Below are 144,179 nucleotides of genomic sequence, written 5' to 3'. Positions count from 1 at the left end.
AGAGATACAGAAACACTGAGAACACTATGCCTGCAAAAATAGATAAACAAATCCACAGCAATGCTTACTTATCAAAAGTTTTGTTTTTGATACCTCCCAGCTGGCAACATCACTTTGCATAAAAATATGACAAACTTTTTAATGCTAATACATTTTAAAGCAGCTGTTCATTGAGCATATATTGTAGAGATACACTCTGTATGCTTTTAGAGAACAAAAAAGCACACATTCATTATGTCATCCTGTGAAACAGAACAATGGGGAGCAGCCATAGAAAATTAGCTTCGAATACTGTTTTCAGGAAATCTGTTATTAATATCTGACATGTGGTATTATCCAGATACCATAGCAACAGTGCAAAGTTTTCAATCAAATAATTTTGATTCATAGCATATTCCAAAATTAAAGCTAAATTCTATTATTTATAGTATCCTTTCATAGCACACCAATGATCTCTATACTAAAACTAGAATTTTACATTGGATGCTTCACTACCCTTGGACTAGCTGCGGTGCTTAATTTGTGCCAAGGCTGAATTTTGCAACCTGTTGGTCAATGCCAGGATTTGATCCTGGATTATGTGAAATTGAAAGATCACGCAAAGGTCCTCTTAGCACGAACTGAACATCTTTCTTTCATCAAGGAGTAACCAGAGCCAACTCCATCGCATCTGGGATGTGTGCATACGTAAGCTCCACCCCCTCTCTTTTTAGAAATTAAAAATGCTTATGATATGGAAAATAACATTTCATTAAAATCACTGGAGCTGAATAATCTTAAGACGCTCCTTTTCAGTTTATCTGAAATATGGATATGTGCTAATAGAGCTCAAGGCCCTAATCCAGCCTTCCTCAACCTGGTGTCCTACAGATGTTTTGGACTACAACCCCCAGCACTCCTCACTAATGGCCATGCTTGCTGGGGCTGATGGGAGTTGAAGTCCAAAACGTCTGGAGGGCACCAGGTTGGGGAAGGCTACTCACTGGAGAGAAACACAAAAACAGTAAGAGCAGACCCAGCCTCAGGGGCCAGCATGGGCAGGCAGCTCCCGGGGGCCCAGAGGCTCAAAAGGGCCCAGTCCTGACCCTGCTGTAGTTTCTGGCAGGGCTGGACTACTGTGGTGGTGGCTCCTCCTCCTCTTCTAATCCTCCTCCTCATTCAGCTGGCCCCTCTGGCAAAAGGAAGCATAGTGGTGGCTGGCCGGGGATGGCCAACGAGGGCACAGGAATGGCAAAAAGATTATGCCCTCATTGGCTGCCCCCAACACACACACACACACACACACACACACACACACACACACAGGCAGTGTCTGATTGGTTCAGATTTCTGCTATTCAAAATGGAAGGTAAAATACTTTTATTTTGGAATGGAGTGGTGTGGGCCCTGCAGATGTGTCAGCCATGCTGCTGCTACGCTTCCTTTTGCCAGTAAGGCCAGCTGGGCAAGGACAAGGAGACAACGAGCCACTGCCACCACTGCCAGGTGTGGTTTTGTTTTTTGAAGGAGGGACGGAGGGAGGGAGACCTGGCTGGTGGCAAGGGTAGCCGCAGAGGCTTGGGTGGTGTGTAAGTGGAGTGCCCATTCGCAGCATTATGCCAAGGGCCCACTGGAGACGGGCACCAGCCCTGAGAAAGAGGCAGGAGCGGCCTATCCTCTATCTAAGAAAATACCAGCTCTGTAAGTTCTGATCTATCGTTAGATGGTCAGGAGAGGGAAAACTGGGTAGTGAAGTCAGTCTGCCCGGTATGTACTGCCACCCTTACCTCCTCCTGGAACTGATGAGCGGTCAGAATGCAGGTGTGCCTTACCCCGGAGCACTGGGAGGTAAGGGAGCGATGCATGCATTCACCCATTTCTACAATGACTTTCTCTCACTGGTTCAGGACATCTACTGTTTTAATATGTCTAAAACTGCAGAACGGAATTGGAGGAAATGGGGCATTCACCTGAGTTTCAGATACTAAGTGTGATTTTATTTGTGTACGTATGTACATTATTCAGCAGCAGCCCTGTAGCAAAAGTTATCTGGGCAGTTCACAGGATAAAAATAATAAATAAAAAATGCAACAATTAAACCCGATATAATGCAGTATTAAAACACCACCAACTGAAATAAAAAACAGATGAAAGAAAACAGAGAGGGGAGAGTAAAAAACCATCAGAGCTAAAACGATAAAAGCTACATGATTTTAGAAGCCTGGAAAAATAAGGATGTTGCCTGGTGCTGAAAGGATGTGAGCATATGTGTCAGACAGACCTCATCAGGGAGGACAGTCCACCACTAAAAAGGCCCTTTCACTTGTAGCCACCCCCATACCTCCCTTGTTGGGGGCTGGAAAAGAAGGGCCTCAGATTCTCACAGAACTTCATCTGTGCCCATGTGAGAAGAGGTGATCCTTCAAGAACTGTGAGGACCCTTAAAGTTCACATGGTTGTTTTTCAGCTGCCCAGATACTTTATAGAAACGCAGAATACAAATTTGAAATGAACAAATCAGTGACTAAATGCGTAATATTCAGAAGCATATCTAGGAAAAGTGCAAAGCATGGCATGCAACACTGAATTAAATGAAACCAAGTTTGCCCTCTCTGTAGTGCTGATTACAGTAATCAGCAATGAGTCAAGGCTTAACATTCACTCCTTAGGAGTAATAATTGCCATTACCTTTTTTAAAAATCAAAGCAAAGAAAAACAGAACAGATGTCATATCTGAATCTGGCATTTATCAGTGCATGTGTTCTCCCCTGTTTTACTGTTTTACTGTTTTATTGGTTTATGTTTGTATGGTTTATTGTGCTTTATTGGTACTGTACCCTACCCTACTTTGGGATTATTGCATAATGAGAAGTGGGTAATATACTTAATAAATTAATGAAACCAATAAGCCACATGTATTTGGGTTGTCAATTCAAATGATAACAACTGACTCCCTGGTCAGCGACTAGAATTGCCAGAGGGCCACTGGGTCAGAGGAGTGGGCATGGAAGACAACCAAAGCCACTGCACATGAAGAGTCGTAGTTTATATACCACATTTTTCACAAATTGTGCTCAAAGCAGGTCACAGATTTGACCAAGTATAGTAGCCATAACAAATAAAAATATACTATAATACACTATTGACATATCAATCATTACAATTAATTTAAAACATCAATGGTTTAATTGAGCATGAAGTATACCAATAGGTCAGTTAACAATATCCAATATTTATTATTTCTTTATTACATATCTATACTGCCCAATAGCCGAAGCTCTCTATCGAGCAATACTATCAACATTATGCCCACATTGAACAATTCATTCAGCAGTTCATATTAAGAGACCCAGCTCATGGAGGATACAGTTCTCAATATGGCTGCTACTGATCATGATGACTATATATTACCTCTAGTATCAGAGGCAGCAGAACACCAGAGGAGACAAGAAGTAAAAAGCCTGGCAGATGTTCTCATTAAAAGGTATGGTGCTAAAGGCATCACAACAGGTTTCACATGCCAAAAGTAGTCCCAAGGTTCACGGCATTAGTACCCTAATGATGCCCTGACACAAGCTTTTATAACTGGACCCCAAATCCAGAAAGAAGCCCAGAAACCCAGAACTGGAAATCCAGGAACCCAGAACTGGATCCCAGACCCAAAACGTTTCCTCCCAGCAACTTCTGGTGGCAGCTGCTAGGGGTGGGGCAAGGCAGATGAAAACAGCCACAGCCAGATGGCAAACACAAAATTTCCTCTCTTGTTGGCTGCCACCAAGTACTTTTGCCACATTCATTCCTCCCTTAGTCCACCTTTTGAGGGGCCAAGCATTCAAGGGCCTGATTTGTCCTAGAAGCTACTGGATGCTGATCATTCTGAGCACTTTTTTATATTTCAAAATTAAAAGCTTGTGACAGTCTTGATGGTAAACAAACAACACAACGAACAACAGTGATCAAGCAATGCAAATGCAAGAAACCCTAATGCTATGTTGCAAAATGCCATTTTTAAAAAAATACACAACTGGCCAGAGGACTTAGAACTCTACATCTTCAACCTTTCCGAATATTCCCTGTAGCAATAATAAACAAGGGGAAATGATAAGGCAATTGAAACTGCCTTTTTATCAGTTTCTGAGCAAAAGGGTAAGGTTGAAGGTATAGCATTGCGTATGAGCTTGTTGGTTGAATCATAGATCACTTCAGTTACGGGGACTATAATCTAACAGGCTCATCAAATGTTATGATGAGGTCATGGAAATGTATATAGCCTCATTGGTTTGCCTGGACAGGCAGGACCAAGGATATATTGCCTTTTGATAGTGCTTTTCAGCCCAAAGACCAGAGCCATTTAAATGAGTGATATCTTCTCTGGTCTTTTAAGAAGTTCTTCAGTGATAGGATCAGAACTTTTAAGGCTTGGAAATGAAATAATTCAAGAATCATTCAAATGCGAACTTTCCCACCCACCCCCAGCCCCCACCCTGAATATTTCCAAGAGAATGCGCAAGCTCTTATCTATATGTAACACCAAGACTAAAGGCCAGTATTCTTCCACATCTTGCACACTGCAAAAACACAAGACAGGATTCCATTAATAAGAAATGTGTTAAGTACTCTGACATATATTTGAGAAGTCAATAAAATGCAGGCATATTACGTGGTAAAATATTGCTCTTTAAAAGAATAGATATGAATTTGGCCAAGAGTACTATCCAGGTTGAAAGGCTGTTCCCTTAGCACCATAAGCAAGTGCATGAACCAACTAGTTTTCACACTTGCAACCTGAAATCCAGGTGAACCAAGAAAATATTTCACATCATGGTATTCTGAACTTACATAATCATATCTGACAATACTAGTTGTTTTTGTTGCTTTCAATAACAACATTCAAATTTCACTAAAATGGAGGCCCAAGATAACACATGAAAGGATTAGTATGCTTCCTGATATGTTCAGAAAATGTCTAAACTCTCCTGCTAATTTGATCATAGACCAAAATAAAAACCATGGGTGTGATGATTTAGCCAAAGCTAAGCATTTTCAGTAGTATCCAGTGTTAGTCTTATGTAGAGTGGACCTCTTGAAATGAATGCAACAAGTAAGTCTTGACTAACAAAACTCATGCATTTCAATGGGTCTTCTCTATGTAGGACTAATGCTTGATACTACCCTTTGTAGTCACATGGATTTCACTGGAAACATTTTCAGCAGTATTTGATGATGGTGGAAAGCTAGGGGGCCTTAAATAAATCCACAATTCCACCCCCCTGGCTCCCTGAAATTTTAGCTAAATCCTGCCCCCTCTGGCCTTCTAAAGCAGCAGCTACAGGGGCTGAACTCAATCTGCCCTCATACAATATGAGTACTGGATTTAAGCATGAAATCAATGGGACAAAGTGTTTAACTTTGGCTGCATTTGTCTCATCTAACTGCCAGTTCCCAACTTTCCATTACACTGCAGTGCAACCAAGAACCAGAAGCTCAGATGGCAGTGCTGTGCAGAAAGCTGCAGGCTTGATCCTCAGGGCTAAACTACACGCTGCCTTAAATGCCTGGTGTATAGGACTAGGGGTGGGCAACTTGTGTCCCTTCAGATGCTTTGGCCTCCAACTCCCACCATCCCTAAACATTGGTTATGCTGGCTATGGGTGATGGGAGTTGTAGGCCAAAACATCGGGAGGGCTACCAGTTCCCCACCTCTGGTGTAGGTGATTCTAATGTTTTTATGTACTCTAAGTGCACAGGACCCCAATCTGGATAGAGAAGACTGCATGCATGCGGGGGGGGGGGGTGCTAAACTTCCCCACTCGGCTGCTTTTTTGTCTTTAAATCCTTCCACCCACACACCCGCATGGAGTCTAAAGGAAAGAAAAAAGAAACTCCACTGGCAGCAATCTGGAGTCATCAAAGGAAGGGGAATTATTTGCTTCTACCCCAATAGTGTGCCTCAATGCATCGTTTTGCTTTGTGCCATGTGTATGAGAGGCTGCCATTCCTTTTAAAAGCAAAGTGCTGCAATTCGCGACACTGTCTGTGTAAGGGTCAAACCTGTCCTCCTCCTCTTGAGCCTCATCCTCGCTGAATGGAACCAGGGGTGGATAGGGGGGGAGTTCGATGTGTGTGACTCCTCACATAATAATGGGCATTTTGCTAAGATTTTATATTTGTTGTTGTTGTTCAGTCGTTCAGTCGTGTCCGACTCTTCGTGACCCCATGGACCATAGCATGCCAGGCCCTCCTGTCCTGCGCTCTCTCCCGGAGTGTGCTCAAGTTCATATTCATTGCATCGGTGATGCTATCTAGCCATCTCATCCTCTGCCGTCCCCTTCTCCTTTTGCCTTCAGTCTTTCCCAGCATCAGGGTCTTTTCCAGAGAGTTTTCTCGTTGCATTAGGTGGCCAAAATATTTGAGCTTCAGTTTCAGTATCTGTCCTTCCAATGAGCACTCAGGGTTGATTTCCTTTAGGATGGACTGATTTGACCTCCTTGCAGTCCAGGGGACTCGTAAGAGTCTTCTCCAGCACCACAGTTCAAAAGCATCAGTTCTTCGGCGCTCAGCCTTCCTTATAGTCCAGCTCTCACAGCCATACGTTACTACTGGGAAAACCATAGCTTTGATTAGACGGACCTTTGCTGGCAAGGTGATGTCTGCTTCTTACTATGCTGTCTAGGTTGGCCATAGCTTTCCTCCCAAGGAGCAAGCGTCTTTTAATTTCATGGCTACAGTCACCGTCTGCGGTGATCTTGGAGCCCAAGAAAGTAAAATCTGGCACTGCTTCCATTTCTTCCCCTTCTATATGCCAGGAAGTGATAGGGCCAGATGCCATGATCTTCGTTTTTTTAATGTTGAGTTTCAAACCAGCTTTTGCACTCTCCTCTTTCACCCTCAACAAGAGGCTCTTGAGATCCTCTGCGCTTTCTGCCATTAGGGTGGTATCGTCTGCATATCGGAGGTTGTTGATAATTCTCCCAGCAATCTTAATTCCGACCTCTGATTCATCCAACCTGGCATTTCTCATGATGTACTCTGCATATAAGTTAAATAAGCAGGGTGACAATATGCAGCCTTGTCGTACTCCTTTCCCAATTTTGAACCACTCGGTTGTTCCATGTCTGGTTCTTACTGTTGCTTCTTGACCCTCGTACAGGTTTCTCAGGAGACAGGTAAGGTGGTCTGGTACTCCCATCACTTTAAGAATTTGCCACAGTTTGTTGTGATCCACACAATCAAAGGCTTTAGCACAGTCAATGAAGCAGAAATAGACGTTTTTCTGGAATTCTCTTGCTTTCTCCATGATGCAGCGAATGTTGGCGATTTGATCTCTAGTTCCTCTGCCTCTTCGAAACCCAGCTTGTACTTCCGGTAGTTCTCGGTTCGCATACTGCTGAAGCCTAGCTTGTAGGATTTTGAGCATCACCTTGCTGGCATGTGAAATGAGCGCAATTGTGCGGTAGTTTGAACACTCTTTGGCATTGCCCTTCTTTGGAATTGGAATGTAAATTGACCTTTTCCAGTCTTGCGGCCATTGCTGAGTGTTCCAAATTTGTTGGCATATTGAATGCAGCACTTTAACAGCATCATCTTTTAGGATTTTAAATAGCTCAACTGGAATACTGTCATCTCCGCTAGCTTTGAATTTTCTTGAAGAGATCTCTAGTCTTTCCCATTCTGTTGTTTTCCTCGATTTCTTTGCACTGTTCATTTAAGAAGGCCTTCTTGTCTCTCCTTGCTATTCTCTGGAACTCTGCATTCAGTTGGATATATCTTCCCCTTTCTCCCTTGCTTTTCACTTCCCTTCTTTCCTCAGCTACTTGTAAAGCCTCATCAGACAGCCACTTGGCTTTCTTGCATTTCTTTTTCTTTGGGATGGATTGAGTTGCTGCCTCCTGAACAATGTTACGGTCCTCCGTCCATAGTTCCTCAGGCACTCTGTCTATCAGGTCTAATCCCTGAAATCTATTCCTCACCTCCACTGTATATTCATAAGGGATATGATTTAGGTCATACCTGAATGGTTTAGTGGTTTTCCCTATGTTCTTCAATTTAAGCCAAAATTTTGCAACAAGAAGCTCATGATCTGAGCCACAGTCAGCTCCAGGTCTTGTTTTGACTGACTGTATAGAGCTTCTCCATCTTTGGCTGCAAAGGACATAATCAATCTGATTTCGATATTGACCATCTGGTGATGTCCATGTGTAGAGTCGTCTCTTGTGCTGTTGGAAAAGAGTGTTTGCTATGATCAGCGTGTTCTCTTGGCAAAACTCTATTAGCTTTTGTCCTGCTTCATTTTGTACACCAAGGTCATGCCTGCCTGTTATCCCGGTGATTTCTTGACTTCCTACTTTAGCATTCCAATCCCCTATGATGAAGAAGACATCTTTTTTTGGTGTTAGTTCTAGAAGGTGTTGTAGGTCTTCACAGAACCGATCAACCTCAGCTTCTTCGGCATCAGTGGTTGGGGCATAGACCTGAATTACTGTGATGTTGAATGGTTTGCCTTGGATTCGTACTGAGATCATTCTGTTGTTTTTGAGATTGTACCCCAGTACTGCTTTTCCCACCCTTTTGTTGACTATGAGTGCTACTCCATTTCTTCTCAGGGATTCTTGCTTACAGTAGTAGATATGATGGTCACCTGAATTAAATTCGCCCATGCCTGTCCATTTTAGTTCACTGATTCCCAAGATGTCGATGTTCAGTCTTGCCATCTCATGTTTGACCACCTCCAGCTTACCTTGATTCATTGATCTGACATTCCAGGTTCCTAAACAATATTGTTCTTTACAGCATCGGATATTCTTTTCACCACCAGACACATCCACAGCAGAGTGTCCTTTAGGCTTTGGCCCAGCCGCTTCACTCTTTCTGGCGCTACTTGGAAATACCCTCTGCTCTTCCCCAGTAGTATATTGGACACCTTCCGACCTGAGGGTCTCATCTTCCGGCGTCATCTCTTTTAGCCTTGTGATACGTTCCATGGGGTTTTCTTGGCAAGAATACTGGAGTGGGTTGCCATTTCCTTCTCCAGTGGACCACATTTTGTCAGAACTCTCTGCCATGACCTGTCTGTCTTGGGTGGCCCTGCACGGCATAGCTTATGGCTTCACTGAGTTACGCAAGCCCCTTTGCCACAACAAGGCAGTGATCCATGAAGGGGATTTTATATTTACCCCAGGGTTTTCATGCGCGCCTCTGGGTTCCGTTATAGATCAACACTGAAGTTTAATTATGAATCCTGGAAGTACCCTTGTGGCTGTTAATATATTATGAGACATTTGCACATAGCTAAGGAATGTGACTAGCACCCCCACCCCACAATTCACAAAACACTTGCTGCTTTGCCTGCTCCTTCACAAAGGCAGCCATCTCCACCTCACCCAGGGAGGCTGTGATACAAAATAGTTACACACAGGGCTGCCTTTGAAGAGTGTTTGGAAAATGCGGCTGGCTCAGAATACAGTCATGGACAGAAACCTGCAGAACTGGTCACATCTCACCACTACTTAAAGATCTATACTGGTGGCTAGTTTGTTTCTGGCTACGATTCAAAGGGCTGCTTTGACCTACAAAGCCCTAAGTCAGGGGCGTAAACAGTGCGACCCACACTTTAGGGAGAGGCTGTAGGTTAGTGGGTAGAGCACATGCTTTGCATGCAGAAGGTCCCAGGTTCGATACCTGACATCTCCTGGTAGGCCTAGGAAGGAATCCTGCCTGAAACCCTGGGGAGCCACTGCCAGTCAGTGTCAACAACACTGGGCTAGATGGACTGATGGTCTGACCCTGTGGCCCAGTTTGCACGTAACAAGAAGCCACCGTGGATGAATTTCCCCACAGGGATTCTCATTGCACCTGCAACCACCATTGTGAATATTCAGGGTGTGGTGGAGGAATACTGTAGCTTCCCATTTCATGTGAACCCAGTGGGTTGTTGGGGTGGTTTACAAGCCACCTGCAACCCTAAAACAGCCCATGGGTTCTGGGTGGCTTGTCAACCATCCCAACAACCCACCCTCACCGGGTTCATACGTAACAAGAAACTTCAGTGCCATGCCCAAATATTCAAAATTTGGCCGCCACAAGAACAAGAAGCCCCACAGAGAAATTTACCACATTGGCTTCTTGTTACGTGCAAACCAAGTCAGCATAATGCAGCTTTCTGTGTTCTTAAGCAATTTCTGGTGGCCCGCCACAACCCCTTGCATCTGCCAGCACAGCAGCACAGTTCATCCTTTTCTTATCTCCTCTCTGCTGAGAGATCAGAACTAAAGGAAGGGTTTCTCTAGCCTCCTCCCTTTCCTAGCAACCCTGAAGCAGCCAGGATCACTGTTTTACCACCACTAATGGCGGTGATGTAAATCAGCTATCAGGTCAGGGTCACTGAAGTAGTTAGGAGGCTGCAGCTAAGATCTTCAACTGAGGGCTTGCGCTAGGTGCCCCTGCCTCCAAAGGAAGAGGGCCTTTTTAGTGGTGGCACCAGGTTACAGAACACTCCTCAGCATATTTGCCAGGCATTTAGGTCCTCCAGGAGCTGGATGAGAATGTTTCTGTTTGCTCAGGCGTTCGATGGCATTCCATTTTGTCTACTCTGGCAAGGCTATTACAGGATCTAATAATGTCATCCACAACATCAAGGGTTCATACACTGCTCATCTTCTCATGTGATATATGCCATCATTTTCCAGCAATGCCTTAATGCATTCTACATAGGACAAACAGGCCAGTCTCTGTGCAAAAGAATAAACGGTCACAAACCTGTCATCAGAAATGGCAATAATTTAAAAAACAAACAAACACACCAGTGAGGGAACACTTCAACTACCTAGGACATTGTTAATGACCTTAAGTTGACCATTCTTGAACAAAGGAACTTCAAAATCAAAACAAATTCCAGCGTGAAACAGCTGAACTACAATTCATCAAGAGGTTCAACTTTATCCCCTGTGGCTTGAACAGAAATCATACCACATGTGTTAATCAACTCACTGATGCAAGAATATCTGTGTTAACACCCAACAACCGTTTTTGTGAATGGCCACTGTCAATAAGATAATTATCACTTTCTGCTTTTCGATTCTCTCTGACCGCACTGGTTACAATCCCCCCTCCCCCACTTACATGTGTGTGTAGCTCAGGATATTTCATGCATCTGATGAAGTGGTCTATAATCCACAAAAGCTTATTCCATCATACATTTCTTTGTCTTTAAGGTGCCAAAAGACTCTTTGCTGACTTAATTTTGAGAATTTCTTGCTGTAATATGTGTTTGTGTTATGATATTTCAGTGGTTTTTACTGTTTTATGCTATTGCTTTAAATAATGTTGGAAGCCACCTTTGTGGACAATTTTTGGTTGAAAGACAGGATACAAAACCTATAAATAAATAAATAAATAAATAAACAAACAAACAAACAAACAAATCCATACTTTAAACTTATCACCCTGCCTTGCATCACAAAAGTACCTCATTCCACATCTCTGTTAAAATTCCATAAGTTTAATAATGCCTGCTTGCAGTAATAAATTGGGGAATGCCATTAAAGTATGAAAGGTTATAGAAAATAAAATGTAGTTGATAAAAAAACTAGATGCTTAATCACAGCCAGCTTTAGATAAAAAGTCAGGATTCAAAAAACATGGGATTGGTGCCATACACTCTAAGTACCTCTGGATGGTTTGTTTGGTACTTGAACAACAATTCCACACTTTCAAAAGTTTAATTTATATGCTGCTTTTCTATGGTGGTTCTTTCCTGGGAATTTGAAAATAAAGGGATCCCCCCCCCCAACATTGCGATATGGCATGGTGATGATGGTCTGCTTTCAAAGAATAAAAAGTAAACAAATTCCAACTGGGCATACACAAACCCTGATGGCTCACATAGGCCCTGTTCAGACATAACAGTGGCTTTCAGCATCAATTCATGGGTTAATTTATTAACCCACAAATTGCAGGGACGCACAATGCATGACAGCTGCTCCTGGTTTCCAGCAGCAACCTACGAATGCAGTATTTGTACGTTGTTTCCACAACATCCAAACCCAGGCACTTGGGGTTGTTCGACCAAGCCATGGGTTAATTAACCCAGGAATTGCCACCAAAAGTTGCTATTATGTCCAAACAGGGTATTGGACTGGCTGATTAGGCCCATAGTAATGTCAAATAGAATGAACATTTAAAGCAGTCCTGTTCACACTTTGAGGGAAAAGGACATTTTCATCACAACATTTATAATCTTGCACATAATTGCTAAGATGGGTGTGTCGAACCTCTTTCAGCCTGAGAGCCAAATTCAATTTCGGAGTAGCTCTTGGGGGCCACATTCTAGTGGTGGGTGGGACCAAAGGCAAAAGAGCAAGGAGAAACTCCGGCCTTTGTTAGCTTACTGTCCTTACTGCCAGTAAGTAAGCCTTAGGAGAGGCATTTCAAGCTTTTAGAATGGAGGGAAGCCACCAAATGATAGGCACACCCCTTCCCCCCAGCTGCCAATGTGGAGAACCTCGGAGAGCTGGATTGGAACCGTAGGCAGGCTAGATGCAAGTCTGAGGTTTGACACCGCTGTACTAAGGATTACAGTCTACTGCAAGCAAAATCTAATGACTGCATTCTGTTCTTACTGTCTTAGCACTTATTGCTGTACTTTGGCTGTGTTTACTTTTAGAGTTAACGGCAGAACATTTATCATAAGCAGCAGCAGCAGTAACGGTTTATACCAGGGAAAGCTGCAAACCTTTGTTTTGATCAGTGAGTTGTGATTAATATAATGCGTAATTCTATAATCACAGACAAGAAAGCAATACATTTAGTTTTCCAATAAACTGCATCATGTTGTCACACTTAAAAAAACATAAAGAACGAAAGATTGGCAGCCCCAGTAGCATTTCTTCCAGAGAAATCTATTGTAGCTTAGGTATGGACATTCATCATTTTACCAGCAAAATGTAAAGTAACTAACAGCACAATTTACTGCATGGTGATACCAGCATTTTATTTCCTCATTAACAAACTTGCTTTCTTAAATAGCCAGTGTTTTTGAAACTGTTTTTCCCCCCAGCAAGTTTGAAAATCTGCTTTACGAAGTGGATGGAACGTGGAAGCAGGAAATTGCAGTAAATTAGCAATAAATTGTGCATCAGGACTGATGAGGAGCATTATAAATGCATGACATACTCCTCATTAGAGTGTTGTTTGGGAATACTAAGTAAAGCTGGGTCAGTAAATCAAAGAGGCATCCAAAGGAGAAAGGCTTGTATTAATGAGTGACTTCAACTGGCCTCACATAGACTGGATAAATACATGTACCGGTCACGACAAAGAGGTAAAATGTGTAGATGCCCCAAATGACTGTGCACTAGAACAGTTGGTCATGGAACCCTAGGTGACTCTAGACATAATTCTAAGCAGCATCCAGGACTGAATGTTGAACCATTTGGAAACAGTGACCACAGTGCTTTCAAATAAAGTGGGAAATTGCCAAGGAAGTCCAACATAGTTACATTTGAGTTCTAAAGAGGAAACTTCCCCAAAATGAGGGGATTGGTAAAAAGAAAATTGAAATGAGAAGTCAAAAAGGTCAAATCTCTCCAGAACACTTGCAGGTTAGTCAAATCCACAATAATAGAAACTCAGCTAAAAAGTATATGACAGGTAAGGAAAGGTACCGCTAAATCAAAGAGGTCACCAGCATGGTTGATGAGCTCTTCAAGGAAGCTCTTAGAGAGAGAAAAAAAGTTTCCTTTAGAAAATAGAAGTCCGGCCCAAACAAGGATAATAAAGAATACAAACTGGCACCAAAAAAATGCAAACAATTGATAAGGGATCCAAAAAGTCAAGTCATATTATCATTGGCCTGGTTTGCAAGGTGATCACCCATGGTGGGTTGCTGTAATGTCTGAACCTGGCGTGGATTCTGCCGGGTGCTTTATTTTTCATGAATAAGCCACTCTGAGATCCCATGGGTGGGTTTGCCCAATCACAGAGGGAAAATAAGCCATGGAAGCTTATTTTCCCTCCCCACATGTGCTGGTCGCAAGCTGCCTAATTAGCATAATTACTCTCACCGGGCAAAGCTTGTTGTGATGTCCAAACCCAGCGAGGTTAGTTGGCTGGGGTGGTTTACAAACCACCCTGAAACCCTAGAATAAGCCACAGTTTTCAGAGTGGTTTGTAAACCACCCCATCCACCCACCCTCACCAGGTTCAAATGTCACAACAATCTGTGCCTGGCAAGGGTAATTATGCTAATTATTTGGATCACGAGAGGGAAAATAAACCACTGTGGCTTATCCATGATCGTGCAAATCCAGTCCATGGCTTTTTGTTGGGTTGTTCAGGGTAGATTGCTTTCAGGGTGGTTTGTTGTGACATCCAAACTTGGCATAGGGTTTGTTCACATAACACACTAACCCACGCCCAGTGGTAGACTGTGGGTTGTTAAACCATGGGTTAGTGTATTGTCTGAACCCAGGACATTTTCCACTGGGTGGCTTGTTAACCATGTAGTGTGGCTTGTTAACTACCCTGAACAACCCAACAACAAACCATGGATTCTCAAGGTGGCTTGTTCAAGAAAAATAAGCCATACTGCATGGTTAACAAGCCACCCTGAGAAAATGTCCTGAGTTCAGACAACACTCTAACCCACAGATCAACAACAATCCATAGTTCAATAACAACCCACACTCAACTACTGAGTGTGGGTTAGCGTGCTGTGTGAACCTAGCCATAGTAGCTTTGCTGTGGCTTGTTGGAAAGGGCTACTGAGGTGCTTGGCAAGAGTGGCAAAAAACCCTGCCACTCTTCACAATCTCGCTAGTGCCACTGCCATCCTCCCTTATCCCTTGTCAGTGCCCTCCACCCCATGCTCCCAAACATCGAGAAGAAATGACACTGGAGAGTGTGTCCTGAACACATTCGCAACCTTTTTTCTCCTTTTTGGGTCTTGTACTTTTCTTCCCTCAGCTTTACTGATCTGCCATGAAATTTGCATATCTTAGAAAGCTGCCTCACTTCTCTGTCATGAAATTTGCATAATTTCCCCACAGTTTTACTGCTCTGCCATGAAATTGCATATTTTTAGCAATCTGCCTCACTGCTCTGCCATGGAATTTGCGTAATTTTCATCTCAGCTTTACTACTCTGCCATGAAATTTGCATATTTTAGCCATGTGCCTTACTGCTCTGCCATGGAATTTGCAAATTTCCCCCCTCAGCTTTACTGAGCTGTGATGAAATTTGCATGCGTTTAGCTATTTGCCTCACTGCTGTGTAACCCACATGTATATCTGACAGCTAACAATAGAGGGAAGCTACAAGCACGAAGGTGGGGCGAAAGCTGAAAGCAGCTGGCAGCGGCACAAGAAGGAGCCTTTGGGGTGGGTGTAATTACTGCAGGAGTATGTGAAGCACCTTAAAAAAAAAAAGTGTTCACTAGCAAGGGAAGCATGGGAGTGGAGGATGAAATTGACAAGGTCATTGACAAGAAGGGGATATCAGCATGCTGGGTTAAATAGAGGACAAGTGGTCTTGTGCAGTTACGCAAGACCCAGAAAATAATTTATTATTTTTTAAAAGGTTGTGAATGCATTACTGTGTTCATAAATGCTCAGAAAATTAATTCTATTTGGTCACCTCATGTGGGGGCAGGGGAGTTTCCCTCAGGAGCCGGCAACCCCAGCAGACCAATTGCTGAAAGGGTGATGGTGTAGGAACTGAGGAAATAAGGAGTTCTGCCGCAAAGGCACTTGGGATACATGCCAGGAGCCAGCAGGAGGACTGAGGGGGACTGACAGCAGAAACAAGCCATGGCAAGCCACCAACCACCTGATCATCTGTCAGGTTAGCAAGCGAACAACCAACCCATGGTAGCTTATTCTCAGGGTGGCTCAGTATGACTTGCATACTCACCCATTGATATCTTCCGCCTTGAAAAGCCTAAAGACGTGGACAAACTGCTTGGAGGATTGAGGTCCTCCACTTGCTCTTTGGACCCTTACCCACCCTGGCTTGTGAAATCAGCCAGAACTGGGCTGAGTATTTGGACCTCAGAGGTTATTAATTCCTCCTTGAGAAAAGGAGTGGTCCCTGCTAGCTTAAAGGAAGCAGTGGTAAGACTGCATTTCATGGCAGAGCAGTGAGGCAGATTTTACATCCATTGGTTTCTGATAATTACTACCCACTGCCACATTTGCCATTCATGGGCAAGATGATGGAGTATGTGGTAGCTTCTCAATTCCAGGTAGTGTTGGATGATTCTGACTACTTAGATCCATTCCAGTTTGGCTTCAGGCTTGGTTTTGGGACAGAAACAGCCTCAGGGCGCAATCCTATCAATTACACCCTTAATGATCAGAAGCCCCCAAACGTGGAGGCTTCCACTCATCCAATAAAGGGCAAGAGGAGCAGCGGAAGCAATCTTTTTTGCCCATCTAGTGGCAACGCTTCAGAAAAAGACGGAAGGAGGCTGGAAGAGGCTCAGGATAGCTCACATCCTGGTCTCTCCAGTCTCCCCCCCTCCCTGCCCAGGCCTAGGAGGCACTGTGTTACAGTGGTTCCAGTCCTCCCTGGATGAACAGACTCAAAAGGTGGTGCTTGAGGACTTCTGCTATACCCCATGGCTATTGGCCTGCAGAATGCTGCAAGGTTCCATCTTGTCCCCTGTGCTTTTCTATATCTACATTAAAGTGCTGGGTGAAGTCATTCAGAGGTTTGGGTTGAAGCGCCATCAGTATGCGGATGACACTCAGCTCCACCTCTTGGTTCTCTCTAATGATCCTAGGGAGGCTACTGAACTCCTAAACAGTGTCTGGAGGTGGTTTTGATACAGATGTGGGCAAGCAGTCAGAGGGCAGTATCCAATGGTAGGCCTATCCAAACTAGGCCCATTCACTTCAATGGTCTACTCTGTGTAGGAGTCCCACTGGATACTGCCCTGAGACTTACTGCCCAGACAAAGACAGTTGTACTGTGGATAGGGAAACCAACTTCTCCGGACAGAGGATTTTGTCTAGTCCTAGTTAGGGTAGCACTCCCCCTGAGGGGAGCAATCCTATGTCCCCTAGACAACATCTGGGGGACATAGAATTTTTCAGTTTCCTGGCTCCCTTCCCTCTTCCCTGCCCCCTCACAGCCAGAGCAGCGAGAACTGAGCTGGCTGCTGTTATGAGCTTGCAAACACGAGTTCATAGAAGGGGAAAGGGAGTGTTCCTGGGGGTGGGAAAGGGAGGAGACTAGGGATGTGGGAATATGAGGTATTGCCTGAATACCTCCCTGAAGCCTCTGCTAGACAAGTGAAATCACCCATCTAGCTAAAATGCAGAGCAGGAGGCATGATGAGCCTCCCGCTCTGCATAGGATACTCATAAGCTTCCAAGTTTGGAGGCTTATGAGTAGTCAGGGCACATCCCATAGGACTCCACCCTAAGTGTGCAGTTTGGGTGTGCTTCTGGACCTGGCACTAACTGGACAAGCTCAGGTGGCTGTGGCGGCCAAGAGTACTTTTTACCAGTTTAGGCTGGTATGCTAGTTAAGAACATAAGAAGAGTTATGCTGGATCAGACCAGAGATCCATCTAGTCCAGCATTCTGTTCACACAGTGGCCAATCAGCTGTCAACCCACAAGAAGGGCATGAGTGCAACAGCACCCTCCCACCCATGTTCCCCAGCAACTGGTGTACACAGGCCCACCACCTCTGATACTGGAGGTAGCACACAGCCATCAAGACCAGTAGCCATTGATAGCCTTTTCCTCCAGGAATTTGTCCAACCGCCCTTTAAAGCCATCCAAATGGGTGGCCATCACTACATCCTGTGGTAGCAAATTCCATCATTTAACTATGTGCTATGTGAAGAAGTATCTTCTATCTGTCCTGAATCTCCCACCAATCAGCTTCATAGGATGACCCCAGGTTCTAGTATTTTGGGAGAGGGAGATTGCAACCCTATACAGAGAGGGAGAATCTTCCCTCAGTTGTTCACAGTGGTGTAGTGGAGCCAGAGCTCACAGGGACACAGCACTGGCACTTTTTGATTAGCAGAGACACTGATGTCATCTGCCACCCCCTCAGGCTTCCCTGTTCCCTCTGAGTTTTGCTGCAATCCCCAGAGTAGCTGTGGGGAAATGAATTTCCCAGCCACAATATATTGCTCCCTATGGTAATGCAAAGTACTTTGGGGCGGCTTGGTCTTGAATGGGCAATTAAGACCCTGTTCACACGTAACGCAAAGCCCTGATGGTTAGGGAATCTCCACGAACCATGTTGGCTTAGCATAATGTGTGCGGGGAGAAAAACTCGCTAGCCATGGTTCCGAAACCACCCCGACTAACCACGCCCCTGCAGCAGGGTTAACAGGCCCCAGGGTGGCTTACCGTTACGTGCGTTGTGCTCCCTGGTGGTTTAAACAGGCTCCAGGTGGTGTACAGGCCGTGACCATAGAGATGGCAGTCTCGAGGATCCCACATTTCCAGCAATGCTCTAGCCAGTGTGGACTTTCTCTATAGTTGCCAGCGCATCGCAACAGATGAAATGGCTGGCGCATGCATTTTTGCGGTGTGAGGGCCGCTGGGAGGATGGTTACGGTAACTACAGAGGGAGTGGTTATGGGAACCACGCAGCACTGCATGGTTCCGTTGTGTGATTGGCACGCATGTCATGATTTCACTAACACCCCACCCCCGTATCTACCCTAACCACTCTCTCTTCCCCTTCGAGTTTGAACAGGGCCTAAGACTCATAACTCCAGCAAAGGAGATCGTTACCTTGTCATGGTGCTGGAGCTTGAGCACCTCAGTGACGTCATGAGCTAAACCGTGAAGGGACACCCAAGACGTCATGGCAGGGAAGGTCAGACTAAATCCGATCCCTGGGGAAGGAAACGGCAACCCACCCAAGTATTCTTGCCATGAAAACTAAATGGATCAGTACAACCAGAGATATGTTGGTATACCATCGGAAGATGGGACTCCCAGGTCGGAAGATGGTCAAAATGCTACTGGGGAGGAACAGAGGAAAAGTTCAACTAGCCCCAGATGTGATGACACAGCTAGCTCAAAGCCGAAAGGACGGCTAGCAGCCGATGGTGCTGGTGGTGAATGACGAATCCGATGTTCTAAAGATCAACACACCATAGGAACCTGGAATGTAAGATCTAAGAGCCAGGGCAAATTGGATGTGGTTACTGGGGAGAGGTCAAGATTAAATATAGACATTTTGGGTGTCAGTGAACTGAAATGGACTGGAATGGGCCACTTCACATCAAATGACCACCAGATCTACTACTGTGGACAAGAGGACCACAGAAGAAATGGAGTAGCCTTCATAATTAATAATAAAGTGGTTAAAGCAGTGCTTGGATACAATCCAAAAAATGATAGAATGATCTCAATTCGAATTCAAGGTAAGCCATTTAACATGACAGTGATCCAAATATATGCCCCAACCACAGATGCTGAAGAAGCAGAAGTAGATCAGTTCTATGAGGATCTGCAGTACCTACTGGATAGTACGCCAAAAAAAGATGTTATTGTCATTACAGGAGACTGGAATGCTAAGGTGGGTAGTCAAATGACACCTGGAATTACAGGCAAGCATGGTCTGGGAGAACAAAATGAAGCAGGACATAGGCTGATAGAATTTTGCCAAGACAACTCACTGTGCATAACAAACACTCTCTTCCAACAACCTAAGAGACGACTTTATACATGAACTTCACCAGATGGTCGACACCGAAATCAGATTGACTACATCCTTTGTAGCCAAAGGTGGCGGACATCTATGCAGTTGGTAAAAACAAGACCTGGAGCTGATTGTAGTTCAGATCATGAACTTCTTATTGCACAATTTAGAATCAGACTAAAGAGAATAGGGAAGACCCACAGATCAGTTAGATATGAGCTCACTAATATTCCTCATGAATATGCAGTGGAGGTGAATAATAGATTTAAGGGACTAGATTTAGTAGATAGGGTCCCGGAAGAACTATGGACAGAAGTTTGCATCATTGTTCAGGAGGCAGCAACAAAAAACATCCCAAAGAAAAAGAAAACCAAGAAGGCAAGATGGCTGTCTGCTGAGACATTGGAAGCAGCCCAAGAAAGAAGGAAAGCAAAAGGCAGCAGTGATAGGGGGAGTTATGCCCAATTAAATGCAAAATTCCAGGGGTTAGCCAGAAGAGATCAGGAATTATTTTTAAACAAGCAATGCGCGGAAGCGGAAGAAGATAATAGAATAGGAAGGACAAGAGACCTCTTCCAGAAAATTAGAAACATCGGAGGTAAATTCCAGGCAAAAATGGGTATGATCAAAAACAAAGATGGCAAGGACCTAACAGAAGCAGAAGAGATCAAGAAAAGGTGGCAAGAATATACGGAAGATCTGTATAGGAAGGATAATATTATCGGGGATAGATTTGACGGTGTGGTCAGTGACCTAGAGCCAGACATCCTGAAGAGTGAGGTTAAATGGGCCTTAAGAAGCATTGCTAATAACAAGGCAGCAGGAGATGACGGTATCCCAGGTGACCTGTTTAAAATCTTGCAAGATGATGCTGTCAAGGTGATGCATGCCATATGCCAGCAAATTTGGAAAACACAAGAATGGCCAACAGATTGGAAAAAATCAACTTATATCCCCATACCGAAAAAGGGAAGCACCAAAGAATGTTCAAACTATCGAACAGTGGCACTTATTTCACATGCCAGTAAGGTAATGCTCAAAATCTTGCAAGGTAGACTCCAGCAATTCATGGAATGAGAATTGCCAGATGTACAAGCTGGGTTTAGAAAAGGCAGAGGAACTAGAGACCAAATTGCCAATATCCACTGGATAATGGAGAAAGCCAGGGAGTTTCAGAAAAACATCTATTTCTGTTTTATTGACTATTCTAAAGCCTTTGACTGTGTGGATCATAACAAATTGTGGCAAGTTCTTGGTGGTATGGGGATACCAAGACATCTTGACTGCCTCCTGAGGAATCTGTATGACCAAGTAGCAACAGTAAGAACAGACCACGGAACAACGGACTGATTTAAGATTGGGAAAGGAGTATGGCAGGGTTGTATACTCTCACCCTACCTATTCAACCCGTACACAGAACATATCATGCGACGTGCTGGGCTTGATGAAGCCAAGGCTGGAGTTAAAATCGCTGGAAGAAACATTAACAATCTCAGATATGCAGATGATACCACTTTGATGGCTGAAAGCGAGGAGGAGCTGAGGAACCTTATGACGAAGGTGAAAGAAGAAAGTGCAAAAGTTGGGTTGCAGTTAAACCTCAAAAAAACCGAGATTGTGGCAACCAGCTTGACTGATAACTGGCAAATAGAGGGAGAAAACGTGGAGGCAGTGACAGACTTTGTCTTTCTAGGCGCAAAGATTACTGCAGATGCTGACTGCAGCCAGGAAATCAGAAGACGTTTACTTCTTGGGAGGAGAGCAATGACAAAATAGTTAAGAGCAGAGACATCACACTGACAACAAAGGTCCGCATAGTGAAAGCAATGGTATTCCCCGTAGTAACCTATGGCTGCGACCTGGACCATAAGGAAGGCTGAGCGAAGGAAGATAGATGCTTTTGAACTGTGGTGCTGGAGGAAAATTCTGAGAGTGCCTTGGACTGCAAGAAGATCAAACCAGTCCATACTCCAGGAAATAAAGCCAGACTGCTCACTTGAGGGAATGATCATAAAGGCAAAACTGAAGTACTTTGGCCACATCATGAGAAGACAGGATACCCTGGAGAAGATGCTGATGCTAGGGAAAGTGGAAGGCAAAAGGAAGAGGGGCCGACCAAGGGCAAGATGGATGGATGATATTCTGGAGGTGATGGACTCGACCTTGGGGGAGCTGGGGGTGGCGACGGCCGACAAGAAGCTCTGGCGTGGGCTGGTCCATGAAGTCACGAAGAGTTGGAAGCGAGTGACCGAATAAACAACAACAAAGACTCATAATTGTTACAAAAGACCTGGTGGGTATAAAACCGCTAGAACCAGTTTGTTGATATGGATCAACACAGCTGCCTGAATTTTGGGACTCTCCTTGGGGCATGGCTATGGAGATTGTCATGATGAACACCTGCACTTCAAAATTTACCACTACACCACTGGTTATTCATGATCTGATGACATCCAGGCTGGACTACTGTAATGCCCTGTATGTGGGAGCCAGGCAGTCTGCTCACTAATACTGCACCAACTGTCCTGGTTGCTAGTGCGATGTAAACTGCTGGTTTTAACCTTTAAAGCCTTAAATGGGTTGGGCCCAAGCTACCTGAAAGACCGCCTTCTCCTGTACCAGCCTGCCTGCACTCTGAAGTCATCAGCAGAGGCCCTTTTTACTAGCCTGCCACCACGGGCTGTTTGTGGGTGAGTACAAGCAAAGGCTCTTCTCAGTGGACCCTAAAAGATTCCCCACACCTGATGTAGAAGGACAAATCTTGCTGAAGATTAATTGACATGGCTTCTGCAAAGGTAAGTGACTGCATAACTCAGAGGTAAGGTATGCCTGCCTAACTAACCTTTGCAGAAGATCTGCCATTTTATTGTGTAGAATAGAGTCCTGGGCTGCTGAAAATTTTATTATTGCTGAAGAACAGGCTGGGTTTATAAAGGGAAAGTCCACAATAGATCAGTGTTTTGTACTCCATCATTTGATTCAAAAATATTTTCAAGATGATAGAAGAGAGCTATTTGCTTTCTTTGTGGATTTTAGTTCCGCTTTTGATTTTATAGATAGACTGTCTATGGCAAAAATTATCTGCCACAAATATTGACAGACAGCTCCTGTACTTAATACAAATTCTCCACTTGAACACCTCTCTTAGGGTCAGATTAGGGGCAAATAGTTTGCTCTCAGAAAATATTCCATCTGACAGAGGTGTGCATCAGGGATGTCTTCTGGCCCCCCTCCTTTTTAATTTTATATCAATGATATTGTACAGGAACTGAGTGATTTGGAATACTTTCCCGTTTCTATTTTGAATGTCAAGCTCTCAGTTCTTATTTAAGCCAATGATATTGTTATGATTTCCACCACATTAATTGGGATGTGGAGGTTATTGACCAGATTGAGTAAGTTCTGTACAAAAGAGCACCTATTCATAAATTATACAAAAACAAAAGTAGTAGTGTTTGGGAAGAAAAAAAAACATATGGAGAAATTGGATAATAAGCCCTTGGAACAGCAGAGTAATTTTAAGTATTTGGGTCTGGAGTTTAACCCTCAGCTTTAATGGAAACCTAATTTGAAGGAAGTTAAATTTAAATCTTCCCACTCTATACTGTCCCTGATGCATTTTCTAAAATTTCAAGGAGGGAGTTTGGTTGCGCCGGCAGTTGAGGTATTTCTGAAGAAGATACTTCCACAACTGTTATACAGTGCAGAGATATGGGGGTATACCAACGTTTCCCTCTTAGAGGTGATACAGAATTCCTTTATGAGATTCCTGCTAGCTGTCCCTCATGGCATACCCATTCCCTTTCTAAAAGCAGAAACAGGAATACTCTCTATAGAAACATGCTCTCATCTTGTGCTTGCCTTATACTGGTTGAAGCTGTCTTGTATGGATGATTCCCGCCTGCCAAAAAAATGTTTTTTGGAACAACTGCAAATTCCAATGCAAAGTTCTTGGGTAGATTCTGTAAGACATATCCTACATACTTATGGGATTAGCACAGAAGTCTTACCTACCTACTCTTCCTACAGAGTTAAACAGTTGTTCAAAGAAAGAATCCATCTATATTCTCAGCAGTGTGACTTATATACCATCACAATGATATTTGGTCTGGAGCAATACTTTGCAACTCTTACTGTGGCTCCTTTAAGAAAATCATTCACAGCTTTACAATTCCAGTGCATGCCCTCTGCTTATTTGGAGGGGAGATCTGACAATACCCAACTTCATTTACAACTCTGCATCTGTGAGTCTGGCGAAGTTGAGAATACTGAACACTATTTACTTCACTGCCATTTGTATGAGTCTCCAAAATATAAATTTCTCCACCATATCCTTTGTTTTCTGTCAAACAGACCTTCCTTGGATCAGATTTGTACATTGCTTGCAGGCATTGTTGTATGTTATGACCAGGCTGCAAAATTTGCCCCGGCTAACAAAAAATTAAGAGTCAGGCATCATACTGTACCCTCATATAAATCTAGGGGGAAGGACTTTGCAGCTGTTGCTCTGGAGGGGAAGTGAGATTCAAATGTGTCATTTTAATTATTGTTTGTGTACTGTTTTTAATTGATTTTATATTTTAATTGTATTTTATTGTGGTTTTTTTAAAAAAATTGTGACGGCCTATGGCTTTGAATAAAGGTTCATCCATCCATTTTTTGTATGTGGCATGTAAAATACCCGATTATTGATGGGATTATTTAGTGATGATGCCTCTTGTTAGAAAGGCAATTACCAAAGGAAAAACAAAAGGCAAAACAGAATGCGCATTTACCAGTCCCACATGTACTCAAGGCTATCTCAGAATTATAAAAAAGAGACCACACCCTTCTTCAGTGAAGGAAGAAAAACTCTTTTACTCACAAATATTCTTGCATATACAATGCAGGTACTGCGTAGTTTTAAAAGAAGTTCATTCAGTCCATTCTGTGTTCCATTACACAGGCAGGAATGAGAGAGCAAGGCATGTGCTCCCAGCAATGGCGGAAGGCAGGGGGAGTGGGGAGGAGCAAAAGAAAGAAATCACAGGATACCACATTGTAGTGTATAGAGATCCAGAGGCTAGCTGTGGTCAAAATTCCCATGAACTAACTAACTGCAACACTGTCCCCTTCCAGTAACTTCCAGATGAGGTTAAAATATTCCCAACAATTATATGCTTGATTTTTCTCCCCATTGCTTTATCTGCTCAGGAAGTAAAGTAAAGCAATTACTTTAGAAGTAATGGGGAGGCAGAGATTGTCTGTTTCCTGCCTTCCAGTTGAGCAGAGCAGAGGAAGCTGCTCCAGCTGGTCCAGGGACTACAGAAGCAAGCAAGCTCCCAGAGAGTGAGCGACCAGAGAGAGCGAACAGGGGGAGCAAACAGGAGTTGGCCAGGGGAGTTGCAGTGGTAGAAGAGACAAAGGAGACAGAGGCAAAGAGGTAAGTGGGCTGCAGGAAGCCCAGGGGACTGTCTTTTATCCTTCTGAGTGGCTGAGAGCTCACCAGGTGCTCCTGAGAGCTCCAACTGAATTGGGGGGGGGGGTAGCCTGAGTACTCCCAGCAGCTGTGGGCAGGAAGCTTCAGTCTGATTCCCGCCTCTCAGCTGAGCAGAGCAGAGCAGAGGAAGCTGCTCCAGCTGGTCCAGGGACTACAGAAGCAAGCAAGCTCCCAGAGAGCGAGCGACCAGAGTGACTGAACAGGGGGAGCAAACAGGAGTTGGCTAGGGATGTTCAGCAGGGGAGGCCCCTAACATTTAAAAAAAAATATTTTTCTTGTAACACACACTTCCACACCAGTGGGACTCTGCTTTTAACCTCTAGTGAGTAGAGGAGCAGGCACAGGCTAGTCTAGAACAATCAGAACACTAGATACAAAAAGGGAAAAGAGGCTGTGGAAGGACAAGACTCTCCAGTGGTGGTGACCTGCAAGGTGTGTGCAATGTTTGTTTTCTTGCTTTAGAACAACATGGCCTACACCTGCAACAAGTACAAGTTGATCACGCTGCTGGAAGAAAAAGTAAGAGGACTGGAGCGGCGACTGTCGACCCTCCGGGGAATAAGAGAACACGAAGACTTCTTGGACAGAATGGGGGGAACTACAGCAGCAAAGTGAAGACCAGAAGCTTGAAGAGCAACAGCAAGCTGAGGCAGAAGTGGGAAATGCTGAGGTGAGCAAAAAATGCAGTAGAGGATATTCCTTGAAAAAGGGTGACAGTTAGAAGAAGAACTAGACGCCACTCTGCACCAGTGGAAGCAGTGGAGCTGTCGAACCGATTCCAGGTACTTGAGGATGAGACTGGAGGTCAGCCTGCAGAGGAAGAATTACAGGGGAACCTGCATGAGAGTGAGCAAGAGGCTGAAGGTCAGTCAAGCAGAGGCGATGAAATGCAGGCCTACAACAAGAAGAGAAGAGTGGTAATCGAGACCCAAGTATGTCACGAAGACCCATGGACTTGCCAGGTATGTTGTCTCCCGGGAGGACGGATTAGAGATGTGACTGAAAGGTTGCCTGCACTCATAAAGCCCACTGACAGGTATCCCTTTCTTCTCATCCATGTGGGAACAAATGATACCGCCAAGCGGAGCTACGAAGAAATCACGTCAGACTTTGAAGCTTTGGGAAGGAAACTCAAGAACCTTGGGGCCCAGATAGTTTCCTCACCCATCCTTCCAGTAGTTAGGAGAGGGATAGAAAGGGAAAGAAAAATACGAAGTAAATGATTGGCTATGAAGGTAGTGCCGGTGCGAGAGATTTGGATTCTGGGACCACGGGCTATACTTCCTGGAAGATGGGCTGTTGGCAAGGGATGGGTTGCACCTCACAAAGGCTGGGAAGAATGTGTTTGGCCACAGCATGAAGAACTTTATCAGGAGGGCTTTAAACAGAATCCTACGGGGAAGGGAGATGTAAAGTTGGGGGTAACAATGGACGAAGACTCATGCACCGCAACGGAGAGAACAGCTCTAATAGCACCCAATAATAGTCTTCAGACACATGTAGGAAGAAAGCCAGACTATGAAGCACATGGTCTTCGATGTCTATATACTAATGCCCAGAGTATGGGAAACAAACAGAACGAACTTGAACTCTTAATACAAGAGGGAAATTATGACTTGATAGGTGTAACTGAGACTTGGTGGGATGGCCCTCATGACTAGAATACAGCAATTGAAGGATATAACTTGTTCAAAAAGAACAGGAGGAACAGAAAGGGAGGTGGGGTTGCACTATATGTGAAAAATACATATCTCTGCACAGAAATCCAGGAAGATGAGCTTGGTAGCTCCATCAAGAGCATATGGATCAAAATAAATGGAGCAAAGAATAAAAGGAACCCGGTGGTCAGAGTCTACTACCAGCCACGAGGATGAAACTTTTGAAAAGCCAATAGCCAATGTTTCAAGGAAGCATGATGTAATAGTAATGGGGGACTTCAATTTCCCCGATATTTGTTGGGAGACAAATTCTGCAAAACATGGCCCCTCCAGGAAATTCCTGACTTATGTGTCGGATAACTTCCTCCTACAGAAAGTAGAGGAAGGAACTAAAGGATTGGCTATCTTTGACTTGATCCTAACCAACAGAGTTGACTTAGTTGGTACAGTAGCAGTTACAGTGACCATGTTATACTTGAGCTCTTGGTTCTAAGGGAAGCAAAAGCCGAGTGTAGTCAAACGCGTACCCTGGATTTTAGGAAAGCTAATTTTAATAAACCCAGAACAATGATCAGTAAGGTCCTATGGCAAGCGACTCTAATGAGAAAAGGAGTCCAAGATGAGTGGGAGCTTTAAAATAAGGAAATTCTCAAGGCACAATTACAAATAATTCCAACAAGAAGAAAAGGTAGAAGACAACAGAAGAAGCCAATGTGGCTCCACAAAAAGCTTAGAGATGACCTGAAAACAAAAAAGGACACATAGAGGAAGTGGAAAGAAGGCCAAGCAACAAAGGAAGGGGACAGGAGGGTAGCAAAGAATTGCAAGGATGGTGTCAGGAAAGCTAAAGCTGAGAACGAGCTGAGGTTAGTGAGGGATGCTAAAAGCTACAAAAAGGCTTTCTTCAGTTATGTGCATAGTAAAAGACAGAGGAAAGAAATGGTAGTTCAACTATTAAATAAGGATGGCAAAATGATAACAGATGGCAAAGAAAAGGCAGAGGTGCTCAGTTCCTACTTTGGCTCAGTTTAATCCCAAAAGAGGGTCTATGACCCCCCTGACAAAGGCGAAGTACAGGCTGAAGGGGCAGGACTGCAGCTTGAGATTGATAGGCATATGATCAAGGAACACCTAATTACTTTCAATGAGTTCAAATCTCCAGGGCCAGATGAACTGCACCCTAGAGTAATAAAGGAACTGGCAGAAGAGCTCTCAGAACCACTGTCTATTTTCTTTGAGAAATCATGGAGGACGGGTGAAGTGCCAGATGACTGGAGGAGGGCTAATGTTGTCCCTATCTTCAACAAGAGTAAAAAGGAGGAACCTGGGAACTACAGACCAATCTGACATCAATCCCAGGGAAAATTCTGGAGCAGATGATAAAGCAATCCATCTGTAAGCACCTTGAAAACAATGCAGTGATTACTCGAAGCCAACATGGATTTGTCAAGAACAAATCCTGCCAAATGAATCTGATCTAATTTTTTGATCAAGTAACCTCGCTTGTGGACTGTGGGAATGCTGTGGACATGATATACCTTGACTTCAGCAAAGCTTTTGACAAAGTGCCCCATGATATCCTGATGAGCAAATTAGCTCAAAGTGGGCTAGATGAAACAACGATCCAGTGGATCCACAGTTGGCTACAGAATCAGACTCCAAGAGTGCTTATCAATGGGATCTTATCAAACTGGGGAGAGGTAACGAGCGGGGTACCACAGGGCTCAGTCCTGGGCCCAGTGCTCTTCAACATTTTTATGAATGACTTGGAGCAGGAGGTGCAGGGAATGCTGATCAAATCTGCAGATGACACAAAATTGGGTGGAATAGCTAATACTTTGGAAGACAGAAACAAAATTCAAAGGGATCTTGATAGACTGGAGAGCTGGGCAGAAAACAAGAGAATGAAATCTAATAGGGATAAATGCCAAGTTCTGCACCTAGAAAAAAGAAACCAAATGCACAGTTACAAGATGGGGGATACGTGGCTCAACAACACTACAAGCAAGAAGGACCTTGGAATTGTTGTAGATCACAAGCTGAATATGAGCCAACAATGTGATGTGGCTGCAAAAAAGGCAAATGCTCTTTTGGGCTGCATTAATAGAAGCATAGCTTCCAAATCCCTCTACTCAGCACTGGTTAGGCCTCATCTTGAGTGCTATGTCCAGTTCTGGGCACCACACTTTAAAAAGGATGCAGACAAACTGGAGAGGGTTCAGAAGAGGGCAACAAAGATGATCAGGAGAATGGAAACAAAGCCCTATGAAGAGAGACTGAAAGAACCGGGCATGTTTAGCCTTGAGAAGACTGAGGGGAGATATGATAGCACTCTTCAAGTACTTCAAAAGTTGTCACAGAGAGGAAGGCCAGCATCTCTTCTCGATCATCCCAGAGTGCAGGACACAGAATGGGCTCAAGTTACAGGAAGCCAGATTCCGGCTGAACATCAGGAAAACCTTCCTGACTGTTAGAGCAATGTGACAATGGAACCAATGACCTAGGGAGGTAGTGGGCTCTCCCACACTGGAGGCATTCAAGATGAAGCTGGACAGCCACTTGTTAGGGATGCTTTGACTTGGATTCCTGCATTGAGCAGGGGGTTGGACTCGATGGTCTTATAGGCCCCTTCCAACCCTACTATTCTATGGTTCTATTATTCTACCCAGGGCTTTCCCTTCAGGTGATGGAAGAGCTAAGATGTAGCAGACATTAGCAAATTTTCCACCCTCTGGTTTCCTCAGAGATCCCTTCTAAGGGACTGTTTCCTTCTGGGGACTGATGATTCCATCAGTTGTGTGAGCACAGCTTACCTAGGGAGGTGGTGGGCTCTCCCACACTGGAGGCATTCAACATGAAGCTGGACAGCCATCTGTCAGTGATGCTCTGACTTGGATTCCTGCATTGAGCAGGGGGTTGGACTCGATGGCCTTGTAGTCCCCTTCCAACCCTACTATTTTATGATTCTATGATTCTATGCTCTCTTGATGCTTTGCTGAAGCAATTGCCTTTGAGAGGACAACTGCAATGCTATGGACACTTACCTGCTGGGAGTAAGCACCACTGAACACAATGGGACTTACTTCAGTAAAGGAATGCTCTGTGAGTCACGGCAGATTTAGGAGACCTTGACCAAGTCCAAATACAGGAAGTTATAAACCAGCAGAACCCCTAGCCCATGGACCTAATCAGGCCTGCCATGCTCCCCAGTCCAGCTGATGGAGCCTCTTGTCATACCATTTTGTGGAATAAGGACTATTGCCCAGAATTGCTACTGAGACGTGGTTTCTGTGGGCATTTTGTAGCTTATTATATCAATCCATGTAGTTATGTGTGACTGGTGAATTTGGTTGGCTTTGCTTGCTTGGAAGTTGCCATTCTGGGCCACTGTGTTCTGTTCAAGATTTATTTTTTATAATTTATTGATTTATTTACTTTCTTACTGCCTGATAGTCAAAGCTCTCTGGGCACTTCACAAAAATTAAAACCACAAAGTACAGCATAAAACAATATAAAATATGATTGCTAAATCTACAATATAAAAGTACAACCAGAATAAAACCTAGTAGCAATGCAGAGATTTAAAATACAGATTTAAAACAGCAGAGCTAAAAGGCTAAAATGCTGTGAAAATATAAAGGTCTTCACTTGGTGCTGAAAGAAGTACAACATAGGTGCCAGGCGAACCTCTCTAGGAAGCTGATTCCACAGCCAAGGTACCACAGCAGAAAAGGTCCTCTTCCTGGTAGCCACCTGCTACCGGATGGGTTCTGGGTATTATGGAGTTAATAATAATATAATATTGCAAGGGTTTCAGTCCTAAAATTTTGTTCTCATGTGTCTGTAAAACATGACATTGTTTTTGGCACTTTAAAAAAAAACCAAAGGGTTCATTACCGCCCATTTTATTCTGTTCCAGCTTTTATACCGTTCCATCACTTTGAGGACCACACAAAGCTTGCTTTGAGGCAGCAGGCCTTTTGAGGATAAGAAGTTTGCAGTCCTTATTTCGGAACTCTCTCTTTCCTAACCACCAACTCTAGGAAACCTATTGGGGGCTGGACTGGGGAAACCAGAAGGCAGAGAACAGCATATGGGAGAACCAGGACTGGTGGATCTGGGTGAAAGGGGAGGCAGTATAGCATTGCCTGAGAACCACCACATTAGAATACATGCATCACATATATCCAACTTTTATAGTGAAATGTCAGGTAAGAGTAAAAACCAATAAAAGCCCCCTAGCCTTTGGGGAGAACATTCTGCTGGTTTAAATCACAATTACTTCTTTAGAAAACGTATCTATGCAGACTATTGTTTCCTCCTTAGAATTTTCCTTTATTTTTGCTGTTTCATGTACCCCATCACGATGTGGCTCCTTCACATGGAGCTTTTATCCTGCCATTGAGATTCCTCCTTCATGGAGGTTTGCAGGCTCTTTACATGAGGCTGTGCTGTGATCATTCAAGGCATCTCCTGTACTGAATACCCTTTGTTCCATTTTTAAACAGATCGCAGACAATGAGCTATCAAATTACCCTGTTGTGTTCCGCTTGAGTTCCCTCTGTGAAAAGAGGTAAAGCAGCAAGAAGAGGAGAGAGATGAAAGATAATGGAAGACTCAGATAGGGGGAGAAGGAGGGGCAAAGGGGAGGGGGGAAAGGAAGCGGGTGAAAGAGTGAGTCCTCGTGATCCTGCATTTAAAACGGAAGCAGACATCCCTGTTTTAAATGCAGGATTTTATGCTGTGTAGAGATGCCCATAGTATTTCTATTAATTACCTTCTTATTCCAATAACACTCCACTGTGTGGCAAAGCAATCCAGCGCCACATGAAGCTCTGGATTGCTTCGGGGTGTTGGCCGGGGCAGAGGTGGGCAAGGTGCTGTAAATCGCTGATGGAAACACCCTCTGGTCCTATATTGCTTTTTGAAGCATCTAATGTTACTGCTAGAAGAGTTCTCCCTCTCATTGCGTAACCCATCCTGACAGCTACTGATGTAACTAACAAACAGGCCTGGTTCAACTTACAGGATTTCTCTAGTGACAGAGCAAGACTCAGATGCTTTATAAGGCTATACAGGACCAGGACAACATGGGACATCTTTGCTGGTCCCAGACACTCCATTCTCCTCTGTGGATTTGAGCCTGAAAGACCTAGGAGAAATGTGGATGCATGAAGGTTAAGTTGTAAGCAAGCATTGTACAACATCATCAGTGATCACGCCCATTAAGGCACCAGATTTAGCTTCCAATTTCCTGGATTTGTGGATCTTGAGCAAACATGAGATAGCTTTAACTCTGGTCTTAAACCAGCAGGCTTTTTTTAATCATTGAAAATGGATTATGCTGGTTTAACAGACAAATTTAATTCAATGATGCCAAATGTAACTTGGTGGGGCTAAAAGTTAGACACACGCTGGTAATTTTTGAGGTGGGTTTGATTCTATTATAGTATTGTAATATAAATTAAAGATGGCTTTTAATTCTAATATTGAGTGGTAGTGTTTGTTTATAGCGTATTGTGTCACTCCCATCTAGTCACGTGTGACTGGTGAGTTTGGCTGATTTGTCTCACTTGCAAGTTTCTGTCCCAGGCCATTTTACAAAGTACAGACTTGTTGCCTGAAACAGGTGCTGGAACCTGGTTTTATGGCAATTCTGTAGTTTATTTTATCACTCCCATGCAGTTCTGCTGGCTGATAAATTAGGTTGATTTGGCTCACTTGGAAACTGCTGTTCCAGGCCATTTTCCAGAATACAGACTGTTGCCCAGAAAGGGCATCTGAGCATGGTTTCTGTGGAGGTGTTGTGGCTTATTGCATGCCTCCTCTGTACTTACGTGTAACTGGTGAATTTGGTTGATTTGGCTCACTTGGAAGTGGCCGTTCTGGGCCTTTTCCCAAGAATGCAGACTATTGCCCTTAACAGGTACCTACCTGAACGTGGTTGCTGTCGAAGTTTTGTGACTTATTGCCTCAGTCCCATGTAGCTGTGTGACTGGTGAATTTGGTTGATCGGCTCTTTTGGAAGTGGCTGTTCCGGGCCATTCCGTTCTGGATGTGTTCTGGGCATTAAAGAGTTGATAACATAATGTTTCGAGGGTTTCTGCCCTAAAATATTATCCTGTCATGCCGTAGTGTCTGGCACGTTCGTTTTTTAAATAAGGGGGCCATTCCGCCCGGGCCGTTCCGGCTTTTACAATGTCCCATCGGAGAGTGGAGAAATGCTGCTTCGCGGCGGGCGCATAAGACCGTGACGTCCGGGATCTAAAATCCCCCCGCCGCACTCCTGACTGTCCCTCCTGAGCCCGAGGTGTGAAGGCGGGCCGTCGCTCGCCCGTGCCCCCTCCGTCGCGCTGCTCCTCAGCCGAGGAGCGCGACGACGCTTCCCTTCTCGCCGCCCCGCCTGGCCTGGCCAGGCCAACGCATGAGGAAGAACTTGGGCTCCCTCTGCGCATGCCTAGTCACCCGGCCTGGCTGGGCCGTGGAGGATGCTGAGGCGGTCGCAGCCGCGGCCCAGACGGCACCGAAGGGGGCGCCGCGCGGAGTGCTAGGCCGGGCCGGGCGCCGCGGAGCTCCCCGCCGCTGTGGAGCACGGGAGGCCGAAGGAGGGAGCAGCGCTCGCTCCGCCGCCGCCGCCGCCATGCCCGGCGCCCCAGCAGCGCCCCCCGGGCCGGACCCGGAGGAGCGCTACGACTTCCTCTTCAAGCTGGTGCTGATCGGCGACGCCAACGTGGGCAAGACGTGCCTGGTGCAGCGGTTCAAGACCGGGGCCTTCGCCGAGCGCCAGGGCAACACCATCGGCGTGGACTTCACCATGAAGAGCCTGGAGATCCAGGGCAAGCGGGTCAAGGTGGGAGCCGGGGGGGGCGAAACCGGGGGAGGGGGCTGGCCAGCCGCTCCCCCCCATTGCAGGGAGAGCGAGAGAAGCCTCGTAGTCCCTCTTCACTAGTAGCCGGGGCGGTAACAGGTGTGTGGAAAGAACAACAAGCTGTCGGGGGGTGGGGGAGGCACGGCAGGTGGCCTCCCTCCCCCCCTCCCTCCTTCCTTCCTCCCTCCCTCCCCGGAGACGGGATGGCATCAGACATCCACGGACGGCTCCGCTAGGTCCTCCTCCGGGCCCCGCCAAGGAGCGATGAGTTCATTGCCAGCACAGAGTCCGTGGAAGGGGCGGTGCTTGCAAAACGAGAACTCTTTTACCTGCATAGCATTTCTGCGCTTGAGCCTTTATCCTGGAATGGTCTACCGGACATTTAAAGCACACAAACAACAAACGAGGAGTTGTTGCTCTAGCCCCCGCCCCCAGCCAGGAAGGGAAGGGCAGGGCATCAGGTGTGGCACAGCCTGTGTAGAAGTGCTGGAAGGAATGAAGGAATATTGTATGCCTTTCTGCAAAGTGCCTATGAATTATGGGATTAGGGTCGATCATGAGGGAGTGCCAGGGATGGTAACCTCAGTTGGAGTATTTCAGGCCGACTTAAACGAGATTCCAAAAGGGAGGTTGCATATATTCTTAAGAAATGCCAACCTCCATATTATCACCATAATGTCAGGATGACCGTAAGATTTACAGGCTATCATACAGACTTCTCTAGTAATTAGGGAGTGTTCTGCTGTCATCTGGTTAGCTTGATTTTAAGCCCCTGTGGGTATGTAATATATAAATATTTATGCACTTTCTCTCTCTCTCTCTCTCTCTCTCTCTCTCTTAGTCCACTTTGTGAATCTGGTGGGTGCTGTTAACTACAAAAGCTTGTGCTACAATAAACACATTCCTCTCAAGGGTTCCAAACCATTTTATCTCTTTGCTTCTACACATTGATGCTCCCTACTGAATTTCACACAGGTGGCATAGTCTGTAAATTAGGTTGTGACCAGTATGTGTGCAACATTACCATGCTAGGGAGCCATGGGACATGCGTGTGCCATGCCTGTGTGCTAATGCTGCATGCATAGGGACTAGAAACGCTAGTTTACACAATATTCCTCTAAAGATTTCTGTCCATTCTTCTCTATAAATACTTATGCATAGGTGTTGTAGACATATAGATCTACAGACTACTTATCCCCCTTACATTGTAATGTTAAGTTTCACAGCAAATGCCATCATTTCTCCATTTCAGACTGGGAAACTGTGTTTGCACATGTCACTTAAAACCATTTTTTGCATCTCCCTTGTCTGTAATGTGAATGTAAATGCACATTTGGTTTTAAAATGGCTGCTATGCTTTCTGTCCTGCATTATCATCATTTTCACATGCACATAAATAATGGGAGAGAGGCTAAAACATGTTTGGTGTTCTTGAAACGGCCATAGCTTTTTCTTCAGTATCGTAACAGGATTTTAAAAACTGGTTTGGAAAAGTGCTTTGCGCAATGCTAAACAAGTTTAAGAATGGGTTTACAATGGACTTCAACAAACTTGTGTAACCCCTTTATCAGCTGACAGTTTTCCAAAGTGGCTTAGAAAACTGTTCCTAGTACTGGGAAAGTAAATAGAATGATTTTCCAGATCCCACCTTGGAATGGAAACAAGTAGCGGAACAATGCTGTTCACCCAAAAATAAATGCTGTGCTCAATGCCTTACAGTTATTGCTATGACTGTACTACACAGGGGATATCCATAACAGGATTTGAACTCAAGTTACTCCTGGGCAGAATCACCTTAATTCTCTATAATCCCAGATACGATACATTAGTGAGCTGCGCAGCTTTCTAGCCACATATTCAAAGAAAAAGATAATGTATTCAAATTGTAATAGTGATAACTCAAAATATACCCAATTATATGTATTTAAATATAATTTATATTTATAAATATAAATTTTACCTGAAGTATATTGTAGCTGGTCCAGATGTTGATGGTTCTGAACTAGCCAGAAAGAATGGTTACAGCTGAAATTGCTTTGTATGTGGGCTGGATTGTAGAATGGAATGGATAGGAGGTATCTCTATTTTGGGGGGTAACATCTGCTATGGGTCTCAGTTATTATTTAATATGGTTTGGGGTGGATTTTGATTTGTGTGTGTATGTTGTTCTTTTTTTTAATTTGAAAAAAATATATTTGTGTATTTTTGGCTTGTTACTTGTCTTGGGCCTTTTGTGATGAAGGAAAACAGCTGTTTGTAGAAAATCATGTAATGTACAGCCCAAATCTTTTGGAGGGGTAGTTTCCTGCTTGGATGATGCCCCCACAGAATCCCGATTGAATCCCCCCCCCCCCCCGTTCAAAACCTAGTTTATAGATTTAACATGAGAGCAGTTCAAGGGAAAACAGCTGCCATCAGGAATGCAGGACGTTTTCTCTAGGTTTCCATTTAAATGAATTGTTATTTCTGCAGATTCCAAAACCATTTTTTTCAACCTGTTTTTTTTTAATCTGGGGAAGTTTCAAAAAGCCATTTGTGGGTTCTGTAAAAGAAGCTTCTGAGAAGGCAACAACCCCAAAGCAGGGTGCCTGTGTGGAATATGCATGCATGCCCCTTTGGATCATGGTGTTTTGTAATGCCATTTCTCGAACATTGTTTTCAAAGCAAAATGACTCAATCACTTTCAGCCACAACCCCTATATATTAGCATTGCAACACAAAGCTGATACATTCCCATTTGCTAATACTGTCACATAAATGAGAGAATTCCATTCTATAGGCTTATTCTGCTGGTTCTTTGTTGTTGTTTTTCTTAAGTCAAGAGAATAGGGGCAATGATGACACTAGGATAGTTAACCAAGAGACTGGACCAATTCACATTTTTTATTTTTCTGTGCTGCTGCATAACCATTGCAGGAATATAGTTCAGCATGGTGTAGTGGCTAGAGTGCTGGACTGGGAGCCGGGAGATCCAGGTTCTGGTCCCCACTCGGCCATGGAAGCTTACTGGGTGACTTTGGGCCAGTCACAGACTCTCAGCCCAACCTACCTCACAGGGTTGTTGTGAGGATAAAATGGAGAGGAGGAGGAGGAGAATGTAAGCCACCTTGGGTTCCTTGCAAGAGGAAAAAAGGCGGGATATAAATGCAATAAATAAATAAATTCGTAGAATCATAGAATCATACAGCTGGAACAGGCCTGAAAATCATATTTGTCTGCCTTCAAAGATTCTTTTTCTACAGCAGCATTCACTCATACCACATATTAATACACATAAACATACCAGCTAGCATAATCTTCTACGCTACAGTGCAGGGGCAGTGAAACCTTTTCAGCCCATTTTGGAGAATCTGGGGAGGGCACATTCCAGGGACAAGTGGACCCAAAGGCAAAAGTCAGCAGGGCCACAGATAAAAGTGGACGGGGCTGAAAGAGCTAAAGAAATCCATTGTTGCCAGTTCATGGTAGGAAGCATGTCTACTCAGAAGTATGAGCAGCATGTCTGCTCACAAATATGCAATACAAGACTCTTCATATATACTCAGAAGTAAGCAGGAAAGAATCATGTTAAGAGTACAGAAAGCAGAGAATTGGTTTTTGTTTTGCTTTTTCCTTAGAAGAAGGTTCCATTTAATGTGACATTTAAAGACAGCCGTTCTAATTTTTTTTTTTTGCTAAATATGCTTTTGTATATTTAATTTCTCTTTCCTTTTTCTCCTTTGAGAAGGTTATTGGGGTGTTTTACCTCGGAAAATGGAGTTTGGCTGAATTTAATGTTGGACAGACACACACAAATTATAAATACTTTCCTTCCTGGGGACTCCACCTAGTACCAGGTGTTTCTGCTATGCAGCTCCAGCTCAAAAGCTAAAGAAGACGTGGCAGAAAATAAAAATACATTTCCTGTGATTGGCAGTTAGACATATTACTGTAGAAGAAATTATAAGTACATTGTCTGCTTTTAGATCCCACTAGTAGATGGTACTCAGCATTTCAGTTTTTCAGATTAGTTCTGGATAGTCTAGAATTTGAGTGGATTGGGAAATTCAAATGCAGTTGCAGACTTTCTTGGTAGCATTCAGTAACTTGGACTTAGCTGAAACATTTCCCAAAGTTTTGACCATGTTACAGGCGGATAAAATGTGGCAAAGGTGTTATCTGTGTGGTTCCTTGCCTCCTATCACAAAGCCATTGCCAAACAGGCAATAGCTTTGTCATTTCGAAAGCATTCCAGGCTTTGCTCCTGGGCAGGGTATAATGATTTTATGAGTCTTTTGACTTCTGAATACATAAGCTTGAATTTGTGCTCTGAGATAAACATTGCATTCTTCTAGATTACATGGACACTGTAGTTTCATTTTGCTTAGTAAAACCTTAAGGAATTCATTTTAAGAGGTAAATAAGGAGAGTGTTCTTAATTGCAGAAGGCCATGTCTTGTTGGTGTGTTAGTTGAGGCTTTGAAGGCTCTCTGAACACACACAGATGCGCACACACGGCGACACCTGTACGGCTTCAGGTTCATAACTAGTCTGAATGTTGATTCCTGATGTTAATCCACCAAAGAAACCAATAGGATAAAGGTAATCTTTAGTACGTAGGGCAAGTGTGAAAAGTATTCACAACTTACTAAATAACTGTTGCAGAACGCAGTAACTATTTAAACATTATTTTTCATAAGTCCCCAAGTTCTCTAAAAGTTTAACTTCAGATCATGGAATGATGTTACTTGAATGACCCATTCACAAGTTATGGTGAATATGTATGTGATGTAGAACTGGATCCAAGATCTTCAAAGCACACTGCTGTGAGGTATTTTTGTAGGACAGAGTTGGCCTGGGAAAAGAGGAACTTTTGAGGTTCTCATTTTCACGTTTTTTGAAATACTAATTCAGACATGTTCCAGCATTTTAGGGAACTGTATTAAATGTACCCAGATATGTAGAATGTTTTAAGAGACCAAATGAGCAAAGGGCTGTGCCATAGGAATGGATGGCTAGAAACAGTTAAATGATTTGAATTTTGAAAATATTCAGCAATCTATAGCTCCAGTATTTAGGAAGTCTTTGGCTGATTCATACACTGATTCATACACTATCAATAGCTGATTCATACACTTCAACACACACACAAAAGTTCAGGTCAGGTTCAATCTTTGGTTTTGTTTTAACAAGAATTAGTAAGGGAAAAGTCTTTGGATTCATTTTTATTTAAAAATAGATATCTAACATTACATTAAAATAATGCCATCTTTTTATGTTTGCTTTGCTTTGCTTATCGCTTTAAGAGAAGTGAGTTTAAAATTTCGTGACAGCCTTCCTAGTAATTCAACTATTCGCTTAAAATCCTTGGAATAAGAGCCCTCTCAGTGATGACAGTGAAAGAGAAGAAAAGAACGAGGAGGTGAAGAAATTGGTCTCAAAGGGATCACATTTCCTCCCTCCCATCCCCATTTAACAAAGGAAAAATAATTATCTAGACAGCACAGTGAAAAGGGATAAAAGCCATCATCCACACTGTACTACTTAGGTTAGGGGATGGCTGAGCAGCTTGCGCTCTCCTCCCATGCTGTATCAGGGAAGGGAATTTAACTCTTCCCCCATGCTTTACCACTCAGGATCAGGCCATTCCCACTGAATCCCCCTCCCTCAGTGAGCTATTTTGCACTCTCAACTTGTCAAGCTCGGTTAGCTCTGTTGAGCCATCCAGCAAATGTCTCCACGCTAGGTTTGTGCATGAAATAACTGATAAGGGATTCATTCATTTTATTTGTTTGTTAAATTTATACCCTGCCTTTTGTTCCAAGGAACCCAAGGCAGTGTACATCAGTGGTCCCCAACCTTTTTGGCGCCAGGGACCGGTCTCATGGAAGACAATTTTTCCATGGACCGGAGGGGCAGGTTTCGCTGATGAACTTCCAGCCGCAAATGGCGTCCACTATGCGGACGCCATTTGCATCCCTATTCTTTGTAGTAATTGGCTACGTAAAGATTTACGTAGCCTATTACTTGAAGAACAGGGATGCAAATGGCGTCCCAGCAACCGGAAGTCCGCCAGCAACCGGAGCCAGCTGGCAGCTCCACGGACTTGCCACGGAATGGAGCCAGCCGGGGCCAGCGAGGATCGCCTCCCCCGCCCCGCAGACCCAAGGTGAGGGGGTTTCGCACACCCCTGCAGCCCAGCTGCTAACAGGCTACGGACCAGGACCGGTCTGTGGACCGGGGGTTGGGGACCCCTGGTGTATATGATCCTCCTCCTCCTCTCCATTTTATCCTCACAGCAGCCCTGTGAGATAGGTTTGGTTGTTTCTCCACTCTTCTTCTGGAGTCTGATCAGTTTTGGTTCCTGTGCTAGTCTCTGCAGGCTGAGTGCTGGATTAGGATAGGTTTGGGCATGGGGGAGAGGGTTTTGTGTTGCTTGCTCATTGGTGATGTCACAAGCAGTAACCAGAGACTTGCCACCACCATGTTCTAGACAACACACCAGATCACAATAGCTTTTGCATAGCCATTGATGTAGCTAAAAGGAATAAAATTGTTTAACAAAACCATTGTGCTGGTTAGTAATGGAAGTAAATTCCAGTTTGTGCTGGAAGTAAATTCTGTTTAAATCAGTGAAACTTGCTTCCTATTACTGAAGTGCAAATGCACGCATGTTGGCAATAGCTGTTAGTATTCGTGGAAGAAGTCTAGAAGACAAACTGAAGAATTTTTTCTTCAGTTTTGCCTGACTGCTTTATAAGGGGTGATGAACACACAAGGTGGAATCCAGAAAGGCTTTTCAGCATGTGAAGGCACTACCAGTCATGTGTTAAGGCTTCCTTGTTGTTTTTTCCAGGTTACATCTTTGTGTGGTATTGGAGGACACTCCCAAAATTTGCCAGATGGTTGGAGCTGCCGGAAGGAAGGGCCTCAGATAGACCCAGTGCACACATGGAGACTCCTCATATGGTTCTTTGAATCGCTGTTATAGTCGGTGATCAAAAGCTCCAGAGGATTCCAGTCTATGCACACAGTTGTCTGAAGATGAGCCTGCCCATTCTTGTTAGTGTCTAAAAGTGTTCTGTGGAAGCAGTGGACATATGTGTGCAACAGGCATGTGCGTGCACCCCCCCAAGCCCTATCTGGTGGCCCCCCAGACCTCCAGGGGAAAAAAGGAAAAAACACTCTACGAACAGGGTCTATGGTTCCTGCCATAGAAGCCTCATTTCTAGACTGCAGATTTTCTAGACATGCATCATAATTCCCTGTGTGAGCGCTGGAGCTGTTAGAGTAGAATGACAGTCTAGGTATCCTGGAGTTTGAAAACATTGTTAACCTTGAAATGAGATTTCAGATCTGCAGAGATGGGTGCTCATGTACCATGGGTACCCAATCTTCCTCATATGTTGTAACATTTTTAAAGGGAATATTAAATTCGACAATGGTGTACATGTGTGTTCAAACGTTTTAGTTCCGTTTAACTAATTTCTGCGCTGCTAGATTCACTTTGAATTCATACTTCTATGTTACGTCTTCCATCAGCAAGAACAAAATACTACCTGAGAAGTATGATCAATACTTTGTGATTGAAGAGGTGATAACCTGGCTTCTTTTTTATTCTCTTTAGTTGCAGATCTGGGATACAGCTGGCCAGGAAAGGTTTCGGACCATCACTCAGAGTTATTATCGAAGCGCCAATGGAGCTATCCTAGCCTATGACATCAGCAAGAGAGGCTCTTTCCAGTCTATTCCTCGCTGGATCGAGGATGTGAGGAAGTATGCGGGCTCCAACATAGTACAATTGCTAATTGGTGAGTGTGGAAAATTACTGCTATATTTTCGGACAAGTTAGAAATACAAAGCAGTATGCCTATGCATAACAAGCCAATAGCAGCCAGGATATCTCGGGGTTGGAGAGATGTTTTACCCTCATTTCATAGTGGATTCAGTTACTGTTTGGTCACTGGGAGAAATTGGGAAACTTTGGCTTTCAGTCTCTGCTACAATTCACATTGCTGCCTTGTGCATTTTTATTTATTTTCAAAAGAAGCTGACTTGGGATTCTGTGGCCTTCCATATTTTTATTCAAAATTATTTATTAAAAAAACACTTTCAACTATCTTGGGGTTGTATGAGTCAAGTCATATTGTGCCTTCATTTCTCTCAAAGTTTATACTGTACTGTAAAGCTCCAACAGATGCTCTTAAGCCTTTGAATGGCATAGACACCTTCTGAAATCAGATGTATTCATAATGGTGTGGTACTGGCCTTTGGCCTAGTATATAGCCCAATGTAAAATAGGCTAAATAAATTTGAACTGTTTACTTTGGGTTGGATCCAGATTTAAGCTGGATCAACTGTGCTGGCAGAAATGGATTTCACTGCCCCCTCCTTCCCAGGGCACCCCCTCCAGTCCCCTGAAAATGCTACACAGACTCAGGAGACCCTGCTGAATGGGGTGAGTTGTGTTGTTTGGGGAAGGAGAGAATCCCCCAAAATCAGGCAGTGGGACCTTGCATGAGCAGAAGGTCCCTTCCTCTTGCAGAAGGCAGACCCTGGATCCAGCCGTTGTTAGGATGCATGTCTGTCTTCTGTTCAGTTTATTAATACACAGGTTGTCAGCAAGTGAAGGATTGTGCTATAGACATTCATTCTGATGTTAGTTTCAGAGATGAAGGGATAAAAATAATAACTGTTATTTTTTTTTTGCGTTATGTCAACATCAGGGTCAGATTAAGGTTAGACATCCCGAATCCAGAGTGCAAATGTTATAATTTTTAGTGGCTCAGATTTCTTCACCCTTCCTCCACAGACGTTCTGTCAGCTTCCACTTTCACCTGCTCTGTCTCATCTCCAAGATAGCAGTGGCATCTCACCTCCAACCTGGTTATTTGCTTCAACTTTAGGGTCTTGCTGCTCTCCAAGCACAATTCCTCTGCTGTTGTCTCTCTTTTTTTCCTATATTCCCCTGACTGAACACTTTCCCTGACTTCAGGAGTTCCATTAAAAAAATTAATCTGTAAACAATTCCACTTTCTCCTGCCAGGAAACAAGTCTGACCTAAGTGACCTTCGGGAGGTTCAGCTGGAGGAGGCTCAGAGTTTGGCTGAACACTATGATATCATCTGTGCCATAGAGACTTCTGCGAAAGACTCCAGCAACGTGGAGGAGGCTTTTGTAAAGATGGCAACGGAGCTCATGATGAGGCATGGAGGCCCCATGTTCAGTGAGCAAAACACAGACAGCATCAAACTTGACAGCAAGGATGTAGTAGAAGGATGGGGATGTGGCTGCTGATACATTTTATGAAATATCTCTAATTGTTACTGGAATTTAGAGGGTACTCTCCTTTCTCTCTCTCTTTCTCTCTCTCTCCCTCTTCCCCCACCCCCATGTACACACAGGCACACACACACAAACAGACCAGTATCCACTTCCTGCAAGCCCATTGTTGTCATAGGTTAGACATTAACATTTGCAGAATGTTTTTAAATGAAGGGACTTTGTTATGTGGATCTAAAAATGCATGGCAGTTATTCTTTCCAACTGATTCTTTTAAGAGAAACTAGTGTCACTTGAAAGTAAGTTGCACAGAGGGAAGCCACTGGGAACTCCTCACATGAACTTGAACAAGCAATTGCTGCATTCTAATGCCCTCTAAATGGGCACTTGTCAGTGAAGGTAATGCTTCTGCTTTTAGGTCAGCGGGTCTTAACACTGCCTCTTTAAATTTCCAACATTCCACCAAGAAGCAGAAACCACAGAGGGTCACACAGTTTCTCTGCACAAGTGTTTCAAGTATGAAATAATTGAATGTTTTTTTCATAGAGGACAAAGCAGCTGACACTTGTCCAAAATGAGGAACCTCCATAGAATTTAAGTTTTCCTAGACATTAAAATGCCACATATGGGGAGGGAGGTTGCTTAATACTGCTGGTGCAAGCCTAGCTGGACAGAAGTTTTTCTCTCAAGTTTTCCAGTCAGATAGAGAAGCCAGCATGAGTGGTACTGAATGCCTGTATTAACACATGGGTCAGTAATTTATTTTCTTGGTATCCACCTCAGAATACTTGATCGTAAACACATTTCATTGGATGTAAGTCCCACTGATTTCAATGGAACATTTTTGGAAGTAAATGCCTTTGAAAATTCGTCAGGCTTACTTTCAAATAAATAGGCTTAAGACTGTATTGTTAAGATAGGTTTATTAATCATTCATTTTGTACAGTTTTAATAGTATCTTCCTCAAAGTTAATATTGTGGACTTTAATCCTCAGCTTTCTTAATTTCATTTCAAAATTCACATTCAGCACCCTTGGAAAGAAAGAGGTCTTTTGAGTATCTTTTTTCCCCTTCACCATCTGCTTTTCTAATCACCAGTTTCACTGAAAGTTAGTTCCAGCTGATCATTAATTTTGCTGTTGGAGTATTTTTTGCATGGGATGTTATCCCAGCTAGAGCTTCTTCCTATTTAACTTTTAGATTAGAGGAGGAAATTATAAATTGACAGAGGACTCTGTGAAACCTGGATCTGCAGGTATTTCAGACATCACAGAAACAGCTCCTCATGAGATTTTTCTAGGCCAATGTTGTTAAGATGTTGCTTGTTGACAAGGGTGTGGAAACTACAGTTGGGTGTAAGCTATTACTGTGAATTTTCCTGGAATTACCACTCATGACATGGATTCCCTAATAAATCATGTAGCAGTTGCTTTCCTATGCCAGAAGGAAAGTTGCTTTCCTATGCTCAAGAGTTCTCAATATGGGGCACATTTTCTGATTTTGTAAGATAAGTCTTTTTATACCATTGAGCATGTTCCTCCTGCTTCTCTCTCCCCCCACTCCCCCGAATTATATGCCACATCATATTCTTTAAATTGTAGCTCCTCCTTCTGCAGGAAAATCTTTACTTTTGACAGAAAGTCATGCAATGTATTAATCAGAAACTGCTTGACAATTTCTGATCAATAGATTTAACTTATCCTGCTTATACATTTATGTCAGGCTAAATTTTATGTCTGCAGCTTAGATGTGCAGATGTTGGCAACAATCCGTTTCCTTTTTTGAGCACCTTAAAACTGGGATATGAATAGTGAATAGAGTGCAAGTTTCTGAAAACAAACTTTTCAGTGTTTAACTGGTACTACTATAAAAGGGCACCGTTTCAGAACAGAGGGCCAAGTCTCTTAAAAACAGGTCCCTGCAACTGGTCATGTTAGGAAAATGCCGGTTTAAAAGGTATATAATTTAGTGTGTTGTTATTGGAAACATCAATTTATGATGATATCTCTTGGCATGGAAGAAGATCAGGATAAGGCTGATGTCAGCAACCTTTTATTTATATAAATAAATAAATAAAAAATAGTATTAATCAGAGAATCACCTTTCTGTAGAAAATATAGGACATTTTTATCTGTTCTGATTTTTGCAATATCAAGCAGCTGACTGTATAATTAATTTAGTTTAATAACTTATCCTGCTTTCTCCCCTCAAAGATAAACACAGGCTGGGTCCTGCTTGTTGAGTTTTTGCTTGTAATATCACAATAGTGGCTTTAATTTCAAGCATTTATAGATGTAAAAAGTAAGCCTTAACTTCAGTTAGGGGTAGTTTTCACAATTTTATACAGAAATTGTGTGAGGTGTGACAGCGAGGGTTTGCTCCCGAATAGTGCTTTTACCAAGATTCTTTAGGTCTGCTGCTTCTAGACTTTAAAAGCACTTATTGCCCAGCAGTAACTAATCACTGCATTTGGAGTTATAGAAAACTCCAGTGGTTACTTTAATTGAACATAGGTATTAAACAGAAATGTTTTGCGCTGTGAGTGCAATCCTCTAGGTGCTGCTGTTGCATAATTTCCTTTTATTTCCGCAAGCTCCCCGTTAAAATGAATGGAAGCTACATAGCAACCGTACTTGGTCGATTAAACCCATCAGCTCTAGACCATGTCCTGGATGGATGTACCTGTGCAGGAGTTTTTACATCAGAGCTAGGTTCCGTTCATTTCAGTGGGACAGCGGGTCCTAAGGCTAATTGTTTGAGGAACCAGTGTCATTATGTATTTAGGGTTACTTTGGGCTGATCTGACATGATGGTGTTCCTGGGATCTTTTACTAGAAAATGCGCACATGTGGAGGGCTTACATTAGATGGCATTATCTATATAAGATTTCCAGGTTTCATATGAGCAGGATCCTTTTGGTTTTGCTCACAAAACTGTAGTCACAAACTCCATTCAAAAAGCTATTTTGGTGGCACCAAATGTTATATCAGAATTAACCTGTTAGCAGTCTTTAGCATTTTATATTGGGATGTAGCCTGGGAATGGAGCTTTATCCACATTATGGTTCCGATGAGCCCTTATGGTTCTTGCCGAATAGCACTGATTTTGGTACAAGTTTAAAACTTTCTCCAGGCCATTCCTATAGATAAGATTGTACGGCAGCCCACCAAACATTTTAAAGAGACTGGCTTTTGTTACAATCGTTACTTGCTAATGTAGGTAAATTTGAGGCACGGCTTTGGAGAGTGATGCAAAACTATTTTGTTTTATCTATATTGAGCCTTCTGACATCCTTTGAAATGGTTGCCTTGTTAAAGACGTGAGCTGTTAACAGAATAGTGCAAGAAAATGACTGCTGCCAAAGCCATCCATGGACCTGCCTGTGCTTGCATGTATTTTAGTGGGAAAGAGTGGTAATGAGGTTGCTGTTGAATGTCCCCAGCAGAAGGTGTGCCTAAGCAGGTGTACCACTCACTGGTACAGGTGAGCCCTTGCTTGCAAGACTGCTGCTAAGAGCTGGACTTAAACCTGACGCCTTACTTGGTGATGGTGATGTTAGTGGCAATGTGGAATGATGAAGGTAGCAGGGGCTGCTTGTCCTGTGATTAGGTGGAAGAGAGGGGGTATACATCCAGTGTGCAGAGAAAAATGTGCAGTCGTGTGATGCTCGTGTGGCATGCAGTGCTTATAGCCCTGAGGATCTTGCTGTGGAAGGTGGCTGCAAAATTGAGTTCTGGGCTGGCAGCCCTAGAGGCTTGGTTTGACAATGAACTTCTAAAAGGGGAACTTGGCAAGAAAATGTTTAGGGACCCTCTTGTCACTGGAAAACACTTAAGCACTTTGTTTTTCTTCAGTCTTTTTAGTAGAACGGATAGATATTTCCCACAAGAGTACTGTGTAGAAAATGTTTTCATCAGACAGAGCGTTCATCTCTCAAAGGAAATTGCCAGTAAAATATTAAAAAGTGATTCATCTTAAACATGAGGAAGCATGAATTCATTTGCCGCAAAGAAATCATATTTCTGACCACAATTCCTTTTCTTTCTCTCAAGACTCAGGGCTGATTTGCACAACCCTTGCGTGTTGGAGTGTAGTAGATTACTTGTTGACTGAGTGGTAGTAGAGCAGTCACCTGATTGCTTTACCGCATGGCCAGATCACTAGTCAGCTCACGCGAGTGGGCCCTCAGCCACAACGCAGATGATCTGTGGAGTTCGTCTAGTCTAGTCAGACACTGTAAAGATATATTGTGAATCACTTGGCCTAAATCTAGCTTTTCTTAAGCATTGTTGTAAGACTGAAGTTAATTTGATAAAGTTGTCTTTATTAACATCCCTAGATCAAGATACAACACATTTGCCTGCCAAAGACACACACACACACACACACACACACAGAAATGAGGGGGGCTGGTTTGCCCAACTCAATCTAGTACAAAAGCCAAGCCCATAGGTAGATTTCCGGTGTATCAGCAGAAGCACATAACCAGAGTCTGATGCTGATACTATTTAGATGATCACTTGTCCTGAAAACATGTGATCATCTTATGAACACTTCAAATGTGCCACATGTCTTACACAGAAAGCAAATTATGTGGCATATTTTCTACACAGGAAACACTGTTTATTGCAGGGAAACATAGCTACTTAAGCACAAAAGTACTGTTCATAATTGATGGCACCATGCATGTATTTTACCATTTAAAATTTGGTACATTTTGTAGCAGAGTTTTTAAAAATAAAGCATAAATTTTTCTGTAAGATCAAGTTTTATTTGTGTCCAAAATAATCTTGTAGTACAAGTGTGCAGTGAGCACATTAAATGAGTGATTTCATAACATGTGACCAGAGATTATGGCAGAAATGTTAGAAAATTTTCTGAGTAGTTGAACACTACCTAGACTCTTTGAAGGATTGCTCAGAGTTTTGGAAAGTGTTCTATTTCTAGTGGGTAACATTCATCCTTAAAATAATGTTACTTGTAGTAATGATTTGCATTTGAAAATTTTCACTATAGACTATATATTGTAGAAAATGTAAAATAACTATTTCCTTAATGGTTTATAGGATGAGATCTAGTCTTTGCTGTACAGCAAGGAAAATACAAATAATGAGTACTGTTGAATTCCCCCTTCTGTATGTGGAGAGTAATTGTCCACATGACTATTACTGTTGCAGATAGCGCACACACAGCTTTTGGGGTGTTCATTTTAGATAGTCGCCTTATTAACCTGTTGACAAAGTCTTCTTAATGCATAAACTATGCAAATATTTGTTAATCTAAGATGTGTATTTAGTACAGTGCCTTTCCTTTGTGTTTTGCAAAACATCGGAATTTGGGTAATGTTGGAAGCCTGTAGACATGCGCACCTAGCTATGTTGGTGATACTGGCACAATACTAGATTGGATGTACGTGTAAGCAAAAATCAACTGTCACACACATGCGTGCGCACCCAATTATGCAATCTAAGAAAGAATTTGTACATTACACAGAAGTGCAAAGAAAGACTTCACACATCTCTCTTTGCACTCCTGTGTAATGTTGAGAGTAGTACTTGCACATTTCCCATAGGATGGGGACAGCTGGCCCTGCCTCCTTTCTCACCCACTCACTTTTTCTAATGTGCAAAGCCCTTTAAAAATGTCTAAATGAATTTCATTTTTCCTAAAGATCAATATTGTGAATAATGCCAGATCAGGCACCAGTTTCTTTGAATTCTCTTTCCTTCCTTTTAAAAACTGATCAGCAAGGCAGCAACAGTAGAAGAAAACATCTCCTGCCTCTCTCACATCTGTGTGTGCTTTCCGTTCCTTCTCACTGCTCCACCCAGGTTTCTCTGGCCCTGCTGTGGTGATGGCACTGTGCTGGGCCTTCTTTCCTATCTTTCAAAATAAGCAGGCAGATGATGGCATCAGAAGGAAGAATTTGGTGGGTGAAGTTTTTTTAATTGCTCAGATGGGCAGAGCTGGAAAAACTGGAACTTGAGGCATGAAGTAAAGTAAGGAAATTATGCCAAATATGGGTGTGGTTTAGTGGATGATACCTTTTCCCTCAGTCCCAACCTTGTGCACCAGGAAGTAATTTCCATTGAAATCATGGGACTTCTTTTATATCTGTTTCAGATCAGGTTGTCAGTCTTTGCCTCACTGTGCTACAGTCCTGAATCCCTACGAACCTGTATGGCTAGGAAGGAAATTTACAGGGTATGGTAAATACTGAGACAATCTGGAATTGTTTGATATTATGGTTCCATAAAATGCGTATGTAGTTACATCTTAGCTGCTTTGATTGTATTTTGAGAAAATAAATTGCATGAGTGATTCACATGCATGCTCTTAATATTATTGGTATTAGTCAAAGTCCTCTTAGTGTGATACTAATAATTCTGTAACATTCAATTTTCAGTTAATTGTACTGAGGTAAGCAAACTGTAGGGAAGATTCCCCACAGCCAGCCCCCCCATTGAATTGTAAAGCTTGAGAGATTCTCAAGCTTTTGAGGATTGCCTATTTCTCTTAAGTTCCCGAACTTTTAGATTCCTTGTGCCCAGTTAATAAGCAGTGTGCCCTCATATGAGGACACCCCCACCCCCAAATTCCACAAGACAGATATGCATGGAGGACCAGGCTTCCATACACAGATTTTTTGTATTGCTGAATCAGGAACCATGTAGGCAGATCAGTTCTAAAACTTCACTGCAGTGCAGATGAGACACACTTCTCCATCTGCTGTCTCCTGCCTGGGTGCATACCACTATCCATAGATCAGGAATGTAGAGCACAGGTATTTCTTTAATGCAGTCAGAGTTATGTGACTGAAAATAAACAAGAACCTAAGTGGGGGCATGAATAATGGTTTTCTTAAAAATTTGGAGAAACCTTAGAAGGCTTCACTTTAAAAGTACAGGACAAAAAAATCCCATTGGATGTCTTAAACACACACAAAAAAATATTTTTCATGAGAAGAGGCTGCATCTTGAAAATGAAAGGCAGAAGTGAATAGATGTGGGCTTCCTGTTTAATTTTTTGTCTGTCTTTTGCATGGGGAAAAGATACAGATGCACATTGATGTCAGTTTGTCTAGTAAGTGCAGTGGTTCTTCCCATGACTCACGTGTGTGTCTGTATTATCACCCCATTGCTTTTAATTGACAAAGATTATAGCCTGATGTTAGAACCTGTAAAAGAAGTGGGAAAAGACTATAGATTTGGGCATTCCGGGGGGGGGGGGGGGATGCATGTCTTTGAGTGCGGTGGTGTTGACGCAGGTTGGATCTGATAGAGGGGAAGTTATTTTTAGGGAAATCTTTAGTGGTAAATACCACTAAAGTCTTTGGAGGTTCCTCATGTGCTCTGTGTTGTCAGTGGCATTTCCTGCTCTGTAATAGTGCCTCGCTTGTTGGTATCAGATGATTTTTTTAAAAAATCCTCGTGTCCCAGAGACATGTAGCTTCCTCTAGCTGAAAAGAAGGCCTGGCTCACATATTTAGTGGGGAGAAAGCTCTGATTCATATTGAATTCACTCACTTCATTCCAAAAGAACCTAAAGGCTTGAAGAACTCCGGTGTTACTGAAGTGTTCTGCATTTTCTAGAACAGTTCTATTGCTTGTAATAATCAAGGCTTCTGGGAACAGGCACAGAGCCCATCTTTCTGATCACCGGCAACTATCTTGCTTTTCCCTAGCACAGTGTTTACCAGATGAGGTGGAAAGCAAGATAACAAGGGAACAAAGCTTGTGTACAATAGTCAGTTTTGACATTTTACTGTCATCTATTTATGAATTTATAAGAAAAAAGTTTATTTTTAAAAACTATGAAACTTTTTTTGTAAATTTTAGCAAAGTCTGTAGCAAATACATTGTATTGTGTATAATTAAAATGAGCATTTGGCTATTAAATTGTGTTTGTGTGTTTTAATTAACTATACTACATACCACCACCACCAGTGTGTCACTGTTCGCCAGGCACCCAAAACGAATGAGGTATTGAATTAAAGAAGTAAATGTGTCTACCCACCCACCCAAAAGCAGGACCCCTTCCTGGAGAAGATGGATCTGGCCAGAGAAATATATGTCTTGGTCACCTGATGAGATAACTGCACATGCTCTGTGGGGCTGCCCTTGAAGAGCATTCAGAAACTGCAGCTGGCTTTCTGCTGTAGGCTTTTCCGACCACTGGTCTTCTGTCAATTGCACTGGCTTAGGGCCAGGATATCTGAAAGACTACCTCCCCCCATATGAACATGCCCATAGGTTGCAATAATCTTCTGAGGCGCTGTTATATGTCCGACCACCAAAGGAAATTTGATTGCGGAACAGGGCCGTTTTCTATGGCAGCATCTATGGAATTCCCGCCCCCTGCCCCAGGGAGGTTAGACTCGCTCCATCTTGGATGTTTAGGCTGACATCGAAACCATTTTTATTTCACTTTGCACGTTTCCACAGACACAGGAAACTGCTCCCCTTAATCAATGAGGAGCATATACATGCCATGGTTCCTGTGCCGCTGCAGCAGTTCCAGTGCCTTAACGGCGTTCCTGGCAGCTTTTCAGGCTGTGCCTCCCTGAACCAAAATGGATACCTGAGCCAAGGTGTCGGGGAAACACCAATCCACAGTACTTGAGTCAGGGAGCCAGCCTATCTGAAGCGCCCCTGTAACATCTCGAAGAGGAAGAAGAGGCAGGTGTTAAAATTCAGAGAAGCTGACTTCATGGCTGCTAAGCCTAAAATGATTGTTTCAAGAATAGCAGCTGCACATCTGCAGGTGGATACAGTTTCACACGGCTTGGTACTTGGGTCATGCTCTCTTGAACAGTATCCGTTTTTAGATGTGCAGATGAAATATTACTGGGGACAGCTGGTCCCCAAAGTTCAAATGGGCCCCTCCAGCCCTAGGTTCCTGCAGCTGCAAGGTGTGATGGAAGCAGGCTTCATTGTGGCTCAGCTGCTCACAGGCCACTCCCATGCCTAGATCAATTCCTTCCTGAGAGAGGTGGAGCTGAGCGACATCTATTGCCAGTTGCTCTTGGCAATTATTTTATGAATGCATCATCAACAAAATGAGTGGCATTTGAGTTGCAGTAATTAAGACTTGGATATAAAATTAGCTAGCACACAAAACAAGATTCTACCATAATTCTGTGGTTCAAAAAAGGCAGTGGAAAACTCCAAATACTGTAGGGAATGGAAACAGCATGAACTCTGGAGATGAGCAACTGAGCTCCTCTCCACTGTTCAGTTATCTATGTTCACAAGAAACCCCTTATTGGATCAGAGAGCAAGGATCATAGAAAAGTAGGGTTGGACGGGGCCTACAAGGCCATCGAGTCCAACCCCCTGCTCAATGCAGGAATCCAGGTCAGAGCATCCCTGACAGATGGCTGTCCAGCCTCGTCTTGAACGCCTCCAGTGTGGGAGAGCCCACTACCTCCCTAGGTCATTGGTTCCATTGTCCTATTGCTCTTAACAGTCAGGAAGGATTTCCGGATGTTCAGCTGGAATCTGGCTTCCTGTAACTTGAGCCCATTATTCCGTGTCCTGCACTCTGGCATGATCGAGAAGAGATCCTGACCTTCCTCTCTGTGGCAACCTTTCAAGTACTTGAAGAGCACTATCATATCTCCTCTCAGTCTTCTCAAGGCTAGACATGCCCAGTTCTTTCAGTCTTTCCTCATAGGCCTTTGTTTCCAGTCTCTTGATCATCTTTGTTGCCCTCCTCTGAATCCTCTCCAGCTTGTCCTTCTTAAAGTGCGGTGCCCAGAACTGGACACAGTACTCCAGATGAGGCCTAACCAGTGCTGAGTAGAGGGGAGGTAGTACTTCCTGGGATTTGGAAGCTATGCTTCTGTTAATGCGGTCCAAAATAGCATTGCCTTTTTTGCAGCCATATCACATTGTTGGCTCATATTCAGCTTGTGATCTACAACAGTTCCAAGATCCTTCTCACTTGCAGTGTTGTTGAGCCACATATCCCCCATCTTGTAACTGTGCATTTGCTCTCTTTTTCCTAGGTGCAGAACTTGGCATTTATCCCTATTAGATTTCATTCTCTTGTTTTACGCCAGCGCTCCAGTCTATCAAGATTACTTTGAATTTTGTTTCTGCCTTCCAAAGTATTAGCTATCCCGCCCAATTTTGTGTCATCTGCAGATTTGATCAGCATTCCTTGCACCTCCTCCTCCAAGTCATTAATAAAAATGTTGAAGAGCACTGGGCCCAGGACTGAGCCCTGCGGTACCCCACTCGTTACCTCTCCCCAGTTTGATAAGATCCCATTGATAAGCACTGTTCGAGTCCGATTCTGTAGCCAACTGTGGATCCACCTGAGAATTGTTTCATCTAGCCCACTCTGAGCTAGTTTGCCCCTCAGGATATCATGGGGCACTTTGTCGAAAGCTTTGCTAAAGGTGAGGTATATTATGTCCACAGCATTCCCACAGTCCACAAGGGAAGTTACTTGATCAAAAAATGAGATCAGATTCATCTGGCAGGATTTGTTCTTGACAAATCCATGTTGGCTTCGAGTAATCACTGCATTGTTTTCCAGGTGCTTACAGATGGATTGCTTTATCATCTGCTCCAGAATTTTCCCAGGGATTGATGTCAGACTGACTGGTCTGTAGTTCCCAGGTTCCTCCTTTTTAAAGATAGGGACAACGTTAGCCCTCCTCCAGTCATCTGGCACTTCCCCCGTCCTCCATGATTTCTCAAAGAGAATAGACAGTGGTTCTGAGAGCTCTTCTGCCAGTTCCTTTATTACTCTAGGTTGCAGTTCATCTGGCCCTGAAGATCTGAACTCATTCAAAGTAATTAGGTGTTCCTTGACCATATGCCTATCGATCTCAAGCTGCAATCCTGCCCCTTCAGCCTGTACTTCGCCTTTGCCAGGGGGGGTCATAGACCCACTTTTGGGAGAAGACTGAGCCAAAGTAGGAATTGAGCACTTCTGCCTTTTCTTTGTCATCTGTTATCATTTTGCCATCCTTATTTAATAGCTGAACCACCATTTCTTTCCTCTGCCTTTTACTATGCATGTATCTGAAGAAAGCCTTTTTGTTGCTTTTAGGGCCCCTCGCTAACCTCAGCTTGTTCTCAGCTTTAGCCTTCCTGCCACCATCCCTGCAATTCTGTGCTGCCTGCCTGTACTAATCCATCTAGTCCAGCAGCCTGCTTCCACACTGGCTAGCTGGAGCCCGAAAGCAGGGCTTGAAGGCAAGACCAATCCGTGAGTAACTTCTTCAGTGACATATGCTGCCTCTGAATTGTGAAGTTCCATATAGCCATCATAACTAATAGCCATTGACAAGTGGGAACAGCTACAAAAGGTTATAGTGTAGAGTGCTCCCATTCAGTGACCTGGTTTGTATGTAACAACAAGCCACTGTGGGTTAATTTACCTGCGGGGCTTGTCATGAGCTAGCCACCATTTTAAAAATGGAAGTCACAGGGGGGATGACACGCTGCTGCTTGTCATGTCAGGTGAACCTGGCCAGGGTGGGTTGCTGGCGTGATTAACAAACCACTCACAACCCTAAAAGAACCCCTGGGCCCGCTCACACGACAGAGCGAGGGAAATAGGCATGGTGGCTTATTTCCCCTGCCACTCATGGCAGTCACGTGCCAGACGGGATTAGCTTAATTATCCTCCGCAGCCAGCTTCCCATGTTGTGCAAACCTGGCCAGGGTGGCTTGTTGCCACAGCTAACAAGCCATCTAAAAATGCTACAGCAGCCCATGTGTTCTGGGTGGCTTGTTGCCACCCTGGCCTGGTTGACATGACATAGGAAGCCGCGTTGCTAAGGGCAATTATGCAAGTGACTGGCACATGTAGAGTGGTTAACAAGCCTTGGTGGCTTATAACCACCCTGTGATCATGCTGACTGGGTCCATCGACTGTTTTAGGGTTGTGGGTTGTGAACAATGCCGACAACCAACCCTGGTGAGGTTTGCATGACACAACAAGAAGCAGCAGTGTCATCCATCCCCCCCGCCGCCCCGTGGCTTGCATTTTAAAAATGTCAGTCCGCATGGAACAACAAGCCCCATGGGTAAATCGGGGATATTCTGCCCTGGAGGGCCCCTCCCCATGTATTTTTTTCTGCACACCATGTGGTTCTCTGAAGCATGTTAATTCCTCCCTTGTTTCTCAATGGCCCTGTTTTGGCTACAATCATATTGCCATTCACAGGCTGAATTTTCTGTTGTGGGGAGTGTTAGGCTAATCACCTTTTAAAGCAGGGTGGAGAATGTACAGCCCTCCAGCTGTTGCTGAACTCCAACTTCCATCAGGCCTAGGCAGCATAGCCAGTGGTGAGAGATGATTGGAACTGCAGTCCAACCACATCTTGAGGGCCAGACGCTCCCCCTCCCTGTTTTAAAGCCTGGGCTAAGACCACGACATCTTGTGACAGTCCTCCAAATTAAAGATCCAAGCATCCCTATACTGTTGTTATTCAATTATATATACTCCAAATACCATCAAAACAATTTAGACAAAAAACAACCATTAGTTCCTCATGATCCTGTGAGATTTCAGGTCTTCTATATGGAATATATACAACTGAGTGTTGTGTAAATCAGCCTTCCCCAACCTGGTGCCGCCCATCTGCTTTGCACTTCAACTCCCATCAGTCCCAACCATCATGGCCAATGATCAGGAATCCTGGAAGTCATGATCCAAAACATCTAGACAGCACCAGGTTGGCGAAGGATCTTTCCTTTTGCATAGTTCACCTCTGTTTACAACTGGTGAAAAGTAGAGGGTGATGGATCTGCTGGGTGTTACTCAACCAAGGGCCAAGTGTAATGGAGGGAGATTCATTCCAATAACACTGCTGATTCCTGTGAGGCTTCTTTGTATTTGTAGGACCATCTTGCCCCTTCAATTGCTTTAACATTTCCTCATTGGATGGAATATTTTTATTGTTATTGTTTTGATATTGCTTATTACATTTCTATACTGCCCAATAGCCGGAGCTGTTTGGGCGGTTTACAAAGATTAAAAACATTAAAATTACAATATACAGAGATTAAAAACTATTTACATAAAAAAACAGATGAACAGACAATATACACAAAAGAAACATATAGATAAAACAACTTCAAACAATCTCAAAAACAAACAACCATAATCATAAGACATTCCAGGATTGATTAAACACTTATCATATACTGTCGAATGCCTGGGAGAAGAGAAAGGTCCTAACCTGGCACTGAAAAGATAACAATGTTGGCAGGTGGGCCTCATCGGGGAGATCATGCCATAATTTGGGGGCCACCACCAAAAAGGCCCTCTCTCCTTGTCACCATCTTCCGAGCTTCCCTCGGTGTAGGCAGCCAGCTGGAGGAGGGCCTTAGATGTTGAGCGTAGCATATGGGTAGGTTCGTGTCGGGAGAGGCACTCCGTCAGGTATTGTGGTCCCAAGCTGTGTAAGGCTTTATAGGTTAAAACCAGCACCTTGAATCGGGCTCCGAAACATACAGGCAGCCAGTGCAAGCAGGCCAGGGTTGGTCCTATAAGTTCAGACCTTCTGGTCTCCGTTAATAATCTGGCTGCCACATTTTGCACACGTTGCAGTTTCCGAACTGTCTTCAAAGGCAGCCCCACGTAGAGTGCATTGCAGTAATCTTAACTTGGAGATTACCAGAGCATAGACAACTGAAGCCAGGTTATCCCTGTCCAGATAGAGGCATAGCTGGGCGACCAACCCAAGTTGGTAGAAGGCACTCCGTGCCACTGAGGCCACCTGACCCTCAAGTGACAAAGATGGCTCAAGGAGAACCTCCAAGCTACGAACCTGCTCCTTCAGGGGGAGTGCAACCCCATCCAGAACAGGTTGAGCACCCTCCATCCGGTCAGAAGAACCACCCATCAATAGCATCTCAGTCTTGTCTGGAATGAGTTTGTTTATTAGCCCTCATCCAATCCATTGTCGCAGCCAGGTACCGATTTAGCACATCCACAGCCTCACCTGAAGATGACAAGGAGAAATAGAGCTGCGTGTCATCAGCATACTGATGACAACACGCCCCGAAACTCCGGATGACCACACTCAGTGGTTTCATGTAGATGTTGAATAGCATGGGGGACAGAACTGACCCCTGTAGCATGCCATACTAGAGAATCCACGGGACCGAGCAATATTCCCCAAGCACCACCTTCTGGAGCCGACCATGCAAGTAGGAGCGAAACCACTGCAATGCAGTGTCTCCCACTCCCAGCTCAGACAATCGTCCCAGAAGGATAACATGGTTGATGGTATCGAAAGCCACTGAGAGATAAAGGAGAATCAACAAGGTCACACTCCCCCTGTCTCTCTCCTGACATAGGTCATCATACAGGGCGACCAAGGCTGTTTCTGTGCCAAAACCTGGCTTGAACCCTGACTGAAATGGACCTAGATAATCAGTCTCATCCAAGACTGTCTGGAGCTGGTTGGCAACCACCTGCTAAAGAACCTTGCCCAGGAAAGGAACATTTGCCATTGGCCTAAAATTACTAAGATTTTCCGGGTCCAGGGAGGATTTCTCTAGGAGTGGTCTCACTACTGCCTCTTTGAGGCCCTCACCCCCTCTTGCAAAGAGGCATTAATCACCTCCCTGGCCCAGCCAGCTGTTCCTTCCCTGCCAGTTTTTATCAGCCAAGAGGGGCAAGGATCCAGTACAGAAATGGTTGCACAAATCTGTCCAAACACCTTGTCAATGTCCTCAAGCTGTACCAACTGAAACTCATCCAGGAGACCAGGACAAGGCTGTGCTCTGGATACCTCACCAGATTCACCTGCTATAACACTGGAGTCTAAGTCCTGGAGGATGCAAGAGATCTTATCCTGGAAGTGCCTAGCAAATGCATAACAGTGGGCCTCAGTAATAGCCCCTGGATGACTGTGTAAAGCACCACTGAGCAGCAGACAGAAGATTCAATGGAGGCAGCAAGATGATGGTTTTTTGCCACCCTCACTGCCCCTGAATATACTTTACCATAGGCACATACCAGCATTCGATTGCATCCACTAGGAATTCTTCTCCATCTGTACTCAAGCCGTCTATTTTGTTTCATCGCTCTCAGCTCTGGGATATACCATGGAGCAGTTTGAGCTCTGCTCAGGAGCAATCATGTCAACCACCCAGGTCATTTCTGCAATCCACAGATCAACCAGGGTTTCAAAAGGAGAGCCCACCATATCAGCTGAAAACCTCCCCAGAGTCCTCTGGAAACCATCCGAATCCATTAGCCTCTGGGGGCAGACCACCTTAATAGGTCCCCCACCCTTGCGGAGGGGAAAAGCTGCTGTAAGTCTAAACCTCAGCAGGTAATGATCTGGCCATGACAAGGGGACTGATGCAAAATCCTCCACCTTCAGACCACCATCTCCATGTCCAATTGTGAAAACCAAGTCTAAAGTATGGCCCGCTACATGTGTTGGGCTGATGACATGTTGGGACAGTCCCATGGTCGTCATGGAGGCCATGAAATCCTGAGCCACCCCAGACAAGGTGCTCTCAGCATGAATGTTGACATCTGCCAGGACCAACAGTCTGAGGAATCGCAACAGCGCACCAGAGATCACCTCCATCAGCTTAGATAGGGAGTCTGTTGAGCAGCAGGGTGGGCGGTACACCAACAGAGTCCCCAATCTGTCCCGCTGGCCCAACACAAGGTGCAAACACTCCAAACCAGTAGTCACATGGGCAGGGAGCTGCAGAGGGAGATGGAATTCCTATAGACCACAGCAACCCCCCCGGCCTTCAAGCCTTTCCTGATGCTGGACCAAGTACCCTGGTGGGCATCACTCAGAGAGACTGACTCCTCCCTGCTCACCCATCTCAGTTATACATGCCAGATCGGCCGCCTCATCCACTATTAAGTCATGGATGAGGGAGGTCTTACTTTCAACCAATCTGGCATTTAAAAGCAGCATCCGGAGACGCAAGGACAGGCTGCTAGGGCAACCACCATGCCTGTGGTTGGGGGGAGGGCTGGAACATGGCACAGCCGTTAACTGTCTGGGCCGTCTTCCCCTAACCTGGCTAGCCCTTTTTCCAATGCCATATCTCCTTTGACCCATAACCACAGTAATTGGGCCCCCCTCAAGTACCCCGACTTGGGCATATGTCCTCTCACCCAGGCACATAACAGGATCCTAGCAAAACAGACACAAAAACAACAACAACCAACATCCACACATAGAAGCCGCAAGAACCAGTCAACCCAGGGTTAGGGGGGTGGCCCTTGTCCTCACGTCTCCCCCCAAAGCATCTCCCCCAAAAGGGGCAACCCTGCCTTCAGCGTTGCTGCTGCCAGGGTTGCCCCGCATCAGAGCTGGGCAGATAAGAGTCTTCCCAGGGAGCTCAGGCCCAGCCGGCTGGAATCAGCCGTAATCAGCCCAGGGGAGTTTTTCCTTTCCCTCCTCAGCTCCAGCTGGGGCAGGGGGGTGGCTTCTCACTTGCAGCTACACCGTTCCAGGCAGGGCCAATAAGGTGGTAAGTTGGCCCACCTGCCTCTGCTGGATGTCCCGGCTGCCTTCCTCTGCCTGGTCCAGGCTTCGAATATGAATGACGCTGTCACATCACTCCACTTCTGGCTGCTTTCCCATTGGTACCATTTTGAATTTAATGAAAACTTGATCTTTTGTAATATTTTCGGCAGAGTGTTCTAAAAGATTCAACATCGCAATATAGTACAGCTGAATTCTAGCACAACGGAGGGTGGTTAATCAAATACTGCATATAACTGTTAGCTTGTCAATATGAATAGAAACTGTTGGACAGGCTGTTTTGTTCTGCTGCCCTCTAATGGATAATGAAAAAAGTAAGTGGCAAATTAGTCTCTCCCACCAACAGCTGATGAAAACTATATTTTTCCAGCTGCATCTTCTAAGAAAATGTTCTCGAAGCCCAACTCACTGGAAAAACCAGTTGTGGCTTTTTTGGAAATTGCTCTGGCCCTGACAGTATGGCTAGTTTACATATAGCTTAATATATAGCAAATATATTAAGCTATATGTAACACAAAATGTTGATGTTTGCCACAACTGTGAAAGTCGACTAGGAACCCATACTCTGTAATTTGCTTTTTGTATTCCAAATGCTACAATATTTTCAATAAAGGCTGTATTTTTTTTAAAGTGCACTAAATTCTGCAACAGCCAGCATATTTCCACTTCTTATTTTTTATTTTTAGGTAATAGGATTGGACACTCTGGCTCTAATCCACAGGAAACAAGCATTTGGGGAACTCTGAAAGGTCAGAGTAAAAGACCTTCATAGTCTGGAAATATGTAGGATTCTGTCATAGTGATCTTCTAGGTAGGTTATCTGCTACCATCTTGGTCGATGGTCCAGCTGGGAGCCGTATCTGGAGGATCTCCTTTGACAAAAATATTGATGACAGAAAGGTATGGAGAAGTGAGAACTTTTGATCCAAAATGTCTAAGTTTATGGTAATCATAAGACTCTTTCCACCTGTAAAATGTAACTGCCTTACCTGAACTGTCAAACCGTTCAAAAATCTCATTAACCGCCACAGTAAGAGGCTCCTGAAAAATTCTTAGAGGGTTCCCTCGTTATTGATGTTTGGATTACACTGTTGTCACTTGCAACCTTTCTAGTTGCAAGTAGAACTACTTCTACACTTAGAAACTTGCTTTGTAAGCAGAACCTGCCTTGAGCTATAGAAATTAGATACTATTCTTGGTCCAAGACTGCCTAAAAATTAGGCTGATGCCATAAGTCTATTGCTCTGAATGTAACCAATGTTGCCTATAACCAGGCATTTTATCGGTGCAGGCTAGCAAGTGATGCATGATCCAATGATCAAGTAGAGCTGAGCCACACATCTATTGCCAACTATTCTGGAAAGTCTGGAGCGGTGGGGGGAGGTCTGAAGCATCCTCCAATGTAGAACAAAGAGCAGCAGTAAAAGGGAAGCCTGGACATTCCTACTATGCAAATAAAACTAGCTCAGCAGATACACAAGACTCCGGATCAGTGTTCATATTATTTCAGGGGTTTGCATCTCATTATTATGACATATTTGGAAAGTGAGATGTGGCCTTGCTTTTGCATTTGTCCGGTAAGCACTAAAAATGAAACAACATTCATCCAACTGATAATGCAGATTCTGTAATTTAATGTCAATTAAAACATGGAATGGATACATGGTTTTGGGTTTTGTATAAAAAAAACATTTAAAAATAGAAAATGCATCAAGAATGAAGTATTCCAGAGCAATGAGGACTTGACCAGGAATTCAGACATTATTGGCAAACTGATAATATCCTTTGTTTCCATCACAGATTTACTGGGCTGTGAGATTAAAAGTGTGCCATTTAGAGTACCTTATGGCAGACAGTACAGAGTCTCTTGAGGTTATTGTGGCGGCTGCACCTGGTGCTAATTTTACAAGCCAAGGAAAGAACAGAAACACCTATTAGCAGTTCTCAAATGCTACCGATAGCCGCTTTGGCTCAGATTCCTTCTCTTGAGAATGACTTCAATAGAAGCTAGCTGACCGCAGTAGAACTTTCGAGGAGAAACAGTGGTCTTTGTGAAATGTAAGATACTGTTTTCCCACCTTCTTAGGACCACTATTCACCATTACCACCAGACATGGAATATTCTCAGGGGATTCAGTGACTTAGTACCTGTGGCAGTATCCAGTGGGGTGCTTACACCCTTGCTGATACTTTTCTGCCCCGCTGATTCCATTGCACAAGCAGGACTCACTGCTCACACAAGGAAGATTTAGCGCTTCCTAGGGGAAACCCCCAAATGAGCGGAAACGCTCGTTTCTGGGAAGAGGCAGGTCAGCGGAGCCCCCTTATAGGCGGAGCTCCCACCAATCTGTCTTCTTCCAGAAATGAGCATTTCCGCTTGTTTTGGGCTGCCCCAGAAGCACTAAAGTGCCGTTGTGCAAGCAGCGGGATGGAAGGGAATCGGCGGGCGTGGAAGCACCCCACTGGATTCTGTCTCTTATCATTAAAGTTGCTGCACAGACAGTTCACTGCATGTGATTTGCCCTGATTGAGCCTGAAACATTTGTTCTGTCATTTATTTTGAAACAATGATACCCTGCTTTTCTCAGCTTACAAGGGAGGAGCCATTCACAAGAGGATTCTGTCCCAAAATCACTGGTGAGAGCCACCCCATGTCAGGAATCATAACTGGTAGAGGCATTCCCTCAAGGAAGTAATGAAAAATGTTAAATGAGAATTTAGTGAATGATTACATTAAGATTTCTCCACCTTCATTATCAGTTTCTTGCAAACAGAAAAACCCTGCCTTTCAGCTTTGTGTGACAGCCAAATAGTTTTTTTTCAAGAATTTATACCAGCTGCCAGCGGAACCCTTTCAGTACTAGCCTACGTTCACAGTGGCCAGTCCTAGTTAAGATCTTGGCCACTGTATCTGTGCCAGTTCTAACGTCTGAATGCTCTTCCAGGACAGCCCTACATTTAATACATTGTAGTAATCTATTATTCTATTATACAGGAGAATATTACTGTAGCATAGAGAGCTGTGGCCATGTCATCTCTTTCTAGTAGGGGGCATGGTGCCTTCCACCAGCTTTGGCTGATATGCCAGCTGTGAGCTGCCTTAACATCCTGCAGCAATGCTGGATTTAGGAGCCAGCACGTCCTGAAGATGTGAACCTGATCCTTAAGAGGGAGTCCCCACACGCGCGCACACACACACACACACACACGCACACAAAACTCAGACAATAACACCAACTTTTTTACCATGGGTTTTGTAATAACACATTTGATTACTTTGAGGAAGAAAAGACCCAAATAATGAAGACAGCAAGGAGACTTGTAGTAAGTGACCAAAGAGGTATAACGTGTTTAACAGTAACAATACAGCTTTAACATTTAAACTTTAGTTATGTGCTACATTAGTGTCTAATTGTCTAAAACGGCTGCAAACTACATTTATACTAATTCCATATATATATATATATATATATATATATATATATATATATATATATATGGGCCGCGGTGGCTTAGTGGTTAAGACGCTGAACTGCAGACCGGAAGGTCGGCAGGTCAGCAGTTCGAGACCCGAGTGCCGCGTGATGGAGTGAGCTCCCGTCTTCAGTCCCAGCTCCTGCCAACCTAGCAGTTCGAAAGCAAGAAATTGCAAGTAGATGAATAGGTACCACCTTGGCGGGAAAGGTAACAGCGCTCCGTGCACCTCGGTGTTCAGTCATGCCGGCCACATGACCACGGAAGCGTCTTCGGGCAGCGCTGGCTCTTCGGCTTAGAAACGGGGATGAGCACCGCACCCTAGAGTCGGACACGACTGGTTGGGGACACCTTTACCTTTTATATATATATATATATCTCACAAAAATACAGTATTAAATAATAATTCAAGCTGAATCTACTCCTTTGCAAGTTATCCATTGGCATCCCAGCCTGGTAACAATACATGAATGGACTTTCCCTAAGCGTGCAAGGCCACAAAGTCTGAATACTTTTGGGCTTACTATTCATCTCTCACCTCAGCCATGAACTCACTCCGTAGCCTTAGGCAACCCACTCTCAGATCCATCCACAGCATGGGGCTACCACCAACCTACTTTACATGGCAGGGAGCTGCCTTATACCGACCGAGTCAGGCCATCGCTCCATCTAGCCCAGGACTGTCGACACTGACTGGCAGCAGCTCTCCAGGGTTTCAGGCAGGAATCTTCCTTAGCTTTTCCTGGGGATGCTGGGGATCAAACCTGGGGCGTGCTGCATGCAAAGCAATGCAGTGTTCTGCCAGCAAACTGTGCTCCCCTAGGTAGTTGTAAGGCTGATCCGGAGTCTTGTGTATCTGCTGAGCTAGTTTTATTTGCATAGTAGGAATGTCCAGGCTTCCCTTTTACTGCTGCTCTTTGTTCTACATTGGAGGATGCTTCAGACCTCCCCCCACCGCTCCAGACTTTCCAGAATAGTTGGCAATAGATGTGTGGCTCAGCTCTACTTGATCATTGGATCATGCATCACTTCCCTTGTGGACTGACAAGATAGTGCATATTAAGTGCTTTAAAATTCTAAAGTACTATATAGACAATATTAGTAGGATTACTCACCAATCCTATCTGGTCTCTGAGCAGCCCTTTATATTCCATCTAGATGTGTCATGCACGGCCTGGGTTGGGGTGCCCTCCTTGCCCCTTCTTTTTCATCTCTCGGTGAGCCCTGGTTCCCATCCACGCAGCTGATGAGAAATAACACAGGGGCTCCCCTGCACTTGGCCGAGTCCCTTCCCATGCCGTTGGGATGTGAGCAGCACAGGAAGGAGGCACCCGACTGGGCCAGGGCTTGCAGGAGCCACCTCTTGCCAGTGCGGGCTGAATCGCTTTCTCCATGCAGAGAGGCATGGCGCTCCGTGCCTCTCTCTGCACAGAGGAAAAAAGTTGGCAGGCTCGATGTCACGGAGGGGGCAGGGCTTCCTTCATGTCATCCAACCCACTGACTTGCCAATCCAGCCCCTGGACCAAAATAGGTTGCCTGCTCCTGCTTTAAACAAATTACTGGGTTGTTTCCAACAGTGTCCTTCCAGCAGCAAAATGGACAGTACAGGCAGGTTGAATTCTCCCTCCCCCATACTGCACCCCCATCACAAATGTGTTCCATTGGATTTAGCCCACTTTTTTCTTTGCTCTTTAGAACTGAACAGAGGACTTGTCAATATGTTGGGCTGTGTGTGCCTGTTCTTTTTTAAAAGCAAAATACTGCCTAGGAATTAAAAACATACACAGCAAAGAGTTCAGTGTGTTTAAGTGGAACAAAGCGCACTCACAAATCTGCCAAAGACCTCTATTAAAACTGGGATTCCATGGACCTAAGAGCTTTGTAAACAGTCATCCCAGGAACAGCATTCATTGACGTAGTGGTAAAATAGCATCTCTCTTGTGGCCATCTGAACATGCTAGTGCTTAATAGCTGTACAGTGGGGCTTAATTGCCAAGCAATGGTCCTGAGTGACTGCTCAGAGAACATAAAGCATTTAGCTGGGCTGTCCTGCAGTAGTGGTTTCTGGTGGCCAAACAAAGCACTGCTGAGTTCCTTACATCAGCCCCCTTATTTCTATGACCATTAAAAGTTTCATCAATACAGGCACTGGCAAGGGAAACTGGCACATGCAATCTGTCCATTTTGTAGTAAGTAAATATGAGTTGCCAACTACGGGGCTATTTTTGTGTTAGTTTTTTACTGGCTGACTGGACGGGATGCCTTTGGATGCATCCAAAAGAAAACAAGTTATAGTAATGGATTAGTTCAGTTACCCTCACATAGGTTGGGTAAATGCATGTTTTGGTCACGACGGAGTGCTCTACAATTTCTAGATCTCCTAAATGACTATTCCCTGGAACAGTTGGTCATGAAACTAGAATGTATACCGCTGATCAGGAAAGGTACCACCGAGTCCAAGAGGATGGTTAACAAGCAGAACCAAGGAACCTAGAAGGCAAGGCAGCTCCTTTCAGAAAATGGAAGTCTTGGCCAAATGAGAACAAAAAGTAACAAAAACACTGGCAAAAGAAATGCAAGGGCACAATAAGGTGTGCAAAAAAGAATTTAAAAAGCATATCACTAAAAACATTAAGACCAACACTAAAAATATTTAAATTCATCAGAAACCAGCTAGGAAGGTGGTTGGACCATTAGAAAACAAGGGAATTAAGGCTGTGCTAAAAAGAGCATAATGAGATTGCACAGAATCTGAATTAGTTCTTTGAGTGAAATCCAATTGTGTTTGTCCGCCAATGGGATGGACAGTGTTGGCAGAATGGGTTCCCCCTACATGTCCCAAAAATCTGTTCTGGAAAGTTGGGGGACCTGCAGGAACAGATTTGGAGGGGTGCAAGGCAGAGAAGAGGAAGGGGAAGTCCATTCTCATGACATTGGATGGAACCTTTTTTGTCTTCACTGCAGAAGATGTAGGGCAGATACATGTACCTGAACTGACATTTTCAGGAAAGGAGTCTGAAGAACTGGAGCAAGAGCAGTGACAAGAGGTGAAGTTCTAGGCCTTATTCACAAATTAAGAATTAATAAATTATGGATTGCATCCAGATGGTATCCACTTAATGTGAAATTGCTGATTTTCTAATAATAGTATATAATGTGTCTCCAAGAACAGCATCCATACCTGGAAAGTGGCCAATGTAACTTTGTAACAATGTAATTTTTAAAAAGGGATCTGGGGGTGGGGATACAGGAAATTACAGACCAGTTAACTTAACATCTGTTCTGGGTAAATTGTTGGAAAGCACAAGTCTTGCTGAAGAAAAATCAACATAGGTTTTGCAAAGCTAACCCTCTCTCACTAACCTTTTAGAATTATGTGTGTCATGTGGATAGCGGTGATTCAGAGGACACTGTAGACACTGTGTACTTGGACTTTCAAAAATGTTTGACAAAGTTCCTTACCAAAGGCTCCTGAGTAAATGTAGTAGTCATAAGATCAGAGGGCAGGTCGTCTTATGGATTGTTAACTTGTTAAAGAACAGGAAGCAGAGAGTAAGAACAAACGGACAGTTATTATAAGGGAGGGATGTAAACAGTAGGGTTCGCGAGGATCTGCATTGGGACTAGTGCTTTTTAACTTGTTCATATATGATGTGGAATTAAAGGGTGAGCAGTAAGATGGCCTAGTTTGCTAACAACACCAAATTGTTCAGGGTGTAAACACAGAAGGGGAACTAAGACTGCCAATATTGTAATGCCTTTATAAAAATCTATTGTGCAATGTATTGTGTACAGTTCTGGTAGCTACATCTCAAAAAGGATATTTTAAAGCTAGAAAAGATGCAGAAAAGGAAAATCAAAATGATCAAGGTGCTGGAGGAAAGATTGCGACATTTGGGGGTTTTTAGTTTAGAAAAAGATGAGTAAAGGGGAGACATGACAAGAGGTGTATAAAATTATGCAGGGTGTGGAGAAAGTGGAAAGGGAAACATTTTTCTCCCTCTCTTATAAATACTAAAATCTGGGGTCATTCAGTGAAGCTGAATGGTAGGAGATTCAGGACAGACAGACAGAAATGCTTCTTCACACAGCACTACTGTTTTTATCTTGGTTTGATTCTGTGCTGTTATATTTTTTGTTTTAATAATTATATTGTATGTTTTTAATGTATTGTATGCCATCCAGAGAACTTCTGTTATTGGGTGCTTTAAAACTACAGTAAATAAAATAAACATTGTTAAACTATGGAAGTCACTAACACAAGATGTGGTGATGACAACCAACCTAGATGGCTTTCAGAGAGGATTAGACTAATTCATGGAAGATAAGGCTATCAATGGCTACTAGTCATGGTGGCTACAGGCTACCTCTAGGATCAAAGGCAATAAGACTCTGAATACCAATTGCTGGGGAACATGAATGAGAAAGGGCTTTTGCCCTCCTGTCCTGCTTATGGACTTCCTGTGGCTATCTGGTTGACCACTGTGAGAAACAAGATACTGGACTGAACAGCTCTTTGTTCTGATCCAGCAAGGCTCTTCCAATGTTCTTACAGTGCATACAACAACTCCACATAATTTAACATTGCATATGTGTTACAGATTTCACAGAAGCATCTAGACCAATATGTACAAAATATGTACCAATATGTACAAAAGTGGATTATAAATAGCTATTGCTTAAAGAATGCCCTGAAGTTTTCTGTATTTCTTAGTAATGGTCTATATGAACAGCTGATCAAGATGGCTAGACAGTTGTTTCTAATAGTGCTTGCTACCTGACACTAGGCAGATATCTCATTGTTTTAAAAAAGCTGTCTACTGTTGTTGTTTTTAAACCATGAATTCCAAATTCAGACTTGGGTGCAGGAGAATCAGCAAGATCCATCTTTACTAATATCTACAAGTTTGGCTATTATGAATGAGAAAACAGATAAAAAGCACATGGAACAAATATCTATGGTTGTGTTTTTTTAAAATAGAAAATATTTTACTAGACAGGCTTCTCTGGGTTAAACACGTTTCATAAAACTGATAACACATGAAATAAGTTATTTAAAAGTTTACATCTGTGAGATATATAACCCTTAAAAACCAAATAACTACTTAGAGGAGGTGAAGAGGAACACTTCACTCACATATTTAATCAAGTGTGCATGATTGCAATTGCAGTTTGGAGTTATACTCCAAGACAAGTTGCTCAAACAGCTGTTGGGCGTTCAGTGCAGGAGACATCCCAGAATGATTAACAATAAAACATCAGTGTATTTAAGTCTTAGCGAGGAACTCAGACATAGAAGGGGCAAAGTCTAAAAGAAACTCTTCCAGGAAGCTCTTTCAAGTGAGTGGGATTTGAGCAAAATCTTACCTGCTCTTGCTCAAATCCCCTTCACTTCAGTGCCTACGTTTTTGCACAAACGTATGCCTGGTGGATGGTACTCAAGGCCACCTTTGCGGGACCATTCAGTTAGTTTATAAGTTCTGTCAATTGAGTTCAAATCAAAATCCAAAGAAGGGCATCAAAAACACAGCTTCCATGGTACACCTGGAGTGCACATCCCAATGCTCCATATCTTCCTTCCATAAAGGACACAGAAGGAGGGACACAAAGTCGAGGCGATTATGAATGGGAATGGCAGGAAGAAAAAGCAGGATGCTAAAGAGGAGAACAGTGTGATCCCTTAGGAATGAACCTTTACACTGAAATTGAAACCATGTATGTTTCAACAAGCATGGTTGTTGTGTGTTTTCCGACTGCTGAACACGTTGGATGCTCCTCTTTGCTATTCAGAGCACTAGATTGGAAACCTCTGCGCTAGGTAGTGAAGGCAACATACAGAAAAGAATTTATACAAAAAACACAGCCCAAAACAGAGTATTGGCCACTAAAAGAAGTCAGAGCACAGAAATTAAGATACCAAGGAAAGTGTGGTTAGAACAAATAGGAGTGTATTAGAAGTGTTACATGCAGAAACAAAAACATGTTATCAAGTCGGTGAAACTAAATGCCCCGGTTTGTTTTTCAGAAGGGAAAGAAGTTAAATGTTAAAGAAATAATTAGGAAGTTCTGCAATTTCCATTTGGTGCAAAGTTTTCCAGCTGAAAAATTAGGTCAACAGCAGCATCAGCATCTGACACAACATGGTCTGGTTCTACTAAAGCAGGATCAAACCTGAAATCTCGGTGCCCATGAAACACAGTCTCAGTTATGCTCTCCGTTGTATCAGAGGGCACCTCTGTGTGAGGGCTGAAAACTCCGGTGCAAACAAGGACAGACCTACAGCTTGTGGCAGTAGCAGACGCCAGTTCACTTTCCCAAGTGTTCTCAAGCTCCTCTTCCTGAGAGACTGTGGCAGAGCTTGTGCCACCAGCAGCTTTGGCCTGGATACGTGCCTTGGAACCTCTTCTAGAGCTCTTCTCTTCAAGGTAGCGATTATAAAGATTAGCACCATAAATATCTGTCATTAGGTTATCCCTAGAAAGCCAGGAAAGGGTACATCAGGATTAGCATGTTTCTGGTGTATGGCAATGGTTTCACTAATAGAGGTCATGTTAGAACAGCTTGCCATTTAAGTTATTTTGATAACAGTGGCTATTAGGATTTGGAGAGATGATTTTAGCAAGATGCACAGACTCTCCTTCACCTATTGCAGCCTACAGGCTTAACAAAGATGCATGCATGAGAGCCAGTGTGTTTACAATGGTTAGAGTGCTGGACTGGGACTCGGGAGATCTGGGTTCTAGTGCCCACCTGGTCATGGAAGCTCGCTGGGTGATGCTGGGCCAATCATTGACTCTCCGCCTAACCTACCTCACAGGGTTGTTGTGAGATAAAACAGAGAGGAGGAGGACCATGTAAGCAAAGAACCCAAGGGAGTCTTGGGTTCCTTGAAAGAGGATAAAAGGCAGAATATAAATGTAATAATAAAAAATATGTCTAAGCTCCCTCTCTGAACATCTTATTCCTGATCCAGCAGCACTGAAGACCCAAAGCCCCAGGAACTGCAAACAGGTTTCTTATTACCTTCCAGGAAATAACCTTCAACCTGGTTCATGGAATGTTTGTTTACCGTTCTTCAGAAAGACCAATCAAAAGGAATAAAGTAAAATCTACAAATGCTACAATGTTAAGGAAGTGTACACGCACTACAGGTGTGCAAGTGATAGCACATTACAACCATCCATACTCTTAACGCACATCCTGGCACTAAACCGGACAAGACGCTTGAATCAGTCCGGCCCACCACATGTAAGCTTGACCCTTGCCCATCTTGGCTTATACAATCTAGCAGGGGTGGATTGGCTGGGTGGGTCCAGGGAGTGGTAAATGCTTCCCTCTGTCAGGGGGTTGTTCCTGCTGCCTTGAAAGAGGCGGTAGTGCACCCTCGCCTGAAGAGGCCCTCCCTGGATCCAGGGGCGTGTGAGAACTATCACCCCATTGCCAACACCCCTTTTTGGGCAAGGTGCTTGAGCGTGTGGTGGCTGGGCAGCTTCAGACGTTCTTGGAGGAAACTGATTATCTGGACCCATTTCAGTCTGGTTTCAGGCCAGGGTACAGCACTGAAACGGCCTTGGTTGCTCTGACTGACAACCTACTCCGGATGAAAGACAGGGAGAGTGCTACCCTGTTGATCTTCCTGGATCTATCAGCAGCTTTTGACACCATTGATCATGGTGTCTTACTGGATTGGCTCTGTGGGATGGGAGTTGGGGGCACTGTGCTACAGTGGTTCTGCTCCTCCCTGCAAGGCCGATTCCAGACAGTGGTATTGTGGGATTCCTGTTCAACCCCATGGCTTTTAAGCTGTGGGGTGCCACAGGGTTCTATTCTGTCCCCCATGCTGTTCAACATCTATATGATGCCATTGGGAGAGGTCCTTAGGAGTTTGGGGGTGGGGTGTCACCAGTACACTCTATTTCTCCTTGTCGTCAGAGTCGGCTGAGGCGGTGAAGGTGCTGGACCAGTGCCTAGAGGCTATAATGGGCTGGATGAGGGCCAATAAACTGAAGCTAAATCCTGACAAGACGGAAGCTCTGTGGATTGGTGGTTCCCGAGTCCGGGGACTGGGTAAGCGACCTGTCCTGGGTGGGGTTGCACTCCCCCTGAAGGAGCAGGTGCATAGCTTGGGAGTACTCCTAGATCCATCCCTGTCACTGGAGCCCCAGGTGTACTCTGTGACCCAGATACTTGGGGCCAGCTTCGGCTGGTCCGCCAGCTACGGCCTTTCCTGGACAGGGATAACCTACCACAGTAGTACATGCGCTGGTAACTTCCCGATTAGACTACTGCAATGCACTTTACGTGGGGCTGCCCTTGAAGACGACTTGGAAGTTGCAGCTAGTGCAAAATGCAGCAGCTAGACTGCTGACCGGAACACCCCATAAAAACCATATAACACCAGTTTTAAAGGAATTGCACTGGCTGCTGATACACTTCCGGTTGGAATTCAAGGTTTTGGTGATGACATTTAAAGGCCTAAGATGCTTGTGGCCTCGATATTTGAGGGAGCACCTCTCCCTATATATCCCTGCCCGAGAACTGAGATCTGTTGGAGGGGCCCTCCTCTGTGTCCCACCAGTACGAGACATATACTATGGTGGGATATGGGAGAGGGCCTTCTCTGCTGTGGCACCCCGGTTGTGGAATGCCCTCCCCTTGGAGGCCCAATTGGCGCAGACATTGGGCTCGTTTCGGCGCCAAGTAAAAACGTGGCTTTTTACCAAAGCCTTTGAGGGCTAAATGCATTCCCTAGCACATTGTTTTAACTGTTTTAGACTTTAACTGGTTTTAGCTTGTTTAATAGTTTAATATATTTTAGGTGTTTTAATTTATTGTTTTATACTGTTTACATTGATTTTATCTGTATGCTGCCCTGAGATCTTAATGATATAGAAATGTTTTAAATAAATAAATAAACCAGTATAGCTGAGGCTGCAAATATTTTATAGATGGCAACAGAAGAACATGACATTTCATAATCTCAAGCCTTTTTTAAAGGCTTATTACAGGGGTGAATGAAGTCAGAAATGCACAAGCAATGTAACACAACTACCTGAACTAAAAAGACATGCTTATGCAGTTACATGGGAGCAAGCTGCACTGAGCTCCCTGTCTTACTTTTGAGTAAACATGCCCAGGACTGGGATGCACCTGCTGAAGCAAATATCAGCAGGTGATTTGTTTGTTAACGACTGCTTCTTAAGATGATCTGAAAAAGAAGTTTTCAAATTGACTGGCAGTCATACATTGTATAGAGCAGGGGTGGGCAATTTGTGGACCTCCAGATGTTTTGGTGATGCTGGCTAGGGCTGATGGGAGTTGTAGGCCAAAACATCTGGAGGGCCACAAGCTGCTTATCCCTGGTATAGTGCTTTAGATATATCTCTGGCAGATTCCATCATCAATTGGCTGCCTGACCACACAGTTCAAAGAGCAACAGTGGTTTTGACAGCCTGCAGTAGATTTCAGCATGTTTTCAGGGGTCATCAAAATATTATTTCCAATTCCATATCCTTCTTGACCTTGTAGCAATGACCTACACAAAATGTTCCCATTTCTCCTTAACAGGATGGCAATGGAGAGGGAGGGAAGCTTTGGCGCATTCCTTGGATCAAGTCTCTTTTGCTGCTGTTTGCAATAGGAATATTTATTGATGAGAAACCTCTTACCCAATTGCATACAGAGTTTGAATAGGTTTTTTCCATTGCTTTGCAGCTGCTTGTGTCCTGATCAAGTACTCTGCATAGTGATAGGTCAGTTCACTAGGCTTTCCCATCAAAGCTTCATATTTCAGCTCTTTGCCAGTGATCTTTTTGTAAATATTTTCCAAACAGACCATGAATGTTCCATGCCCAAACCTGAAATATACAGAAATAAAGTTTCTGAGAAGGAACAATCAGCCAGGATAAAAAAGAAAATATCATATCAAAGAGAAAGACCTACACATCCACTTGTCCAAATTCTTAATTTCTAGCCAGATAAACTGTAAGGCTAAACTAATTAAGCTCGGTCTCTCACCTACCTGCCTGCATAATGTCTGGCCAACACTATAATGCTGTGCTTCTCTATCTGGGAAAACATGCCAAGGTGTACCAGTAGCTGCTCCCCACCATATTCTCACCAGTGACCAAAAAGGGGCTAAGTAATTTCCTCCACAATACGTCTGCAAGCCTGGATTCATTCAGTTAACACCGAGGACGCCAAATGAATCTCTCTTGGCTAGACAGAATAAAAATGACTATGGGTCGGATCTAGACTAAGTTATTTGAATTTAAGTCCCATTGAATTCAATGAAAACTAAGTTCAACTAACTTAGTCTGGATTCAACCCTATGGGGCTGATCACACACAAACAGTCCATCGTTATTTAACCCACAGTGAGACTGTGGCATCTATGGCAGCCATTTTGAATATGTAACTCCCACAGCATTAATTATGCACGGCGTAAGCAACCCTTGTATAACCCATGCTTACTGGGTTCACATGACATGACAATCGCCTAAGTGGAGCCAGCTGTGTATGCTTCTTCAACCAACACCTCTCCTGGGGAGTTATGAGAGTAGTCTGCTCCTGTTCAGACTCAAGTTCTCCAGAGACACACAGGAGGGGCCTGGGTGTTCATTGTCAGGCTGGCATCTCCTGAATCTCCTCCTCTGGTTCCTGGTCTGGTAAGCTCTCTTCCTCAGATGAGGAAGAGTCCTCCAGGGAAGGCATGACACATGTCATCCGAACCCAGTCTATGTGTGCATGTTTTTTTTATATATATATTAACCACACAATCCTATGCATGTTTAGACAGAAAAAGTCCCACAACTTGCAGCATTCCCCAGCAAGCATGGCTGACTGGGGAAAGCTGGGAATTATAGGATTTTTCTTCTGTCTAAACATGCATAGGATTGTGCCCTAATTTAGAAGAACAATTTACATATATTTTGTAGCGATGGGCAGCCCCTTCACCACCAGTTCAGTCTCAAACCCCTCACCTGGCAATGGTGGCTGTGCTAGTGGGGAGTCTCCCTCTCCCTCTCCTTCCAGGGTCTGGGACCTTTCTATGGCAGTGACCCAAGCAGTGGGAAATATAATTCAGCCATGGTGCCTGAGGGGCGTCAGCAGGCGTGTGACAGGTCCCAAGTTTGGTCCATAATTTGGCTTGGATTTTCATCCCTGCTGCTGACAGAGCAACAGCCAGGTAAATGTGTACATGAATGAGAGGAAGACATTCTTCTCTGGCTCAGTTTTAATCCCAGCTGAAGAATAAGTACCATGGTATTATAATGCTCACCTCATATGAAAGTTGAGCATTAAAGATTAGCAAGGTTCTATCTTGGACCAAGAAATTATGAACTTTAGCAAACATCATGGATATTTTGTCTTTGGCAACATCATGAATATTATATGATGAGAACTTCTGTGGAAGTTCTGTGGATAAGGCAGTTATCCCTTGCTACTTTTACAGACATGGGGGGGAAATACAGGCAGCACTCACAACTCTTGCATATTTTCCCCCTACCTTGGAGACTGGGCTTCAGCTGCCCACATCAGATCCATATTACAAGCCAACACAGGAATATGTGGGTAAGTTCCCTGAGGATACGGATTCCCAGGATAGCCGCTTGTCAAAAGAACATCTATTATCAACTGCAGGTTTGTTTCCCATCTCACTGGCTCACCAAACAAAACAATTGCTGCAAGACAAGCACACGCTGACATGTTAGGGGTGCATTGTGCTACACTGCCAACACAACAAAACATTTCTGCCTTTGTTACACTCTATTACATAGTTTGAAATAATTCAAGTTGAAATCCATTGGCTAGTAATTACTTTATATTTATACTATTTTCAGTCCATTTTTCTTCAGAAATTCATGAAACATCATGCTGATGCACTGGCATCTTGATTTCACACTTTCACCTATCAAAGGATCATAGGATGCCATAGATTGATTTAAGATTTAAACATTTGCTCTTAACTGAATTATCGTTAACATTAGACATTAACAAATGCCTACAGGAAGGCCTGGCGTGCTATGGTCCATGGGGTCACGAAGAGTCGGACACGACTGAACGACTGAACAACAACAACAAATAAAATTTTTGTTGATTGTGTATATCTGGTATCTTATGCTGTAATTTTTAGTAACCGTCTCTTTTTGGCTATGAACTAAACTCATGTCTATCTAGTAAACCACTGACAGATCCCATACTCCTCTTCACAAGTCTAGCTCCTTGTTTTTTAATTCTCATGTGGGATAGTGATTGTAAAGCCAAGACTTTGAGAGACCTAGAAGCATCACAACTTAGCTCCAATGGGCAACTTTACAAGTGCAGAGAGCACAAGGCAAGAAGAAAACACATAGGTAAGAAGCTGTAAGTTAGTCTTAATAAACAAAGCAATATAGGCTATACATAATGGCAGTCATAGGCATACAAGTCAGGTTCATCAGAGCCAGCCATTGAGGTTATCAAGATGCTTTTAAAGTGGCCACAATACATTGCGCTTCACTTAGGAGTAAGTTACAGCAGAATTCAGCACAGCCCGGGAGATATATACTGACCTTCAATCTTGGGGAAGTCCACTACAGGTGGATGCTGCAAAGAAAAAACAAATTACCTTTACTAAGAAAAGCATCCTCTGACAGAAAATGAAACCGATGATCCACTTTGACTCCTACAAAGGACACAATTCATGTTCTAATAAAATTCTCAACATGTCTGCATACATTTCTAATCTAAAGAATAAAGGCTTGTCAATTGCAACCACAAAGAGCTAGCATAATACCTCATTTCCCATTCACATGGCCTGCAAACACATTTCTTTAGCCGTAATTGCCCAATGGATCTTGGTTGGTTTTGTCTCATATCTTGCTTTTACATTAGTCCATACAAATGCTGAAACTCCATCACTCAGTCAGAGATACCACTGTTTTTAAGAGCCAGCATTTTCTCAAAGACATGTTTCATGCCTTTAGGTCCAGTTCAGTATATGTTGTCTCTGTGTATACTGTCTGTTTTTATGTAAATGGTTTTTAAACTTTCTATACTGTATTTTAATTGTTTTAATCTTTTTAAACTGCCCAGAGAGCTTCGGCTATGGGGCAGCATAGAAATGAATAATAATAATAATAATACTCTTATCCACACTTTCACCCATCTGTGATGAGCTGTTATTATGGATGTTCTTGCAGCTAGTTTTAAGGCATTTCCACATATCTAATTGGGGCACACTTAGATATTTAGACTTCGCATGATACTCAATAGATCAATAACCTCAGAATGAGGATGACTACATGGGGAGGGGAGAGAAAAGAAAATCTTCCTGCAATTTACTTCCTTTGCTCTCTATTTTTAAAAATTTTAATAATACAAATTCATTAGTTATGAACAACAAAAATCCTACATCCTCTTCACAATTCAAATTCACAATTTACATTTTACAATTCAAACCCTTATATACAATTCGTACTCTTACCCTCTACGCAAATACCTTCCATTTGGTTTTATCTTGCACGTCTATCAGACTGTGCTCCACCTGGCCAAACAGTTTGATTTCTTACAGAAACCCTGTTCAATTTGATCGTATTTCTTTCCTTCCTTGCTTTTCTCAGAAGTTGACTAGAAGTGTGCACATCCAGTTTCCTGCACCCAGGAAATAACTAAAAAAGCATCACAAAACAACCACACACGCACACACTGTTGCCTTCCAGAAAACAAAAACATAATTATATTACCCAACCTCCCAGACCGTTCCTACTGACAGGAGAGGTTTAGCTGAACGAGGCTGGTTCAGTCCAATGCTCTTGCCCTCTTTACCCTTCCTTCGCCATGAGGCATGGGCGATTCGGTCACTAGTTCTTGGAAGCACTTCCTCGTGCTTATGCTTTCTCAGTCGCTACCTAATCTATTCCAGGATCAGTCAACATTGAGTAACTCTCAGGACAAACTGTGCAACCTTTTAAATGCTGTCAACAATTTTAAAAAGGGCAATTACATTCGCCATTCAGTAGTTATGATACAAGTATGTTTTGGGCTTTTAAACTAGTAGTACATCTTAAATCAAAGATATAATAAGAATATGTGAGCAGCAATCAGACAGACATTTTGGACCAAACTACATGTTAGGTTAAGTGTATTACTGTATTTAACGTGACTGTTTTAAAATCACAAAATCAACAGGCATGAGGAATAGTCAGGACTGGGACTACAAGAGTCAGGGATGGGGGAGTTTCCCACCACTACTGTGGTCCCAATGAAAATCTCCCCCACCACCCATTGCTACTTATATTGGGAAGCAAGCTCCCATTGACACCAAAATGAACAAAATGGCAACAAAATGGCAAAGACAACTCAATTTGCATATTGGGTCAAAAAATCATAACTTCACATAGGTACTGATTGGATCCGAACTGACAATGACTAACACAGAAAGAGATCACAGGGGCATGGGGGATAACTCAATGAACATGTCACTTGAATGTGTGGTGGCAATGAAAAGCAAATTCCATGATACGGATTATCAGGAAAGAGCCTGAAAAATAGAACAGCTAATATCATAAGGCTTTTATATAAATCTGTAGTGTGGCTACATTCAGAGTGAGGTGCCTGCCTCAGGCAGCAGATGCTGGGAGGTGGGTGGAAGACAGCGTTTGGTTGTGAGATGCCCTGCCCTTCACCCTCTACGCTAGCTTGCTGTCCTGTGCTGCAGGATGTTGTCCTGTCACTATCGTTGAAGTAAGATCCAATTGCCCATCTGGTTGGCTTCTGTAGGTGGGATTGGCGGCTCTATCTGGTCCTTTGCCTCAGGCAGAAAAATGTCTCGGGACAGCCTGGCTACACTTGGAATGCTGCGTAGAGTTCTAGTCACCGCATCTCAAAAAGAGTTTTCATATTGCTGGAAAAGCTGCAGGCAGAAAAGACGAAAATGATCAGGTGGTTGGAACACCTTCCATCCGGTGAGAGGCTAAAGCAGCCTTCCCCAACCTGGTGCCCTCCAAGTGCAATGCTGGCTGGGACTGATGGGAGTTGCACTCTAACACAACTGCAGGGCACCAGATTGGGGAAGGCTGGGATAAAACATTTCAAGCTTTTTCCTTTAGAAAAAAAAAAGATGAGTAAATGGAAGACATGCTAGAGCAGCCTTCCCCAATCTAGTGCCCTCCAGATGTTTTGGACTTCAGCTCCCACCAGCCCCAGCCACCATGGCCAATACTTAGAAATACTGGAAGCTGGGCATTACAGAAACCTGGTGGAGTGGAGAGAACCAGTGGGATATAGTCATCTTTGGATATAAACTCTATAGGAAAGACATGGAAGGGCGTACTGGGGGAGGTGTTGCCCTGTACGTCAAAGAGGGCATAGTGTCAAGTGGACTAGAACACCTAAAAGGGATAGGCTCTTCCACAGAAGCACTGTGGGTGACAATACCAGGCTCCAAAACTAATTCAGTGCTAGGAACATGCTACCATCCCCCAGACCAGAATGCTCAAAGTGACCTTGAGATGGAAAATGAAATCAGGGAGGCCTCCAAACAAGGAAGTGTTGTAATAATGGGCAACTTCAATTAGCCCCCCATTGATTGGATAAATGCATGTTCCAGCCACGACAAAGAGGTTACATTTCTTGATCCCCTACACAATTGTGCCCTAGAACAGTTGGTCATGGAACTGACCAGAGGGGAGGCAACCTTGGATTTAATCCTAAATCGTGTCAGCCAGGACCTAGTATGAGATGTAAATGTTGTTGAACCAGTTGGAAACAGTGATCACAGTGCTATCAGATTTAATATATATTTAAGTGGAAAATTGCCCAGAAAGTCCAACACAGTCACATTTGACTTCAAAAGAGGAAACTTCTCTAAAATGAGGGAACTGGTGAAAAGGAAGTTAAAAGGGGGAGTCAAGAGGATTAAATCCCTTCAAAATGCTTGGAAATTCCTCAAAACCACAATAATAAAGCCAAGCTAAAATGTATACCATAGGTTAGGAAAGGTGGCACCAAGTCCAAGAGGTCATCGGCATAGTTAACAAGCAGTGTTAAAGGAACTATTAGGGAAAAAAGAGCTTCCTTCAGAAAATGGAAGTCTTGCCCAAGTGAGGAAAACAAAAGGCAGCACAAGCTTGCACAAAGGTGACAATGCAAGCAGACAATAAGAAATGCAAAAAAGCATTTTGAAGAGCATATTGCTAACAACATCAAGGCCAACAATAAAGAATTCTTTAAATATATCAGACGCAGAAAACCAGCTAGAGAGGCAGTTGGACCATTGGATGACAATGGAGTTAAAGGAGTACTGAAGGAGGACAAGGAGAGTGAAGAGAAGCTGAATTAATTCTTTTCATCTGTCTTCACTGCAGAAGATATAGGAAAGATACCTGAACTGTACCTGAACTGATGTTTTCAGGGAATCTGAGGAACTGAGGCAAATAGAGGTGACAAATATGAAGTTCTCAACCTTATTGAAAAATTGAAACCAAATAAATCACTGGGCCCAGATGGTATCCATCCCAGAGTTCTCAAAGAACTCAAATACAAAACTGCTGATCTTCTAACCAAAATATGCAACATGTCGCTAAGATCAGCTTCTGTACCAGAGGACTGGAAGATGGCCAATGTAACACCAATTTTCAAAAAGGGATCCGGGGGGATCTGGGAAATTACAGGCCAGTTAGCTTAACATCTGTTCCAGGTAAACTGGATGAAGGCATTATTAAAGATAAAATTAGTAAGCATATAGAAGGACAGGCCCTGCTGAAAAAGAATCAACATGGCTTCTGCAAAGGTAAGTCCTGTCTCACTAACAGGAGTTCTCTGAGAATGTCAGTAATCATGTAGACAGGGGTGATCCGGTAGACATTATTTACTTGGACTTCCAAAAGGCTTTTGACAAAGTCCCTCACCAAAGACTCCTGAGCAAACTTAGCAGTCATGGAATAAGAGGACCGGTCCTCTTATGGATCAGTAACTGGTTAAAGAACAGAAAGCAGAGGGTAGGAATAAATGGTAAATTCTCCCAATGGAGGGAAGTAAATAGAGGGGTTTTACAGGGATCTGTATTAGGACCAAAGCTTTTTAACCTGTTCATAAATGATCTGGAATTAGGAGTGAACAGTGAAGTGGCCAAGTTTGCGGATGACACCAAATTATTTAGAGTGTAGAAAACAAAAAGCAATTGTGAAGAGCTCCAAAAGGATCTCTCCGAACCGGGAGAATGGGCATCAAAATGGCAAATGTGGTTCAATGTAAGCAAATGTAAAGTGATGCACTTTGGGGCAAAAAATCCCAACCAAGTATAGCCTGATGGGATCTGAGCTAGCGGTGACCGACCAGGAAAGAGATTTGGGGTTGTGGTGGACAGCTCAGTGAAGATGTCAACCCAGTGTGCAGCTGCTGTAAAAAAGGCAAACTCCATTTTAGGCATAATTAGAAAAGGAATTGAGAATAAAACTGCCAATATCATACTTCCCCTATAACAAGTCTATGGTGCAACCACTTTTGGAATACTGTGTACAATTCACCTAAAAAAGGATATTGTAGAGCTGGAAAAAGTGCAGAAAAGGGCAACTAAAATGATCAAGGGGCTGGAACATCTCCCCTATGAGAGAAGGTTACAACAGCTGGGCTTGTTGAGCTTGGAAAAAAGGAGGGTAAGGGGGGACATGATAGAGGTCTTCAAAATTATGCATGGTGTGGAGAATGTGGATAGGGAGACATTTTTCTCCCTCTCTCAAAATACTAGAGCCCGGGGTCATCCTGTGAAGCTGACTGGAGGGAGATTCAGGACAGATAAAAAGAAGTACTTCTTTATGCAGCACATAGTTAAGCTATGGAATTTGCTACCACAGGATGTAGTGATGGTCACCAATTTGGATGGCTTTAAAAGGGGGCTGTACAAATTCCTGGAGGAAAAGGCTATCAATGGCTACTAGTCTAGATGGCTGTGTGCTACCTCCGGTACCATAGGCAGTGAGCCTACATACACCAGTTGCTGGGGAACATGGGTGGGAGGATGCTGTTGCGCTCATGCCCTGCTTGTGGGTTCTTGGTCGACAGCTGGTTGGCCACTGTGTGAACAGAATGCTGGACTAGATGGGCCCTTGGTCTGATCCAGCACGGCTCTTCTTATGTTCTTCTTAAAACATCTGGAGGGCAACAGGTGGGGGAAGACTGTTTTAGAGGCTTGTAAAATTAAGCATGGAATGGTCAAAGTAGAGAGAAATCTCCCCACTCCGCCCACCAGTCTTGTAATACAAGAAGTTAGGATCAATGAAATTTATGGGCAGTAGATTTGGGGCAGTAGATTCGGGACAGTTCCCCACCCACCCCACCCCACAAAAAAAACCCCAACAACCCTACTTCTTCACACAACACATCACTAATGTATGGAATTTCCTGCTGGAAGATGTAGTGAATGCCACTAGCTTAGCTTTAAATGGAGATTAGACTTCTCCTCCATAAGCGGGTATTAGCCATGATAGCCAAGCCAAACGTCTGTGTTCAGAGGCTGTAGAGCTCCAAATACCCGTTGCTGGGAGCCAATGGGCTGGAAGAGACTATTTCCTGCATATCCCAACTGGATGGAGGCACCTGGCTGGACAATGTGTGAAGCAGGATGTTGAATTAGATGGACCTTTGCCCTGACCCAGCAAAGCTCTTCATAGGAACATGATTAAGAATAAGAAAACAATAAGGTATTAAGCAGAGAACACTGTGGATCACTCAGAACTAAAGCAATCCCGGAAATTCCGGAATCAAGTGCTCCTTCTCATTTCCGGGATTGCTTTAGGAAGCAGTAGCTTCCTGTTGCTCTAATAGTTGGTCTCGTGAGCACAACAGAATGAACAGAGTTTTGGATACTGCCCATAAAGACTAACAAATGTATTATGGCATAAGCTTTTACGGACTACAGTCCACTTCATCAGATGTATAAAGTGTTATCCTGAGTAACAGATATATATAACATTTTGGGGGTGTGGCTGTAAACAGTGAGGTGAGAGTGAAATGAAATGCAGCAAAGTATAGACAGTGACAATTACGTTATTAAAGCCTGCAGCCTTGTGAACACAAGGAAGTAACTTAACAACCATGTAGTCCTAGCATATGGGGAAGTGAGAAATTCCTTTTTGAAAATGATGCAGCCAAATCTCAAGGAATAAAAAGGAGTTTATTTGGGAAAAGAAAAAGGAAGCAAGAAGGAAGACAATAATCACACACACACAAATAAAAAAAACCCAACCTACTGTTTTGTGAACGGCCACAATTAACCTTGTAATTGTCACTGTCTATGCTTTCTTAATGTCATTTGACCTTATTCTTTACAATCCCCTCCCAAACCACCTGTAACTGAGGATAACACTTCATCTATTTGATGAAGCGAACTGTAGTTCATGAAAGCTCATGCCATAAAATGTTTGTTCATCTTTAAGGTGCTAGAAGACCCTTTGTTGTTCTTGTTGCACAGAAATCTTAGGTAATGGTCTTTATTTCTAGGTAGTTATGAGCAGATACTCTGGAAATCTATACAGAAATCTAAAATTACTGGTATGAAGTCTGAGGCAGACTAGAAATTCAGCCTGCCTCTACTTGCTGTTTACCCTCTATGATCCCTAGCAGGATCAAAGCTCTCCGACACCTTCCTGCTCCTGCCTCATTTGTGAGAAAATATGGTGGGCAAAGGAGAAACAGGATCATGCCAAAGCCTCCAACTTTGGCACACTTTAACAGTTGAAAAATAGGTGGTACTTCCTCAACCTCATGGTATTTCTTAACCCTTTGTCCACCAGCTTATGTGATATCCCAGCTTCTTCTTTATTTGACTTCACTGAGTAAAAGTTCAGTTATTAGGAATGTCAACAGACCAATCTATGCTTAAGAATTGCAAATGTACCCAATTATCTCTGAAGTAAATAGGGAAAGGAACAAGCAGTTAAAATCAAATGAATGCAATTCACAGAGCACCAGTGACGTAATTATCTTATTCTAATCCAACCATTTGATAACAGTAACTTCACAGCTAAACCTGGTACCAACCTGGAACAGCTATAAGCTTTGCCTATCTTTAGAAAGTGTAAGAATGTTCCAGAAACTACCTGTTTACACAGATACCATAACATTGGCAACTATGGTGTTTGGTTTGTCCAAAATATCAGATAGGACACTTTAATTAAAGAGAATACAAAAATGTCAAATAAATTATTAAGTTAAGTGTTCAGCAGAACACAGTATACTTGCCAAAGCTTTAGGTCTTCTGTCATGATCAATCATGTCCAATAAGGGATAGGTTTCTCGCAGTCTGTCAATTGTAATAGGCCGACAAAACCCAAGACTAGTGATGTATTTGTTATGGATAACAATGCACCTGAATTTTATTGAAATGTAGATTTGTCTTGCCGAAATAAAGAAATCTATTTGATTTGACAGTGACAGTCTTATGTTAATTATATAAAAAGTGTTTTGCCACTCCCTGATGGAACCAGTAGAGAGATTGAACAGCTCCTTTTTTTGCTTCAGTGTGATCTTACATTTGGGGTTTTTCCAAATGTAAATTTTTCTTCAGAAGCACAATGGTTTCCAAGAACAAGTTTATTATTAACTCTTTTACATACTTACATTCCAATCTGAAACATTTAATGAGAAGCAAGAACTACTAGTTTCAAACTTATTTCTAGGAACACTGCAGGCTAATAGAACTCATCTTGCTCTATTCACCCACTGGGCCAAAGACAATTGCTCAAAGAGAGGAGAAAAGTTCATGCACATCCCTTCAGCCCCCAAAACCACTGTAGTGTCTGGATAGCTGCCACTGCAGCCTCTCTGTTCAAGCCAGATACACCTTGCTCAAAGAAACGGGCAGCTGAGACAGTGACCATCTCCAGGAACTGGGAAGGTAAAGAGGAAATGTCTCCTTCTCTTTGCCCTGCCCCTCTTTTCCCCTTCTGTGATATTTGTTGCATGATCCCACTAGAGATGTACTCATTTCATCAGAATTCATGGAAGACATTCTCTATAATCTCTAAGAAATGTATTTATTAACCAACAGAAGGTGGGGGAACCCACACTGGGCTTCAGCCCTGACCAAAAGCTCTTCTGCCTAGTCTACAATATGCCATCCTTTGAAAGGATACTGCTTAGCAATATCAAGTAGTGGTCCTTGTCCAGACACAAGAACACATTTGTCATGGTAACGTCTGAACATTCGCAAAGGACTGTGGGACATCATGACTTGGTCTTGGGAAATCTATGAAAGAAGGAACAGAAAATCAGTTTTCATTCATATGTTTTCTTCTAACCAGTCTACTTTCCTCATGGGGATAATGCTGCAAAGTGAATTCTGTTCAGTTTTCCATTTTCAAAGCAGACAACCAGTGCATAAAATGGAGCTTGCCTCAGTCTCCTCTCCCTGCCTTCATCCTTGTAGCAGAACAAAGGAGGTCCACAGGCATACAGAAATTTTGAGCCTGAGGGCAAACACCTTCTAAAATTTCTAAACACAGCCAAACACATATTAAACACTTTATAAATAGTAAATGATATGATGATGAGAAGCAAAGCAATAATGAGAATGTAGCTTAGTCTTCTTTGGGCTAATGTCAGATGTATAGAACTACACATAATTCATCCTGCAAAAACTGAAGCTGATTAACCCTATCCAAGACTCTCAAAAACGACTTGGAAATGTATTGCATCTTTGTTAAAAGAGAACTAAGATTTCTAACTGAAATGTAAGAGGCTGTCTTTATGATGCAAGACAAAAGCTTGAAATAGATTAACTATATAAACACAAGCCTAATCCTTCATTATAGTCAATCCTTGAAGAAAAAACAACTGCCACCACCCACATTCAGAAGACACTAATACTACTCACTGGCACTTCAAGAATATGAGATAGTTGATCTGCTTTCTTCTGATGAAGGCAGTTTCCTGCATTAGTGACAAATACTACAGGCACCAAAAACTCTCCCTGAGAATTAAGTAGTTTTTGAAAGGCTTTTCTTGCAGCAGGAATTGGTGTCTTGCCTCGTACTAATACTCCATCAACGTCGAACAGAAAGCCAAAGGTAGGTTGTACATTGAGCTGAAATAAAGGGGCGGGAGAGAACTCTGGTTCATCATTTCAATTCATGTAAAATGCACATTTATAATGTCATTTATTTGGTACCCTGATGTCCAGATTTACTTCCAAAGAGCTCACAGTGATAAACATGGTTCTCTCCCCGCACTCCCATTTTATCCTCCCAATAACTCTGGGAGATAGGCTGAAGGACTGTGAGGCTGTCAGCACGTAACGGCAGCTGTCAGGGGCAAGCAGGAGAGAAGGGACATGCTGCCTGCAGTCCCCCCACCACTTCTGCTTTTACTCAGGAACCTATGACTGGCTCCTTTGGAGAATAAGTGTGACATACGAACCTGGACTACTGGGTTGTTTAGTGGCTAAACAACCCAGCGGTTAACCCAATAACAAATGATGGATTAACTGCTGGGTTGTTTAGCCCCTAAACAATCCAGCAGACCAGGTTCACGCATCATGCTCAGCAGCTTACAAAGGAACCAATTCTGGGTTGAACCACCATGACCAAGCTATCCCAGTACAGGAACGGCTGTAGCTGCTATACCAGCCTGAGCTGGTAAAAGGCACTACTAGCCACCACCAGAGAATTCTGTCCCCCAAGAGCAATATTGTTGGGGCTTTAATGCCAGAGGCTGAGACTCTGGGTTGCTTTCAAATACTGTACGAGCTATGAATATTTTCAGTTTAATTATGTAACCTTTGCTTCATCTCAGCATGCACTCAAATAATGCCTTATTCCTTCTAAAGCCATTTTGCACTGTTCAAATGGCCACTGTTGGCAAGAAATTAAAAGAACAAGTATTCAGGTCCATCAGATTAACTTCTACTAATGGAATAAAGAAGCACTCATAGCTAAGACTCAACAAAACCCACCTACACAGGTTTAAACATGCACAAACACTGATTTGCTTTAATTTTTAAACACTGCAATAATCTGTTTTGGCGATTCACATTCGTGAGCCAAACCACCCTATGCTCTGTCTACCACAACCCAATCAAAATGATTTGTGGACTCCCCCAAATTTAAACAGCAGCTTCAGAGGAGGTTATATGACTGCTCTTTGGAAATGGACAGTACACATCCTGCTGCGTGCCCAATCACACAGGCATAAATTATTAAGTCAAAAGTATTTTCCTCCTTTGGAGTTTCCTTGCAAATACGTAATTGCTTTGTCCTAGGATAGTGATAATCTTTCCTTCCTTAAGAATGAAAAAAGAACTATTGCAGCTCATCTTTAAAATCAGTCTCTCAATTTCCAGTGATCACAGGGTGAATGCTGTTGCTTATGTGGCCAAAGATTTGCAGAAATACATATACATACATACATTCTTTTGAGAAGAAAAAGGGCCCCCAAAGCCCACAGAACAGGAGAATTCAGACTGTGCATGGCTGCAGGCCAGAAGAGGAGAGGAGAGAAGGAGCAAGTGGAGGCCATAAAGTGCTGCCCAGCCAGCCTGCTCCACCCACTTCTCCTCTCCTCTTCCATCAGTGCACCAGTACTCCCTTCAAAGCTCTTCTTTCTAGGGCAGAAGGCAGCCCAACACTGAGCAGCCTCTCTTGCCTGAGGTGGGACCCCATTAGAAGCAGAGATTGGGTTGGCTGTCAGCTGCCCAGTCAGAGCCTCCAAAAGTCTCCCCTCAGGTGGAAGCTGGCCCAGCATTAGGCATCCTTCCACCTGAAGGGTGATGCCAGAGAGCCTTTGAAAGTGTGGGTCAGGTCAGCTGGCCTGATTCACACCTTCAAAGCTCCCTCTTCTCAGGCCAGGAGGTTTTCCCATGCTGAACAACCTCCCTGCCTCAGAAGGGGGAACTTTGAAGGCTCCCCTCCCATATATAGAAGCAACATTTTGTGGTTGGCCCCCACTTGTAATCGCTGCTGAGGAGGTAGCAAACTCACACTTGCTTCACATTTATTCCCCTTTGCTACCTAAATCTAACTTTAAGTTTTCCAGATCTAGTTATGAGTGATGAAAATTTAAAATTCATTACATACTGCAGTTCAAGTAGGCGAAGAAATGATTAAAGCTCTTAAGTTTACTTCAGCACTTTAAAACACCAGCAGCAAACAAAGGTATGATCCCACTTGCTGTTTCTTGTTCTCTGGGTCCAAGAGCCGCAATGACCTTTAAAACCTGAGCTTAGACCCACTAATAGGTGCAATTCTATAACATGTTGATTCAGGCTGGATCTACACTTACCGCCTTTTTTCATCTCCAATGAGGTTTCGCCGCCCGCCTTTCACACTACGTAGTAGCCGCCTCGAATTGGAACCGGAATTTCCCACTTCCGTGCTCCTGCTTTCAATATCCTAATATCCTGATATTTCCCCTTAATGTGCTCTGATTTTCCGCCTTCAGTACCGTATCTGGTCGTAGTCCCCTCCCCCGCCTGTCCATATACAGCGGTGTTTGTATTTCCCTCCTGTGCAATCACAGCTCTCAAAAGCCCCATGTCTTCTTCCGGCTACCGATCGCATAGCTTCCTCAGCAGCCCCAGTTCCTCAGCAACAAGCAAAGGGCTGGATGTGCGTGTGCTTGTCTGATCTTGGAAGCTAAGCAGGGTCAGTCCCGGTCAGTGCTTGGATGAGAGACCACCTGAGAATCAGGCTTCCTGCACTGAGCAGAGGGTTGTTGTATCCCTTCAAATGAGATTAAGTTTTACCCCCTCCTATCCCCCTCTCTGGATGTGTTTTTTTTAAATTAAGGCATTATCCTCGCAGAATCGGGGCTTCTCCGCAATGTTTTTTTATTCTAATTGAGGCATAATCTTCAAAGCTTTGAAGTTGTGAAGCTTCACAGCTTCGAAGCTTCGAAGATCATGCCTCAATTAGGAAAAAAAACAGTGTGGAAAAGCCCCAATTCTGTGAGCATAATGCCTTAATTTTTAAAAAACCATCCAGAGCGGGAGATAGGAGGGGGTAAAACTTAGTCTCATTTGAAGGGATACAACAAGCCCCTGCTCAATATAGAAAGCCTGATTCCCAGGTGGACGCCCATCCAACTACTGACCGGGGCCAACCCCGCTTAGCATCCAAGGTCAGACAAGCGCACGCAGGAAAACAGCAGTGCTCGAGTGTGAACCGAGCTTGCACATTCGATGAAGCACTGCAACGGGGAAAATGGGTGAATGTGAATAATCATGTTTTAATGCGAGGGTGTTTAACCCGACGGGACACCGAATTCATTGCGATGGCGGGCGCAATGTAGATCGGCCCTCAGTAGTGAGTTCAATGGGTTTAGTGAGTTTGCTTTGGATTGCAGATTTAAAAGTTCCCACCACCTTCCTCAAAAGATCTGGATTCTGGAATACTTATCCTTTTCTGTGACCCAAACACTGTTTTTATCTGATGTTGAAACATATTTTAATGAGATTCTGGGCTGCATTAATTTCCTTTGGGAATACACACAGCTAGCAACAGAATCTGCAGATCTTGTGGATTTAGGTTCTCTTTACTCAGAATGGTATGATCAAAACTGAAAGAAAATTAAGTTTAACCTTTCTAGCAGCAGAAGTTGATTCTCTTCTACCACAAAGAGTGTAAGGAAAGAGAATTACCACAGTTCAACAAAAATAGACAAGTGCAAACAATATTAAGGAATGTACGTATTAATACTTGATTTAAAACAACTGATCAAAGCAGTTCATAATTACCACCTGCATATTTTAAAGGCTATATTTTCCTTGGCAAAAAGGTATGGATATGTTTAAAACATGCCAACAGATATTACCTCATAGATTTGCACAGCCAGCTACCGCTACAATATCTCAGTAGAGTAAGTCTGGTAACACAGGAATTGTAATACCTCATTAACTGCTCAGAGTTTATCCAAATATTTCCAGAACTTCATTTGTGGGGAGGTGGTGGACATTTTCTCACCTGTCTCACATAACAAAACCTTGTCATGAAAGATGCAAGTGTGCAAAATTATAAGCACTATATGGTAGCCCGCTGCTCACAGTGACACAGGAAGCAATACTTGAGTCCATAGGTAGTATCCAATTCTGCCTCAGCACTAGTGCTGACACTAGTGTGAACTAACTGCAGCAAACTGCCACTTTTCATATTGCCCTAGCAAGCGCTAGTTAGGTTATGCAAATGTCGGTTTATGCTAGTGCAACATCATTAGTGCTCGTGCTGGGTCACATTGGATACTACCCTATGTTATGCCTGCACCACCAATTTTCAGGTCCAAGCTGTACATATGGTTGTGCTAGATTATACATAGGAGACAAAGTTTCAGTTCACAAGGGTGGGCCAATCTGAGCACTTGCTCAATTTAAATACATTTTGCAGTTATATAAGTTTTTAAATTGTTACCCAACCAGAACATCAAGGAATAGGTGTGCTAAATAATCAAAAAATAAAACCAATATTTACATAGGTGTAGGCACTGAATATTTGTAAGTTGCTTGAAAGTTTGTATTGGTTTAAATACAAAGAAAGTAGAATCCCAAAAGCTATATGTAAATACTGACTTTTCTTGTTAGAGGAGATGCCACATCAGTGCTTATACTTTGTGATTCATAATACAGGCTTCTATGAAATAAAGAAGATTCCCCTCATACCTGACAGCATTCCATATAAAATGTCTGAAAACATGATCAGCCTGCAGACTTTATATTTCTTACATTTCTTTAAAAAAAATACATTTGTAGTCAGAATCCACAGCACTAAGGATTCTATATACTTACTAGTCAGACTGTTTTTTATTATTAAAATGGAGAAATTGGTAAGATAACAGAGCAGGTATCAGCACTAGCAATAAAAACCTTGGGGCTCCTCCCCTCATATTGTTCCTACATAGAGTTAATATAAAGGGGGGGGGGAAGTGCGCTGACAATTGCCAAATGCACCATGTGTTCCTTTTGCTACTTATATTTGTTGAGAGATTGTTTCATCTGTACATCTGTTTCAAGAACAGCATATTTGAAACAACAACAAAGTTACCAAAAGACAACATACGAAGTCCCTCTACATTATCATGAATTAAAAAGAGGTAGGAGTCATTCAGGCAAAAAAAAACATCAAGAAACAGGGCCAGTTCACTATTGAATTCCTCCATGCAGTCACACAAGTAGGTACATGAACAGATGGAGAAAGATTAGTTTGAATTAGCCTGCGCATGTGGTTAGCTGGCAGCTATTTTTATGTTCTCAGGTGCACTTTCCCAGTTCCTGGGATCATGGAGACAGCTGCCAGCACACGAAGTTTAGTTCACACTAATCTTTTTCTACAATTGTATACCCTGCATACCCAAGCTAGGTAGAGGAATTCATGGTGTGAACCATCCCACTGAACTTGTAGAACATAGTGGCTATTTTGAGGTCACTGAAGAGTTTTTCTGACTTTCTTTCTTTCTTTCTTTCTTTCTTTCTTTCCTTCTTTCTTTATCAGACTCAAGAAGTAGTTATTCTAAAAAAGAGAAGCTTGCCACAAATTTATTTGCTCATACAATATCTCCATTTCTTATAGTCATATGGCCTAGCCCTGGGCAGTTTCAGTGAATAATTTGCCCACAAAGAGTGCCAGTCCTAGTATTTACAGCTCTAAACACCACCATTCCAGAGCTTGTGAACATCCCAGCAATTTGAGCTGTCAAGGCCCTGCCTCCTTTCTTTCCCCAGCTGCTGGTGGTGCTTCTCCTGCTGCTACTCTCATGTGCTCACCAACTTTGGACCAGACTTTCCCATCCAGCTTCTCTCCAATTCCCTGCTGCAGTTCCCCCCTCTTCACCACCATCCTCACCTAGCTTCTCCTTCTCTTAACCATTTGACGCTCTGCCTCAGGCAGCAAAATCTCTTGGGCTGGCCCTGGTTGGTCAGTGCTGGTGTGTGCGTATGCGTGTGCCCCCTCCATGTGTGAGGCCGAGAGCACTTGCCCCATTGCCCTCCCCACAAAGACCTCTGGGGAGCCTAGCAGGGCCACAGGTGGCCTCCAGGCTTGAGGTTCTGCATCCTTGACTTAGAGGAAAATGAGGCCAAAGCATCCCTAGTTCAAACAGATCTCCTGAGCCAACATCACAATAGAGCAGGGGCTGAGGATTGACATGACTTTATGTCTCCCAGGCCAGAAGGACTTCTCTTCAACAGCAAAGAGGAACAAATAGCTGTGCTTAGTTAACTCAGCAGTGATGGAAAAGGCAGCACATGCTTAAAGGCCAGGTGCATAATTGTTTTTTATTTACGTCTTTATTGTTAAAGACCATCTTCAGTATCTTTTTTTTTTTTTTAAGATAACCCTGCTTAAAATGGTATCTGTATGCAATACAAACTTATGTATCACAAACTCATGATATCTTAAAGCCAGTGTGGTGTAGTGGTTAGAGTGTTCGACTAGGGCTGGGGTGACCTGTGTTCTAGTCCCCACTCAGCCATGAAGTTCACCGGGTGACTTTGGGCCAGTCATGGGCTCTCAGCCTAACCTACCTCACAATATTGCAAGGATAAAGTGGAATGGAGGATCATCTATGCTGCCTTGAATTCCTTCAAGGAAAAGGCAGGATATAAATGTAACAATTAAAATAAATAATAAAATAAATCTGAGTTCATGATCCTCTAGCAAACATATGGGAATAAAGCCTGCTCTCCTACATAAAAACCACAGCAAAAATGTGGGTCTCCCAAGGTCAAGGATTATAAATACAGCATATAGGTCAAGCATGCTATTGTTTATGCAAATGATGGATATTTAGGGTCTAGCAAGCAAATAGCATGGGCATTAAGAGAACCATCCTACGTTCCTTGGGTGATCATCCCAGGGACCATAGGCTTCATAGAATTATAGAATAGTAGGGTTGGAAGAGGCCTACAAGACCATCGAGTCCAATCCACTGCTCCATGCAGGAATCCAAGTCAGAGCATCCCGGAAAGATGGCTGTCCAGCCTCGTCTTGAATGCCTCCAGTGTGGGAGAGCCCACCACCTCCCTAGGTAATTGGTTCCATTGCCGTATTGCTCTAACAGTCACAAAGGTTTTCCTGATAATCAGCTGGAATCTGGCTTCCTGTAACTTGAGCCCATTATTCCGTGTCCTGCATTCTGGGATGATCAAGAAGAGATCCTAGCCTTCCTCTCTATGACAACCTTTCAAGGACTTGAAGGGCACTATCCTATCTCCCCTCAGTCTTCTCTTCTCAAGGCTAAACATACCCAGTTCTTTCAGTCTCTCTTCATAGGGCTTTGTTTCCAATCCCCTGATCATCTTTGTTGCCCCCCTCTGAACCTTCTGCAGCTTGTCCGCATCCTTCTTAAAGTGCGGTGTCCAGAACTGGACACAAGGCCTAACCAGTGCTGAGTAGAGGGGAGGTAGTACTTCCTGGGATTTGGAAGCTATGCTTCTATTAATGCAGCCCAAAAGAGCATTTGCCTTTTTTGCAGTCACATCACATTGTCGGCTCATATTCAGCTTGTGATCTACAACAATTCCAAGATCCTTCTCACTTGTAGTGTTGTTGAGCCATATATCCCCCATCTTGTAACTGTGCATTTGGTCTCTTTTTCCTAGGTGCAGAACTTGGCATTTATCCCTATTAAATTTCATTCTGTGGTTTTCTACCTAGTGCTCCAGTCTATCAAGATCATTTTGACTTTTGTTTCTGCCTTCCAAAGTATTAGCTATCCCACCCAATTTTGTGTCATCTGCAAATTTGATCAGCATTCCCTGCACCTCCTCCTCCAAGTCATTAATAAAAATGTTGAAGAGCACTGGGCCCAGGACTGAGCCCTGTGGTACCCCACTCATTACCTCTCCCCAGTTTGAGAAAATCCCATTGATAAGCACTCTTTGAGTCCAGTTCTGTAGCCAACTGTGGATCCACCTGAGAGTTGTTTCATCTAACCCACTTTGAGCTGGTTTGCTCATCAGGATATCATGGGGCACTTTGTCAAAAGCTTTGCTGAAGTTGAGGTATATTATGTCCACAGCATTCCCACAGTCCACAAGGGAGGTGACTTGATCAAAAAATGAGACCAGATTCGTCTGGCAGGATTTGTTCTTGACAAATCCATGTTGGCTTCAAGTAATCACTGCATTGTTTTCAAGGTGCTTACAGATGGATTGCTTTATAATTTGCTCCAGAATTTTCCCAGGGATTGATGTCAGACTGACTGGTCTGTAGTTCCCAGGTTCCTCCTTTTAACCCTTTTTGAAGATAGAGACAACATTAGCCCTCCTCCAGTCATCTGGCACTTCACCCGTCCTCCATAATTGCTCAAAAAGAATAGGCAGTGGTTCTGAGAGTTGTTCTGCCAGTTCCTTTATTACTCTAGGGTGCAGTTCATCTGGCCCTGAAAATCTGAACTCATTCAAAGTAATTAGGTGTTCCTTGACCATATGCCTATTGATCTCAAGCTGCAATCCCGCCCCTTCAGCCTGTACTTCACCTTTGCCAGGGGGGGTCATAGACTCTCTTTTGGGAGAAGACTGAACCAAAGTAGGAATTGAGCACTTCTGTCTTTTCTTTGGCATCTGTTATCATTTTGCCATCCTTATTTAATACGTGAACCACCATTTCTTTCCTCTGCCTTTTACTATGCACGTAGCCGAAGAAAGCTTTTGTGTTGCTTTTAGCATCCCTCGCTAACCTCAGCTTGTTCTCAGCTTTAGCCTTCCTGATGCCATCCCCAAAATTCTGTGCTACCTGCCTGTACTCTTCCTTTGTTGCTTGGTCTTCCTTCCACTTCCTATATGTGTACTTTTTTGTTTACAGGTCATCTCTAAGCTTTTTGTGAAGCCACACTGGCTTCTTCTGTTGTCTTCCACCTTTTTTTCTTGTTGGAGTTGTTTGTAATTTTTTGTAGTTGTGCGGATTCTCCCTTCTCAGGTCACAAACAGAGCTCCAACGTTGGAAGGGGGAGTCAGAGAGCTGATCCTCCTCCCCTGCCTCTTCACAGACAGCATAGAAAGAACCACACCGGCTGCCTTCCAAGGTCAGAAAAGTGAACACAGAGGTGGAAAGGGAGCATTCTGGTTGGCGAGGAGGAGAGGAGACCAGAGAAGCCAGAATATGAGCTACCTTAGCCTCCTCCAGCCTCCTTCCTTCCCCCTCCAAAAGGCCCTCACTAGACAGGCTAAAAAGCCCACCTAGTGAAATCTGCAGGGCAGGAGGATGGGGAGGCAAAGATCACCTCCATTGCTCCTCCCACCCTGCATAGGATGATCGGATGACTCAGGGGCTTCCAGTCACCAAGGGTGCAATCAACAGAATTGCACCCTTAATTTTCCTTGTCATGGAGGACAAGGAAAGGGCCCTTGGTGAAGGGCTGCAGCTCAGTGGTAGAACACACGCTCTGCGACTCCAGGTAGAGCTGGATAAGATTCCTGTCTGAGAGCCTCTGTCAGTCAGTGGATGAACTAGATAGACTTATGGTCTGACTTGGTGAAAGACCATTTCATATGAGAAACACAGTTCTGCCCAGAAACCATCAATTCTTGCCTCTGGAAATTTATGGGTACATGGAGCCTAAAACCATGCATGTTTACTCAGAAGTAAGTACTACTGTGTGGGGTTACTACCAAGCAAGTGTTTATCAGATTATAGCAGCCTTATTCTTCATGTAAGTGGTCTTCCTTAGTGTCCTAAGAGTACAGACAGCAACAAAACAGAAATCCTTAATTTCATAATTGCTCTCCAAAGCAATAGTGCAAACGGCACATGGGCTGCATGTTACCAAACGATCTGGATTACACTCTTGGGCAGTAGAAAGCGTCTATGTAACTGCAAAGAGTTACATATTAGTATGCATACTCCTTCAGGAAATGTATAAACTAAAAGGCTTGGAATTAGAACTGGCCCTTTCCTGCGGTGATCTAAATGAAACATCCCTCTGAAAAATTTGAGAAATATTAAAAAGAGACAGTGAGAGTAAGAACAGGTTCAGGCTGCATCCTGGCTCACATTCCTTCATATCATCAGGCCAAGGCTTTCTCTTTCCACAACAGTCCCAGCCTGGAATTGGAGGACAGTAACAAAAAGGAGGCCACAACAACAAAAGGGAAGGGGGATGCAGGCTAACATCACAGGGAGTGACAGTGGGGGCTGAGCAAGCAACTGTGGATGTCTTCTCCTGAGCAGGAGAGTGAGCAGTGGGGGAAAGGAGCAGCCACTGCCTCCTTTCACTGTCTTCCTCTGGGCAACACAGTGGGACCCAGTCCCAATGGCTACCTGCCCAAAAGTGTCTGGTGATGGCAGCAGCTGCTCTTTGCAACTGCCTACACTGCTTAGGGTTGTATTCAATATATTGTTATTCAGTGTTAGTCTAAATTAAGTCCCATTCATTTCAACGGGCCCACGCGAAGTAGGAATAACATTGGATACAACCGTTAGTCACCAGCTCACGTGGTGGCAAGAGGACCTGCAAGGAGGCAACCACTGCCTCCGCTTGCTCACCAGCTTTCTCTGGGAGCGCACTTTTTTGTATCTGCCCCCACCACAGCTTTCAGCTCCCCACCCCACCCGTACAGCAGTGCGCACGCACACATACCCCAATTCATAAGCACCAGGTCCCTGGAACATTTTTTACCCAAAAATAATCCCTGAAACGATGGAAGCAAAAGATGGAGAACAGGAAAAGGAAACATGAGAGTGAACGAATGAATAAACAGACAGACACAAGAGAGGAAGGAAGGAAAAAGAACAACTCGGCATGGAAAATGGGGGTGGGGGGGAGAGAAAGCACAGAAGAAAAAATGGAGGTGCTTTGAAAAGCGTGGATGAGCAATGTTCCCCTTCCTCCCCAAAGTTATTATTTATTCCTAAAGTTTATATCCCGCCCTTCAGTGGCCAATCGGCATTCCCAGGGAGCGTACAAAAGAGTAAAAATAAAAAATACAACACAGATAGAACAGCACAGGATAAAACTTAATACCATTCGCGTAGGATTATGACGAGTGAAAGGAAAACAGTACTATTGTTCCATTTACCCCGCTCATCTATTTTTGCCTGTTTCTCAAAGAACGCACACACCCGCACTCCCTGTGCCAAGCGCACAAGAACTTAGTTTCCAAGATGGGTCCAGCTGCACATCGCCTCTGCTCGCTCTTCCCCTCGGCGGCACGGTCGGGAGAAGGGGGCGCTCTCTGGGCCACGAGCGGGAGATGGATGGGGCGAGGAAAGCGCACCAGCCCCGTGGGGTGGCAAGAGACCCCAGCGCCACTTACCTGAGTAGCCGCGTCGCTCCTTCCGGGTGTGGCAGCAGCCGAGGCGCCGCTGCGGAGCCCCCCCAGCCCCGGAGGTCCCGCGGCCGGAGCTCTCTGGAGAGGCCGGCAGAGAAGCGGCAGCACCCCCCGCATGGCGGCTCCTTCCGAGGGCGGGCGCGCCTGGGGACCAAAGCGGCGGCGGCCCCTCTGTCCGGTCCTGGCCCAGCCAGCCGTCTCCAGCTAGGCGCCGCCGTCGCGGCAGCCGGCACCGGCTTCTCCTAATTCCTGGCGAGCGCCTCCCCCTGCCGACGCTGCCCCGGGGGTGGAGCCTGCGAGGCATCCACTTGCCCCACGTACCTTCCTCGCCTTTGCCGCCCTGTGGGACCTGCGGGGCAAGCCGCCAGGGCGCCTCTTCGCGCCGCCCGCCCGCCTCGCTCTCCTTCCCGGGCTTTACCCGAAACATTTCAACGCGCGCCTTTTCCCCTTCCCCACTTCAGCACGTTACGCGCTGGCCATAGTTTGTGTGGAGTTCCTTTCGCTCTCTCCTGGATACCAAAAATAAAAGTTAGGAATCCTGGATACAAAAAAAAAAGGGACGTGGGGGCATAAAGAACCACTACCACCTTTATTTGAAGCAAAGAAAACAGCCGCGTTGGTCCATAAGCAGAACTCCACAGTTGGGCAGAGATCCTTTATGAGGGCCAATCCAAATATCACAAAATAGTGAGCAAGTATTCCGGTTCTCGAGAAACTCAGTAGCTTGCTGCTCAGTATTATGTGACATTTGGGCGGGTCCTAATAAAGGTCCCAACTGTGGGGTCTACATTAGATTCATTTGAAGGTATAACTTTGTAGCAAACGGAAGGGACCGGCCACTCAAAAGGGCATATTTAGAATCACCTAAGCCACTTTCAGTAAGATCCTATGCATGTTTACCAAAACATAAGCCTCAGTACAGATTAGCCCAGGCCAGGGCTTAAGGACTGGGCTCCTAATGCCTACTCAACAGTAAATCCCATTGATTTCAATGGGGCTTACTCCTCAATAAGTGGGCATAGGACTAACCTTAGTAACACATTAGTGGACATTGACTGTGAATGTGAAAACATAGCTAGTGTAAGTCAGCATTCTGTTATTGTTGTCTCTCCCTTTCTTTAAGGAACTCGGGACAGGTATAGTTAGATCCACCTCCTATTTTATCTTTACAATAGATCTAAGGAACCATTGGACATAGAATGGAGAAGAGACACAGCAGGTGTTGCTCAGGCCACTGAGTGAACACGGAAGTGTGATATGTACACTATGCCATACATTATATATATAACTGTGCCATTTAACGGTCGTTGTATTAGATACACTTTCACAGAAATCAGAAACAGCTCAGAGTACTGGACTAGATGTACAGTATTAAGCACCTATAAGGGAACTATACTAAGTATTGCCTTAAACAAGCTTGATGATCAATTTCTTGGCCACAAATCTATAGAAGATTGAATAGACATGAATTAGACAAGTGTTCTCAGAATTGCGGTTTTCTTTTGGCTTTTAGTTAGAACCAGAGTTGCTGGTAGTTACCATACCACTAGCATTCAAGGAGAATTGGCCCCAAATTGTACTTGCTTGGCTCATTTTTATATACTGCTTGACTATATAGTGCTTTGCATATTCTCCCTCTAATCTGATCTACACACCTGGTTCTTATTGCTTTTGATTGATATACCACCATTCTACAAGGTACTCAACATGGCTTACAGTGATAAAGTTAAAACAGCAACATAGTACAAATAGTAAAAGTAAAAAAAACATGTCACACACACACTGCAACAACAGCAGAGACACACATATACAAATCACAACAGCTGTGATTAATTTAGGCCAGATAACATGGATCTAAACTCCTCACTGAAAGAGGATCCTCTTCACTGCATACCTAAAAGCAAGCAGCAATGGGATCCAGTGGCTGACCAAATGTAATTTCTTGGGAGGCCGTTCCAGATCTTGGGTGCCACAACTGAGGAACCGCCTCTTCCATAAGCTCAGGTGCCATACATCCAACAGCAGGCAGACCTGAAGGAGAGCCTCCAACACAGAGCAGAGTTCTGGGACAGGTTTGTGGGAAGGGAAGCAATGCTTGAGATATTCTGGTCCTAGGCCATTTAAGGCTTTTAGAAGGTCAAAACAACACCTTGAATTTAGCCTGGAAGCAAATTAGTAACGGATCACTATGATGTGATCTGATCAACTGGCTCCAGTCAGAATCCTGGCAGCCATATTCTGAACCAACTGAAATTTCTGAACTGTCTTCAAGGTTAGCCCGACGCTATTTTGTTACAGTAATCTAGCCTGTTGTGGAGTGGGGACAAAAGCATGAGTGACCAAGAGTCAGATCTGGCTTCTCTAGGATAGGATGCAGTTGGCATTTGAGTGCACCACCACCTCCTGGACTTCCACAAGCAGATGGATTCAGGAACACTCCCAAACTGCAAAACCTAAAGCTTCAAAGGAGTATAACCCCATTCAAAACAGGCTGAACAAATACTGCAAGAACACAAGAGCTTCCAACCAAGCATACCTCCACCTGATCTGGATTAAAGCTTCAGATAGTTTGCCTTCATAGCAGTTTTGGACTAAATGAGAAGTCAATCTTTATTTTTTAAACATTTTTACATGTAAACCATTTGACCAGACTACTGTCTATATTGGAATGCCAATAATTGCCTCTTCGAATTGGCATAGTTGTGACTGTGATCTTTAAAGCAGTCAATAACCCAATTAAAGTGATTTTTCATGGAAGCAAATGTTGATGTTAGGGAAAGGTTTTTTTACATCCTGAACTGATAGGTTTCATTTGTGTGCATTTTTAGTTCTCCCACAAAGGTTGAGAATTTATTTTTGCCATTTAAAAAATGTGCTCCTCTGGCAGCTTACTAGGTAACAATTAGGGTAATTTTGCTTTTGCATTAATTTTCACTGCTGATATCCCACCCAAAATGGATATAGCTTTTGCCAAGGTTGTATTAGAGTGATATTTTATATAGCAATTCTTAATTATTTTTGTATATATCGTGTTTAAGTTACTTGCAAGTCAAATTACTAAATATCTTATTGGTTTAACGTTCCAGCTAAAATAAAAGGGTTCTATCTAATGTTGCATGAGCAACATTCTGCTCATGTAATGGGACTCTCCCTTCCCCCTGTGCCCTCCTTCATCTGTCCGAAGCAGATTTGGTGCTGGTGGGCAACACAGTTGGATACAACCCATATTGTTCTTTTCATTAGAGTTTCTCCCTGCTTATTCAAAGTATATACATTTTACATTTTTTAACTTGTATCCAGCAGGTTGTCTATGTTATGACTTTATCCAATTGCTTCAAAGATTCCATTGGCTTCTAAGTTGTCAGCACTATACAGTTTCTGTAAAGAGTGGTTTTAGTGACATTTTAAAAAAATCTTCCTTTTATGTTTTTGTTCTCTTACAACTGCTAGTTGCTGAGCACTAGCGGCCATACACGCTTACATAAGCTTGTTTGTGTTTGTTTAAGCTACATTAGAAAAGTAGGTCACAGTATATAAATTACATGTCTCACCTATGAACTGGACTAATACAAATACAGGGACTAGATTGCGGTATCCCTCTGTCACCAAAATGGCCCATAACATGTGTGCTAGTTTTGCCTGCAACATGAACTCTTTTAAATGGTTTCTCTACACTTTAGTTTCAGCTAACCATCTTATTGCTTCCAGTTATGAAATCCTAATGATTCTCAGTTCCTTGAGAGACCACCTTCTTCTCATGTGATAAAAGCAGAGTGACACAGCTGAGGGGCTTGAGTCTTGTGACTTGCCCATACAAGAAAAATACATATTTTCAAGCCACAGTGAACACCATGAACAAATGTGCCTAAATAAAAAATAATTTTACTGGAAAAGTTTGATATTGCAAAGGCAAAACAGTTATTTACAATATTATTTGCTGAAATATCCAGCACTTCAGAAATCCAACCAAGTGAGCATCCACACCAAATGCATACTACTTAAAACTGCATTAGCTGTGCAGGGAATTTCAGTTCTCTTGCAAAGTCAAAACAAAAAAAAGCAAAATAAAGCCCAAGTACTGGAAACTGCCTTCCAATTCCATACCAAATTTACAGGCAATAGGCTGAACTAAATAAGACTTCTGTTAAATGCCAATATATTTCACTGGGGCCAAAGAAGTGCATTAGAATGCCACTTTCTCATTTAACAGCAGTTACTACAGCAGAAATTGCTACATAACATAGACATTAGGTAAAGGAGAAATAGCTAGAGAAGGACGGCTTAATGGCAAGCTAGGTAGTCATTTAGAGTTTGACTGCAGAAGCTGAAAATAAAAGAACTTTTATGGAGTAGGACAGAGTGAAATGCTTGGAAATATGCTTAAGAAAAATCACTCTTCATTTTAAGCATTTGCAGAGAGTACATAATTTCTGCTGAACCAAAGTGCTTTAAGCAGCTGCTCCCAGAGTATCTGCTGATTTAGGATGGATGATAAGAACAGAAGTGTCACAAGAAATACTACAGTCCTAGAAGCCTTTTAGCTTCTTCACTTTGAGCCATAAGAGCTTCACTGGCATACTTCTGAAGAAGTTCCATCTTCTTTCTTCGGACAAGGGCTTCCTCAATCTGTAGATTAAGAACATTCAGCTTTGAAATAAAGCACTGAAACTCCACAAATGACTTAGTAAAATTACTTAGTAAAAACAGCTTAAGAAATGTGGTGGCATCATAAAAGGAACTATCTAGAAGAAGCTCGGAAAGATGTCAAAGTCTACTGCTGTGGCCACACAATCTGCTGTCTGACTTAGTGTGCAGTGATTTTTAAAATACAAATGTTCAGGAATCAATACCCAAATGCTGTGAATTGTTCAATTGTAGATCCTTGAAAAGATGCTTAGGAATAGCCCTTAGATCAGACTGTGAACCAACGTGCATGTTTTGCAGTGATGTATGTGTGTGGTACGGAGTTACAGCCAATCCTGGTTCTCTTATATACATCTATAAGATACATATGTTCAGATACAATGAGCTGGTTGACATGTAATGCTAAACTATGGTTGAGTGTTGCAACGAAGAGCTGCCATGAGTCCTTGGCTTGCACACTCCCCCCACCTCTCCAGCAGCACAGAGAAATTTGGAAGCTTTCACTTCTATTTTTTATTAACCACTGTTTATGTCACTTAGACTAGACAAACAGATAATCTTAACTATGGTTTGTTTGAAACAAGTACACTTCAAACCATGGGTTATTAAGCTTAACCACAGTTTAGGCTTCAGACAAAATGTCAAGTTGTGGTTAATTTAAAACAGAAGTTTCTTTTCTCCTCTTTGTGGCCACATCGGACAGGGCAGTATAGAAAACCAAAGCTCTGTGTGGCTTGTCCTCATAACACTAAACCATGGCTTAGCATAATGTATGAATAGCCCCAATGGGAGAGCTCACACGACAGCCCACCATGGGTTATTTAGGCTGTGGTGAGGCTGCAGTGTGCGCGGTCATCAGACTGAATACACAACCCTTGCTTGGCGGTTGTTGTGTCATGCAAACCCAGCGAGCAATGGTAATGAGAGGGTTAAGCAACCCTCACATAAACAAACCCTCGCAAAAACAGCAGTGCTGCTGCCCATGTGTTGATAGGAATAGTGAGATGTGAGCGTATTATATCAGCTTTGAAATCTCTGTACTGGCTACCACAGGGGTGAGTACTAGTGTACAAAGCCCTAAACAGCTCAGGGCCCAGGTACTTAGGATTGCCTTCCCCAGTCCTGACCATCTTGGGATTTAAGATGCTGGGAAGGCTTCGCTTGTAGTGCCCTTGAGGAATATGGTCTGTGGAACTACCACACATGGCAGGCCTTCTTGGAGGTGGCACTGCAGCTATGGAACTCCCTTCTGGTAGAGATTTGGCTGTACCCCCACGCTGTTGTAATTTCGCTACAAGTAAAAACCACATTCTTCTTTATTAACACATATATATGAAGCTGCCTAATATCGAGTCAAACCATTGGTTCATCTAGCTCAGTACTACGTACACCAACTATAAGTAGCTCTCCAGGGTTTCCGACTGGGATCTCTCCCAGCCCTATCTGGATGTTCCAGGGATTGAACCTGGGACCATCTGCTTGCATAACTCAGCTAAGGCCCCTCCCCATTATATCATTACTCTTTACTCCCTCCCCCTTTTTCTATGTGCTTTGTGGAAAATGCAATTATGTAGCATATTTATAAGATGTACCTGACTTTTTATGAACGATTTGTTTCATAAAGAAATCATCCATTAGAAAAAGAACAGCAGCAAAATACCATGTCTCTTACAAATTTACAGAAAGGGTAAGTGCCTCAAATGCTGAGAACACAGAAGCCCCATTTCACTGTCTGTGTCGCTGGCATTACATCTGAACACACCCAAACCATGGTGTGGCATTATGGAAATCAGCCCCAAGGACACTTAGCCTTGTATGCTCCCTCTCTCTCCTCCTCCTCCATTGTGTAAAGAAACCTGGAATGCTGGTTAGTAGCAAACCAGAGTTTGCTATTTTGTCCTAAGAGGAAAACTACAGCTTGCTGGAAACCAGAATCAGAAGTTCTGAACTGCTATGTGTGAGGGGAAGGAAAAAGCATGCTACATTCTTGTAATGCTAAACCATGGTTTGGCATGGTTGTGTCTGAACAACCCCTTTATAGTTCTCAAAATGTGAGATGGTTCTCTGCTGAGATGCAAGTTAGTCTCAGACCTTAGTCTCAGTTCATTCTTTCAGCTAAACTGTAAGCATTTGCTTCAGTTCTTTCTTTTACAACATAAATGAATGAAGTCAGGAATAAAAGAGCGTAAGTACCTCAGCACTTATTTTTTATCCTTAAATCATTTGACAGTGTTCTCTATACTTTGTCTGCTATTAAGTTCTAGCATAAGCTCTTTTGGTCCCACTGTTTACAATTTGTCTACCTCAAGTGTACACACGTCTACTTGTCAACTGAGAGCTCTAGCCTATGAAAGTGCATGCCACAATAAGGGCGCAATCCTATCGGGATAGGTGGCCATCTCCAAACTCGGAGGCAACCACCTATCCAATAGAGGGTAGGAGCAGTATGGAAGGGATTTTCCCCTCCAGGCTTCAGCCTCCCTGAATTCGCAGCTAGACAGCCGATTTCAGCTGTCTAGCCGCAGGAAGTCCGAGTGGGGGCAGCAGACACTGGGCAATGCACAGGAAGCATCAGAAAGGCATTTCCGCCCTCCCCGCCCCCAGAAACACCCCATTTGTGCTGCTCTTACGAGTGTGGGGCAGATCCACGCTACCTACAAGGCAGCATGGGAGGGGTGGAGGTCGGTTCTCAGGGAACTGACCTATCCTATGGCTGTCTAGCCGCTGACTAGCAGCCATAGGATTGTACCCTAAATCTGTCAGCTTGAAAAGATCACGGTCCTGGTTGCAGGATTTAATCTTGGGGCAATTATTTTCCCAGAGATCTCCACAGGCCACATTAAAAAAAATTAACACCCGAAGAACGCCCAGAAGTATATGGTACAGGGCCGAAATGTCTTGGGCTATTCTGAGGAACAAAACGTTGTTTTTTTTACATCCTGGGACTTTGTCTCTCCATTTCATCGTGTGATTTTGGATGTTTCCAATTTTGTCTGACTTTAGCTTTAAAAGGTGCCACAAGATACTTTTTTTGTTGCAACAGACCAATATGGCTACTCCTCTAAAAGTTGAAACTACCTGTACATCTTTGTTTTTCCATTTATTTCTTACCTCCTGTTGTGACGGCACTGGGACATGAGCAATAAATTTCTGCTGACTGTCCTCGCCTTCCTTTTCCTTTCCGCTTTCTTCGTCAGACTGCAATACATTCAGAACATGCTTATTCAGTTTAATGTTTGCCTCGGTACACATTACTGGAACTAAACCTTGCAAAAAGTGATTAAGGCGTGTGCACAAAAACATACAAGTGCATACAATCACCCACACCATGTTAATTTTTAAAACAAGCCTGCTTACTTTCTTTTCCACCTAGGTCTTCCATGCCTGTGACACATGGAAGCACATCCATGGACTTATTACTGACATATGAGCAAACTGCAAGAGCACAGGTGAGCTACCATATACAGTGGGAAGTGCGAACGACTGCAAAGGCTAAAAAACTGCATTACCTCCACATTCTGTTTATCTAGTCTAAGTGTAACTTCACAAAACTACAAAAGAAAGGAACAGCAGGGTAAAGCTTTCAAAAGGCCTTTTCTCTATTTCTTGATTCACATGACAGGCCCAACGGAATAGCATATTAACAGTAAAAACCCGAGCACCCGTGATCAGAAAAGGATGCTAAAATACAAAGAATTCTAAAGAATATTAAAATGGGCCCAGGTCATGTGCCTGAAGCATAACCAAATCAGCAAGACAGCATAATACTGCCATTTACTTGCCAATTACATACAGAATGTACCATAGCTCAGAGAACAGCAAGTCTACAAAATCATGCAACATGACCAAGGGTGCTTTTTACAGTTTGACTGAATGGGGACACAATTCTCTCATACATGAAAACGTAGCCAAATATTTTACTTATTCAATATCCATTATCTCAGTTTTCTCAGCACCTTATACAAATACAAATACAATACAAATCTCAAGAGCCTCTTGTTGAGGGTGAAAGAGGAGAGTGCAAAAGCTGGTTTGAAACTCAACATTAAAAAAACGAAGATCATGGCATGTGGCCCCATCACTTCCTGGCATATAGAAGGGGAAGAAATGGAAGCAGTGACAGATTTTACTTTCTTGGGCTCCAAGATCACCGCAGACGGTGACTGTAGCCCTGAAATTAAAAGACGCTTGCTCCTTGGGAGGAAAGCTATGGCAAACCTAGACAGCATAGTAAGAAGCAGACATCACCTTGCCAGCAAAGGTCTGTCTAATCAAAGCTATGGTTTTCCCAGTGGTAATGTATGGCTGTGAGAGCTGGACTATAAGGAAGGCTGAGCGCCGAAGAATTGATGCTTTCGAACTGTGGTGCTGGAGAAGACTCTTACGAGTCCCCTGGACTGCAAGGAGGTCAAATCAGTCTATCCTAAAGGAAATCAACCCTGAGTGCTCATTGGAAGGACAGATAATGAAGCTGAAGCTCCAATATTTTGGCCACCTAATGCAAAGAGAAAACTCCCTGGAAAAGACCCTGATGCTGGGAAAGACTGAAGGCAAAAGGAGAAGGGGACGGCAGAGGATGAGATGGCTAGATAGCATCACGGATGCAATGAATATGAACTTGAGCACGCTCCGGGAGAGAGCGCAGGACAGGAAGGCCTGGCGTGCTATGGTCCATGGGGTCACGAAGAGTCGGACACGACTGAACGACTGAACAACAACAACAAAATACAAATACATATTCTTGGTCTAGAGTAGAGATGCTGCGAATTCAGAAAATGGCATCTGACTTGAGCCCAGCAAGTTCACAGAACCGAAAGTTGGGTGCATATATGCTGTCAAGTAAAAACATCCCTGAGACTGGGGGCGGGGGGGGGGGGGGAATTCAACAGAAAAGGGAATACGTGGTGCCTAACCCCACCACCACCACTTGATAAATTGGTAATTCCTGTTTAGTCCAAGAGCCAAACCAGACATTATGGCAGCACACCTGTGTATGAAAGTTGGGCTGCCACATCCACAAGAAGCTCTATGTGCCTGCTAAAGCACAGCACAGGTAGGCAGAAGAGGGAATTGGACGCTGTGCCCCCTACATAGGGATGCTAGAGAAATCTGCAATGGAGCCAAATGAGTTCGGGTTTTCATGAGTCTGACCCACAGATTCCGCAGCAGACTGGCTTTCGACAGCAGTGTCGGACGGATTCTGCAGACCGGTTTTCTGACTTGCCTGAATTTTGCACAAATTTTGTCACAGAAAAATACACAAAATAAAAAAAAAACCCAACCACATAAAGACGGAAAATGTGCATTTGGGAGAAATTTGTGCATTTTCACATGTGTGAATTTGCACAAATTCGGAAACAAACAAAATCCAATTCCATTGATGGATGGAACAAAAGGCGCCTCACAATCCATGAAACAGATGGAATGGATTTTACACAGTCCATACATCCCTCCCCCTACCTCCATCTCCCTGAAACTGCTTCGCACCAGCTATTTTTCTTCCACTGGTGCTGAGGGAATTGAGGTAAGCCCCCTGGGGGAAAAATTGGGGCGAACTATTTTCAGGAGGAGGAAGTAGGGGTGAGGGGGTTTTCAGCTCCCCTTGCTGCTTGGACTTTCAATGGCCACCCATTTCATATGAAATTGGAACAGCTCAACCTCAGCTCGGCTGCCTTAAGAGTCTAGTTATATCCTCAAGTAAAAGCAGGAAATTGAGGTGACTGCCACCTCTATTTCCTAACCTGGTCACATGTGGCAAGATATCAAGCATTATTATTATTATTATTATTATTACTACAGAAAGCTGAAGTTAATTTATTGAAACACACACACAGCTGAAGAGGAGTGTTCTCAGTAACCAACCACAGTAAGTACAGCCAGAACAGGAATTAAATACAATGTAATTATTCTGTTTATCATGCATATGAAGACATTAAATGTGCAGACCTATCCAAGTTTGCTAACATGTATACCACTCTTAATGAATTCTTTTAACATTCATGACATACCACTATTAACAGGACTTAAATGCCTCAAACCAGTACAATACCTCATCATCATTTACTGCATAGATGTTTACTTCCTCCTCCTCCTCTTCCTTGTCACCTCTTGCAAGTCGTGCTTCTTTCTCAGCTTTCCATTTTTCCACTGCTTCTGCAATAACTTGGAAAGTAAAATGGTATTTTAAAAGTTGCATTAAAGACACCAAACTCCCAAGATTGGATTGTGCAAGCTCTCAGCACTACATTTTTATTACCTTTGACGTAGAATGACCTGGTTCACACATAATACTAACCCATGGTTTGGTTAATCCACCATTTGTTGCCCTACCCATAGTTTGTCTGGCAGATGATCAGAACAAACTGTGGTTTGCTTTCTCAATCTCTGGAATGTTTGTTTTCCCTCCTTGTATTCCAAATGTCTTTGCAGTGCTGTAGTACTGGCATGTAGAGCAGTTGTTTGGTGGTTAGTTTTTTAGCACTGTTGCCTGTCACCTCTGTAGCCTTGCAAAACAACCCATGAAGAACCCATGGTTCTGTGTTCACATACAACAACAACCCATGGTTTAAACAACCCAGAGTTCACAACCCATCAATAAGCCATGGATTCTCTTTCTGGGTTGTTCATGGTTAATGAACCATGGTTTGTTAGTGTGGTTCAGTTCGCACTTCAACTCAACCCAGAATTCAACAACCCATACCATGGGTTAGCGGTTAGTTAGTTATGTGGGAATCCACCCACTGAGAACTAGGTCTTCTGAAGTGTCCGAATCTAAATCCCTGAGATTTATAAACACTGTGCAAATACAATGCCAAAAGAACCAGTTCTCACATCAGACAATGAAATTGTGAACATTCAGTGAATCTACAATTGGATACATCAGTGTCTATTTGCACCATTAGAACTGCCCCTCCTTGAAAACAGATATGGTATAATTGGAGAAGGCATTTAGAAGGGGGAACTTTATTACAATCATACAAGAAACTCAGAGCAATATCCACAGGGTTATCCTATTTTATCCTCACAAATCCCCAAGAGCTAGATTAGGCTGAAGAGTGAGTGGTCCATAACAGCTGGGTAATTATTTGAACCTGGTTCTCTCCTTAATCAAAGTAAAATGCTCAAAAAGTCTATTACAACGCACTGGCCCTTTTATTTGAAACCAAGCAATGTATCACGGAGTGAGGGTTTTAAATAGCATACACAGTTTGTTTACTTAGCAGATATTCATTTTATTGGCTTATCATTAAGCTTTAAGCAATCAAATTCTACAATTTAGTCCAATTTGGACTTTTGATTAATTTTAAAAACAAATCAGCAGTAATTTGTCATTTTTAGCTTCTTTTCTAGATCACCCAGGACTGCATTACTTAGCATACATTTTGATTTAAGCCTTCTGAAAACCATATTACTTACCTTTCCCAAGTAACCATTTTTTCACCAACCCTTGTTTACCTTTTGCCCAGTGCTATGATTACACTGATAATAAGTGCTATGATAACAGATTCTCAGGAAGTCTACTATTAAAATGGTTTACTTCATGTATATATAAAGAATTCTATCACGTTTATGAGGTGTGACTTCTGTTTACAAAAGCTAGGTTGGCTCTCCTCTAGTGCATAATGTTTGTGTGTACTCAATGACTTCATTTTTATATGAACTTCCCCAACATATCAAGCAATGAAGTGAAATGGACTGAATTATTTCTAGAACCTCTTTTAAAAAGGTACACTTCCTCCCTTCCAGCTCTCTTGATAGAGGTAGCACACATATCAACAATAAAGAGCCCTGTGGCATCTTGAAGACTAAAATAATGCATTGCGGCATGAGCTTTCCGTAGGTTCCAGTTTATTTTAACAGATACATGAAGTGACCTGGAAACTTGTTAAGTTTTTATACAGTGTAGGGGAAACAAGTTTGTTTTTTTACACAGCAAAACTCAATGGAAAACAAATTGCAAGACAACAATATTCAATGAGACCATGGCCATACTGGCTGGGGATGATGGGAACTGTAGCCCAACACATCAAGAAGGCATCACGATGGGAAAGGATGATGTGGAGACTTACCATCTTTTTTTCACAATAAAATCTACGGAGCACAGCAAGCCAGACAGCCTGATTCTCATAACATACATCCTCCAAACCTTACACTCCCATTAAAGCAGCATGTTAGGGAAATGCTTAGAGAAAAAAGCTGTAAATTGATCAGAATGGCATCTAGTCCACTATCTAATTACCAGTGTATTCATTTATGAAAGGCATTCTGAATTCAATAAACAGAACAAGAGAGCATTAAGTTACTTTAAAGTACTGGAATGGTGGAAAGAAGGGAACTCTGTTGGGGGGGGGGGAGAATTCACATCAACTTATAGTGCTTTAACATAACCAACAACAGCAGCTTAGTTATTTCCTTTCCACAGCTCATCTAATTTTCTGCCAGCCCATTTGTTTCCAAAAATACATGAATTAATTTCCTCTGCACCCATGTGATCATCAGCAACATAAATGAAAATCTATGTCCTGGAGTGAACTGCCAAGGAAACAGATTCTGTAAAAGCTCAGAGGTTTTAGCAGTGTTTTCTGAGCTGCACTATAGGACAAAAACTGTATCACTAGGACTCCCATCCAACTGCCTTAGAGAACACTATCTGTACCACTACAAATTCATGGAGGTTAAGGCTATCGATGGCTACTGGTCCTGATGGCTATATGCTACCTTCAGTATTGGAGGCAGTATGCCTATGTACACCAGTTGCTCGGGAACATGGGCGGGAGGGTGCTGTTGCATTCATGTCCTGCTTGTGGGTTTCCCGTGGGTAGCTGCTTGGCCACTGTGTAAACAGAATGCTGGACTAGATCTGATGGATGGCTCTTCTTATGTTCTTACAGCAGAAAAGATCCGATATAGATTAATTTTTCTTTTGCCAGTTTAGTTTAACAGTACCACAGCCTCTGGACCTGACTTCAGGATAATGCAATCCTTACACTAAAATGCGGAGACAAGCTTATTTTATCCAGTATAGGAGTGGACAGCATGAACATCCAAAGCAAGTGATGAGTTAAGGTGGCTTCTAACTGATCAGAAGACATGTTTCAGGGTAATACACCTTGGTGGAATCTTAGTTTTGGAGAGGGGACCTAACTCAGTGGAAGAGCACCTGCTTCACACACAGAAGGTCCCAGGAACACAAAGCAGGGTAGCTGGTGATAGGAAAGACCTCTGCCTAAGCCCCTAACGCAGCCTTCCCCATCCTGCCACCCTCCAGATGTGATGGATAGCAGCTGCCAGCATGGCCAGCACCCCTGCTGGTTGTGGAGATGGGTGCTGTAGTCCAAGGCATCTGCAGGGTACCAGGCTGGGGAGGGCTGCCCTAAACAGCTGCTGCCAGTCAGAGTAGGAGATACCGGGCTAGATGGACCAATGGTTTTATGTCATACAAGGGGAAGGTTCCTACGGTGGAGGAGTCCAAGTGAAGCAAGAGCAAGCAACACTGCTGGAGCATTTCATACATAGCAGAAAGGCAAAACAGAAGACGTGCCACATCTGCTCACACAATACACTGGAAATGCTGCATCTTAAATAAGCAGCAGAAATGCGATCCATCGGAAAAGAGCCAAACTGCTGGCTTCTTTGTATTATAGGTAACTAGATGTGGGGGCTCCTGCAAGTGGCATTAAGCAAGGGAACAACTTGCGTTATACTGAGGTATATACCTTTTCTTTCATGTTCCTGTTCCAGCGGCTCCAGCACACCATCATCCTCATCTCTGTAGCCGTAATACTCTGCATCAATGGCCTTCATGAGTTCAGCTCGTGTCTTCCTTGGAGGAGGAAGGGCTGAAGGAATACATGAAAAGTCATTCTCAAAAGATGAAACGGAAGCATGGAGGTTACCCTCCTAGGATTAGCTGGTCATGAAGATTCAGCCAAATGGCCACTGGCACCTCTGTCAAACTACTGGGTAAGGGAGCCACAGGCAACATGCTAATAATGAGTCTCCATTTTTATTCCAGCCTTGTCTCCCAAAGACACAATTGACCACTCTCCTTCTTTTTGGCAGTTATTAAAGTGTCGGCGCTCCTTTGTGTTATCACTACAATGGCTCCAAAATGTACCCAACATTTATATTTCAAAATCTGAGACGGCGTCAAGAAAGATCTGTAAGGTCCTGCAGCACCACAGCTTCTTCACAGTAAGCTACATCCCAATCTTATTGGTTTTAAAATATACAGCAAATATAATATTCCATTGGAAAAGTCCAGCCTGTCGATCAGTTTGAACTCGTCCAGGCATACCCATTACTAGTTGATGTGGGATTAATCATAGCATACAATTTGCATAACAATAAATGATCATAGCACTGACCCTATACACTAATTGTCCTGTGTTGTGACATACAACCCTTCATTTGATTTTCAAATTTTATTTATTTATTTATTTATTTATTAAATTTATTAATCGCCCATCTGACTGGTCACCCAGCCACTCTGGGCGATGTACAACCCACCATAAAACAATTTAAAACAATAAAATTTTACCATAATTTTTTTTTTTTTTAAATACCCTAACCCACCCCAAATGCCTGCCTGAACAACCACGTTTTTAATGCACGACGGAAACTCATTAAAGAGGGGGCATGACGGAGTTCCCTAGGGAGGGAGTTCCACAGAGTGGGGGCCACCACAGAGAAGGCCCTCTCCCTCGTCCCCACCAGTCTAGCTGTCCTGGCTGATGGGACAGAGAGAAGGCCATCCGAGGCTGATCTTGTTAAGCGGCCTGTCTGGTGCTGCTGGAGGCGCTCCTTAAGATAGGCTGGGCCGGAACCATATAGGTGGACTTTCATATGTTTTTTTCTCCAACAGAGACATACTTGGGGTCTCCGTTGCCTCCAACATCAGAGTGGAAGAATGGTTTATTTTTCACCCACTGAAGGGTTAATTCTGAACAGGAAAGCAGTCATAAGAGCATGGGCTTAAACAAAAGTTTCTATTTGATTAAGCAAAGTTTTAAAATTAAGTAAAATTAAAATTAGAACAATAGTAATTATGTCCTGCTTGCTGAACAAGAGAAACTACGGAAAATAACTCCTATCATGCTATCTGAAAATGCTACAATCTTTGCTTGGTAAAACATTGTAGCAGTAGCATTTATTTATTTATTTATTTATTTATTAAATTTATTAATCGCCCATCTGACTGGTCACCCAGCCACTCTGGGTGATGTACAACCCCCATAAAACAATTTAAAACAATAAAACAATTTACCTACAAAAATCAACATGCACGCACACGCACACACCAAAAATACTTACGTTCTTTTTCAAAAAGCTCCCTAACACCAGGTAGGTCTTTAGCAGCTCCAAAATATTTGTAACCCCTGTTTCCTGGAACTTCTTTTCCTTCGTGATCAAGCATTTTCGGACCAATTCTCTTTAAAAAGCGGGGGAGAAGGGAGCAAAAGCCATGATTATTGGTATGTTCTCCTCTCTGGCTTACTAGATAGAACCTGTAGACAGAGCTTCACATGGTTTGGGCAGATTTTAACCACCAGTGTGATCAAAATCTGTCCAAACTGTGTGGAGAAATATGCACACAAACTGCTTAACACATGGAGATCACCCGTACGTCTGCATTATCGCTACCTATGTCGATGGCCATTTATGTAACAATCAAGCATTACTTTGTTAGCAATTTATGACTAATACATTTGTATTGCTTGCACTTTCTTGCAAAGAGATCTAATTATCATTACATACTTACTGCATAATCCGGTCCTCCCAGCTCCTTTATCCGGACTTCCCAGTGCCCCTTTTCTCTTAGGAGTTTGTTAATTTCATCATTTAAGTCACGAATTCTGAATTCGCCTAAACCAGCTATTTTTAAGGGAGAAAAAAAATTACACTCGTTTCAATCAAAAACCACTTTAAAAAGACACTCTCCCTTTTCTAAATTTCTGCAGGAACTGCAGGATACTACTCATTATTGCTTTATTCCTCTCTATCACATCAAGACTATTTCTCCACTTCTGGACAGCTTTAATTGCAACTCATACTCTTTACAAAAAAAAAAAAGTGCGTGAATGTGTTACACAAAAAAACTAGCAGCACCCAGTCCAATTATGATTTCTGCTTAAAGCACAACAGTATCAAGAAAGCTGCCCAATATCTGACCCACCACCCACTTTTAGGCTGGCTTGCTGGATCCCAGACTGACAGTTCAGATACCCTAGCATCCTTTTCCAACAACCACAAATTCTAGATGCTCTGGAGCAGTAGCACCTTCACCAGTTCAGCATCATGAGGCTAGACCCCAGCTGTGGCAGCCCTTCAGGCTCAGCAGCCACAAGAAGCTGCATTTTTAAGAGCACAGTCCTATGCACGGCACCCTTGGAAGATGGAGGGCTCCAACCTTGGAGCCCTCGGTCTATCCAACACCCTGCCAGCAAGGGCCAGGCAGGGCAGAGGGTGGAAGCTTTTACAGCCTTCCAATCCTCTTATTTTGTTGTTTTCAGCTAGACAGTCCTCTGAGTCCATCGAGGGTCTGTCTCCTTCCCCCCTTTTCCCTCCCCAACCCTCTTCCAAGGTTGCTGTTGCGACTTTGGAAGAGGAGCCACCGTGAAGCTTTCTGCATAGACCCCTGCTCAGATTTTCCCCTCCCGAGGTCACAGCGGTGCCTATGGCACCGCTGTGTCTATGGGGGGAAATCCATAATGTCCTATGGCCCCTGGGATGCTCTCCCAGGGACCATAGGACTGCTGTATAAGTAATGCTAGCAAAGAGCACATTCTCCAAATGCATTAGAATATTGGCAGTGTCCCTTCATTAGGAACTTACCATTTTGAATTTGTGCCACCTTCTTGGAAATTTCACCAATAATCTTTTTAAAAAAGAAACATTATACAATTATTAGTTTCCCCCCCCTCAAATTAACAAGAGCCACTTTTAAAATGTACCTTTAGAAACAAATTAGTTTTTCTTAAAATCTGAAAATTCAACCCACTTTGTTGAAGTCTGTGGTACTTTAGTTGATAGGAGGTAGGAGAATTCTTTGGGTGAGAATTTATGGAACACATGAATGGGGCAGATTAGTTTAATGGAGGAAAGGTGTTCTGCATTTCCCCATTTCTGTATCCCCATGTCTATTGCCTAGTTCGAGTAAAAGCCCTATGGACAAGAATTTGTATCTTTTATACTCATATAATACTACTGCTCAGTTTGATGGGATAGGACATGGCTGGGATAGGATTGGATGCAAAAAATAAATATCTGGAATGCCTTCAATATCACATTAGAAATGTAGTGTTTACAGTCTTATTTTTATTTGGTTATTTATTTATCACCCATTTTTCATTATAAAATAGACCCAAAGCGGGGGTCAAAACCAATAATATACAATAAAATCATATAGCATTGACCGATAAAACAGTAACATGGGGAGAACAGAAACATAGGTAAATAAGCCCCAGCAACATAAATTCAATCAAAACCTGGGTGAATAAATAAGTCTTTAGTTGGTTCCAAAAGCTCATAAGACTGGCACTGTCTGTATACTGGGCGGGGGGGGGGGGGTTCCCACAGTTGAGGTGTCTGTATACAGAATGCTACATATCAAACCCCAAACAAATGTGGCACCATCAAGAGGGCTCCCCCACCAGATCTTAATAGACAGGCAGGTACATAAGGGAGAAGGTGCTACATCAGGTATCCAGGATTTTATATGTCAGCACAAGCACTTTGAACCTGGCCCAGTAGCTTATTGACAACTAGCGCCACACCTTCAGAACTGGTGCACTATGTTCCCAGTAGGCTGTCCCTCTCAGCAGCCTTGCCACTACATTTTGCACTAGTTCCAGCTTCTGGACCAACCTCACAGGCAGCCCCACATAAAGTGCATTGCAATGATCCAATCTTAAGGTTCCCAGTGTATGGATCTTACTTTTAACATCCCTGAACAGCAGCTATGTTCAGGTTGTACATATCTTTAGCAACACGTGGAGAGATTGGCTTGGAACCTACCTTCCTTTCTGTGGATGGAACAGAATTCATGTTGAGAGAACAGGGCTTTCTTCAACTGCCCCCTTGCAAATTTGTTCCTGGGGATTGGAAGACTCTTAGCAATGGTGTGAGATGTGGAGCAGGGGACTGCAGATCAAAGGGGGAATTGGCCAAAAAGCATCCCCTTTGTGTGGACAGAAAAGCAATTCAGGATCCAAGCCATTATCCTTCATTTACTACTTTGGCATCTTTTGGTAAAGAGTATCAGGACCTTGTCCTAACTCATATCCAACAAAAAAAGGCTTTAACCCATAAAAGCTTGTATTAACCCATAATAACGTATGCCATTTGTTAGCCTTCAAGATGCCACAGGAGTTCTTTGTTGTTCTTGCTACAGCTAACTACCACAGTTACGACTCTGTATTTAACTTACCCCAAAAGTCTCTTATTACCACAAAATAAGTCTAGTTCACCAGTAGAACTGCTCAGGCTTTAAGTAAGGAGTTTTCTGTCATCACGTGTCCTTACCCCATGTCTGAAATAGCAACTCCTGAAATGGGGTCGAGGGCAAGGGCTGTACCTCTTATAAATCAGGAACTACAAGACATGAGATGAACAGAGAACACTACTCCTCTTGCCACAGGGAACACAATAAATCCCATTGCCACACTAGTAATGTCCCCACCCCCTCAGTTGCACATTAGCATGTCCTATATGAAACTATTGGTTTCTGCCATTTTGGGTAGGGCCTTATGCTCTGGCAGCAGAAAGAAAAGAGAGGCACACTGGAGCTGTGACAGAAAAACAGTGACACAGCTGTCACTGGAGCTGTGACAGCTGTTCTTATATCCCTTTACAAAATGCACATATTCACCGGGGGAGGCCTTCCTCACATCTTGAGACCCACCACCTGAAATACAACTAGAAACATTTTAGTCTAAACACAGGGGGTGAGAGTTAATGTTCTATAAAATGCCATACTAGTGCAAAGTCTATATCATTTTAAATGGTAAAATGCATCTCTCTGGTCTTTATTAGTTTAGCTCCTTAAAGTGACTAGAAACAATGGGACCCTAATTACATTTTAAATATCCAACTTAATGTGACAAGCATTTATCCTTTGTTGACTTCTTAAGATTACGTTTTTGTGCAGAACCTGGTGTTTTGGTTAAGAGATACCTTCTGAAAGGAAATCTTTTCATGACAACTTTCTTCCCTTTTTATTTGGAACGTATGGGTTCCTTCCCCCTACCAATGCAGACATTTTCCCTACATATAACATAGGGTCAAATGACACATGAGTATTTCAAGAAATCACTAAGGAATAGAAGCTAAAACAATGACATAAAGCAGGAATGTATATACCATTATTCAGAACTTGCTACACCATATCAAACAGCAAATACCTGTCGTCTCCATTTCTCAGCTTTGGGCAGTTCATTACATTCTGATGCAAGAAAAGGCCTTCGCTCCTGTTTGAAACAAATACATGCATTATCATCACTCTTTCTTCAGGTTTGTGTACTTTCCAACAATTTATGTTTGCTCAGTCTCACTATACAGCCAATGCAGGCAATATTATGCCCTTTTCATACCTTCTTCATCTCTGTAATAGTTTCGGTAAGGACACAAGCTTACAAACAAAATGTAATAGCTGCATTACTTTACAAACTAGAGAAAACATTGACCCATTCAACTTGAAATGAGGTATCACATGGCTATTCATTGGTAGAGCGTGGTATCATGTGCAGGACTCGAGTTCATAATTGATCCAAGAACAAAATGCTCAAGAGTTGATTCACTGGTAACACAATTAATTAGCAAGGAGGTAAAAAGTTAGAGAATCTCTTTCTGTTTGCCTTGGATAATCATGGAAGATGACAAGCAAGACCATTCGATTATGTCTAATGGCTGCATAGAAAGGTATCTAACCCAATGCTCAAATGTTTGGAAAAGTTTGCCTACCATAAAGGCATATGGCTTTGGTCTTCTAAAATAAAGACTGCTCTGAGAAACCATGGTCTAACTATACACTGTTGGAAACTACTCCTTCTAATCTTTCTCCTCAGAAGCCAAAATATTGCTGATCAATCTCATCTTCGTTTACTTCAACCCCATACTTAATCAACAACATTCAGTTCTCATCTTGGTCCACAGAAATCACTGGCTCTCTAGGTTTGTCCAAAGATTTGTACAGGAATCACACATGCAAAACAAACATGACTACAACAAAGCCTGCAAGCGAAGGCAAGTACTTATGTTTGAACATGACATCACAATTAATGTTAAAGGCCCAGTTTGGATTATCATGTCTGCTTAATAAGCTAATATATGCATGAACCTTTTCCCCATGCCTGGAGAACCCTCGTATGATCATTGATTAAACCAAGTTCTCTCTACCTAACCATAGTTTCCCACTTTGACTAAACTAGTAAATTATGGTTACAAGCTTCAGAACAAGCTGAGATATTAAACTATAGTTTGAAGTTAGTTTAATATCCTGGCTTATTCCAAAGCTGGTAGCTATAGTTTCCTGGTTTGAATGAAACTGGAAAGTATGGTTAATTGGAGACTTCCTAGTTTGATTGTTGTGCACCATGAAGAGTGGCACTAAGGGGCTCTGTAAACAGGCAAAACCTTGCTCATGTCTCAGCTTAATAAGCAGAGATATGGTCAAACACAGCAAAAGTTAACATTTGCACAAGAGAATTCTAATGTCATTTCTAGCAACAGTTTACCAGTGTCATTTTCATGCACACCAGCCCATCTGTATCTTTTACTTCTAATCTATACTTTGTTTGCTCTGCTTATTTGCAAGATGATTTCGATTTAGGACTATTCTAGATGACTACTACTATATTTAACACACAGTGCCACATGCAGCCCCCTGGTTCAATAACTCATACCTTTTGCTATTATTACATGATTGGGGCATGTGTTGCAAGGACAACAGGTTGAGACAAGAAACACATCAGCTAGTATGTATAAAGCCATTCCGCAACCTGGTGCCCTCCAGATGTGCTGCATTACAACTCCCAGCATCCCCTGTGGCTGAGGGATGCTGGAAGTTTATTATTTATTTATTTGATTCATATCCCACCTTTCTTCCATCGTGGAACTCAAGGAGGTTACATGTGGTTCCCATGTGGTCTCCCCTCCAAGCACTGACCAGACCCAGACCTGCTTAGCTTCAGCAAGGTAGCTGTCTCACGTGCCTTCAGACCATGCCTGGGAAGTTGTATTCTAATACATCTGGAGGGCACCAGGTTAGGGAACACTGGTATAAAGCATTCCAGTTCCAAGGAATGTGTTTAAATATATTGTTACCTTCACTTTTCCTTCTTCTAGCTGAGCTTGGCGAAACCTTGCCAAGGCCGTCCTAAAAGAGAGAAGATTTAGTTCAACATCCATTTCTGCAGTTGACTTTTTAAACAACTCAAGGGAATCAGGTCTCAATTAAATTCAGTATTGTATAAGCTAAAATAGATGCATTCCAGCACAGACAAAAACTCCACAACCAAAATATGCAGATGCATCATACAGTTATGACATTTGACATTTAAAGCAGCAAACATAATCCTTGAGGAGTAGATCAAATTTCAGGAAAAATAGTTTGCATGTCGGTCTCTGAAATACTATGCACAAGATGGGGATAATAAGCACAGGCAAAGAATACCAAGATTAGTGTACTGAACGCTATAAAAGCGCAACATGACACTTCTCTATCATTAAAGACCTCCTGTGTGCAGATTAAAGGTAGCAAGTAGCTTAACTGTTAAAAAAAATGCAAAAAACATTCTCAGTGACAGAGAACCAAGATTGATACTATACTTACATGGCCTTTTCTGCATTTCGAGCCTAAAAAAGAGAGGGGGAAAAAGGAGGATTTTAAAAGAATTTAATACCAGTAAAATGCAGTCTGATGAATATTATGCAAGGATAACTATAGAAGCCTGACAAATCAACATGATAATGGGGTCAGAGCTTCCTCTTAGCACAATATTATTCTATATAAATTGTCCAGTGCCACAACATGTAGGCCATAATGTCACATATGCTCAGTTGGGTTGCAGGCAGCTATAGCTTTCTATTCACTTTATGCAAAACAACCAACAACAATGGTTCAATCCAGACTTAGTCATAAAGTCAATCCATTGATTTCAGGTAGTTATGATTAACTAAATCCAATGGCAAGGCCTGGCGTGCTATGGTCCATGGGGTCACAAAGAGTTGGACACGACTGAACAACAACAACAACAACAAAAGTCCAATGGGTCTACTCTGAGTATGACTACCTCTAGATCCAATGCAAATACCTTCCTTCTATCAGTAACAAGTAGCTGCCACGGTCTCATAAGAAAAAGAAGGGAGCCAGTCAATTGTTTTGAAAAATATGAAGCACAAAAAGTATTGTTTTTACCATAAATGAAGTACAGATCATGCACCCAGGCTGCTGACAAGTTCAATGAGCAGTTGAAGAATGTGGACACATGAATGTATGTTTTACCGTGGGAAAGCACCACAAAGCACTATAAAGCACATACACTAGCGAGTTTGGACACCACGTCCAACTCTTAGCAGTGCCAGTACAACTTCCTGGCAGTGGTTCTGGAGAAATGCATTTGGCCAGCCAAGGTTGACATATTGGTTTGAGTTTGAAGAGTTTTATTATTGCTCTGGCTGTTCACAGTAACATCACTTTAGACTTGAAAGTGGGGACAAAAATCTCTGAAAGGGATCCCTGTGTACCTAATGGCAACTTGGGTTACCGTTGTGGCAGCCAATTCATTGCCTTTAATTCCAGGATGTCTAGGAATCCAACAAAACATAACATGATGGTGTACAGAAGTAGGAGTCTTTCACCGGGAAAAAGAGGACAGAAAGCAATCGGTAGATAATAGAAGGCTAGCAACTGATAGCAGGAGTCAGTATATAAAAACCAGGAGGCCAGAAATGTAATATAATTCAAGGCCAGTGAACTGCAGACATCTCCAATAAAGATAATTGTTTCCGTTATGAGTTCTCTTGCTGCGGTGTAGCGATAAAGATTGAATGTTGCTCCCACGTGGTCTTGGCTCCAGAACAGAAGCAGCAGAACCAATATCTGTGTTCCAGACAAACAGTGAGAGAGAAAATGCCATGCAAAGACCAAAATGCCATGAAAAGTTATAGGCAAGTTACCAAGGGTGCACAATCATAGACCCACATGAAACATGGTGCCAGGGATACTGGCTATTGCTGATGTTTAACAGCACTAGTTATATTTTCATTTAAAGTTTATAGCTGCAATTCTCTACACAAGCTGCTGAAAACCCACTAACTTCAGTGGGATGCAAGCAGGCTAATTGTGTGTAGAACTGCAGTCTTGGGGAATGTGTGTATCAGGATGACCTCAGCCAGGTGATGTAACATTTATGACTTACTGTATGACCTGCTCACCATGTATGCAGCCAAGAAACTCCCAGTGACACTGTCGTGTTTCTAGTCATGCTGTTTCCTTCAGCCTCCCACCCTGAATATTTTTGCACATGGATCTCTTTGTATATTTAGCAGCCCTCCACAAGTTATTTGAGCCAGTCTACACACACCCATCAGATTTCATTCAAAATCTATGGGGAAGAACAAAAAAAAAACTGGCTCTAAAGCAGCCAGTTCGCTGCTTGGTTACTTTATATTCTGAAACTAAAGCAGCAATTGTCTCCTTAAAACATTTCAACAACATATGTTCCATATTTCCAATAGCAGGAACTCTGTAAGCACATTCAGCTGAACATGCTTACAAGCTCTCTTCAGTCCTGTTGTGCTCAACATGCAACCATCTATTTGAGTACCAGCTATGTGGGAACGCTGGAGATGTGGCTTACATGTGTGCCCACATCCCCCTCCACTTTGGCCCAATATGCGAGCAGGGGAATACCTGCATAGCGCTGATGATAGCAATAGAAGTTTATGCTATAAGAAGTGTTAATTTTCAAGTTACTGTAAGAATCTTAGTTGTTTTTGCAGCAACAGCCAAACACAGCTGCACCTCTGGAAATAATTAAATTTGAATGAGACTTCTGTTGTATGCTCTAAGTATATAATATGCTTAGGGCACAATCCTAAGCAAGTTTAGACAGAGAAAAGGCCTACAACGCCCAGCATGCCCCAGCCAGCATGGGGCATGCTGGGCGTTGTAGGCCTTTTCTCTGTCTAAACATGCATAGGATTGCAGCCTTAGGGCGCAATCCTATCCAGATAGTCTGCTGTCTCGGAACTCGGAGGTTGCCGAGTATCCAATGCAGGGTGGGAGGGGAGCAGCGGCTTCAGACTCCATCCACCCTGCATTTCTACTAGACAGAGTCTAGCAGCAGTGCCTCAGAGGGGGAGGGAAGGAGGCTGGGGTGGCCATAGGAAACAGCGTAAGGCAACTGCCCCACTCTCCGCCCCTCACCTGGGAACTCCCCCCTTCCTGTGCTGTTTTTCAAGCATGGAGAGGTAGGTGGCAGTTTTCTCCACACCAACTACAAGTGGGATATGGAGGGGGTGGGGAGAACAGTTTCCTGGCTCCGAGCTTGAAGCCAGGAAGCCAAACTACCCCATGCCCCCCTAGATGCTGTCTGCTCTCCCCACTGCTTATTTAAGCAAAAACTAAGCAAATAAAGACAGCTGTGCTTCTAACACATTTACATGGCAGAAAATCCACACCTATTGAACTTCTGCCTGTCATTTTTATTTAAAATATTAGTTTGCCTTTCCACTGCATTTGTAGCAGTCACTGTGGTTTGCAACAGTTAAAAAAAAAAAACAACTATGAAGAAAATCAATCAGAAATTGAACTTTTGACGTGAAAAGCATGTGAATTCTGCCAGGGTAAAGAAGAGGGGGAACACCTCTCTTATGAAATAACCTGAGCTTTTTATTTATTTCGTATCCAGATCAAACTTTGCTCTGCCAAAATGTAGCCACCACCACAGCTTTGTCATTAGCTTGTTGCTGCAGATCGTCAACAGTATAAGACTCTGACAGTAATCGACAGACCATCAGATGCGCTGGGTCTTGGATTTCTCCACATTCACATAATGTATTGTCGTCAGCCAGCAGCCCCCACTTAAATAAATTCGTCTTACACCTTGGTACCCCTACCCTCATCCTGTTCACTGTCCTCCACACTATGTAAGGGAGAGCTAAAGCTGAGCTAAAGGAAAAGGAAAGAACACCACTCTTCCAAAGCCATTTCGGGAAGCCATGCTGGAAGTTGTAGGGCCTTTTTCTGTCTAAACATGCATAGGATTGTGCCCTTCGTGAGCATCGTGCTGAGGAGGGATTTTAACCCTGAGTCCAGGGAAGCCTTCCCAACCTGGTACTCTCTAGAGCTGCTGAGCTACAACACCTAGCATCCCCAGCCAGCATGGCCAATGGGGGATGCTAGGAGTTGTAATCCAGCACCTCTTTGTTGTTGTTCAGTCGTTCAGTCGTGTCCGACTCTTCGTGACCCCATGGACCATAGCACGCCAGGCCTTCCTGTCCTGCGCTCTCTCCCGGAGTGTGCTCAAGTCCATGTTCATTGCATCGGTGATGCTATCTAGCCATCTCATCCTCTTCCGCCCCCTTCTCCTTTTGCCTTCAGTCTTTCCCAGCATCAGGGTCTTTCCCAGACCATGTTGGGGAAGGCTGGCCGAGGGCTCCCGCAATCAAGGCTAACAAACCGGGATGCCACAGCGTTCCCTCCCCTGGCCTTAGCACGGGCCGATCAGGTGTCCAAGGCAGGCGAGCACCAGCAGGCTTGGCTCGGCCACGAGGGCCCGGGGCCAGCGCGAAGCTCGCCCTCCTGCCCACTCACCATAGCGGCAGCCTCCGCGGAACGCGCCTGCACGCCCAATTCGTCGGTGCAACCGGAAATGTTCCCTCGAAGAAAAATACTCCGGAAGTGACTTGCCTAAAAGCGATGGCAAAGAAGGTGCTGCAGTCTTAACGCTTCTCCAGCACCACTTCCGGGCCCCGCTACGTTTACGCTTCCATGTGCGGGGCAAACGCGCTGGACATATGTAGACATTTACGTAAAAAACCTCAAATAGAGCAGACGGGGTTAGAGGCTTCATTATACTGCAGTTCACTCCAACGTCCACAAACTGACTGGTTTCTCATTTCTGGGAGGGTTCGCATCTGTTTCTGGCACAGCTTTTAAATGCTTTATCACTCCTTCTAAAAGTGAGTGAGCCCTCAGCTGGTTGAAAGCCCACTATTGCAGCCGAAACGAGGCTACTGAGAAGGAAGAGGACGGTCCTGGCATGCTAGGGGTTTGCTGAAGTACTGCACATAATGGGGCGGAGGGGGAATTCGGAAGAAATTCGGGAAAATTCAAGAACAAATTGGGGCAACCCTTCCCCAAATAGCCCGGTAAGAACTCGGGCATGCTCAGTGGACACAGAATGGGGGACGGGGGGGGGGCACAGAAAAGGGAGGAATGAATAGAGGGTCCTCGAGGACTAGTTAAAACACGGACTGGGAGCATCCCACTGCAGTGTTTTGTTCCTGGTCCCACACTTGGAAGAAGCAAAAACTCAAGGGATGGAGATGCAGCTATGGAAAAGGTTTTGCTTGTTGAATTTCAACCAATCGTCTAGGTTTAAGAAAGTGCTTTGAAGAATATCATGACTGTCCTCTACAGATACCAGAAAGTGTGCGACGTAATTAGAGATCGGGGGCGGGGGGCGGGGTGCCTTTAAAGGCTGAGTGATGAGCAGAAATTCAATGTTCATCACACAGCCCTACAGCCCCATCCCTTGCACCCGCTTATAAAATTATCAGGCTGAGATCTTGTACCCACTTATAATTACATTTATATCCCGCCTTGTTTCCTCTTGTGAGCATTCCAAGGCAGCTTACATGATCCTCCTCCTCCTCTCTATTTTATCCTCACAACAACCCTGTGAAGTAGGTCAGGCTGAGAATCAGTGACTGGCCGGAAGTCACCCAGCGAGCTTCACAGGGGAGTGGGGACTAGAACCCAGGTCTCCCGAGTCCCAGTGCAGCACTCTAACTACTACACGACACTGGCTTATCGGGGAATAAGCCCCATTGAACTCAGTGGGACTTCTGCACAGACGTGTATAGGTTTGCACTGTCACTCACTTCCGTTCTTTTGACAGAGTGCAGGTAGGTGTCAAACACATGCCTTACAGAGCTGTCCTGTGCAGGTTTACTCTCAGATAAACATGCATAGAACTGCAGCCTTCATCTCTGAAATGAACAGACTGTTTAGCAGCCTCCTTTTCCGTTTCTGTCAAAGCACATGAACGTCCCCCTCTTGGCAAATCGCATAATCTAAATAAGGAGAAAGGTTTTAATTTTTTTCAGACATGTAACATCCTTGTTGATTTTATTTTATTAATTTCAAGCTTTTGTTCAAGATCAAGGAGTGCATTGTTAATCCCCCCCCCCCATTTTATCCTCATGACAACTGTGTGAGGTGAGTTAGCCTGAGAGATAGTGGCTGGTCAAGGTCACCTTGGGTGCTTCAAGATTGAACTTGTGTCTCTCTGGGCCTCCTAGGCCATTTCTAACCACTACACCAGGGGCAGGCAGAAGACAGTTCAGGATCTACAATCGGTATATGTCCAAGTGATTTCTAGTAGATTAGCAAGGGTTCTAACTTCCAGTCTTTTAACATTAGTAACAACAAAAAGCTGTAATCTCCACACTCCTAAATTAGGCTGCTGAAATCAAGATAGTTGGGCGGGGGGGGGGGGAGAAACAGGAGTAGACTTACATGTGAAAGGATGTGCAAGCTCGTTCTGATACTGAAAACAAATTCCTTAGCTCAGAACATGCTCAGAAGCACTTTGCTCTACAATTGTACATCCACTTACTTGAGCCACTATTTTGCACCTCAAACACCAAAGTCTTGTGACACCTTAAAGACTAACGGATTTATTGTGGCATGAACTTTCGTGGACTATAGCCATGAAATATACAGCTGCTGAAGTGGTCTAGAGTCCACAAAAGCTTATGCCAGAATAAATCCGTTAGTCCTTAAGGTGCCGCTAGACCCTTCGTTAAATTTTATTCTTAATCCAAGCATGACAAAATGGAGGGCTGTGCTGTGCATGCATCTGTGGCCATCTGCCCTCGCTCACCTAAAGCCAGGAAATCCAACTTCGATACCTTCTTCCTTCCAGAGGACCCAATTGGTTTTGTTTTTCAGTTTCAAATCACTCGACGGTTATTTTTAACTGAAACAGCCCATGCTAAAGATTTTTCCTATGCATCAGCTCCACAAACATTTACTTCCTTCTGCCATCTGATGGATGTACATTATAACTACAGGAGTGGGAGAGCCAATCCCAAAAGAGTGATATTCCTTATGCTGGCTTCTAGGAGCATATCTAAACAAGCTGTATATAAACATACATCCTAACCCCCTTTCTGTTTAACGACGCATTTTGAATGAAATGATCATAACCATGTTTACTCACAAGCCCCACCGAGTTCACAATTCTGACAGTTGTGTATCCTGCTAGTATGCAGTTAGGCATATCTATGGCCAATGAAATCAATTAAGGATTGCAAATATAACTCTGTAAACATTCATGATTTTTAGTATTTCTGAAAGTCTAGCATGTAATATGTCAAACTGCAGTTCTGAATAGTTTATGATGGAACTGTTTTCCTACATTACGAAGCCCTTTTTCCACCCCCTTAGGACCCAATCCTATGCATGTTTAGACAGAAAAAAATCCTACATGGCTGGCTGAGTGATTCTGGAACGTATAGGACTTTTCTTCTGTCTAAACGTGCATAGGGTTGTGCCCCTAAGGGCACAATCTTATGGCTGCTAGTCTGCGCAGAACAACTAGCGCACTCATAGGCCACGCAGAATGGCCCCGCACTCCGTGATCGGAAAAGGAGCACGGAGCGGCAAAAATGGGGTGTTCCTGGGGGCGTGCCAGGGCGAGCAACTCAGAAATGCCGGTACAACACATCCAATGTGTTGTCCGGCCGCCGCTCCCCTGCTCTGACTTCCTGCAGCTAGACAGCCGAAATTGGCTGTCTAGCCGCAAATGCAGGGTGGCTGAAATGTGGAGGGGACTATCCCCCCATGCTTCTCCTGCCCTGCACTGGATAGGCGGTTACCTCTGTGTTCAGAGGCAGTCACCTATCCCGGCAGGATTGGTCCCTCCAAGTGTAATGTTTAAACATTGCGTGAAACCTTATGCATCTTTACTCATAAGGATGATTATAAGTGGAGATGTCTCATGCTAAAGGTGCCTGCAAATCAGAAAGCTCCAAATGGCTCAGACAAGTTCAAGTCAGCATAGGAAAATATTGGATTCTCATGTAGCTTAACCAGAAATAGATCTGTTGTGTTTTTTCTGATGGAAATTTCCTCTGATGGGGTCCATTTCCTAAACAACGGTAGGTGTTTTACCAATGCACTATACTTTTCTAGTGAATTGCAAAGGATCATAGGAACAGTATAACAGCAACAAAGGTGTACACACCAATGGCAAGCATACATGGAAATAACCATGAAATCTGTAGATACACACAGAAAATAAATGAGAGGGACACAGTGCTAGCCTTTGTACCAATATGCTTGATTTATGATTACTACTAAAATACCAGTAAATCAGCCCTCCCCAACCTGATACCCTCAAGGGATGCTGGGAGTTGTAGTCCAACATATCTGGAGAGCACCAGCTTGGGGAAGGCTGCAGTAAACCGTCTGTCAACCCAGCCAATGGGCATAGTAATAATGTATGAGTACAACTTATGTATTCTTGAATATACACGCACATTTGTGATGGCTCTGCCCAAGATCTGCCCTAACCCATTGCTCCCAGCCTAGGACACCTATTAGTATCACCTGGGAATCTTTCAGTAGCTTCTTTGTGGCTGTTAGGTTGGCTGTGACACCGTTTGTTGAAAGAGTTTAAGAACCCCGTGTGACAATTTACACAATTGGTTCCACCCAGCTGCAAAAATCACTATGGTCCTTGTTTATTGATCAGCTTCGATTATGGCTGTTGGAACACACCTGTGTAACATACTGGGAACACACTACTGGGAAACCACCCTGGTCTCCTGCACTTTTGGCAGGATTCCAATCTATTTTGGGGAGCATGGCAAACTTTGGAATTCCATAGCCACCCAAGGCCCGGTATCTTGGACAAGCAACGGTAGACCCTGTTGCCCCTTGCAAGCCTAGATAGAGCCGAGGCAGCCCAGAATGCCGTTGTTCTACCACCCCACTCCGTCTTTTTGCCTGGACTCTCCAGTCTAGCTGCCTAGGTTCTCGCCTTGCCAAGGCAAAGGACCCACTGGAACCTTGTTTTCACAACTATATCCTATTTTCAGAAGGGCCTTCATCTATATACTGTAGCCTCCTACTCTGCACCTTTTCTATTGTATTTGTAGTAGCTGTAGGTAACCATCTCACCACCCCCTTTTGCTATTGTAACTGTGCACCAGAACTAGCTTGGTCACACTGTCCAATTAAAGTGTCCATGAAATCTTGCTCTCACCCACTTTCACAAGCTCACCCCAAACCTTTCTTTTCCTCCCCTAGTTTTACAGCTCGTTTCCCTAGCCCTGACCTTCTCACTGCCCCTGTAGTCAAGCTTAGACATTACATGCATATCCACAGCCTATTTCACATAAATGTTTATCCATACGTCTTCGCCAAGGTAAAAAATACAATCTTCCTAACTAGTGTACTTTCTTACCTCAATACCCCCAAATAATCAGGAAAGTCTGTTAGATACATTATTTCTTTAAAGAGCTGTTGGTAGCATATGCCAGTATACATACTTAAGTGAACTTATGCTCTGATTGGAGATTCTTAGAAGTCTTCATGCTCCCATGTTTGTGCCTTTCAAATACAATACCGGTAGTGATTTGGAGCAGATAAAAGTAGCGAGAGCTTAAATATGGCAGAGATCTATCCTTTACAAGATGTATCCTTCTGCTCTGAGCTTAGTAAATGCCACTAGCTCAAACACCCCTTCCCATTTTCTTTTGTTTGACAGGGGTTGACTCCCAACAGTAAAGTGAGAGGGGCCTGCATAAGCAGCAGGTGCTGTGTAAAGCAAACGATATTCTCTAAAAGGTGCACTTGCCTACATCTTCCAGTTCTGACTTCGATACCCAAGAACTCCAAAAGGCTGCACCAGCCTGCACCCACCCACCAGGGGAAAATCTTCCATGTAGGCTCCTGCTTGATGAGCTCAGCAGGTTCCATTTTTGTCCCTCTAGGAAGATCTGAGCACACAAGAAGCAAAGCTTTCCTCCCTGCTGGCACTCCCATTATGAAGCTTCATTCTTCTGATATTAGTGGTCTTTGTTTACAATATGCATTCAAGAGCTAATTGCTGCTGTTGGGGTATTTACAAGTTCTACGTGGTTTTGCTTTTGCGTGACTGTGATATTAATGTAGACCTTTATTGGCTTGATGTAAGTCACTGTTGCTACCAGAGGCTAAAGAGGCAAGCAATGCTCCTCAAATGGCTGCCTAGTTGCCCCTTCATTGCTGGACCTGTGGTTACTTGAAGGAAAAGTACTTTCCACATGACTGTCTCACACACACACGTGCACACATACACTTTGCTCCTTCCATACCCCCAATATTCTTTTCAATGCCACTACTGGGGAGACAAGATTTAGAAGTACGATGTGGCCTACTTGTCCTGGGTTCTGCCGTACAGCTTACTTGCCAACATCTTTAGGAAAAGTCAATAGCCTCCCCTATCATACTGCAGTGCTCAGTCTATGCAGAGAAAAAAGAATGCAAATAGTGCTGCTGAAGTGATGTATTTGACAATTCTACAGTTTAAATGATACAGGAATTAACTTTGTATAATACATTTGTGGTACAACAGTCAAGGTTCAGCTTTTATTCTTCCATATTTGCCTCTGTAATGTTCTTTTGCATTATGTACCTGAAAAATAAACCCCAAACAAAAAACTTCAGCCAAGCTCCCCTTCCTCCTCCAGCTTTATTGATAGTTTAAAATTACATTTCTATATTCTAGGACTTCAATTGCTTTTACCATCTGACTTTAAAAACTGATTACAAGCAAATGAAACTCAACAGTTGTCTAAGTGATATAGTATACAAAAATAACATCTTGATTTCTGTGAAAATGCATTTCTTTGCAAGTCCTGAATAGCTCCAAATTGTGTATGCTCTAAGCACTGATGTTCTGGGTTTGATTTAGTTTGAAATATTTATTGTTTCCCATTACCTTGTTATCTCATATTAGACATTCATTTATTGTTTCACTGTTACTTCAGTTCTCGATTTCTCCCTCACTCTCATAGCCATTAACAGGCATGTGCATTGTTTTGTTCATCCCACTTAGCTATATGCTCTAGGTAAGGCCTGATACAGATACTCGGTGTTATTACTGTTACTGAGGTCAGACAATCCAAGGCCATTATTGTAATAAAATTAGTTACTGTGGAAGTTCTGACACTTCCAGTTTGTTTTCCTCCTGCATACGATCACTTCCATGGAACCCAGGGAGGCTTTGCTGGTCTGACTTAACTCTTTCCACTCATCCATCCCTATTCACCAGTGGCACGGAAAGGGGGTTCTTTAACAAAGCATTATACATAACACCTCTACCAAACTAAACATAAACATTTTTGTAGTTAAATGCAGAAAGTCGATTTTTCCACCCCTTTCCTCCTTTTACACGGCAAGTAAAGCTCACTGGCCTGGGAATAGCCTCTATCTGCCAACCTTTGGCCAGTGAAGAGGATTCAGAGAAAAATAATACAACCATCAATCAGAAAAAGGAGGGGCGACAAAGGAAAACAGTTAAGCTGTAGCCTCAATTGTGCATTCCCGTGCAAGGTGTCCTGACTCGCCACAACGATAGCAGTTGACTTCGCTAGTCTTGCTGCAGTTGATGGCTACATGGCCAGTTTCACCACACCTGAAACAGACAAATAGAACTTTAGCCCACTCACAAAGTACATACATAGAAACACTGAAGTCTAATATTTGGGATCTTGCAGATAAGATTCCAATGTACTGTGGATTTTAGCTTATTGCCAGGCACAGAATAAACCTATCCCATCCTTACAGGCCATACACATACTGAAGCCTAGAGAACAGCATAAGAACTTTGAAATTCACAGAAGTGTGCTCTGAGTTATTAGCAAACTGGCAAGGACACAAGATCACTAAACAAACGTCTAATAAAAGCCCCCCAGAATAATTTCATGGGACACGGATAGAAACAACATATTGCAAGACTATAGAAACTGTTGCAGAATAGACCAGAAAAATCCTATTGTTAACCAAGTGTGCATATTTTTGTTATGACATACAATTCGTAGATCAGGGGCTGGGGAACCTGTAGCCCTCCAGGTGCTGTTAGATTGTAACTCCCTCATCCCTGTAGTCATGCTGGCTGGGGTTGAAGGGTGTTGGAGTCCAACAACTTCTGGAAGGCCACAGGTTCCCCACTCATGTTGCAAATAAAATTGAAAGGCTAGTATAATGGGATTAATGTTTACATGCATTGTTTTAAGACTAGTTTTTACCTATAGCATTTCACTTTGGTGCAGTCCTTTTGGATGTGTCCAAATTCCCCACAAGAATAGCACTTTTGCTCATCTGCGTGGTCACAGTCACGAGCCAAGTGACCCGGTTTCCCACAGTTGTAGCAGCACTGCTCTCGTTCTCTCTTGGGCTCCTTGCAGTCCTTCGCAATATGGCCACCTCTACCGCAGTTATAGCAGGCTTCCACAATAAGAAAAAGGAAACAAACAAGACTATAAAACCTTGATGACACTGCAGGACATGTATGTAACGTAAGGTTTAAGTCACACAATTTGCTAGTAATATATTTGTTCTCATCTTGGCTCTCCAAAGTTTATTAATACTTACCATCCTCCTGAAGATCACAATCCTTGGCAAGATGACCAGACTCACCACAGCGGTAACAGATATCTGGGAGTGATGAAGACATAAACTGGAAGCCTGTTTAGAAAAGCAAAGCCATTTAGCGATCCAGTGGAGATATTACAGGTATGAGTTAAAAACCATATAATGGGACAAAAGATACAGCATAACACTTTATTCTTGCTCATTCTCTACAGCTGTAAATAGAAAAATATGTAGGTAAAGGTAATGCATACATTTTAAACTCATATAGAAGTTTCGGGGGGGGGTTACCTCTGCCACGGCTTCGCATTCCACGGCCACGACCAATTCCAGTAGGGCACTCTCGAGCCCAATGGCCAGTACGCCCACACTTGAAGCACTCGTTACTGCTCATTGCTGCAGTTAGGTAACCTAAGTATGAGGAAAAACAATTAGAATCATGTACTGAAGTATTCACGAAAAAGTATTTACAAGTTTGCATCAAGCGCTTAGACTTTTGTAAACCCCTATGCTTACTGCGCAAATGTAAACAGTGATTTTATTTCGCATTATGAGATTAATTAATCCAAAATTCATGACAATATATAAGATCTACAATGTTTCTGTCTAACATCTAGTTAGAAGATAAAAGGATTACAATAACTGCAGCTGCTCTGCAGTGGTCAGTTAGAAAGAAGAAATCACCAACCATTAAGTGACGACTGGAGTCATTAAATTTTTAGAACCTTCATGTTCCCGCATACAACATGCGATTGTGGGAGTTCTAGAAATGTGAACTGGAGAATCATCCAACTTAAATTACACTGACAGAAAGCTGCTATTAAATCTCAAATATTTTAAGTTATACTAACCTCTGACACCTCTCTCAAGATCATCAGCACAATTACAGTATTTGTGATGCTTTAATGCACTAATCACCCTCCAAGGAAACCAAGCATGTAGAATGACCTGAAAGTACCTCTCAGGCCTACTGACCAACATAGGCAGCCCCAAGACCTATATCCGTGTGGGGAAGTTGTAGCCTTCCAGATGTTGTTGGACTACAACTCCCATATTTCCTGACTATTGGCCATGCTGGCTGGAGTTTAAAGTCCATCATCATCTAGAGGGTCATACAACTCCACCTGACCTATATGAAAGCTCCACTGAAACATAAGCATTAGACAAGCGGTATTTGGCAGCCTGTAGACTCAGCCAAGCCCCATCCAAAGCTCTGATTCACAACTTCCTACTCCCTGTGGTATGTACTTCAGCTGCTTTTTTTTGCATGAACCAAGGCATGGGCAAAAGACTATTTATTTATTTGATTTGTACCCCGCCTTTCTACCAAAAATGGCACTCAAGGTGGCTTACAATCACTAATAAAACTTTAGATCGAACATGGAGATTAACATTAAATCCATCTGTTAGGAGTTCTTGTTATGTACCCCAGATGCTCACTGTCATTTGTCTGCCTTTGCTCAAGCACCAGTATCAAGTGAAGGGGGGCCCCTCTGTCAAAGCCTGTTTACCCTGGGAAAGAGAGTCTACAACATTTTACTTCAGCTCAATTCACTCCAACAGAGAGCTGAGTCACAAACTGACCCTTTGCTCAATTTAAGTTTTCAGGCCTGTTAAGAAATGGTTGCCCCTGAGGTAAAGCGCAAGGATCAAAATTTTAAAAAGCAACACTTGGAAGCATGAACTCAGTTCGCAATGATACACCAGAAAACATCTAGAGAAGGGTCACCTGGACTGTGATCCAATTACATCACTCATTGTATCAATACAGGAGCCACATATCACGGTAAACCAAAAGAATATGTTTTCATGATTATGCATCAGAAATACTGGTATCAACTTCAATGCTTGTTTAATGGCCTTTGTGTTGTTGTTTTTAAGAACTCTATCGACACCCTGAGCAATGAGTTCTAGTTGTTTAATGAGTTCTAGTTGTTTCCAAATTGGACAAATGAACAAATAAGAACTGACAGTTTAACACAGCACCACAGAACTAAGGTTCAAACCAAATGAGACAGCAACAGACATGGATTCAAGCAATCATATATAAAATGGGGGAGGGGGACATGACCTTTTTTTAAAGAATAAAAGGAGTGTAGGATCCTAAACCCTTCCCTTGCATGTGACTTACCTCTCGCAGTCTGCCCCCAAGTGCTTTTCTCCTAAGTAGAGCTTTGATATTGAAGGTGAGCTTAAGTGGGAGAAAAACACAACACTCATGTACCTCTTTTGCTGTAGTAGTCAGACCCCCTTCACCACCACCCCCAACATGTTATATATGATTGTTTAAATCCTCACCTGCTAGTGTCATATGTACTTTTAGCCCAAGGAACTTCAGAAGCATAACTGATACATATCTCAAGGACAGATACCCCCAGTAAGTTCCCTAATCCATTCATGTCTAAACACATCCAGATTCAGCCACTTCCAAAGCTGTTGAGCTACTTAGCCAGTAGAAAGCAAAGCAAACAGTAACAAATGCTAGCAAATAGGATCCTTTCGCTTCAATACAAGCCTTTATGAACCAAAACTTCAGAGTATAGTTTATTTCTGGCATCAGAAGACCTGAAATGTGTTTCAGTTTTAGAAGCACAACACTCTGGTTTAACTGGTTTGTGTACTTTGAGTCTCACAAAATGGTTGAATCTAGCTGTGTATCTTCTATGTCAATTACTCAAAATGGCAAACTGCATGGCTGCACTATGACTAGGCATAGGCATTTTCAAGCTTCCCTACACCCAAATAAAATCTTATTTACTACTGGTGATGATTCGTGTGTGTGGTTGTTTGAGGTTTGAATAGTCCTACTGTTTGTAAGAATCAAGTGTTTGTAACTATTCCCTTCGTGACACATTTTTAGAAATGTTTCAGTTACTTATGGTTAAATATACAGTGCAGACAACATGTCAGCACCTTGCTATCAAGTGATCTCATGCATTCTTTTTGGAACTCAAGGATATACAAGTTTACTATTTGGCAGGTAGCATAGCTGGGAAAATGTGTATGGAAACATGACCATAAGGACCAACTATAGCCAAGCTAAATGCCAGCCCCAACTAATTTCTCTGCTGTCTACTAGCTCTGCCCCACCTTTCTTCTCTTTGGTTCCTACTTCCTCCAGTACTCCTTTCAGGCCCCCATTCTGCTGCCTTCTTTGGCCCTTTCCAAATATTTGGCCCTTATTTGGTCTCTAGTTCCTACACCTCCTTACCCTCTCATTTATTCTAGTTTCTTCCCTTTCTCTCAGCACATTCAGCTACAGTCCATCTCTGTGACTATTTTTCCCTCACACATCCCCATTGGAGTGTGTATGAAAATATGACATAGATATGAAAGACCATTGTTCAAGGATTTTCCTTTCAATGTTTCCCCTCCAAAATGGATAATTAGCAGCTTCTCAAAGTTCTGCACTGTCACGCAGCTATTGTATCCATGAAGTAGCTGTACTGATGGCTGCTCCTCATTGACCTTTTCAGGCCTATTACACATAGTAATAGTTTATGTCTTGTCCAGACCACTCCTTCCTTAGTATAGAATAAAGGCAATACAGATACTACGCAAACATTTAAACTCCCAGCACCTGACTGACAGTCAGAGAGCTAGGGCTCCCAATCTTGCAAACAGCTGTGGGTTGATGGAAAAGGCATTTAAAGCACATAACTAGTCAGTTTTGCTTTATTTCCTCCCCACACATCAGGAACTACATCGGATAAGAGTGTAAGTTATATTCTTCCTAGTAGGGCATATTAACTTTCCCTCTCTCAGCTTTCCAACCAAACCTCTCCTGTATGCACTAATGAAGTGAATCAGGAGGAGAGTGCTAATAGCTGTGGATTCTGGAGACCAACAAAAGCTGGGAAAGGCTGGTGTAGACAACTGTCTCCATGGCAGAAAGGTATGAATGGCAAGCAGCTTTTATGCCTTGTAAAGCTACTGCATGTTGCCAAGACAGAAAGGACTCAACATGTTATAGGGAATATGCTACTTCTAGGGAGCCACTGTTTTTGGCTGGCCCTAGTAGTCATCCAGCAACCCTGCCTCCCTTCCAAGTTCTTTGGCACACACAGAGGACATAGGAAGGGACAGGGTCTGATTTCCAAATTTAAGCTGTGGAAGCACTCAGAATGCTTCCAGAGTGCAGTGTGAGGACTGGAAGATTGGCATCGCCCTGGTAACTGCATTTACAGCTCCTTGACCCTCTCCCACAATACCTAAGGATACAGCAAAGTATGGAATGAATATATTAGGGCTTTATAGCAGATCTCCACATACTCCTACAGAAAAGTTGTTCTAGCCACTGTTTTACTTCTGAACATTGGGAACATTTCCAATAAAGTGTATATTGGTGTTACAAAGTATTCAGAATCTTTTTTCCCCCACATGCCATCACAGTAGATTTCACCCAGATTAACAATCCTAGAATTTAATTACTGTAATTAAAATGGTCAAGACCCAGCCAGCATAGGCAGAACTGAAGAGGTCTTACAACTTTAAAATTATTTATACAGATAAGTTCCTTAACACTTCCCCAATGAGAGCTACCAAAAGGACACTACACCAGGCATTTTAACTTAGGCAACAGCCATGTTTCCAAAATGCACATTCTTAATGGCATCTGAAGGACATAGTGAATTGTCTGAAAGCACTAAATGCTACAGCACTACTAGATGCCAGGTCATTACTAAAGCTGAGCAGGTGTGGACCTGATCAGCCCCCTTGATGAGAGACCAGAATGCCCCCCCACGCCGCTACTTAGAAAGCACAAGACTTGTCAAAAGTTACTAGGACATTTGGCAAGTCAATGAGAATTCAGAATAACCAGCACCGGAAGTAATCAATTCACTTTTAGTCTAATCTAGGCTGCCAAACTTGTTGAGCAATTTTTTATACTGACATTCAACTCCATCGTTTATCTAAGCCAACCTCAAGTAACCATACTGTTAACCACACACTGACAATTGCAACACACTTGATAACTTCGACTATTGAATTTGAGTGACCATCTTTGTAATGTAGGAAACAACTATTTTCTTCACCTTTAACCTTTTACAACACACAGTTCTTTTCTATATTAAAGATGCAGCATGCCACAAAGGAATGTTTTCCAAGTGATACCTTTTGGACATCCCAAGAAGTTTTTAAAAACTAGAAAGATGACTACAAGAATTATTCTTGTTTTTTCTAACTTGATTTATCAGAACCTTCCTATATCCTTTTCTGCATGCAATTTCCCAACAGTCACTTCTGCTTTCCTATTATAATCTAACTCTTCCACTTATTTGCAGACCTTGTCAAATTTCCCAAAAATTAAATGCCTATTGCAAATCCTGTGACACCTTAGAAATCAACGAATTTGTTGAGGTATAAACTTTTGCGGGATGGCGCCTGCTTCAACAAGCTTTCATGAGTAGCATATGCTGTAAGACCAAGACACACATAAGTATGTCATCTTGTTTTCAGAGGACCTGCAGTCACCACCAAATAGATAAACAGTATATTTTAGGTAAAACACAAGAACACCCTTTCAGCCAAGATTCAATGGGACAGCTGGTGTTCAGTTCTGATCCGCCCAACTACACAGTAGGTTCCCAGTAATACCACCTTACAGTGACTCCTTCCAGGCTTCAATCTTTATCCTTTATTGTATCTTAGAAACTGACCTCTCACCAGAACAGACAACCTGCCTTATTTCAAGCCTTCCTCAGCCTACCCCTTTAAAGCCATCATTAACTCAGAACATACAAAATATTACAATAAAGTCCTTGATTGCCACCACTAGGCTTTACACTTCCAAGTTCTCTAAGCTGAGAGGTTGTATCCTAAGCTACTCTTTAAAGCAGATGAATCGCTTTTTATATTAAGGCACCGATCAATGCTTCACTCACGCCTTAAGGTTACAAACAAACGCACACGTAGTACTTGAGATCAAAGCCCAGTTTAGCCAGCGGCAGTTTAGTTTATATTCCGAGTATAGAAGGTTAGGATCGGCAAGGCTGCATTTCGCTCTTATTTCGGAGCGGAGAGTAACCACGCTCACCACTGTCAAGCTGCAACAAGGAAGCATTCGCCAATTTTTGAGCGTCACAGGCACCAATCCTGAATTACAGTGGTTCTTCTAGGGAGTTACTCAGCCGAGCACGTGGAGAACGCGGGGTGGGGGCGGAGAACGCGGTGGCGCCAGGGACACCTATTTCCCCCGAGTCCAGCTGACCCGAAACGCCGCGGAGCCTCGGCGTTGCACCTCCTCAGTCCCGAGTGTCCCCGGGCGCCCGCCTCGCCCCGCTCTTCCTCTTCGGCCGCGCTCACGTCCTACTGTTCCGGGAGGGCCTCTCCCGCGCCACACGCTCGGCCCGCGCAGAACTCCCTCTCTCGCCGCCTGAAACATCCGCGCACAGGCCCGCCGGAGGGCCCAGGCCGCAGCCATGAAGATCGGTGCTCCTCGTCACGAGTAGGGCTCGCCTGCTCCCTCCTCCCCCCCGAGCGCGGGAAGGCCCGCCGCCGCCACAGGGGGCGGGAACGAGGGGCTACCCCGACAGCCCACCTACCTGCACCGCCTCGGTCCTCTCAGAGGACGGCGGCCCCGATTGGCCTCCGCCACCGCCTTGGCTCGCCTCGCCTCGCCTCGCCTCACTCGGAAGGAAGGAAGGAGCGGGCCAAGGAGCTGGTGTGTTTTCCCGCGCAGTAGGCCGGAACGAGCCAGCGCCCTCCTTCCTGCTCGTCACCCCGCCCAAAGAAGTCCCCCCCCCCCCCGAACTCGCAGGCCAGCGCCTTCGCTCCGTTACCTTTCTCGGGCTTTCGGCTCGGTTGCTGGCCGACGCTGGACCGTCCGCGCGGCGATGGACTCTTCTCCTTCTCCCCCTCCCCTCCGCGCGCGCGCGACTCGACTCGGCGCGACCAGCCTCTCTTCCACCCGCCGCCGTTGAGTCCCTGCTGGCTGCGCCACACGCGGTTTGCACACGACCCCACGCACCCTCCCTGCCGGTCTGCGCACGGCTCCCTATCCCGATGGAGGGGCCAATAGCAGCCCGCCGATGCTTCCGCGTGGCCCGCCGACGACTGGGCTAGAAGGGGCCAATCAGCACCGTGGAAAGGGGGGAGGAGTCCGCCTACCGGAATCTCCTACGTTCATTCTTCTCTGAGGGGAGGGCTTGCGGGAGGAAGGAGGAGCGGGGACGGGAGTGCGGGAGGAGGGCGAGGGCGGGCGTCCGTCTCTCTCGCGCGCTGCCAATCATGCTTTTCCCGGAGAGGCGCGCGCGCTTGGCTGCTCACCCGCTGCCCCTTCCCCCCGGCTGATGTACCTGGACTAGCGAAGGCGACGTCCCACCGTCCGTAAGACCCGTTCGCCACATCTCCGGGTCTGTCAGAGGGTTGCGGCAGGTGCTCCATAAAAGTTGTTAAAAACATTGTCCCGACGTACAGACATGCCTCAGGCGTCTACCCGACGGTTTCCGTGTGTGTGTGTGTGTGTGTGTGTGTGTGTATCACATTCTAAATGCTCCAACTGTACGCCGTAAGGCTGCAGTCATATACACTTTTACCTGGGAGTAAATGCCATTAAACTCAGTGGGACTTGCCCCTGAATTGACATGCACGGACTTTGACGCTCCAGTCCTCCACACATTTACCTGCAAGCACGCCCCATTGAATACAGCGAACCTTCTTAGTAAAGATAACGTTGGACTGGGCTTACACAATGTAAAGTGTGGATGTCGCTGACCCCTGTTTGCAAGCGTGTGTCATACAGCTTTACTAGTGAGAACTGGGATTTGCTCTGACTCCTGGTGCAGTGAAAAATTGACGACAGCCCAAGAGTTGCTGACACATCATATATAAAACATATCTTAGACAAACCTCCTTTACCCACCGCAACTTCTCTCTCTCTCTCTTTTGGAAAGGCTGGGTGGAACAAATTAGTAACGCTGGTACACATTTAGGCCGCAATGTCATATGAATGGATGAAGGAGAATCCTGACCGCACTTAGGAGTGTTTTGAATGTTTTTACAGTGCCAGCAGCCAGTCAGCCAGATGAACAGTAAAGCCAGTTTCAAATGAAAAAGCGGCTGTTTTTGTCTTGGATGACTGGCTCCAGTAAAAACTTCCAAAATGCTTCGGGATATGTCCATGCTTCTCTCCTCCCCCCCCCCCCCCGCATGTGTATAGGGTTGTCTACAATTGTGGCCTTGGCGTGCAGAAAACAATAGTGCAGAAAAGGCCTAAGAGTTGAAAGAAACAAGCATGGGGTAGAATTCTCTTAAATTCTCACAAAAATAAAAATGTGGCTCAGCAGTTTACCAATGCATTTTAGTATTCCTTAAGTACCCTAAAGGTATACAGAGGTTTAAAACATTTGTAAATGAAATGTTTTTGTTCATTTGTTTTTAAAGCAACCTAATCTAGTGCCATTATATTTGTCTGTTGAATCTATATAAAGATAGCACACAGTTTTAGAGAGTGAGTCATGTGGGTAACATTCAGGCCTCAGGGGGCAGAAGTGATATCATTAAAATGTTTACTTAAATAGATTATCAATAAATACATTGGTTAAACCTTGTGTTACTAATTTCCACATACATTTAAATAAAAATCTAAAGACAATTTGGCTCTATTGGCTCAGCTGAGGAGTGCTGTAGTGCCTTGCATACTTTTATATACTAAAAATAGCAGTGGTCTGGTTTTAGTAGCATGTGAAACCACAAGCAGAGGGCTAGCAGCAGAATCATTAAAAGGTACGTAACTAGGGGTTTTTAAAAAATAGAACTGAGAGGAGATTAAAAAGTTATGGGTATGTCAAAGATTATGTATAGTTTGAGTTAGCAGAACTTTAATTCAATACTTATTTCTTTCACACCTTTTTAATTTTAATTTTTAAATTTATGCACCACTTTTTAAGTTATTCATAAACAAAAGCAAGTACATTCAAAAAAATAAAAAAATACTAAAACTAATCACAGGATAGCAGAACAGGAGCATTTTAACAAATCAGCTACCCAAATCACACTGAAAAAGGAATGTTTTTTAAAATCTGCTTTCAGAAGGAAAGCAAAGAATCATTAAGTACTTCCCACAGGAGGGCATTCAAAAGCTCTGGGGCTGCAAAGACCTTGATTCTTGTGGAGGCCAATCTGGGCTAGGCATAGGATGTAATCTTCAGTAGGGTGTCATTGATAGATCTTAAGGGCTGGGGGCAGGGCAGGAGTAGGTTCATGCAGAGAAGACATCCCCTGAGATAATCAGTACGCTCTTTAGGGCTTTAAAGTTCCAAACCAGCACCTTCAATTGGGCTCGAAAACAAATCATCAGCTAGTGCAGATGTCTTAATATAGCTGATATATGAGAATGCCAACTCAAATTTGTCAACAGGCAAACAGCAGCATTCTGCACAGACATTTCTCTGTCTTCAAGGGACAGCCCCATCCATGAAGGAGGAAGGGGGAGTGCACCACCGGCTCTGACCCACCCATGTTTGAACACAGAAACACCACGGAAAGAGAATCAAAGTGCAGTCCTTGCAGTAATACGACTGTTGCTGAAAAAACACTTCTGTGGGGTAAGGATTCCCCAGTGCAGTGCAAGCATCAAAAACATAGAGACCTCCCAGATCACATTGTTACTTCCCCTACTGGTGCCATACTTACTTCTAGGGCTGATGACATGGAAAGCAATCTGGGTTACCATACAGTTTACCCATGAAACTGTATGGTTTCACATCAATTACTGTGATGTGGAGTTCCAACCACAGAAAAGTGTTGTTTTGGCAGCAGCCATTTGTTGTTGTTTACTCGTACAGTCACTTCCGACTCTTCGTGACTTCATGGACCAGCCCACGCCAGAACTTCCTGTCGGCTGTTGCCACCCCCAGCTCCCCCAAGGTCGAGTTCGTCACCTCCAGAATATCATCCATCCATCTTTCCCTTGGTCGGCCCCTCTTCCTTTTGCCTTCCACTTTCCCTAGCATCAGCATCTTCTCCAGGGTATCCTGTCTTCTCATGATGTGGCCAAAGTACTTCAGTTTTGCCTTTAATATTCCCTCAAGTGAGCAGTCTGGCTTTGTTTCCTGGAGTATGGACTGGTTTGATCTTCTTGCAGTCCAAGGCACTCTCAGAATTTTCCTCCAACACCACAGTTCAAAAGCATCTATCTTCCTTCGCTCAGCCTTCCTTATGGTCCAGCTCTCGCAGCCATAGGTTACTACGGGGAATACCATTGCTTTAACTATGCGGACCTTTGTTGTCAGTGTGATTTCTCTGCTCTTCACTATTTTATCAAGATTTATCATTGCTCTCCTCCCAAGAAGTAAACGTCTTCTGATTTCCTGGCTGCAGTCAGCATCTGCAGTAATCTTTGCGCCTAGAAATACAAAGTCTGTCACTGCCTCCACGTTTTCTCCCTCTGTTTGCCAGTTATCAGTCAAGCTGGTTGCCATAATCTTGGTTTTTTTGAGGTTGAACTGCAACCCAGCTTTTGCACTTTCTTCATTCACCTTCATCATGAGGTTCCTCAGCTCCTCCTCACTTCCAGCCATCAAAGTGGTATCATCTGCATATCGGAGATTGTTAATGTTTCTTCCAGCGATTTTAACTCCAGCCTTGGCTTCATCAAGCCCAGCACGTCACATGATGTGTTCTGCGTACAGGTTGAATAGGTAGGGTGAAAGTATACAACCCTGCCGTACTCCTTTCCCAATCTTAAACCACTCCATTGTTCCGTGGTCTGTTGTTCTTTGGTCTGTTCTTACCGTTGCTACTTGGTCGTTATACAGATTCCTCAGGAGGCAGACAAGATGACTTGGTATCCCCATACCACCAAGAACTTGCCACAATTTGTTATGATCCACACAGTCAAACGCTTTAGAATAGTCAAGAAAACAGAAATAGATGTTTTTCTGAAACTCCCTGGCTTTCTCCATTATCCAGCGGATATTGGCAATTTGGTCTCTAGTTCCTCTGCCTTTTCTAAATCCAGCTTGTACATCTGGCAATTCTCGTTCCATGAATTGCTGGAGTCTACCTTGCAAGATCTTGAGCATTACTTACTGGCATGTGAAATAAGTGCCACTGTTCGATAGTTTGAACATTCTTTGGTGTTTCCCTTTTTTGGTATGGGGATATAAGTTGATTTTTTCCAATCTGCTGGCCATTCTTGTGTTTTCCAAATTTGCTGGCATATGGCATGCATCACCTTGACAGCATCATCTTGCAAGATTTTAAACAGTTCAGCTGGGATACCGTCATCTCCTGCTGCCTTGTTATTAGCAATGCTTCTTAAGGCCCATTCAACCTCACTCTTCAGGATGTCTGGCTCTAACTCACTGACCACACCGTCAAATCTATCCCCGATATTATTATCCTTCCTATACAGATCTTCCCTATATTCTTGCCACCTTTTCTTGATCTCTTCTGCTTCTGTTAGGTCCTTGCCATCTTTGTTTTTGATCATACCCATTTTTTCCCTGGAATTTACCTCCGATGTTTCTAATTTTCTGGAAGAGGTCTCTTGTCCTTCCTATTCTATTATCTTCTTCCTTTTCCACACATTGCTTGTTTAAAAATAATTCCTGATCTCTTCTGGCTAACCTCTGGAATTTTGCATTTAATTGGGCATATCTCCCCCTATCACTGTTGCCTTTTGCGTTCCTTCTTTCTTGGGCTGCTTCCAGTGTCTCAGCAGACAGCCATCTTATCTTCTTGGTTTTCTTTTTGTTTGGGATGATTTCTGTTGCCGCTTCCTGAACAATGTTGCAAACTTCTGTCCATAGTTCTTCCGGGACCCTATCCACTAAATCTAGTCCCTTAAATCTATTCTTCACCTCAATGGCATATTCATTAGGAATATTAGTGAGCTCATATCTAACTGATCTGTGGGTCTTCCCTATTCTCTTTAGCCTGATTCTAAATGGTAGAATAAGAAGTTCGAGATCTGAACTACAGTCAGCTCCAGGTCTTGTTTTTACTGACTGTATAGATGTCCACGACCTTTGGCTACAAAGGATGTAGTCAATCTGATTTCAGTGTCGACCATCTGGTGAAGTCCATGTATAAAGTCGTCTTTTAGGTTGTTGGAAGAGATTGTTTGTTATGCACAGTGAGGTGTCTTGGCAAAATTCTATCAGCCTATGTCCCGCTTCATTTTGTTCTCCCAGACCATGCTTGTCTATAGTTCCAGGTGTTGTTTGACTACCCACCTTAGCATTCTAGTCTCCTGTAATGAAAATAACATCTATTTTTGGCATATTATCCAGTAGGTGCTGCAGATCCTCGTAGAACTGATCTACTTCTGCTTCTTCAGCATCTGTGATTGGAGCGTATATTTGGATCACTGTGATGTTAAATGGCTTACCCTGAATTCGAATTGGGATCATTCTATCATTTTTTTGGATTGTATCCAAGCACTGCTTTAGCCACTTTATTATTAATTATGAAGGCTGCTCCATTTCCTCTGTGGTCCTCTTGTCCACAGTAGTAGATCTGGTGGTCATCTGATGTGAAGTGGCCCATTCCAGTCTATTTCAGTTCACCCAGAATGTCTATATTTAATCTTGACATCTCCCCAATAACCATATCCAATTTGCCCTGGCTCATGGATCTTACATTCCAGGTTCCTATGGTGTGTTGATCTTTGGCACATCGGATTCGTCGTTCACCACCAGCACCGTCGGCCACTAGCTGTCCTTTCGGCTTTGAGCTAGCTGTGTCATCACATCTGGGGCTAGTTGAACTTACCCTCTGTTCCTCCCCATCAGCAGTAATGTATGAATCAGGCCACAGTCATGATTTCAAAAGCACTTCCAGTGAAGTTTTCCAGTGAGACTTAAGAAAATAAAGGCCTTTTATGCCAAGGAAGTATAAATGCAGCATTCAGACTAATACTATACTAGAGTTCAGAAATGAATTAAAAATATTCTTGTGAGCATTTCATTTTGCCCCCTTGTAACATTCATCTGAGACTTGACAAGCGTGTCATGAACTTTCTATAATAATTGATTCCTGTCAGGTAAGCGCCCAACAGCAGATCTAGCCCTATGTAGTTTATTTTCCTCTTGGTTCAACTCTGTAATCAATATGCCTTTTTTGTTTATTAGCTATATAATTCAGGAATGTATTAAATACTTTGATCTAATTGTTCTCAACATGGACATGAAATAATAGGAATAATAATATTATTTGAGTCATGATATTGCCATGGAAAGGGCTGACATGTTGCTCTAGCATATGCTAGTTGCTAGAACTGCATGGTTCGAAAGCAATTTTTCCTAAGTCACAAATGGCAAAGTGGGTAAAAACATACTGGATGTGCACCTCAACATCATGGGCCCCTCTACACCAGCCTAAAATCCTTCGTTTAAAATGGGGCTTTCTGCTTCCGTTTTAAATGCAGGATCGCAACTGACTGCCTTTACACGCGCTCCCTTCCCCCCTCCTTCTCCCTGTATCTGAGTCTTCCATTATCGTTCATTGATCTTGCTCCTCTTTTTGCCGCTTTAACTCTTTTCACTGAGGAAACTGAAGCGGAACACAATGGGGTAATTTGATAGCTCGTTATCTGTA

At 43.5% G+C, this 144,179-nt stretch overlaps 4 protein-coding genes across 10 annotated transcripts; 1 reads left to right on the top strand and 3 right to left on the bottom strand.

Annotated features, from left to right (window-relative positions):
* The first annotated feature begins 33,144 nt into the window (after positions 1-33,144).
* On the top strand, positions 33,145-49,254 carry RAB43 (RAB43, member RAS oncogene family). Of its 2 annotated transcripts, XM_084839927.1 has the most exons (4): positions 33,157-33,639; positions 41,264-41,447; positions 42,683-42,862; positions 49,042-49,254. In XM_084839927.1, the coding sequence occupies exons 1-4, from the start codon at positions 33,214-33,216 to the stop codon at positions 49,080-49,082; spliced, it is 831 nt and encodes a 276-aa protein (XP_084696053.1). In that variant the 5' UTR covers positions 33,157-33,213; the 3' UTR covers positions 49,083-49,254. The 2 variants fall into 2 exon arrangements, with proteins under 2 accessions (XP_084696054.1, XP_084696053.1); XM_084839928.1 differs by lacking the exon at positions 49,042-49,254 and having other exon boundaries at positions 33,145-33,639; positions 42,683-44,980.
* An 18,497-nt stretch (positions 49,255-67,751) lies between these two features.
* Positions 67,752-96,362, bottom strand: LOC146354831 (haloacid dehalogenase-like hydrolase domain-containing 5). The gene is made up of 8 exons (XM_084839920.1): positions 96,104-96,362; positions 84,743-84,952; positions 84,003-84,115; positions 83,110-83,203; positions 75,441-75,474; positions 74,396-74,570; positions 72,556-72,744; positions 67,752-69,361 (listed from the first exon to the last, which is right to left on the bottom strand). The coding sequence occupies exons 1-8, from the start codon at positions 96,233-96,235 to the stop codon at positions 68,944-68,946; spliced, it is 1,365 nt and encodes a 454-aa protein (XP_084696046.1). The 5' UTR covers positions 96,236-96,362; the 3' UTR covers positions 67,752-68,943.
* Positions 96,363-98,689: 2,327 nt separating this feature from the next.
* Positions 98,690-129,302, bottom strand: ISY1 (ISY1 spliceosome associated protein). The gene is made up of 12 exons (XM_084829822.1): positions 129,240-129,302; positions 122,580-122,675; positions 118,593-118,615; positions 118,085-118,136; positions 116,164-116,229; positions 113,597-113,639; positions 112,524-112,636; positions 112,076-112,193; positions 110,479-110,601; positions 106,812-106,924; positions 103,874-103,960; positions 98,690-100,744 (listed from the first exon to the last, which is right to left on the bottom strand). The coding sequence occupies exons 1-12, from the start codon at positions 129,300-129,302 to the stop codon at positions 100,637-100,639; spliced, it is 1,005 nt and encodes a 334-aa protein (XP_084685948.1). The 3' UTR covers positions 98,690-100,636.
* On the bottom strand, positions 128,533-137,575 carry CNBP (CCHC-type zinc finger nucleic acid binding protein). 6 transcript variants are annotated; one of them, XM_084839926.1, is made up of 6 exons: positions 137,417-137,575; positions 132,766-132,825; positions 130,926-131,045; positions 130,638-130,730; positions 130,292-130,490; positions 128,533-129,678 (listed from the first exon to the last, which is right to left on the bottom strand). In XM_084839926.1, exons 3-6 carry the CDS (start codon positions 131,026-131,028, stop codon positions 129,561-129,563), a joined length of 513 nt encoding a protein of 170 aa, XP_084696052.1. In that variant the 5' UTR covers positions 131,029-131,045; positions 132,766-132,825; positions 137,417-137,575; the 3' UTR covers positions 128,533-129,560. The 6 variants fall into 6 exon arrangements, with proteins under 6 accessions (XP_084696052.1, XP_084696048.1, XP_084696050.1 ...); XM_084839922.1 differs by having other exon boundaries at positions 130,292-130,494; positions 130,639-130,730; XM_084839924.1 differs by lacking the exon at positions 132,766-132,825.
* Positions 137,576-144,179: the final 6,604 nt, after the last annotated feature.

The sequence above is a fragment of the Heloderma suspectum genome, chromosome 2 (assembly GCF_057233095.1).
Source record: "Heloderma suspectum isolate Gila_16-S chromosome 2, 16-S_ref, whole genome shotgun sequence".
NCBI lineage: Eukaryota > Metazoa > Chordata > Lepidosauria > Squamata > Helodermatidae > Heloderma > Heloderma suspectum.
The sequence above is the reverse complement of the archived record's forward strand: the minus strand, read 5'-3'. Positions and strand labels throughout refer to the sequence as shown.

Excerpts from the sequence above, each read along its gene's own strand:
- RAB43 (XM_084839928.1), top strand. The coding sequence starts at position 33,214 with ATGAGGAAGAACTTGGGCTCCCTCTGCGCATGCCTAGTCACCCGGCCT. Across the intron at positions 33,640-41,263 it reads TCCAGGGCAAGCGGGTCAAG|TTGCAGATCTGGGATACAGC; the intron begins GTGGGAGCCGGG and ends TATTCTCTTTAG. Across the intron at positions 41,448-42,682 it reads CATAGTACAATTGCTAATTG|GAAACAAGTCTGACCTAAGT; the intron begins GTGAGTGTGGAA and ends TTCTCCTGCCAG.
- LOC146354831 (XM_084839920.1), bottom strand. The coding sequence starts at position 96,235 with ATGCGGGGGGTGCTGCCGCTTCTCTGCCGGCCTCTCCAGAGAGCTCCG. Across the intron at positions 74,571-75,440 it reads GGACTTCCCCAAGATTGAAG|CAATTGTTTTGTTTGGTGAG; the intron begins GTCAGTATATAT and ends CTTGTCTTGCAG. Across the intron at positions 72,745-74,395 it reads GCTGAAGCCCAGTCTCCAAG|GTTTGGGCATGGAACATTCA; the intron begins GTAGGGGGAAAA and ends TGTATATTTCAG.
- ISY1 (XM_084829822.1), bottom strand. The coding sequence starts at position 129,302 with ATGGATGAGTGGAAAGAGTTAAGTCAGACCAGCAAAGCCTCCCTGGGT. Across the intron at positions 118,616-122,579 it reads CCGCGGAGGCTGCCGCTATG|GCTCGAAATGCAGAAAAGGC; the intron begins GTGAGTGGGCAG and ends TCTCTTTTTTAG. Across the intron at positions 100,745-103,873 it reads CAGTGCCGTCACAACAGGAG|ATTGAGGAAGCCCTTGTCCG; the intron begins GTAAGAAATAAA and ends CTTAATCTACAG.
- CNBP (XM_084839922.1), bottom strand. The coding sequence starts at position 131,028 with ATGAGCAGTAACGAGTGCTTCAAGTGTGGGCGTACTGGCCATTGGGCT. Across the intron at positions 130,731-130,925 it reads AATGCGAAGCCGTGGCAGAG|GCTTCCAGTTTATGTCTTCA; the intron begins GTAACCCCCCCC and ends TTTTCTAAACAG. Across the intron at positions 129,679-130,291 it reads ACCAAAGTGAAATGCTATAG|GTGTGGTGAAACTGGCCATG; the intron begins GTAAAAACTAGT and ends TGTCTGTTTCAG.